Genomic DNA, 116645 nt, shown 5'->3' with positions numbered 1-116645 from the left:
AACTACACTAGTGCAATGGCATATTTGGTTTGAAAAAACTTATTTGTCTACAGAGTAGGACTACAGTACAAGTAAGATGGGCCTGAGCCCACAGGCTAATGACTTTGTACCAAATGATAGATCCTATGCAACTAGCAAAATCCGAACTAATTTTGCATAAAAAAAAATAATGGTATGTGCTCTCTGGTCTCAACAAGTACTTTGTACTTAAGTGCAGCAGAACGTTGGAGTGGTTGTCTGTTTGTTTTTGTTATCTTTATCCTGCATTGCGGGAAAGCAGACTTGAGCGCTATGCATAGCTGTATGTCTTCCGACGTCCACCTGACCCACGCTGCAGCCGACGGCAATGTCTGTTTCCAGTTGTCTAGCCTACTCTACTTATGACTTAAATTTGGTACTACCCATTACTCGAAATCGATCACTGGGTAGAGGCAATTATCGTAAAGTTTCTTGCCCATAGAAACAACAGCAAGTGCAGGTGGCTGGAGTCGAACATGCAGGCTCTCGACTGCGAGTCAACGCGGGGCAACACTAAAAGGCGGAAATGCGGAAGGCGGAAATAAGCCGGGCGTGAAATGGCGTATTGTCCGCAGAAGTAGCGATTTAATGCCGATGTAGAAAACGCGGAAGTACGATTTTGGCGTCCATATTGTTTAACATAGCGATAACTTCATCATGAAGGAATGAAATGTTGCAACATGGAAAAAGGCGGAAATGCGATTTTTAACAACAACTCACCACCGAACCTACTTTTATGTTGAAATATCATTGAAAGATATTGTTTAGAAGCAATTGTGAGGTCATTAAATACTTTGACTGTTTTAATTCCACAGTTATTGGAGTAAATTTCGAAATTTAATGGAATTTATTGAAATAGGAAAAAGGCGGAAATGCGATTTTTAGCCACAACTCAATACCGAACATTTTCTTATGTTGAAATATCATTGAAAGATATTATTTAGAAGCAATTGTGAGATCACTAAATACTATGACTGTTTTAATTCTAAAGTTATTTCGACTTATTTCCGCGCTTCCGCATTTCCGCCTTTTAGTATTGCCCGTCAACGCGCTAACCACTCGGCCACTGCTGCCGTGTTTTGTTGCCAGAGTCAGTGGCGTAGCCAGGAATTTTGAAAGAAGGAGGTTGTAAGATTATGTAGCTTGTAAGATTATGGTCCCCTGATCACTTGAGCGTAAGGTTACATTTTTATTTTACTAAGTTCTACATAAACCTTCATCCACCTCAACAAAACAAAATGTTGTTGCTGAAAACAAGTGGAAAAAAGTCACCAAAAAACAGAGAAGGCCTAAAGTAGGTAAGCTGGAAACATGCTCCATCAAAACAGTTACCAATTATAATAAACCGGCAGAAGTATTTATTTCTCGACTTCATCCTGACACTTTGTCAGAGGAAATTGAATCATTTGTGAAATGTCAATTTCCAAAAGCAAGCAAAATTACTTGTGTCAAACTTGCAACCAAATTCCCAAGTTATGCCTCTTTCAGAGTTTCCTTGTGTGGCATTGCTTTTAAGGATTCATTGAACTTAGACAACTGGCCAAAAAATACCTTGGTGAAAAGATTTGTTTCAAACCCTATTGAAGCTGGAACAAGTGGCTCTAAGCAGATTACAGAAAAAGTTCAATTTGAATGATTTAAAAGTTGTGTCTTATAATTGTAGGGGTTTATCTTCATCCCTGCATGATGTTAAAATGTTATGCAAAGATTATCACATCATATTTCTACAGGAAACCTGGCTTGCGAAGCAAAATCTGATGTCTTTATCCACTATCAGCAATTCCCACAATGGATTTGGTATCTCTAACATTGACTACGAGTCTGGTATTCTAGTTGGAAGACCACATGGTGGTACTGCCATCTTGTGGGATAAATCCTTGCAGGCCTCTGTCATCCAAAATGAAAATGCCACTATTATTGGTCTAGATGTTGACCATTCTACTTGTAAAATTTCTTTCATTAATGTGTATTTACCTTATAATATTGTAGTACTTCCAATACAGATGCTTATTTACAATATCTAAGTAGTCTGCAATTTATGTGTGATAACCTTGCCAACTCTAATCTCTGTATATTAGGTGATTTCAATGCTGGAGAATCAAATGCATTTGGAAATTTTTTGAAAACCTTTAGTATGAAACACAGCTATTGTATATCTGATGAAGAGCTGCTCCCTAGAGACTCTTTCACATATGTAAGTGATTGCCATGGCTCAACTTCTTGGATTGATCACTGCCTAACCTCTTTTTCTGTTCATCAATCAATTTCCAAAATGACTATACTGCATGACTATATGTATGACATATATGTATGACATATATGCATGACATATACTGTTTTGACCTGGACCACCTACCGAAACCATATTAAAACTCTTGAAAGATTCCAACAACGCTGCCTGCGCAAAATTCTGAATATCAGCTGGGAAGAGAAAAGAACAAATTTGAGCGTGCTAGAAGAGGCTGAAACAACAAGCATTGAGTCCCGCATTATTCGAAATCAACTTAGATGGTGCGGGCATGTAGTGCGAATGCCAGATCAGCGTCTCCCTAAACAAATGTTCTACTCGGAATTGGCTAAGGGTAAGCGTTCGGTAGGTGGACAAAAGAAGCGGTATAAAGACTCACTGAAGAGTAATCTTAAAGTGTGTAACATCAATTATACAAACTGGGAGGAAACCGCAGAGGACAGGCTGCTCTGGAGATCTGCCACTCAGAAAGGTGTCGCCACGTTTGAGAAGAGCAGATCTAAAAGGTTAAAAGAAAAAAGAATGCAAAGAAAAGAACGACAATCACACCCACAACCAACTCTCCCAAACGATCTTAAATGTACCAAATGTAACCGAACTTTTAAAGCCAAGATTGGACTAATTAGCCATTTAAGAACTCACCGTTAGCTTTTATTTTATTGCGAAGGCCATCATCCTCGAAGACGAGGGATAGCCATCACTGCATGACTACATCTCTTCGGATCATAGACCACTTTCTGTGTACTTTTCTTGTACAAATCTACCTGTTCTTGAAGAAGTTTCAAATGTCTCTCCTCATAATACGATCAATTGGAACTGTATCTCCTCTGAGCAAAAATATGTCTTTGGTCTGGAATCTAAAAAATATCTATCCAAAATTTTTTCACCAACTGAAAGTATTGAATGCAATAATTCTCATTGTTCAGATGCTTCTCATATTGCCTCAATAGACTCTTTTTATAATAGTATAACTGCTGCTCTCAAAGCAGCTTCTGATCAAATCTTTGTTGATAAGAAAAAATGCAATAGATTTTGTGTCCCTGGTTGGAATAATGAAGTTAAGCAGGCTCATGCTATTGCCAGAGAAACTTACATCATGTGGGTGAAACATGGGAAACAACGAAATGGTTATCTGTATGAGTTGATGCAGAATAAACGAAAGGAGTTTAAAAAAGCCTTTCGCCGTTGCAAAAATGCCTCTGAACAACATAGAGCTAATGCACTTGCCTCAGCACTCAACTTGGACAGCTCACAAAAGTCATTTTGGCAGAAGGTAAAAAAATCTACTTGCAAAAATAGTTCTCTTCCTGTAAATGTTGGTGGAGCAAAAGGTCCTGATGCAATTGCTGAGATGTGGAAGCATCATTACAGCTCCTTGCTAAATTCCAGCAAAATCAACACTGAAAAAGAATTTGTTAACTCGTGTATTTCTTCTAGGGATAAATATCATAATCTTTCAATATTTCGTTGCAACATGGACACAGTTGGTCCCTTGCTTGTCAAACTGCCATTAAATCGCGCTGCTGGTGCTGATAAAATTTCAGCTGAACACCTTGTTTATGCTGATTATTCTATTCGTTTTTATATTAGTGTACTTTTTAATATGTGTCTTAGTCATGGTATTGTACCAAATTCTTGCTTGGACACTGTCTTAGTCCCAATTGTAAAGAATTTGAATGGCGACATTCAAGATTCAGGTAACTATAGACCTATTGCTGTAGCTACAGTAATCTCAAAACTGTTTGAACGTTTTATTTTGAATCATCTATTGCCTTTTTTGAATACTAGTGACAATCAATTTGGGTTTAAGTCTGCCCATAGTACTGACATGAGTGTTTTCTTATTAAAACAAGCAGTGTCCTCTTATATCAGTCATGACACTCCTGTATATTCTGTTTTTTTGGATGCTTCAAAAGCCTTCGACAAAGTCAATCATAATTTATTGTTTAAAACACTTATCACACGCAACGTGCCTATGTATTTTGTTCGCTTATTGGAATACTGGTATAGTAAACAAACCATGCAAGTGAGGTGGGGAGGTCATCTGTCCCAATCATTTAATGTGTCCAATGGAGTCAGACAAGGTGGGGTGTTAAGCCCCTATCTTTTTGCAGTATATATTGATCAGCTTTCTTATGAGCTCAATAAAACAAAAGTTGGTTGCTATGTTGGCAACTCTTGTCTAAACCATATTATGTTTGCTGATGACATTTGCTGCATCTCGCCTAGTTTGTGTGGCTTACAAAATTTGTTAGATGTTTGCCACAAGTATGCTGTTGAACATGAAATTACTTTCAATTCTAAAAAGTCATTTGGTATGTTATTTTCCCCAAAAAACTTTTATCTTTCACGTGCTCCTCTGCTACATCTAGGTAAATCTGAAATTGTGTTCACAGACTCTGTAAAATACCTGGGTGTATTTATTGAGAGTTCTCTCTCAGATGAAAATGATATTTCAAGGCAGGTACGCTCTCAGTACTGTGCTGCAAACAATGCAAAATCTCATTTCGCTAAATGCTCACCCTCTGTAAAAAACATTGTATTTCGCTCTTATTGTATGTCCTTTTACGCATCCCAGTTGTGGAACAAGTTTAGATCTTCTAGTATAAAACGATTACGTGTTGCTTACAATGATTCTTTTAGAATATTGCACAACTTGCCTCGTTATGTCAGTGCCCGTGAATATCAAGTAATGTATAATATAACAACGTTTGATGCTTTATTGAGAAAAAACATGTTTTCGTTTATCAACCGTTGCATTCACTCCTCCAATCGCTTTATATCAGACCTGATGTCATCTGATTGTTTTTATCGCTCTGAATACTTTCAATTCTTCCAACGCTCATTGTATATAAATTTGTAACAATAGATAGCCCATTTAGTGAGCTTTTAAACCGACGGCATCCATCCATCTCTCTGTGATCTTTGTGCATTTTCAGTTTGTGTATTATTTCGTTATTTTTGTTTTGGATATGGACAACTTTGTTTGACGCAAATAAATAATAATAATAATAACAAAAAAGTCTGCCTGTAATTGCCTCAAAATTGTTGATTTCTGTGTCAACTTGCATAGCTTGTGCATAATCTATGCATATAAGATTCCATAGGATCTCAGTTCAACACACAGCTGGAAAAGTCTTATTTGCAAAATTGATACGAATTTGAAATGGCTTTCCTTTTATTGGTGCCAAGTGTGTAGTGCATGGGCAACTTTACATTTTGCAAAATAATACCATGGAGCACATGACATATTGCTCAACTGCTTGGCACAAATATACTACTTCATTCACTGAGCACATCTTGCCATAACTGCAGACAGTGCACACTGTTTTGGTCTTTCGGCCTCCTCAGTATAGTAGTTACGCTGGGTATACCTCCTAGAAAATTGACATGGTTTTTTGGGACTACTCGGTTTTGTGGAACTGCTACTGCATGTGGGTCTTTAGAATTTTTTGTCAATATTTTTGAACTAATAAATCGATGGAAAATAATAAAAGTATTACATTTTCTAAAAATGCATTATTGAGATAAACTTCTAGGAATTTCTCAATTTTCATTTGAGCTTTAGGGCCCAAGCATTTATTCTTTTCCCACTTCATGGTTGACAATATTTAACCAGTGTACAACGAAAGATCATCGTCCAAGACATGCATACCTTCTGCATTGTTTGGTGGTAGAAAGATGATACAATCGTTGTTGATGTGTTTTGCTGTTTGTTTCTCTGTTCTACACTTATTGGAACAGCCCTCAAAATTAGCTTCCATCTACGACGGCAAAAACATTGCCGTCACCAAATCAACAAACCTTGGGTTGCGGCGGCAATTGCCGTATGCTTTAATTAGGGGGGTGTGTTAATTGTCGATTCATACCGTACGCTGCTAAAAATTTGTGGAGCAGTATCAAAATCTAGAATATTCATGAAAATTCGACATACGATCTCCCTAACCCCCATGTACATGCCCCCTGAATAAAAGGTACCCCTATTTTCAGAAAAGTATGAGATTGTTGGCCTTTTCACCCACTATACTTGCGTTTTGGTGGTATTTATCTTACTCCTATGTGGCTTTTCGGGGTCTGTGTGTTCAAATATGACATTAGAAAATTCCTAAGAATTATCAATATGGCGGTATTTCAATATGGCGGCCAAAATGAGGCTTGGAATGGGTACTTTTGTAAATTTTGACCAAACATAGTTGTGTGATATGTCGAATTATAAGTTTTCGAGGGCGTAGAATACGAATTTGATCCCAAAAGTAGGCTTATTCTTTCCTGGCATGCGCAATGAAATTAACTGAGTATTTATATATGTTCATACTGATGAATTATGCTTGTTATTTTGCATTGTGTTTTGCAATATACTCTTATTAGGCTGGGCCAAAAAAGGGATTATTTTTAAGAATTTATACTACGAAGTTGTAAGTCACTTAAAAGTTGTGAATGGGTATCAGGAGCAAACCCATGATAAAATTTTTATTTTTCAATGACATCTTACGGTCAGACAGTCCGTTACCATAGCAACCGTTTCCGGCAAGACAACAACTTGACTAAAGTGGTGATCTGTGAATGACTGTCAGGGCTCATTTTGGTACCAAAATATGCAAAAAAGACAGCCAAAGAGCATGGAACATATTATACACGATGTCTATGAAAAAATTAATTCCACTTTTAAATAAAAAAACATATTTTCTTCACAGTTATGGTCAATTATTGAACAAAATGAAAATAAGTTATCCCGAAATGTACCATCATCATCATCATCAACCAATTTTGATTATACAGGCCATGAATTAATCCTCATGTCGAGGGTGTGGCCTGTCCATCTGTCTGTCGAGAACGAAGTCTTCCCCTCCACACCTCGCGATTTATTGGGTTGGCAAAGTCCATGTTAAGGGCTACAAGGTCACGTTTTACAAGTTCTTCCCAAGAAAGTTTTGGTCTACCTTGACCCCGCTGTGCTGCGGTGTTGACACATCTGACCTGTGAGATCCAGCTTGAGCTGCGCTCAACGTGACCAAGCCATCTCAGTCTGCCTAATTGGAGGACTTCACTGATATCTTTTAATTTGAGCTTTGATAGCAGAGTCTCCAGCTGGATGTTGTCTTCAGGTTTGACCAGGCAGGTCCATCTTACCATGGCTCTGTCATTACGTTGTAGGCGCTTCACGGTGCTTGCTAAAGCTACATGCCCCTGTTGACCAATGGAAGTCAATTACTTCCAAGTAACTTCAGTACACAATACAAACTCATACAATAAACATTCATATTAGTCCCAACTGTACAAAATGGAGGCCAGTGACTTTTTTGTCACAACCTCAGATGACGTTGCCAGTCCATGCAGCTTCTCTCGGACACCCTTCACAACTCTGTATAGTGCCTGGAGCCGAGCTGCTCTTCACATTTGGACGCTTTACTTTTGTTCAAATCTGTGGTGAGTCCCAATGCCCGCTTTGCTGCGTCATGGACAACATGGAGGTTGGCCACAACTTTCTTGCCATGACGGTAGTTATCTGAGGTGGTCCATTGTGCAACGGGCAGCTTGACAAAGCTGGAGTCAATATTCAAGAGCTCAAACATGCTCCAAGAGTCATGTCCAATGAAGTCTTTGAGGGCTTTTGTGTCCAATTGATGAGGCTGGCATCTCCTGTTTTGTTGTCTGTGTACTGTCTGTCGCGTTATGGTACCTCAGCAATCAGCATAGCATTTCTCATCGTCTGTTTGTCAGATGATGTTCGTTCTGAGAAGAGTGCCAAAGAGACCAATCTCTCTGAGAGATACCATATATGGTTTTGTAGATTCTGTCTGGCCAGAACAACAAAGGAGAGAAATTTGGCAGGCCACATCATTGGGTCCTTGCTGATACTGGCCTCTGCCTTGAGGGGGTTCTTCATTAGTACCAGGTCATTCGACGGTGCATCAGCAGCACTCCTGCACGTTAACTACGCTTTCGTGTAAAAGATTGCCAAGAATACAGCAAGACTGGTGAGTGGTGATTTCTTCCAATTCTTCGGGTGCATACACATTCCAAGCTGGCATCGGAAGAGTGCCACCTTAAACGTGTACAAAGTTTTGCTAATCCAACGGGCATGGTGGAATGTCCCAGGAGCTTTGATGGTGATGGATCTCCGACTAGCAGGGACGATCCCTCCAAGAAACAGCAGTGTTAGTTCTGTCACCTCTAGGTAGTCGTGTTGAAGAGTCTCCTTGGTGCTGTTCTCGATCCATGCCTGAAGGAAGGTGATGGTGTTATGTATATAGCCTGTCAACTCTCTTTATGGAGCAGTCACCTCGATCAATGTATATAGTTGTGGTTCAATTCGCTCCAATTGTTCACCAGTTGCTTGAACAGCTGTTCATTGGATCATGTGGTTGGGCTATACACAATTGAGCAAGATGCCCCCCAATCAACTCATGGATGTGGTGTCTACAAGCCAGTAGCAGAAAACGTCTACCAAGCTCTGTTTCCAGTCCAAAATGTCTACCTTGTGTTTGCCAAAAACTCCCCTTTTTTGGCTTTGTATCTGTTGACCTATTCCTCTTACTCTTCCTTACTTTGTATTCTTCAATAACTGTAAGGATCATCTGTTCTATCGCTTGCCACGATTTAAGGGTAATACCAGTATTTGCTCACCAGTCCTGCAAGTCCTTTGTTACAAGTCTGGCGGTATCCAATGCACTAGACTGAAGATGGCTGGCTTGCTCCAGTTAATTGTTTATGATACTCATGGTACTGAAAAAACAAGGCGGTCCTTTTACAAAGGACTCTGATGTGGATGAGATTCTAAATAGTAATATAACAGAGATTGAGAAACAGAAGCGGTTATACCTCAAGATCAGATACGCCCGTGACACTGTACTCTCAGTTCCAAAACAAAGTGACATTTTTCGTTTATTGAAAGACCATAAAAAGTTGCCATTTTCTGCTTATGGAGCCATTCTGAAAGCTTACCTGAGTAATTTGAGTTGCAAAGCGGATGTTACGATGACTGATTTAAATTCTGTTCTTGACGGCATGAATCTAACAAAAAGCTGAATACTGTGTTTTATACTAAATTACATATACATCATAAGTTTGAAAATATGTTGTTATCAGCTTATTTTTCGTTTGAAATAATCATGAATTCGTATTCTACGCCCCCGAAAACCTATAATTCGACATATTACATGACTATGTTTGGTTAAACTTTACGAAAGTACCCATTCTAAGCGCCATTTTGGCCGCCATATTGGATTACCATTATATTGGATTTTTAGAGGTAATTTCTAATGCCATATTTGAACTCACAGACCCCGAAAACCCCTATAGGAGCACCATAAATACCGCCAAAATACACGTCGTTTGGTGAAAAGGCTTAAAAACTCATATTTTGGTGAATTTATGGATACCCCCTTTTCAGGGGGCATGTACATGGGGGTTAGGGTGGTCCAATATGATAATTGTTTTTTTATTCCGGATTTTGATACTACTCCACATATTTTAAGCACCGTACCACGTTGCCATCGTGAAATTCGTCAAATAACACACCCCCCTACTTTAATCAAAAGAAATTTTATGCGCTTCTTCTTCATCGTGTGTCACATGGCGGCAGCCCAGAGCATCACCCACGCTAGTTTATACGCTGACAATGCTCTTGTGAACTGTAAAAAGTTTGCAACCTTATAAATACTGGCTTAATTGTTACGCAAAAGTTATTCTTTCATCGAATGCTTATTTTTGACCGGTGTCGTTGCGAATATAAAAAGTGGTACAAAATTAGATAAATGGTTGTTCGGCAGTAAAGAAAAGTAATGCTTCCGATCATATGGCATCGCGCGTTCATGAACGGGCAGTTTTGCGTCTTCAAGTATTCCAGTGACGACGCGACAACCTCATCCTCCGATGATTCTGACTAGTTCTTTATCCAACAGACTTTGTGTTGCTCACAGTATCCTAATTGTGCCGAAATTATGTTAGTGTACTGTATATGTAAATCGAGGCAATCTTCTCGCAGGGAGCTATTGATTTGTTATCGGTACCTGATTGAGCAATTAACGTTATTTCATGATAATTTAACGTCGCTAGATGTCGAATTAATGTAAAACAAACGTGAATATCTTATTGGGCATTGTTGTTACGCGATATAACTCGCTGGGAAAATTAAATCGATTTGAATCAACCCAAAATTAACTTATTTTTTCCCCCCAATGAGTTATAACGTGAATCACCGTAACAGCGTGCGCATCGCATTGATCGCTTTATCGCTACTTTTGGTATTATTACATCACAACAAATCAAACAGTGCGGTCGTGATAGACAATTCGATTATTTTTTTCTCTTCTCGTTTTGCATGTTTTGGTACAATTTTTTTGTAATAAACGTTCACAGCAATTGCCGAGGCGATTTCAACTTTTGCCGTTTGGCCTCGTCAACGTTTTTGCGAAGTAAAAATATGCTAATTTTGAAGACAGTGTGAGTGTTCACAGCAAGTAAAATAGTCCGAGGTGAGGTCTTGGTGCGATGTTTCTGCTGATTAAACTCACGCTGTGAGTAAATCAAACAGGAAGAAATTTTGAACAATTTTTGTCCAAATTAAATGCTTATTTTGCGACGGCATTTTTATCGCTGTAGCAGAATGACCATTATGACGTTTGCGGCAGCATTTACCACGGCAATTGCCGTGTGCCGCCACTAATTTTGAGGACTGTTGGAAGAAGATGCTAGAATTGCTAGATGCATGATCGAGAGGAAAAAGAATCATACCCATTTTAAGACTGCTGAAATGAAGACACGGCTCTCTTGGTAAAGATAAGTCAATGTGGCAAGTGTTGACATCAAGAATGAAACAATAGAATCTAGTGTCGATCTCCATTTTGCTTTACAGTTATAATCTGTCTAATTAGGCACAGAAATGGTTTGCCGTGAAGTCTTCACTTTAGTTAACATTGGTGCTTGCTTCAAAGAGCTTAGACTCTAAAGTCCTCCACTTGTTAGGCAAGACACAGAATGACTTCTTTGTTTCCAGTAGGGTTGAGTACAGACATCGGGATTTTGATGTTCAATGAATGTCACACATACACAGCACAGTATAGGCTATGTTATATATGTATATATCTACAAAAATTAACACATTCTAACCACTAAGTTGCTGAAACTGTGGATAGGCATTAGGCAAGCAATTAATCTGCGCATGTAAAAATTGTTCAAATATCTTGACTCTTGATCAATAAAATGTGCTGGAGCATCAAAGCTGAAATATGGGTATGGGGCATTCCAACATATATGCACTTCATTAATGTTACAATAAAGTTTTTACAAAAAATATTTTAGTTGCATTTATCTAGAATTTTGTTTAAATTATAGGTTCATCCTTAAAGTATATTTGTGACATATTGTTTTAATGACTTCAGTAAGATAGTATGATATTGTGTTTAGTGCAGGTTTCTGCGTAGTGAATTAATTCATTTATCTTTAAAATCGTTGCATTATGGGAGATGAAATCAAATCAGCTGACTTTGCTGTCAAAGCACAGAAAAAGATTCTTGGAAAAATGGCTTCAAAAAATCTGACTAAACTTTTAATCGATGAAAAAACTGGAGAGATCTTAGATCATTTTTGTAAAATTCGCAAACTTCAAACAGGAAATAAAAAAGAAGCCGAAAAGCTACTGAAAAATATTGTTAAAGTTGTGATAAAACTGGCAGTTTTACAGATGAATGATCAATTCACTTGTGAGGAGATGAAGATTGCCAGTAAGTTTCAACAGAAGACAAAAACGACTGCAATGACCATAGTCAGTTTCTGTGAAGTCGACTTTACCTTTGACAAATATGTTCTTTCAAGGCAAATAAACGAAGGGAGAACCATTTTGCAACAGCTCGTCGCTTCCCATCTCAGTGACAAGTCAAAAGGAAGAATCAATCTGGTATTTGATATTTTAGGAGAGGCTGATTTTCTAGAAGAAATATTTTCTCCAGACAGCAAATATCGACCATCATTGATAAAGATTACTGAGAGATTAAATGAACTACTAGACGATGGTGTTCTGTAACTCTTATGCCTTCTAATATTTCGCTTTTATTTTTTCTGGTGATTCATTAATTTCATTTGGTTCAATGTGCCTTCTCCCCTAAATGTCAATTATCTGTCTTTGCAAAAATATTTTCATGCTTAGCAAGATGTGGTTACTGATTATGTAGTGTTTCGTTTTATTTCTATTTATTGAAATTATGATTCGGTTGTATTGTATGAATTTGTGCAATCTAACGTTTTATCTTGTTTATAGATAGAACTTGGACCGTTAGTAGTATCAGTGTAGCCAGTGTAGTATAGCGAACCAGTGAAAGACATTGCCTCTGCTCTGTACCATTTAATATTCTGTGTCTTCCTGTACCCCTAAACTTAGCCGCGATTCTTCCACTACAATTTTGTAATGCTGGTAACCAATTCTCCTTTTGGCGCGACTTTGCCACAAAGTACAGCAATGCTGATTTGATGTAATGATGTCATTCCTGACAGGTAAATGTCGCAGAAGTCGTAGTCACTACGATGACTGCTACACAATTTCCTGTAAGGCCTGGTCCGCCCTTTACTAGGAATTTATAGGAGTTACATTTTTGTGTTCATATCTTTGCTTAATCACTTCCTGCATCTTCAAACTAGCATACATTGACATTAAGACTTCACGGTGTGCTTTAGCATTTGCTTAAATATCAGAAATCATAATTGTACTATCAACAACCTGTAAACATTTTGTGGGTCAATTTTTTTTTACTTCCGGGGATTGAAAATTGGACACGTCATCGTTAATTTTAAGAGCTTGTAATGAAAACTAATGTCTATATTAAGTATATTAATGAAGTAGAGTTTGATTGCCTTTATGCTACCAACAACTGTATGGTATGCAATTGATTTACCACTCACTGACTTCAACACCATTCATCATAGCACATGACTAGGGAACTGTGTTCCGAAAGCTTGCGCAACTTACTATTGCCACAGCAAACTCGCAGCATCAGGCTAAGACAGATCGTTTAAATCTACCTTGTGAAGTAAACTGTATGGTAATTGTCACAGAAAACTCATAACATGGAACTCTTACAACTGATTGAAGTTATACAGTATGTATAGTTACCGAAATGATCTTTGTGACTGGTATTTCTTTATAAAGTAGTTACTTGTTAGTGGCATTCTTTATTTTTTATTTTTATATGTTTGTATTGTTTACATTATTGTTTATATGAGCTTGTCATTTAACCACATGCTGCTTTTCTAGTTTAGAACGGGGTTGTTTTCAACGAGGCATTATTTCATCCATTAGAAAGCAAGAGAAATTCCTGTCCACTTTGTCCATAAGGTATCGAGAAATATTGTTCATTAGGATGGGATTGTTTTTCTTAGATCGCGCATGATTCATGCGATTTTGTATGAGTTTCGTGGGATGAGCAATGTCACTGAATGCCATCTTTGTGAAACATGTAACTCTGCAGATCCGGTGTCACGGATACTATACACGCGTTTACACTTTGTCTGACACCAATTAATATAACTTCAACATCATTTTCGATCTGACTGGTTACTTTAGCAAACGCTTGGAAACTAGTATTTTACAGAACTCTAACTTAATAGCATTTCAATAGCACTGAAAATGAAAACGGTTTAGTATTCAAAACATTTGCTGAACATGAGCTTAATATTTACATTTTGGGCTCTTCATTTTTGATTTATATACAAAGATATGTTGCAAAAATTGTGCGCGGAAGTGCTTCACCACAGGTTAATGTCATTGCAAGTTGCGATCGTCTGATACAAACTTATTCAAATCAATATATGTGCGGTCATAAAACATTGAGCATTCGACTTAAGTGGACATATGTGTCTTTTTAATATAACCTGCTCCCAAACTACAAAAAGTTGCATGATAAGAACATGTAGTGTGTGAACCATAAAATACGTGCGTTTACTGCAAAGCGCAAGCACATTAACTGTAGAACGTGGTTGAGTCTGGCACGCGGAAAGCAAACTGTAAAGTTTCTTCTTTTTGTGTCATTTTCTAAACATATGAGATACTTTGAGCATGCATATTCTGTGTTAGCGTCCTCTGTCATACAAGACATAGACTATAAAAACCATTTCCATTAAACGTGGCATCAATGGTATTTCAGCTTTACAACCCAAGCACATTCCTTGCAACCGATTTATTTTTCTAACCATATCAACATGTATTTGTCTTATCAGCATTTTTCCTTGAAAAGGCGTTGCTTTTTCCGCCATGATTTGTTTATGATTGTATTATCTCACCATATAAAGATGTTGATTTTGCATTAAAACAACAAACAAATCTACGGAAATGCGACTGTTGCCAATTTGGAAGGTCAATTTTATCATAGTCATTGTCTTTGTTTTTTGGTTTCCTTAATCGATTTTCTTGCATGTACATATTACCGCTTGCCTCGCTTTTAATTTAGCTGTGTACTTAGCAATTGGACCGGTATTTGATCCACAACTGCTTTTGCTTGATCTAACAATCAAATCAAGCAAAACACCGTCACTAGATTTTCTGCAAAACAAAACCTTTTAGTTTTGTGCCTTATCATCGGCTTGTAAATATCTTAAATTACGTCCATGTCTTTTTTTTTCAATTTTACTGTGAGTTGAGAGGTGTTTGTCCAAGCGATTACTATCCCAGACAGCAAATCAGCCGTTCTTTACATTGAATCATTGTCTGCAAACGTTGAATCAATGTAAAAACGACTCGTTTGCTGTCTGGGTAGCAGCTTGGTTATTAAACCTTGCTCTCCTACTACTACTCCATGTGTATTCTCGTTTTAAAGAGATTTAAATTGCCTGCTCCTTGATATTGCTTCCATCATGACGTACTAAATGCACGCGTGCAATTTGTTCAAACCAGGTGTGGTGGTTTTTGTTTGAGCCGACGCAATACCGATTCGAAACTGCCTTTGTTTTTGCTTGCACTGTTAGGTCTTAAGTTGTTTTTTCAGCTTATGTCTGATGTATTGTTTATGTGTCTTAAACGTAAAATAACTTTACTAACCGTCCATGCAAATCCCTTGCTTTTACACTGATTCAACTTTTATAGACGTTTAATCAATGGAAAAAGGACCGATTTTGCTGCTTAGAAATTTCCCTTTTTTTGATTTATTTTTACAAACTGAAACATCAGTCAATGCATTTATGTATTTATGGCTGAAGTTAAAAAGTAGTGATATCGCTTTTTTGAATATACAGCAAAGTGTGTTTATGTAATCGGAAAGCGATTTGTTTTGGCTGAAATCTGTATGTACTTGCCGATGTCAATCATCCTGACAATTGCTATTTTCGTGTTATCGGACTCACAAACAATTTCCAATCATTTTATTCATGGGCGTATTCGAAAATAGTTTTAACATGAGTTGCCAGTGGTGGAACGGACTAAAGCACAATTCAATGATACAAAACAACAGTTTTTTACCAAAAAACTAAGTTTAGTATACCATCGACGACTAGCTATATCTAGCTAGAGATAGCTCGACGACTAGAGATAGTTAGTCGTCGATGGTATAAAGATTGACTTCGAGCAAAAACTTTAGAGTTTTATGTCATTTAATGATTCGTTGAAGTTGTAGATTTGTGATCGCCCATAGAGGAAGTGCCTCAGTGCCTGATCCTCTCTATGACTTTAGCATCTTTTCAATAATTCTTTACCATATTCATGTCGCTTTGAACTTTTGAAGTGATAAGCCTACCTCCCACCAAACGTAAATCATATAAAATGTAAAATGCAATTATACCCAGATTGCAGTTGTTGTCATCAAAAACGTTCTGCATCGTTGCGGGTTACGTTAGGCATCGTTGAAACGATGCAAAACTAGCAACTTTTGAAAGCTGGGTAGCACTAAGTAATTTCAGTGTGAAGACTGTCTGTCGCTTCTGTGATAATGTTTGTTGGGCCATTAGTCAATGGCGACTCATTTCCGTTGTTTAATGAACGTGGGTTGTATGTCGCTGGGAAAAATTTCCTGTTCATCAGACATTTTGCGACTTACATTAAATTTACGTAATTTACTTTTGCATAAAACCATTCAAGCTTCTTTTCCTGTAAAGAACTGCCACTTTTCCCCGAGTCCGAAACAACGATATTTACCACATTTTGCATCGATTCAACGTGTCAGTAGGTGGACTTAATGCAAAAAAGGCGCATTTTTATTCTAACTTACGCTGTTTATTGCAATTTTAGGCTCGTTTGTAACCTTGTACCCTGTTCTTCAGTTGTTTGTGTTATGTCGTTTTGTGAACCTAACAGGATTTTTTTTTCGAAATTTTAACAATAACAATATATGTTTGTTCATTTCGTTGGCCTTACGACTGGGGCGCCGGAAGCGGGGGGCTGGGGGGGGGCGGATGCCCCCCATGCCATCAATTTTTCTGTGGATGGAGGGCAGGGGGGAAATGGTGTCCTTTTAGGGTCATGTAAGCTACTGCACATTTTGCAATACGATATAACAATTTCAGCTATTACTTAGCTTTTAGCCTAATTATAATCTTTCATTTCTGCCTCAAAATAATATTCACGACACAAAATTCTGTATCACAGTAGGTAATTAGCCTACATCATCATAACGTAGCACATGATGCCCTCCCGTGCCATTGTTCTTTGTATACCGGACACTTGTATCATTACTCGATGATGAGCTGATGGATGAGCATTGTCGCTATATCTTATCTTAAAACTTTTAAAAAATTGGCCTTTCAGCAACAAAAGTGCCCTTTTTTCATAATCCTACCCCCCCCCCCCCCCCCCCCAGTTAAAAACCGTTCCGGCGCCCCTGCCTAACGACCCCTGACAGTTTCTGCTGCTTTTTTCGTGCTTTCATTTCTACTTTTGCCGGTTGTATATCACTGAAATAAATTTTTTCATTGTTCCGTTACATCGTTGTCGTTCCGCCATGTCAACTTAGCGTTCAAACAAAAATGTGAAAGTGGTGTATTGACAAAGCCAACAACTTTTTAAATTTAGATAATAGCTTTTTAATTGCAGATAAGTTAATGTTTAGATAGACTTCTAAATTTAGCTAGCCTGTTGACAGCAGTTGTTTCTAGTTTTTACCAGCAAACACTGTTAGCAACTAATCGTGGCAGCTCTATTGCTGCGGCAACATATTGACAATTGGTGGCTTTCCAAGAAATAGCATGAAGCTGCACACCATTGTCATTTTTGGGAATTATCGCAGGAAAGTTTCTAAAGCTAAGTTGCTTGCAGGCGGATGTGAGATGTTAGCTTTCTGGTCGTTCACTTCCAGATATTTGTTCAAAACAACGGGACCTTCGTATCGGAATAAAAACAAAAATCAGCTGAAATAAACTCATCGTCTATGGTTTTAATACAAATGTCATATTTTGACGCAAGAATGACTCGGTTTCCAATCTTGGCTGTTAGATTGCACGGGTCCGTATGCTTAAGGGCCGGGTGGGAAAAATAAACCATTCAATAAAGCAACGTAAGCACAAACAAGTTGTTTTGTCGTGACTTTTAAAACATTTCGTGTGATGATGATAGAAAAAGTTTCGCTTTGAGTTAAATATTTTTTCACTGGTAAAAATCAATTTTATTCCAGTTACTACCTTTCCAAAAGTCTTTAGAAAAATTCAAGTTGAAGGTGTCATGTTGTTGTAATGGTGACCTTTTAAAAATAAATGGCAATCATTCCACTTTTATGGCCAAGCTCAATAAATCTTGATTTCAGTGTAAGTTCAAATGCCTTCAGGCCAGCAAAGTATGCTATCTAAACAACGGTTGCAATGTTTTATGTGCATGGATAAACCAATTATGCATCGTTTGCTCCACTACCAATGATGTGGGCTGCAGATTGGCGTCTGATTTCATGAACAAAGCTCAGGCACGCATTAGGCCTGGTGTGGTTTTAAAGAGTTTCCATGCCAACATACCAGCTTTACGTGACTGAGCCAAAAAAACAACTACAAAATGTTATTTTTTCATATGCTATTTTTGATTGGTTTATTTACCCTAGTCTCTGAAGGGTTATTCTTGGCAATTTTGTATCCTTGCGGACTGCGGAGACTTGGAACTACTGACGCACGAAGACCCGGTTATCGAAATTGACAGAATTAAATTTTCTTATTGGCGAAGTGTTGTCGTTTGTGAAATATTTCGTCTACTAGGTGCGGCTATTTGATCTCGCCGTTTCTTCGGGACCCTTGACTAAATGACCGAGCTATCGTGGCGAACTGTCTTTCTTCACTCCCACCTGATGTCAATGTGCATGAGTCTTGGTAAGGTAATCTGCTTGACTTTTCGTCGAAGTAGCTTAAGAAGCGCATGCAAGTATTCAACGTTTGCATTTTGACGTGTATTATTTTTTGCTGTGGTAATCAGATACAAAAACAACCGAACCGAACGCAATTCTGCATTAGCAGTCTGTCATCCAGACTAGGATGCAGTCCCATGGTTCATTGTAGTAAACTATCACACGCGCACTTTCCGTTAGCAAAATGAATTTTATGTGTGAAACGCGTTTCCACAAAACAATTAGAACAGCATTATTAACATCGTAAATGTTCGTCTCATGCTTTTTTGTAATCACATAAATTGCTCTCCAAACGTGCTATAGGACTTTTCATGTAAATTAGCAGACTTTCCACATCGTTGGGCTATGTTAATACTAGATCTACAATGACAAATTTGGCCAAGTCGTTGCTTTAAGACTGATTGTACGCACAACCAAATATAAAGGCTGTTTGGAGACCTGTGTACATACTAGATATAACGTACATCCCTCCCTACGTTGTTCATTATGTTTCTAATGTGCAACGTACATCCCTCCTTCGCTTAAATGCTGGACTTCAGTTGAACGGTGGAGCCTTCCATGCTCAGAGCCGCTGGTTGCCAGTCTGGGACGTGGGACCTTGTTGTCGCTACATCTCCAGGATAACAGGACTGGGAGATTCGTGTAATAAACTCTTGAACTTTAAATCATGGAAAGCACGCTAATAATAACCATTAACCAGTGTAACATTATGTTGAGAATGGCAGCAGACCACGATCGCTTTCAACAAATCAATTCAACTGAAATTGTAATGTTGAACTACTCATGGTGACCAGGACACCAAACTAGAGGCATAACCCATTGTCGGGACCCTAAAGTGGTCCCGAGTTTAAAAGCACCCGCCTGTCAACGGTACTGTGTAAAACACTCTTTCATAAAATGCTTGTAATTTATTAATTTCAAATGTCGACGTTGTTAAGCAAGCTGAGAAAAACGCACTGCACTTCTACAAAATTCAAAAAGGCTGCTTCACAACAAAGCGCGAGTCGCTTAAAACTCTGTCTCATAATGATGACCAACGTTATGAAGAGACTCGATTATATTTTCGACACAAAAGATGTAGTTCCAAATATGACTAAACTCAAGAATGGAATTTCATCCCGTGCAGAAGCAGATGTCGTTTGAAGGTTATCGGCAACGGTTTGGAAAACGACACAAAATGACATTGGTTCTTCTTCGGAACCTCAGAACTAAAGCAAAACAACATTCAGCATGCTGAAAGAACACAACCGCTTATTCGTCAGCATCTTTATCCCAATCGCCACTTTGCTTGGGAGGCTTAGGACCGCCGGCCGCCTTAGCCATAATTATTTGATCGACTCGAAGCACAGTGACAGCGGCGTTGGTGGCTAATCTGAGAGCCCAGTGCTTCACCAAGTAGGAATCGATGATACCTTCTTTGACGGAATCAAGAACATCGCCGGTTTCAATGTCGACTCCCTTACTGCTGCCATTTTCTTCCTGCAACGTGACACAAACGGAATTGAATTCATGTTTGGGCAGGGGCTGTTTAAAAATGATACGATCCTCTTGGAGGGTTAAATACATCGCATTATGTAATAAAAGTTCACCAAAACCATCATACTTGGCGTCACGCAGGAGGAGAATGAATGAAGGAGGAGAAAGTGTGAAAAATGAATTCAATGGCCTTCCAGGGGCGCATCCAGCAAGTAGCCTAAGGGGAGGATTTCAACAAAACACAATAATGTGTAGGTCCACATTAATCGGACCTTGAAAATACACTGTAAATAATTTTCTGTATGTGTTTAGGGGGGAGCGAAGTCTCCCTGGATCAACCACTGTAGGGTTCTCCCTAAAAAACGTGCGTACGCCACTGTCTACATATAACACAATATTCCAACGTGGCACCATACCTGATGGCTGGCATAAAGCTTTGAAACGACTTCTGTAGGGTTGAGACCGGCATTTAGGGCCAGCGAGCGTGGAACGACCTCAAGTGACTGGGCGTACTTCTTGATGGCATATTGCTCCAAGCCTGGACATGACTCCCCAAACTTGCCGATTCTCTTGGCAAGTTCAATCTCACACGCACCCGCACCTGGAACTTGTCGGTTGTCCTGGAAAAAAAAGTAAAATTGGATGAGTCTTTTCATTTTCGCCTCATAGATATGAAATTATACCGCCGAATGTACAAAAATAAGTGGGCAACTCAGCATGTTTTCTGTAACATTTTAAGAATTTTTTATCCACAGCAGAAAGACTGTTTTGACCTTAACCTACAAATGTTGTTGAGGACATATATTTTAAAAAATATAGCACTTAACAACCACAAAATCATTTCAATCTAATGCTAGCCATTTTTACAAAAACAATTATTCTAAAACTGCCACTTATTAAATCGTTCCTCAAACCTTAAAACAAGATAATTCAAAAACCAATGGAAAGTCTGGGTTGCCAGGATAACAATAAGCTACAAAACACAGCTCGTGAGACAAATCAAGTTAAGCCTTTCAAAATCTGCCCTGAATCAGGCAATTAAATACGATGTAACAACGCTAAAGCTAAACTCTATCTCCAAACAGACAGGCTCAACTGTACCAACGGGGAAAACTCTTACCCTAGTGTAAACTTTAAAGTTGTTGACACCGTCATCCACAGCTCTTTCTAGATCGTCCATGATGTTCTCTGTGGCCGCGCGGAGAGCCAAAGTGCATATCTTGCTTCCTTCGTCAGTGGCATGCTCGAATACGATGACGTTCTTGTCGCCTACCTCATCTTGTCGCACAACGGAGCAGTGACCTATCTCTTCAGCGGTAGGTGCAATCTGAAACGTGAAGGCAAAAAAACGTCATTTTTGAGCAGATTTAATAAAAATCAAAGAGCAACACTGGAAAAGACCATTTCTGTTGGTTCTATAGCTGAAAGATAAAAACTCCAGCCTACAGTGATACAACTAATGTTAAATTTTGAAGCAATCTTAACGTGACTACTAAGACAGCAAACCAACCGTTTTTGCATTTATTCTACGTCTGCTGATGTTGAAAACGGTTGGTTTTCATTACAGTCTGGGTACTCTAAAAAATTGCTGTCTATCTTGTCAGGCCTTACCAGTCTTGGCAACGCGGTGGCGTTGACCGTCTTGCTAAGGCGACGCACATCCCACTTGGAATTGAGCCGCACAACTAGGACTTTGTATTTGTTGGCGAAATGGAGGGCAAGGTCGGATACTTTTCCGCCGGATACGATCACATTGACGCCGGCATCCACAATGCTTTTCACTTGCTACAAATTAAAAGGTCGTCAGAGCGCAAACAAGAACACTGGATATAGTTTGCGATATCGCACAAGGTAAGAAAACTGTGGAAATGTCTTGATGCCGAATCAGAATCTGGATACGTTTCCAAACATTTAACTGCAACGCTCGTTGTGTGTTTCAGGATAATGATGTTTCAGCTACACAAAGCCTTGATTTCTACTAAAAGTGTTTGCCAGTCCCACTTGCATCTTTTCCCACAGCTCCAGATTATAACTTATAAGACGAAACAAAAATATAAAAGAACATTTCATCGTTTTATCGGCCACTTTTGACAGGCTTGTTCAAAGTTATGCAACTGCACTTACAGCTTCCAACATGTTTTCTTCACCGGAACTGAATGCAAGCAATTCCTTTGCATTCTTGATCAATACGGTTCCTTTCGTTTCAGTGTTGAGCATGTCAAACGGGCAAGTGTATATTGCAATGTTGGCATCTTTTACGGACTTTAAATCACCTTTAAAAAAATTAAAACAGTTTTGTATCAGTTGAAATCACGAAAAATACAAATATCAGTTGAAATCACGAAAAATACAAATTTAACCAAAAAAACAATACAAATCCATTTTATCGAAACTCTTTTTTTTATTTTTTTCACTTACTTTCGCACTCCCTGATGAACAACATTCCGTTGACAAGGGATGATGACGTCACGCCGGCTCCGATCAGCTTGGAAACTCGGACGTTGTCCACGCTGAAGGCGATGCGATTCGCTGGGAGGATGGTAACTGAAACAAACAGGATGCTGATCAGAAAAGCGTGTCACATCAACAAAGACATCACATTTAGTAGCGTGTGAAAAAAAGTTTATGGGAGACTCATCCCAGACAGCAAATCAACCATTTTATACATTTGTTTAAGGTTGAATTAATGTAAAAAGCAGTTGATTTGCTGTCTAGAAGGGGGTGTGTAATTCAAATGAATACCACTCAATTGAGGTAATCATCGACAAGAGTACACAATTCAGCAACAGTTTTATATTTTACACTGGGATAGTATAATATGAAGTATCGAAGGCTCCTTACAGGCTTACACCTCAAAGATAAACAGTACATTAGGACAAAAATTATTTTCTAACAACAAAGAAAGAAATGCAGTCTTTTGCCATAGTGTCACATCTATCACGGTCAAAAAAACAAACCTTTGGCTTTGCAGTTAATACTAGAGTTATAAAAATGTTAGTCTTACCACAAGCCTTGGCGATTAATTTAGAAAGAAAATCTTCATATCCGTATTGTTTGCTTGCCAGAGATGTACGGAGCGCTTTGGTAACAGCATCCACATCTCTCAGGTTATCCACAGTGGAACAGACAAGATCTGTTGGAACAAAAACTTAAGAACCAAATTGCACATGTCGCTGTTGGGGGTGATAGACTTGGTGGAACTTTACTTTAGCGAAACAAACGGTGCTATTACAACAACTTAAGATGCGTAATTAATAATTAAGCATCAAAGATATTAAAGCAAAAGCTTATGAAAGAACATTTTAAATACGGAGTGAGTCTGCCTAGTGACTTGTGGGGTGGCAGAATATACTTGGTTCTACTTAATCCTAGACAGACATTAATTCAACATAATTAATAGTTATGTTGAATTAATGTCTGTCTAGGATTAAGTAGAACCAAGTATATTCTGCCACCCCACAAGTCACTAGGCAGACTCACTCCGTATTTAAAATGTTCTTTCATAAGCTTTTGCTTTAATATCTTTACAGTAATTTCACTTTTGTGATTTGACATCAGTGCACTAGAATAGCTTGACTCAAGAGAATTAGCAAGAACAATATCATTGACAAAACCACCTGATTTCTTGACAATTTTAAAAATATATATAACTAAAAAATAAATAAACTGAAGCTGAGATCTAGAGAAGTGGTTCCCAAGTGGTAAAATCTTCAACTATTGACCAGTCAGCAGCGATGATAAGGTCAGGAACCACTGTTCTAGAAGACTTATAAATGTTTATTAAGTGCATTCAGATCCGAAGTTTCATGATGTTTTGCTCAACTGCAGTTTGGAACTAAATTGCCCTGACTTCACAAACCTGGTAAAATCTCAATAGCCTTCTCGCAAGCTTGTTCATAGCCTTCAATGACTTCGGTGACAGACAATCCCATTCGAAGCAATTCTTCAGCTAAGTGTAACATTGTTCCTGCCAAACAAAATGGTATGTAATATATACTAGATTTAGAATTTTTTATTTGTTAATGACCTGCTCCTTAGCAAAGTATGCTTTATGTTAAACAGTTCTGACAAGAATTTATGGTTGCCTGTCCTGGTTTAGAGTGCACAACTAAGGACAAAAAATGTGAACAGCATTTCACAAACCAAGGATTTATTTGAAAAGGACCGAAATGCAAGGCAGATTAAAACATATGAGAACAATGTGTGGGGCAAAAACGGAGAAAAGGCAAAAACTGATAAATATTCTAAAAATGAAGGAGACCATAAAGAAAATTTTCTCAGAAAAGCATCGACTTTGAAGGTGGATGAGAAAAAAACGGAAACATAAAATAAGAACATGAAAAGCACAGATAAAGGATGAAATGAAAAAAGGGTGAAAACAATCTCTGCCTGAAACGAATAGGCCAACCCGACTAGTAGGGACAAAACCGAAGTTCAATGATGAACATCGCAAAATACAAGAATATGCCGATCATCATGAGTGGACTCATCAGGGATAAAAAATGTAAAGCAGTTTGAACCTCTATACTGAAAAAAAAAATATATATAAACTCTCAGTACGGTACTCAAAAAAACTTAGACATAGCACATGATAAACCAGAGTGTAGAGCTCTGTGCTGTATCTGGAAGTCACAATTTGAGGATACATTCAAAATACCATTTTAAACTAGTGTATAGGCTAGGTATAATACTATATAATTATAGAAAAACATTGTATTAGATTAGCATTATAATTATAATATATTAGCTCTGCTAGCTGCATTGAGCACTTTGTTCACAATTGGTATATCCAATTTTTCCTGAGAATCTAGGGATAGGCTATACAATTATACATGTATTATAGGATATATAATACCATGTTACCTGCTAATATGAGAACTAAGTTAGTTCCATCACCAACTTCTTGCTCACACATTTGTGAAGCGATAACAATCATCTTTGCAGCTGGATGTTGAACCTGGGTGACAATATGCTTCAAAATACATAGGCTACCAAAGGTTTGCCAATGCAAATATTTTGAAAAGAATCAATCAAACAAGTCGGTAACAAAAATATGCACTTTCCTCTACTATGCATTGTATGCAGTCTGTCAATCATTTGTTTATTTTTGTATAGATGCAACACAAGACGTACAGAAAGAAAACAAAAACATACAGTGTGCAATGTGCATCCAATGGGAGAGTGCGAAAGACCGTAGCCCTGGTGGGCTTGAGAGGTCGTCGACTCTGCACTCTCTCATTCAAACAGATATAGGTCTACGAAAAGTACAAACTTAAAGCTTAAGTCGAGTTGCAGTAAATGTAGTTTCAACTGTCATACAAATTTCTTTTAATATACAAATATTTTCCAACTCATTTCAAAGGCTAAATATTTTCACTTTTCCAATGAAAGCCTCTGGTTCTGAGTCTGATGAATCTTGCAAGATGTTGTTATTAATTGGACAAAGTCTCACTCAATGAATTCTCAGATCATAGTAGAATTTTTAGGCATGCATCAAAGCAAATTCTGCACGATATTAAAGCCCCACAAAATCTTTGCCCTTCTTATGTTTAGCAAATTAGAAATGTAAAGTATGATATACAATATTATATACATTATACAATACATAAAAGAATTAATCATACCTCCAATTCTTTTAAAATTGTAGCAGCATCATTGGTTACAAATAGTTTTTCAATGTGATTGATGACCATTTTGTTCATGCCTACAATAAATAGAACAGATGCATGAGTCAAGAAATCGAGTTGCCACCATGTCAGGGTTCGATCTTAGCACTGGTCCTCTGGCCACTGTCTAGTGCGAGTTCCCCGCGGACCAGTACGAATCGTTTCACACTGGTCCGACTGACCAGTGCGAAAATATCATCGTATTGTGTCGTTTGATCGTTTAGAGTGAGTGGTTCTCGTTTGCGCTTCTCTTCAAACAACAAAACACGTGATCCGTGCGTGTTAAACCGTAAGAAAAAGGCAATCGCAACATCACGTGTTAAATCGTAAGAAAAAAGCAATCGCAACATCACGTGACAGTGTTAAATCGTAAGAAAAATGATGCTGAGGTCAAGGCTCCGGGCTGACCATGTAACAGATCTTCTGACCATCCAGCTACAGTCAGCAGAAACAAAAGATTTCGACCCCAAACCTGCCATGGCAAACGATTCCTCTGAGAGGTCAAGAAGGCCCGACACTGGCTTATGTGTTTACAAGGCCAGACAAACACACATCAGATTCCGATTATGACCCATCATCGGATTCAGAAATTGAAGAAGAGCCTCAAGTAGATTGAATGTCTTGCCTAGATAAACTGTTGTTACTGTTATTGCCATTGTATATTTCCATGTTATTGCCACCATTCATTATTGTCGTGTTAAGGTGGTTTTCCCTGGGTTGGCGTCGTGCTTCCCACAACAATCTTGTTTTTATCAGTAAACGGGACGGACCAGCGCGATCTCGTGCGGACCAGTGCAAATGGTGAGCCACTGGTCCGGTTGGCTAGTGCGAAAAAGTTAAGGTCGAACCCTGCATGTGATCATCATATCAGGTTCGTGAAACTTTGTACCAATGGTAGCTACAAAGGATTGTAACATATATAGCTAGTCATCGAGGCTTTCGAGGGCAGCAGTTTTAATACAAAGATTATGAATAATAATTCATAATACAAAGATTAGAAATAATTCAATTTTGGTAGAAAGGTGATTTTCTTGAACCATAGACAAATAAAACTTAACAACCACATGGCATTTAACATAATAATGCCTAATAACATAAGAATAAACTAAAAGTTACAAACGTTTTGGCCATACTTATGTGAACAAGTCATGTACGTGTCATGTACAAGTTCACTTGGTCGCATGACCTGAACTGTACAGTGTATATACATACATTGGTACATGGTACGTCCAGTCGTCCACGCGATAGTTAGCCATGAGATTGAGGGAGCATTTGGATTTAACTGCCTTCAACAGAAAATGTGCCAACAAAGATCATACACCATATATATACTCAACTGCCAAACTTGTTCAAACAATAAACCATCCCTGGAGTCTTTTAGAATTGTGCTTAAATGCTTCACAAATTTGATAGGCTACTAACAAATTTGTTGAGAGCAAAGTAGATCCCTGTGGAATATGTGGCAAGAGAGTGATGAGAAATTCAATGCAATGCAAGGATTGTGGAAAGTGGGTACATGCAAGATGTGCTAATGTCAAGAGAGCCGCAACAAGATTGTCGAAGTGTTTTGTTTGTGGGAAATGCAGTAAAGGAAGGAATGAAGTGGAAAGCCATGATGATGAGTTCTGCCATGGCATCGAAACAGTGACAGACTTCTGTTATCTGGGTGATCGGATAAATGGAAGTGGTGGATGTGAAGCAGCGGTGACAACAAGGGCAAGATTGGGCTGGGCAAAGTTCAGGGAATGTGGGGAAATGTTGTATGGCAGAAAATTTTCACTAAGGATGAAGGGGAAAGTATATCGGAGCTGTGTGCGGCCTGCAATGCTATATGGTAGCGAGACATGGATATTGAGAGAGAGTGAACTGGCAATCCTGAGAAGAACGGAAAGGTCAATGGTGAGAGCAATGTGTGGGGTGAAAACAAGATGGGAAAAAAGGACTGAAGAATTGTTGGATATGCTAGAGATGAGAGAGACCATAGACCAACTGGCAAGGGCAAATGGAGTAAGATGGTATGGACATGTGATAAGGAAGGGGAAAGGAAGTTTTCTTAGAAAGGCACTAGATCTAAAGGTGGATGGGAAGAGGAAACGCGGTCGTCCTAGAAGAACGTGGAAACAACAAGTGAAGGATGAATTTAAAAAAGTCGGACTGAAGGAGGAAGATGCAAGGGACAGAGTGAAATGGAGAAAAGGGATTAAAACAATTGCTGCGAGGAAACAATCGGCCACCCCCACTAGTGGGGAACAAACCGACGATGGATTATGATGATGATGACTAAAATCTATGAAGCTTTACTCAGAAAATCCTCCAATCCTCATCTCAATAGGCAGCTGTTTGCCGCAGGGGGTCTGCTCCTATACGGTGAGTCCGATTCGGTGAGTTCCTAAGCTCTAACCCCTAAACCTAACCCTAAAACGGCAATGATAATTAGGCTACGGTACCCAATAATTTAAAAAAAAAATTGAAAAAATCTCGCGTTAAGGGATTGGACTCACCGAATCGGACTCACCGAAACGGGCCATTCCGTGCCGCAGGCACCTTCTATCTGCCAAATGTCTTCACATAATTTTGCATCACTGATTGATGTGTGTTTTTTCCTTGCGCAGTTAAGCGTCATGAGATTTGCCTCTCTTCTGCCTTTTCATTTCATTCTTATGCATTTTTTTCCGATTTTGCAATTTTAATTTATGTGGAACATCAGTTTGTTTGTCGTATCCAGGCTTACACCTGGTGGTTGAAGATTTTGATTAAGTGGATGGGAAGGCAAGGAAGTCAATCTTCATGTCCACCTTCAGGCATGTCTGTAAGTGTCTTGCCAAAGTCACAACTGCATGCTCATGAGCGGTGTCATACCGGCGCCCTTTCGGTTGCCGTTCCAGCGCTCTCACCACTCGGCTATGCAGCTGACATCATGGAACATCAGTTTTTTTGTTGTATGAGTATAGCCAAAAATGTTTGTAATTTTTAGTTTATTTTCAGGGGATTATATTATGTTAAATGACGTGTTAGGTTTTATTTGTCTATTTGTTATATAGAAATCCTTTAATCAGTAAACTACGGTATGGTTCACTGGCACATTTTCATTATTTGGCCACTTTATGTAGTGAAAAGGGGATAAGTGTATCAGGCAACCAGCCAAGAACACACCACAGGGTGAAAGCCCTGGTGGTTACGCAGCAGCTAATATAGACATCGCTGAGAAACATACATTAGCATGGTTTTAAAAAATTACAATTAATTCGAATTAGATTCTCATTCATACTTTTTTAAGATTATAAAATAAACATACCGTGTGGACCAAAAGCAGATTGTGTTGTTTTTGTTAGCTCATTACAAGCTTTGATATTTCGATAAACTGCTTCTTCAAGTCCTTTGAAGTGCTGAAACATAAATGAACAGGTATGAAGTAACTGAAATTCCAGAAATACCATAAAGATACTAAAGAATCACATGTACCAACCTTAGCACCATCTTTTAACATTTGACTAAATCCAGGGGCTGTTGGAACGTGAAATGCCATCCTGAATCAATAAAAGTTGTGTAGAAAAGACAATGTGCAATTAATCAAAAATTTAAATTCTAAAAATAAGTACAGTACATTTAAAATTGTTTACAAAATGATACTGGAGGGGTGCAACCTAATCCGTTCCCTGAACACTTCATCCCCCAATTTTATCCCCTGAAATAATCAAGAAAAAATATACAACAGAGCCAAAGTTGCTGATGATCGGAGTTGCTGCAAACATTTTAAACTTTTTCCTTTGATAAGATTGAGAGAGAAAAAAACATAAGCGCCAAAGTCGCTGTACGGGGTTGCTGAAACAGTTGACCACGCTAAGTATCTTGCAATAATAGTTACGGTAATAAATCGAACCTCGTTTTCGGGTTAGGGTTATCGTCTTAAGATTAGAGTTAGTCACACTTATATTGTGATGACCCATGAAAATTAAATGATTAATTCAAGGGGAAAATGTTTGCAGAAAGTCCAATCAGCGGCATCGCCTTGGTTTTATTTTTTCTTGATCTTTTCAAGGGGTGGAATAGGTTGCAACCCTGGCAAGTATATGATTTGAATGAAAAAACCTTACCGTACCATAGTCATAATACCGTACCTCAAAATAGGATAGTTAAAAAACCTTTGAAACTCAACATGTCTGCAGGTTTACTTTTGGAACAATGAAAAACGATCACCTACTTTCTACTTTTATCGTATAAACTAGGCTATTTATCTTTCTATTTTATAAACTTTTATCTTTTTATTGTATGAACAAAATTAATTTTTAGACTAACTTTAGTGTTTCAAGGTTGATTATATGGCCCTCAACAGCAATAGGTTTTAGATCACCCGAGTTCTGAAACCTGTTCTGTCATATTAGTATTTAAATAATTTTCAACAAATTTCCTTAACTCATGAGCCATGCCCACATATCCTCGGAATGGCCCGTTTCGGTGAGTCCGATCCCTTAACGGGGGATTTTTAATTTTTTTTAAATTATTGGGTACCGTAGCCTAATTATCGTTGCCGTTTTAGGGTTAGGGGTTAGGAGTTAGGGTTAGGGGTTAGAGGTTAGGAACTCACCGAATCAGACTCACCGAATCGGACTCACCGAATAGTAGCAGACCCACATATCCTAGACTAGGCCTATCCAAGTTGCCTACATAGCTTGGAGTTTCCTGAAGAAAAGCTGCATATATATATACACAGAAAACATAAGAATTCAGTTGACTCATTTGACTGGCAAATGCAGCGGTTGAAAACTTTGTGGCATGAATTAGTGGTGGGACACTGATGAGCTCAGCCTCATGAGCACAACGCTGTGTTTATCGCTGTCAGCTTTTGCTACAATCGACTGCCAACAAACATTTCCTGTATGCTAATTTATCATATAAAATATTTGTTCTAGGTTATCTGAGAAGCAGTTTTACATTTTGTAATATATCATGGTATTATTCATTTAACTGATAAAATACAAGTGATTGATGGATTCTTTATCCTTGAACTGGGAAAGCTTCTTTGAAAGCTTAATCCTGGCAGTTTGACATACTTGTTGAGGCTTTGAATCACTGACGCAGCCCAATCACTGAGATTGGGTGCAACCTAATTTGTACCGTCAGTTCGTACCTTGAAAAGATCGAGAGAAAAAATTAAAAAAAGCCGTAGTCGCTGATCGCAGTTTCCGCAAACATTTTAAAAGGGTTAGGGTATTTGAGTATCGGTATCCGCAAACAAACAAACCGAAAAGATCGAGAGAAAAAAATAGAACATCGCTGATCGCAGTTTCCGTTTTTTCGCAAATATTTTAAAATTTCCGGTAATGCAAACATTTTAAAATTTCCAGTAATGATCCTAAGAGTTTGCCGAAGTCGCTGATCGCAGTTTTCCCCCAAACATTTTAAAAGGGTTAGGGTTGATTGGAGTTTCCGAAAACATTTAAAAGGGTTAAGGTTTAAGGTGTTTCCACAAACAAACAAACTGAAAAGATCGACAGAAAAAAATAGAACAAAGCCGAAGTCGCTGATCGCAGTTTCCGCAAACATTTTAAAATTTCCGGTAATGATCTTAAGAGTTTGCCGAAATCGCTGATCGCAGTTTCCGCAAACATTTTAAAAGGGTTAGGGTTGATCGGAGTTTCTGCAAACATTTTAAAATTTTTGGTAATGATTCCGCAAACAAACAAAAAGAGTTTTTGTTTGTTTGCGGAAAATTTCAAAATGTTTGCAGAAACTGCGATCAGCGACTTCGGCTTTTTTATTTTTTCTCTCGATCTTTTCAAGGTACGAACTGACGGTACGAATTGTTTATGGTACGAATTAGGTTGCATCCGGATAATAAGACTTGCAGAGAAGATGCAGCAACAAGTTTCGCATTAACATGTACGGTAGTTTCGCATTAACATGTAGACCTATACAATTAAATGTATGACCCACTTTTGCTTTTTCAAGGATTAAAGTTCTTTTGTGACCTATGCACTAAAAGCCGAAGTCGCTGATCGCAGTTTCCGCAAACATTTTAAAATTTCCGGTAATGATCTTAAGAGTTTGTCAAAGTCGCTGATCACAGTTTCTGCAAACATTTTGAAAGAGTTAGGGTTGATCGGAGTTTCCGCAAACATTTTAAAAGGGTTAGGAGTTAGGTTTGATTGGAGTTTCCGCAAACATTTTAAAATTTCTTTAAATGATCCTAAGAGTTTTTGTTTGTTTGCGGAAAATTTTAAAATGTTTGCGGAAACTGCGATTAGCGATTTCAGCTTTTTCAATTTTTTCTCTCGATCTTTTCAAGGTACGAACTGACGGTACGAATTGTTCATGGTACGAATTAGGTTGCATCCACCGAGATTGACAGAGTAAAGTTTCCGATGGTAGAAGTGTTGTTGCTGGGAAATTATTCTATTTATTCTGTGCAGCTGAATGCAAAACAGTTCTTAGCATGCATTGCTCAAGCTCACACACGAGAGTCAAACTAGTGACGCTTGATTTTAAAGCTTTTGTGTTCCAGAAGTCACGTGCTAACCAACTGAGCTATTGGGGTGGACAAGTTTTCTCACTTTCCCTTCAATTAAATTGCTACCGTACGTTACCCAGGCTAACAACTAAAAAGAAAATTACTTCCATTTTAACCAAAAATAAACTAAGGCCAGACTCTCATCTAATTGTTAAATGTGGAATTTGCAATACAAAACGAAAATGCAACCTATAACTACAAGCTACCACAATTCCACGAATTTTGAAATGAAACCAACACCCAATCCAAAGAACTTTCTAGCATTTTTACGTTTCAAAGCAACGACAAAAAAGCATGCAAAATACAGAGTTGCCACTATCTTTTTTATTTCCTGATATTAAAGGCTTCAAGAAAAATAATACTTCGTTAAATCATAATTATATTGCATTTAAAAAAAAGTAAAATAAATTATTACATTATGAAAACAAACCTAAGTGACTTTTTTTTTGGCTTGAGTTAAACAACAAGTGGTTTAAATTGGTAGCTACTTGAGAAGGGTCACTGAAGCAATTCCAGAGTAGCTATGAAAGAACAGTGTTTCGTTTTTGTCAATTTGTAGTGCAGTCCAATTATGAGCGTATTGGTTGAAGCAAAATTTGCTCGAGAAGAATACCAGAGAATACTGAGAACAAAGCCCGATAGCTCAGTGGTTACGCGCCCGGCTCACAATCACGCGGCGCTGGTTCGACTTTCGGTCAAGAGCCTCTACAAGTATGCGAAACAACCAGGAATAACCAATCAAGGCTTTGTCTTCAGTCCAAGGATAAAGATTCAAAACCAACCAAACCTAGAACATTCGGGCTCAAACCACTAATAACTAACATGCTAAAACCACTAACTAATACTGTAGCCTATGCCTACCCACTAGCGTACGCAGGAGGGGGGGCATTGGGCCATGTCCCCCCCCTAAAAAATTTTTATTAGTTAACGACGTAGATTAAGGCATTTAATATGTTTTAGATCGCACTGTCAATGCAATTAACAATGTTGCTTTATAGATGATGTTGTTGACAATGTTGTTTTATAGATGATGTTACGCCGTAGCCTACCCTCCGTACTCCCCTCTCATAGGCCTTAGCTTGAGGGTGGTTTAGGGTAGGCCTTCTTTTTCATTCTATAGTTCAGAGTGCGGTTTTAATTTTTGATTAAAGTTAAAATTGCATTCGATATTTAAACTTTCACAGAGTAGTTTGATTTATGCTTTAATTAAGGTAGGCTAATGACGTTGCCTATCATGATTCATGATCGAACTATTACCATAGGCCTATAGGCTATTTTTTATTTTTCCGTTTAGGCCTACTGTAATGCTTTTCATATTCAGAATCGGTATCTGTATACAGTGACATACACAAAGACCGTGAGAGTCTATATTTCACCCGATACTCACTATGTCCCCGATTTCACCAACAGATAAGCTACCGTACCTTAAACATTGGTCAGACTATAGAGTAGCATAAGGCAACTCTTGATAAAAAAAAAAGTCAAATTATATCGAATGCCCCCCCCCCCCCCTCCCCTACAGAACAAAATCCTGCCTACGCCACTGAACGTAGGCTACCCTCAATACGCGTAGTTCATTGGGTTTAGTAAGCCAACTACGTCGTCTACGTTGTGCGCAGACATTTTGCCGAATGGACAAATTGCCGAAAGGATTAAGGTTGTGAACGATAGACTGAAACACATTGTGGAGAACATCGATACGCTACATATAGCTTTAGGCCTAACACAAAAATGATTTTTGGAAAAATGTCCATTCAGCAAAATGTCCGGGTACCATCTACGTAAGGCATTAAATGCGACGTTAAGAATGTTATGTCTTAGACTATCGTTTGTTTTCAATACAACTTCTATCCAAATGAGTAGGCTAAACTATAGCCTATAGCCATTGCAAATTAAAACATTATCGTCAATGCAAGCTGACTACTTATGCCAGTAATAACCTATCGGTTATTATTAGCAAATGGGCGTTTTTTAATTTTTTTCGTTTAGATTCAAAAGCATTTTCAAAGCATTCTCTTCCATAACACATCACGCTTTTTGCACACGCCTTGTGCAATCTTCCTTTCAATTCAAACTGCAACAAAGTTCTTTCACAAAGTGTTCCTGATAATTCATTAAACTTTTTCCAACCCACACATAGGCTATCCTTACCGGCACTGCTATGCTGGTGCAATTATCTATTCCTAACACATCTCCAAGATAGCGGAACTCCGTAACAACTATCTCATCGCATCCCACTTTCACATGCGTCTCGTAGCCTCCGTTTGATTAGTCACAATACCCTCACATCTTCTACATTCCAGACGCATCCCGCTCATTAATCTTTCGCAGAGATGTACGTATGCGCCGCAAATTCTACGCCGCATACTTGCGGCGTATACTTTTTGTTTGCGCTAACGCTTGCGGCCACATTTTTTTGGATAGTTTGCGCTTGAGGATGCGCCGTAAAGTTTTCGCGGTTTTTTAGCGCAGCGTCAACGCATACTTTTTAATGTCTTAGTTGTTGTTTGCAATTTTTTTTGCCAAACTGCGAAATGTTGACGTCTTGCAATTGCCCATTGTTCTAGTGCAGTGTCATCTATTGTTTAGTCAGCTGGAGTTTGTTTGTATATCGCACTATACTGCCTTTGACGCTAAAGTCCCACGTGGAGACTGAAGTCTTGCAGAAAAAAAGAAAGAATTAGTTAAAACAACTTAGGCCTACTGAGAAATTACGGGTCAGAACAGGAATGTAATGTAAGCAGTGGCAGCAGTGGCAGCAGTGGCAGCAGTGGCCGAGTGGTTAGCGCGTAGGGCTCGTAGTCGAGAGCCTGCGTGTTCGACTCCAGCCACCCGCACTTGCTGTTGTTTCTCTGGGCAAGAAACTTTACGATAATTGCCTCTACCCAGTGATCGATTTCGAGTAATGGGTAGTACCAAATTTAAGTCATAAATAGAGTAGACAACCGGAAACAGACATTGCAGTCGGCTGCAGCGTGGGTCAGGTGTACGTCGGAAGGCGTACACCGATGCATAGCGCTCAAGTCCGCTTTCCCGCAATGCAGGATAAAGATAATAAAACAAAACAAACAAACAAAAGCAAGCAAGTAGGTAGGTTGGTAATGTCGCTCCATGTAAAAAATGTAAACAATGACTTGGCTTCGTAGTGTGAATTTTTTTTAGTCAAGCAGTGTTGAAGGCGTTTGTAAGCAATTGTGAGCACTTTAATTTATATTAGTTAAGTCTTGCATTTTGGGGCAAATCAGAAACTTCTCAGGCAATGAGCACTCATTGAGCAGTGCAGCCTATGTATCTAAACAAACTCAAATATTTGGTCTCCGACCGTGATTGCTTGCATGATGTTGTACTCTGTATGTTATATGTAGTACATTACTTTGCCTTTGCCGGTTATTCTTGTTGTAGGCTATGTAGCGACGTAGCGTAGTAATGTGTAGGCCTACATACAGTAGACTATCAAGCTAAGGTAATTTTTACTTGACAATTTATACAGTCTGTTGTGTAAGTATGTAATTATATATGTTTTGTAACTTGATGAGCAGTTTAGCAAAACATGCAGCCAGGGGCCAATTGTGAGTGGCTTTTGAGTAGCCTACTGCTAATAACACTAGTAGGCCTAATGCTAACTATCCCTGAATGCTATAAACAAAGAGTTGTGCAGTTCAGAATCTAAACTTGCTTGTGTCTGGCAGTTTTGTCTTCCATTAACCCACTCTTTAAAAATCTTATCAGAAAAAAGCATAGAGCTTACTTAGAGAATTATGGCATTAAAAGCAACATTAGTCTCATTCAAACGGAATCATTTTAAAAATAGTGTTTTTTATAATGGATTTTTAGGGAGCGACAGTTAGTATATTGTAGTTATACCTATTTTACGCGTGAGAATGTTAAGCGATGGTTTAAAATGTTAATTTATTATGTAACTGGCTGTCTAATGAAACTCTGTTTGTCTCAAGGATATTCACACTCATTTGTCTAATTTATATATCTGACTCCATTATCTAATTTCCACACAATTGTTATTCAAATTATAATTTTAAGTTATCAGAAGGTATTCGTATAATGTTGTAGGTCTATAACACAATTTGAATTTAAACAGTACAGAATAATGAAATTACAGGATAGTGAAACATTATCACGAGTTATTACATTTTAATTAAACAATCAATTTAATGTTTTTCTGAGAGCTGAACTGGTCTAACTGGGCTGGTTTGATGTGAGCTAGTCCGATTTGATAGAGCTCTCGTCAAAGGACGAACAAACCACTTTATTGTGTGCGCCCCTTTTTCTATTTTCTTCGGGAGCAGTTGCATGGAAAATTACAGAAACTTTAGTAAAAGGCAGGAAAACTTATATGTTGAAATAATGGATCGCTACAATATTACTAGGAGCGACAGTTAGTATAATACTAGAATTTTCTTGATGGGCATATGCTACAGTTTCTTACACTACACTATTGTATTCAGGGAATAACTTACGGTAATACTAATCTCCAAGTGAAATGGAGCATGATAATACAAATCCATGGCCCTACATGGAAAAGTATTTTAAGCTCTCTTCTTCGAAAGGCAAAAACTTATATTTTCAATGCCAGATGTGCCTTCAGGCCAAAAAGATAATTTCTTGTAACGAGAAATCGCGAAGTGGCTTGAAAAGTGTGTTGTTTCGAGTGGTTTATACCATGTGAATATTTGGCACCTAGCAAACAAAATGAGTTTGCGCTAGAGTATGCGCTAACGCTGACGCCGCCAACTTTTTTTACATGTTACGTTGACGCATGTGGCGTATAGTTTTTCGAACGTTTGCGTTTGCGCTGACGGCGTCAATATTTTTTGTATGCGCGTACATCACTGATCTTTCGTGAACGTCATTACATTTTTTGTAGCCTATTAGGCCTAGCCTACTCTGTTGCCACACTTTGCGCATGAATCCATAACACTACCTGCCAATAACTCATTAGTAACCTACGGTAGGCTACATTTTATTTTTGTTCTCATTGCTTCGTTTTAATCACATTCACTTTTAAACCTTTGTTTTCCAATGCATATTTCCATCTGACATACTTTTATTTCACCTCTTTCCCACTGTCTCCCATAAGGGAACGTTCAAACATTACGTAACGCTTTTTTTCCGAATTTTTGACCCCCCCTCCTCCATGTAACGCCAACGTAACGCTTTTTTTCAATCCCCCCTCCCCCATGTAGCGCTTTTTCACTACGAATTCAGCACAAAAAACTACCATTCCGTACTCGAAAGCGTTACGTAACGTTTTGCTTGAACCCCCTCCCCCCCGATGTGACGCTAACGTAACGCTTTGCATAAACCCCCCCCTCGAAGGCGTTACGTAATATTTGAACGTTCCCTAAGCACAAAATCGTCAGCGTAGGCCTACAAATATTCTTTCATTGTTTTATGTAGTAGTTCATCTGTCAAAACATCCATATCTATGACAAAAAGCAACGGACTGAGTAGGCTACTGAACCTTGATGAATGTTCAAACATTTTCAGGCTAAGATAGCTAGAAGAGTAGGCTACATTCTTTTGTGCCACCTAGCCTATAGTGGTATAAGCACACTTTTTTCCCATGTTGTTCATCATGTCATTACCAATCTTCCCTAACAGGATATGCTCAATATTGTAGGCTACGAACGAAATGCTTTAATTGGTACGCCACTTGGCCCAGCTGCTTTTCCTGGTTTCATTCTGGACAAAGCTCTCTTTACATCTTTTACTGTAGCCTAATTTCTTTCACGAGTGCAATATTTTGCTGCAATTCAAGAGTGTTATTATAATTAATAAGTTATTAATTAGTGTTATTAGTATTCTCTTTAATCAATAACTCTTCACAGTATTCCTTCTACAATTTCAACAAGTCTGCCAGTTAGTACAGAGGTTGCGCGCCGGACTCAAGATCACGCGGCGCAACTTCGACTCTCGGGGTGTGCGCTTGAGCAACGCGTTTCAGGTGCTCTCCATTCAGCGGCACCTAGTGAATGGAATAATTCCATGGCAACAACACTTCAACAATCGGAAAACTTCACTTTTCCAATCTCGGAAACCGGCCCTGTGTCAAGAGCTTTATGCGAAATTACCAGGGTTCAGGAATAACCATTAACCAATCAAGGCTTTGTCAGTCCGAGGATGAAGATTCAAAACCAACCAGCTTGTCTCCCAACTCCATCTTTATTTCTCGTGCAAGAGCTGTAAACAAAACCTCTTTTACCTGTCTTTTCACCATGCAATAGAGATACTTCGTTCTTTCTTTCACTTTAATCTTCTCATTTTTTTGCGCCTCTTCCTTTACCTCTTCAATCTTCAATCATTGCATTTGACATTACTGGGAAGCTATTAGTGATAATTATTAAATTATATCAGCACACGAGCTAGACTTTATTGTTTCCGTCGGGGCACAAGCTACCAAGAACGACCGACATTTGCACAAAGATACAACAAATGTCTAAAAGACTAAAACTGGATTGAAGAGTCCAACTCTCAATACAATACAGGCCTTTTCATGATTAAATCATGGTGACTAATTGTACTGCAGATTTTCCATCTGACATTTTCGTGTAGGCTACTCAAAGATTTGTTCTTTTTGAGAAAATAAATAAGAAATACCAGCACTGTCCAGTTTGATGTAACTTTCGAACGTTGACACTGCGATAAAACTGTATATAACTTACTATTTAGTTGTTCTATACAACCATTACATTCAATGTTTCATCTAAACCACAAAAACACTGCTACGCTTATCATAGGCAAACTGTAAGAATGCCATGACTGATCTATAGAAAGGCTAATGAATTTAATCACGAGAAATAAATGTTTTCAAAACACTTTAATCTTATCAAATGGATAGGGGGGCAGGTAACGACAGATACAAAACGTCAAAATAGTAGCCTGTAATTCTGTCTACCAACAGTTGCCTTTTTTATTGTTTCTACGTTGCCAGATGCTGAAACAATGTAAACCAGCAACTTTTCTTAGCTGGAAAATTGGTCCTTACGTGAAAATTTTCCTAAAACAACAAATCAAAACCATTTTGGAATCAAATCTCACATCAAACATAAGCTGCTTGGTAACTCACACAGCAAGAGGAAACGGTAGCCACTTTAACATCGGGCAGTTTTCCTTGCAAATCAGCTGACTGCAGTCATGTGACTCAGCACGTGATATTGTGGGCGTTCTTGTAAAGAGATTTTTGATACTTTAACTAAGTGAACGTATCGCCGTCAGCAACGTTGCCTAGCGGGATAGGGCAAGGGATGTATTCATTTCGATCGCGTGGGTTCGATTCCCATCCCCTGCCATTACTCTTTTTTCTTCTGTAACTGAACTGAGTGCAAGCAGGATCTTTATGACTGCAATCAGATGGGTTCATAAGGATAATTGTCCTACTTTTCTTAACCGGTGCACCGCGGCGCAATAGGGGCAGCTGGTTCGCGCAGAAAACTGTCCTACGTTAAAGTGTCCACAAGTGGAAACCATCACACATTGGTCACATACGAAAATCAATTGGCTAGTGAAGTAGCGGGCCCAGAACTTCGGTAGTTAGATGTAATAAAATATCCAGATGTTTAAAAAAGTTGGATTGAATCGAGAGATATGCAAAGATAGAATAATTCTGTTACCCGGTAACTAAAATAAAATAGACACAGGGTTAGGGTGATGTAATGATACTAGGTTAGATGGAAGATTGGAAGTCCAAAGTAGGCTGAATTATATTTTGCAACACAAGTAAAGCGACACTTGCAGAATAAATATGGCACAAGCTAAAACAACAATGTAAGTTTAAAAAAAATCACCACTCAGAAAATACATTAAAATAAACTAAACGCGTTAACTGGTCCAAAACGTTGCTTTTATTGCAGTTTTTAATCCTATTCTTACTAATGCATTGCCAATTAAACGAACAAGAAAAATACCCACACTTGTCCAAAACATCTAGTTAAAACACTCGTGCTCTTGGTGAACTTCAAGCCTATGTTTTTCGTGCACTACATTGCGCACTCACAACACTCAGCCTGCGCCGATCATGGTCAGCAAAACGGATGTGACGTAAAAGGTTAGGAAAAATTTAAATTTAACAGTTTTAAAGAGAAATTGTTCGGCGTCATGACATAGCATCTCCATCACAAAATACAAATTTATATTGAAGTCAAGGATTTCATTGTAAACAGACGTAAAAGAAAGCTAGGAAATCAATAAAAATTATTGAGAATTAATAAACAAGAAGAAATTATCGCGACCTTTATATAAATCGTTATAGATTGCTATGGACAAAATGTATCGTCTTGAAAATCAATAAAATTATTCAACACATAAATAATTTTCCTATTTTTACAAAACGATGGAATATCGAATGTTGAAATGGCAACCCGGTATCTCACGTCACGTTGTGTCTATGATGACGCCATTCACGCACGTCAAAGGTTCTTCTATGTCTTTTTTACTTTGTACAAGCCTAAGCTCAAGTTCCGAGAAACCAGGTTTGTTTCCTTCGCCAACTTCAGCTGAAAACATACATTTGTGAGTACAAGCCGATGAAAAAGGTTAACCAACGAACAAGAATTGACTTTCGAGTTTCCTTGAAAAAAATTCTTAAAGTTTGTTAGCTGAGTCAGGCCAAATAACAAAAAAACACTTTTTCATTGAAACAACGTGAAGTTGCCGACCATGTCGTTCATGGAATCCGTGACACGGCAGCACTGGATGAAGCTACACTCATCTGGCTTACCATCAAATGCCCTGAAATCTGAACAATCCTGTTTCATACGAAAGAAGAAAAAGTTATTGCGATGAAAATTGAAAGAACATTCGTATGAAGACATTTCAAACCTTCCGCGGCTTTTTGAGTCCGCTTCAAAATATGTTGCATTGTTGAAATCACTTTTTCCAGCGCGAGTTTTAGATTGTCAGGATGGCGATGAGTCCAAGCGAGCAACAAAGCAGCGAAAAGGTCACCCGATCCCACAAACGCGCAGCCAATCAGAGGCATCTCCAGTCGGATCTGTTGCCGCTTGTGCCCGTTACTCTCTGAATATAAAATTTCCGCTGATTTGTATTCGTCGCTTCTGTCATAATGTAAATTTAACAGATGTGCGTTGGTCGTTTTTGACGTAGCATCACAAGTCTTTTTCACGTAAGATCTCTACACGTTGGTTATTGAGAATCGATTGCGGCACTATCGCAATAGCATCTATAACTCGCAATTGTAAAAATATTACACCATTCGACACCAACACGAAAAGCTCGTTAACATTGAACAGCTTCACGACTTTAATGTGTTAGTGTAAAACTATAAACTCATATTGCATGTAACATGAAACAAAGCTTACATACAGTCTGCAACTATTTTCCACACAGTCAGCAAGGGGAATTCCATTTTAGAGCACAACCAAAGACTGCAAGAAACAGCTTTCAATTTAAGTTTTATGTACTCATCGTATTGGAATGAGATTCGGTGCATATTTAATGATGATTTTTATGATAAAATGATATTTAAGCAGTCTGTGGTTAACTGTATAGATCAAAAATATTTGCATACTTACCGCTTAGTCGGCTTCCATAACCAATTAACGAAGCACCTTTCCCTAAAGTCGAACTACTAATAACTACAGTTGATGGACCAATGCCGTGAAGGGTATCGATGCAGGCAAGCGCTTCTGCTTCGTTTTCCATCTTCTTTCCTGAACGTTTCATATTCAACTTTAGCACAAATAATGATAAATAATGGACCAGCCCAGAACACCAGGGTACGATTTCCAATCCATGCAATCTTAACTTACATGTCCTACACATAGGCGTCAATTTTTTCTTAGAATAGAGGAATTCTGGGTGGGCGAGAGTTTTCAAACAGATTTCATTGAATGTGTATGTTCGCAAATTCGCAATGGTTAGTCTTTCTTACAAAGACTGTGCAGCAATTAAGCTTTAATAGGTTTGATGTTTGCTTTCTTGCGATCTTATGAGCGCTGCTAAACTAAACAAACTTCTTTTATGTTTTCCTTTGCGACCTAAAAAGCGCGTGACGCATGACCTGTTATCTTTAAAGTGGCACCTTCGGATTTGCCGCAAAATGTTCGGACAGGTGACTGCTCCGTTGGACTGCGGCAGATAACCGATTGTTTTCCGAGGTCCACAAACAGCAGCTACAGTAACAAGTACCATCAGGGTTAAGACGCATTCACTGGAATTCGGAAAAAAGCTTCCTTTGCAACACACGACCTTCCCAAGCCGGAAGCTGATCCGGCATCATGCTAACATCAAATGGAGAAGGTAGAGATCCATGGCTCATGCTGTCTTCTACAACTACCTGTGCATTGCCTGAGACATTGACTTCACAACTGTCCATCCTTGAAGCACTGCTTTCTTCATCAATGTCATCTCCACGTTCATTCGTGCTGGACGTGGCTTCTTCAGCGTTATCATCTCGACGCCTTTTGGAAGCTGGTTTTAGTGTTGGGGCGATATATCGAATTTTCGATACGATACGATATCTTTTCAATATCGATATTTATTTCAATTTTGTTCAATATAATATTTTAACTATTACAGCCCTAACTCGTAACTGTAAACCCCTATAAAAACGTTGTCAAGGCCAAACAGCAAAAGTTGAAATTGCCTTGGCAATTGCTGTGAACGTTTATTACGAAAAAAATTGTACCAAAACATGTAAAACGAGAAGCGAAAAATATACTAGAGTAGTCTATCACGACCGCACTGTTTGATTTATTGTGATGTAATAATACCATCATCATCATCATCATTAAGTTCCTTCCTCTTGTCGAGGGTTGGAGGCAGTGAGACGCCAAGTTTCTCTGTTGTGAGATTATTTTACTGCAGTTTTGTAAGTCCTGACCAGTCTTCATTATCATTAGTCCAAATTCTTGGTGGTTTGCCCCTATTTCGTTTACCGTTCATTTTTACTTCTAGTAGTTGTCTTTGAATAGAATTATTGCGCATCATGTGGCCAAAATATTTCAATTTTCTTGATTTAATTGTTTGTACAATTTCTATGTTGGTTTGTATTCTAGATAGTACATCTTTTCTGGATAGTACATCTTTTCTAATAATACTAAAAGTAGCGATAAAGCGAGCAACGCGATACGCACGCTGTTACGGTAATTCACGTTGAATAACTCACGGGGGGGGGGAGAAAAGTTAATTTTGGGTTGATTCAACGTTCGAGTCAGCACAAATCGATTTAATTTTCCCGGTGGGTTATATTGCGTAACAACAATGCTCAATATGAAATTTACGTTTGTTTTACATTAATTCGACATCTAGCGACGTTGAATTATCATAAAATAACGTTAATTGCTCAACCAGGTACCGGTAACAAATTAGTGGCTCCCTGCGAGTAGATTGCGTCGATTTACGTATCCACTAACATCCACTTATCCACTAACTAATTTCGGCACAATTGGGATACTGCGAGCAACACAAAGTCTGTTTGATAAAGAACTAGTCAGAATCGGAATCATCAGATGCTGTATGGGAGGATGAGGTTGTCGCGTCATCACTGAAATCGGACACATCAAGAGGCTCATCGCTTGGCTGTAAATCTACACTGTCTTCGCCGTTCGCAATGAAGCGTCCACGTTTTGCTGCTTTCGTGCTTTGATACCCATCCACACGCCTCTTTCGCAGAGCTCCATCAGGGTGTTGACTAAGGATCAAATCTATGGCTGTGGCATAACGACTGGGAGGAATGTCTAACGCTAACCTTACAAGCGCTCGTGTGGCCTCGGCATTTTTATAGTCGACGCTAATGCGCCATTCATGCGTCGGCAATTGCCGACACTAATTTCGAAGACCGAGAAACTCTTTTCTTAATTAGAACAAAAATATCGAAAAGTATCGAAATATCGAATATTTTTTTAAATATCGTATCGTTCTGTTTTTTTTAATATCGCCGAACACTAGCTGGTTTTAAGAATCCGCGAATAGATGTTTGATTTTGCTTCATGTTTAACTTTTCAATAATGAAATGACAACATCGCGCGGTGCCCCAATTTATACTCAGCAACAAGTTTGTGAGGAAAGATTTGTAAAAAGCGATTGTTTCAGTACGTCTTTAGTTTGTATCGGTTATTTTATTGTCATGTTCATTATAATGTCATATTCATATTCCCTTACGCTGACCCGGCACTGAAGTTTGATTGCGACGTAACGAAAGTGAGACCATTCGGAGAAAAGATCAAACGTGGCTTTCTCTCACCAGGAATTGCCAGCGTGTGGCAGTTGCTGTAGCAACAACAATGCAGTGAGTACCGCCTTTTTTTCAACGCAGGGTTGTTGCGGAATTGCTTTGTTCTGTCGGATACCTAGCGTGAGACACAGCGTAAAACAAGAAGTTGCGCGGCAGTTGGTTGGATAATTCAGCGATTAACAAAAACGGAAATAATTATAACGAACACTTCATAAGTGTCATGAAAACAGGGTGGGCGAAACATATTTTGCCCACCCTCGTTTCACGGCCGGGTGGGCGCCGCCCACCCGGCCCACCCTATTTCGACGCCTATGGTCCTACATGATTTTAAACTAAATCAACTGTGAAAAATCTAATGTCTCAACATAAACAACCATGCGCTAAAAACAAAGCAAAAAGATCACATAAGCCTATGCATTTACCTGTTAATAATTCTGCCTCAAATTGATTAGGAGTTAAAATATTAGCTATTGGAATGACTTCATCTCTATAGACAGGCAGTAGATCTTCTGGCACGTACATCTTTCCCTTTCCTTCCCAAGTGTCTCCCATGACTGGATCACACACTGCAAAATAATTTATAAACCACATGATAACTGCTTGTTGAAAAAACGAAAACAACCAGCCTTACAATAAAAAAAACGAGAGTGTATCTTCGGGCTAAACTGTCATCAGAGGACCGTTGCACTGCACTGTAATGAAAGAACAAACTTTACATCTGATTAGCAAAATACATTCTCACATGAACAGTGAACACATGAAATGGTTAGAAATGAACATGTAGTAATGTTTTACTATGTTTTTTCAGCTAGTTTTAACATTTCATAAACCACTTTTAGTGAATAGCTTAAAAGTTCAGAAATCTCGGCTCCAAGAAAGGATTTGTTGGAGCACTGGCATATGGTAGTAGCTGAGCAAATATTTTTTTGGTACTGGTACCAACATAGCTATATACTTGCCATATATAAGTTTGGGATTTATTTCTTTAAGTTCTTTGATAATTTCGACCATTTTCCGGAGCATATCTTTATCCCGACAATAACCTGAAAAAAAACACAACAAAATTACATACATATTAAGTGCAAAATTTCTGTGCTTCCTAAGACTTCATATTCGACCGCAATCATCAGGCACAAAATTGAAAAATGAAAAGAAGCAGGAAAAATACAATTGCTACTAAGTGATGTCAAAAATATATATATGTCAAAAAATATAATGAAGTCTTCATTGTGAACAAGAATATCACTACTGCAATTACACAAAATGTTATCAACAAGTTTGCTAATCAATGACATTATTAAATTTTTTTTTTGCACCAACGCAATAAGCAATGTAGAGTTTAACAATCAAACATGTGAACCAACCTGTAAGAACATAGTCATAATGTGTGACACCATTCAGCTTTAGAGTATCATAAATTTCCTTTATTTCTGGACAACCTATCACCTGTCCTTTCCAGTGAGGATACCCAGTATGGTTTGAGAATTGCACAGAATTTATAAAATCAACTTCAAAACCTAAAAGCTAAACAAATAAAATTAAAAGCAACTCAACAACATGTAAGCTGTCAAACTCTAGCAATAAAATGCAAATTCAATATGATCCAATCAAGACAGTTTAATTTTAAATGTGTTGGTAGAAACAACAACAAAATTTGACATCCAAGACAGCCATTAATTTTGGATTTTATTAAATTGTTTTATTGGTTTTTGCATGGGTATTTGTTTTAAAGCATCCATTGATTTTGTCATTGCACACTCAATTTCTTGAATGTCGAATCTGCAGTGAAGAAACTTATTAGTTAGGCCTATCTTTTACTTCAATTGATGAAAGTTATAGACTCTTTTGTTTTTTATTCTATTTAAATTTACATGTCACGTTTCTTCATTAGTAATTATAATGTATATAGTAGTCGATTATATGTATAATTTCTTTGATTGTTTCCACGGTGGCGCAACATGCAATTGTTAAGCCGCAGTGCCTAAACTTGAAGCCTTTGAAGAAGTTTATTAGCATTTTTCTCTTGACATGATCATACTGAGGATGCCGTGATAGCAAAATCGATTTATGATTAAAAAATGGATGCAACCTAATTTGTACCATGAACAATTCGTACCGTCAGTTCGTACCTTGAAAAGATCAAGAGAAAAAATTAAAAAAAGCTGAAGTTGCTGATTGCAGTTTCCGCAAACATTTTAAAGTTTTTCGCAAACAAACAAAAACTCTTAGAATCATTACCAGAAATTTTAAAATGTTTGCGGAAACTCCGATCAACCCTAACGCTTTTAAAATGTTTGCGGAAACTCCGATCAACCTTAACCCTAACCCTTTTAAAATGTTTGCGGAAACTGCAATTAGCGACTTCGACAAACTCTTAGGATCATTACCGGAAATTTTAAAATGTTTGCGAAAACAGCTGAAAAACAAAAACTGCGATCAGCGACTTTGGCTTTGTTCTATTTTTTTCTCTCGATCTTTTCAGTTTGTTTGCGGAAACACCCTAACCCTTTTTTAAATGTTTGTGAAAACTCCGATTAACCTTAACCCTTTTAAAATGTTTTCAGAAACTGCAATCAGCAACTTCGGCAAACTCTTAGGATCATTACCAGAAATTTTAAAATGCTTGCGGAAACTACGGAAACTGCCATCAGCGATGTTCTATTTTTTTTCTCTCGAACTTTTCAGTTTGTTTGTTTGCGGATACCGATACCTAACCGGATCTCCGATACCACAACTACCGATACCCTAACCTTGCGGAAACTGCAATCAGCGACTTCAGCGTTTTTTTAATTTTTTTCTCGATCTTTTCGATGTACAAACTGACGGTACGAATCGTTCATGGCTGGGTTTATTTTTTCGCTGAGACTTTTCAGTCATTTGTCCGAAATGGCTTGTAAAAATTCGGTCATTCTTTATTTATTTCGGTCATTTTTAGTCATTTTTGGTCATATATAGTCAATTGACTATATATGTCAATTGTCAATTGACTATATATTTTTTCAGACATTTTGATATATATAGTCAATTGTCAATTGACTATATATTTTATATATTTTACATATATAGTCAATTGACTATATATTTTTTCAGACATTTTGACCGAATTAACTATAATTTTTTCTGTCATTTTGCTAAAAAATTGGTCAATGACCGAAAAAAAAAACCCAGGTTTATGGTACGAATTAGGTTGCACCCTTAAAAAATGAGGCAGGTAAACTGTTTGTTGCATTGAGTAACAAGCATGGTAACAAGGCTTATAGCCTAGCAATGATACGAGACAGTCAACCGGTTTAAGTGGACAGTTTGCTGGGTTGGTTCACAAAAACAGAAAAGTTTTATCAGTCAATAGTAAAAAAAATTAGATTTGCTTAATGGCAAATAGTAAAATATTGCTTACAGTATTTTGCAGTCACAATACTGGTGCCACTAACCTGTTTTTCAGAAAGTCAAAAAGGAAACGTATAACGGGTCCACGTCTTTTAGGCGCAGACAGTTAGGCACTGTTCAAATAGGCGCACGCTTTGTGGCGTCTGGATATTTAGGTACGGAGCACTGTGGCGCCCGTTCATTTAGGTGCTATTCCTATTGAAGTGTGCAGATTGTATCAGCTTGGCAGGTAGGGCAATGTTTTTCTCACAAAATGTTATATTGAACTGAAACATATGTTGATTTGTTAATGCGTGTGTGGAGATGAGGTGCGAGACAACGTTCTACTACTCTTGATACTAGCACATCTTTGTAGGACATTTGCTATGCATACTGAACACAGGTTGCAGCCAGATGGAACTTTACTTAATCTGTTATCTTTCGCAATTACTTCTAGTCGGGATGGATTGGTCGTGTGGCAAGTACGTATGAGACAACGCTCTACTACATGAATACATTTCTATAGGGCATAGTAGAACCCTGGCTACAAGTTGCAAGCATAATGGTGCGACTTTGCTCGTTATTGAACCTAGTCGGGGTTTTGACAGAAAACTAAGTTACTCTTCACTCAAGATTAATTCCCGCTTCCTTGAATATAGGCTATGGTATATTTTTTACTGATGGTTTGTGTAGTCATTATTTGACTCACTAAAAGTAAACTTAATCATGTTCGGAAACTTGAATAATTTATTGATAAAGCTTTCGCCGACGCAAACCTGGACTAGCAACAAATAAATGCCGAACACGCGCATTAAAACACAATATATTTTTCTGTTCAATATAACATTTTGTGTGAAAAGCATTGCCGGTTTAAGCAGCTTCACTCACAGAAGCCATGACATATTTTTTTGTTCAATATAATATAACAATTTGTGTGAAAAGCATTGCCCTACCTGCCAAGCTGATACAATCTGCAGACCTTACTAGGAATAGCACCTAAATAAATGGGCGCCACACGGCCACAGTGCTCCGTACCTAAATATCCAAACGCCACAGTGTGCGCGCCTATTTGACTGGCGCCTAACTGTCCGCGCCTAAAAGACTTGCTCCCTGTATAACTTACCTGCAACGGAAACACAGCAGAACGGTTTCCAACATATCCTCTAACAACATGACTTTGTATTGAAAGAACCCGACATAAAGACATATTGTTCCTATACAATTTTATCACGACTTAAGCTATCCTATTGGATATTTTGAGATACAAAATAACTTTGTACAGTTTTGTATTAATTCAGCAGGCCTTAGCATTATAATAACAATACAAATGGACGAAATCGGGGGACAAAGTGTTCAGGGGACGAAATAGAATGCATCCTGTGATACGTTAAGCAACTTGTCTAGTTAATGCAATTAGATGGAAATATACCGTATGTAAGAAAGTAGTAGGCTAGAAGTAGAACAGCACTAATTTTGGTTTTCTTCAAAGTGTTAATTTTGGTGGATACAACAAACGTCTTTTTTAGCTTTTTTGTTATCTGGGACATGTTTGATTTGACATTACTAACCTATTTGTGATATTTTATATGTACGGTAGGGATAATGGGGTAATTCCGGACATGAGGTAATTCCGGACAGCCTGGGGTAATTCCTGTTCTAATCGTATTATCAGTTTATTTTATTTCAAAACAGAAGTATAAAGAATAAATACACACGTAAATACAAAATAACAAAGTATGTAAACAACACAACGCAAACAAAATACATTAATGCGTTCATAAAGTGACTTCCCCAGTCCGAGGATAAAAAAACATTCATTTAGCTATAATTTAGCTTTCGAGCGCCAAATGTGGTGAAATACTGAAAAAATAAGGTTTCTGTGCTGTCCGGAATTACCTGTAACGGTTAGGCTACGGGAAATTCCGTTTTTTGCATTAAAAGTGTGCATGTCCGGAATTACCCCCACAGACGGGGTAATTCCGGACAGTTAGGCACTGGAAATGTAGGCCTCATCTTGTGGCCATCTTAAAATAATTTTAGAAAATTGCTGTAGCATACTATTAACATATGCGTGAATGTCTTAAATTTGCATTGGGGTCGATTTAAAAGCAACACGTGAGCAATGGTAATCCGAAAACGGAAATTCTGTCCGGAATTACCCCGTTATGCCCCTATGCATTTAAAAATGGCAAAAGCTTCAGCTACCACATGTAGTGACAATATCCTCTGAAGATATGATCACCTAGAAAAGTGCAAGCCAGACACATGTCGTAGCCTCCAGATATTGTAATTAGCCTCCAGAGACGTTAAATTTTGCATAGTGGCTATGATGTGTGAATGATAGCTTCTGTCTGGTGTCCAGATTAGTAGGCTCTTGGGAGAATAGAGACTTGCTGCTTGGGATCACTTTCTTCTCATGATTTTAATCATTGTTGTGGTGGTAAGGTGCCTTCACAACTTGGTTTTTATTCAGTTTAAGCTTCCTTAGGTGGAGGTGCCCCAACAAAGTAGGCTACCATGCATTGCCAGGCTAAGCACCACTTTAACAAGCTACGGTAATATTGCTGAGTAACAATTGATGTGGGAGGATTAGTTCAGAAAGATTTACAAAATTGAGAACATTTTAGCAAGCTACGCCATATTCAATTACTTTAGCATGTCCATAAAGGCAACAAAATTCCCTAAATTGCTCATCACCCTAAATAGAGACAAAATTTCCAATTGTGTGACAAATTCCATGAAAATTGAAAATTAGATCACTGCCCTCACTCATTGGATTTTCTTGTCAATCCTTTTTAGAGTTGCCAGATTTTTCCAACGCATTGTCTTCAATGTCTTGTTATAGTCTTGTTAGTGCTTAGCTTAGATGTTGGTTTAATTTTTATTCTCGTTTTGACAAAACCTCTCATAAATTATTTCCAACAGTTTTGTATACATGTAGACTGTAGAGGTTTGAACCACTGAAATAAGCCAGGTAACTGGTTACTTAGATTGGCAGAATGAAGTCTGCAATTAATCAGCGCTGGTTCGACTGTCGGGGTGTGCGCTTGATCGACGCATTCCTAAGGATTGCTCTCCATTTAGCAGCACCTAACGAACGAAATAATTCCCTGGTAACAACACTTCAACAATCGGAAAAACTTCACTATGCCAATCTTGGTAACTGGCCCTGCGTCAAAAGCTTCTACAAAAGTGCCAAACTACCAGGAATAACCTTTCAAGGCTTTATCTAGTCCCAGGATAAAGATCCAAAAGCAACCAACTCAGACTCTTCTTTTTATAACTCATGTTTCACCTTTCTGTTCTTCTTTTTGCTTATGAGCAATTGCTGTCTCGATTTGTTGTCATTTGCTTCATTGCAAGAATCAATTACCAGGGCTCACCACTAGGAGATTGACAACTTGAGCCCCACCTTTCTGTTGACTTCTTATAACTTATGTTGACCAGATGTATTATTTTACGATGATTTGCTAAATTTAAGTTTTAATTTATTAAAACATCTTCCTTTTTTTTAAATGCAGTTTTTGCAACTTCTATTCACGATTAGAATTTTATGCTAACGAATGTATTTCTACACGAGTCAGTTCAATTATAAACAGCTAAAAATCGACTTCGATTAGCTGGTAGCTAGATCATTTTCAGTTAAACTAAAAGAAAACAGCACAAATAATCAAATGATAAAGGTGCAAAAGAATGAAAAAAAAATTATGCTAACATCTCAATAAAAATTATTTAAAAAAAATAAGAATCAAAATTAGAGACATCGTGTGGTCGTTGTCAAGGACTTGCAGCGTCTAAAATAGTTTTCGCGGGTTTTTGGTTTCTGATTTTGTCCTGATGGATCAAGATAATGTTAATACGGTATGTCGTTTAAGACTTTTGCATCTATTTGAGATAATTTAATTGATACGGTGTCATAACTAACCTGTAATCTTCAAACATGTCTGTCAGACTACATCTTTTAAATGATTTTGAAACCATTTGTTTTTCAAATTAAGTAATAAATAGTATAGGCTACTTATTCAAATAGAACTGTATTCGAATAAGTAGTTTCTGATAATCCCAAATAAAGGTGAAATAATCTGTAAAGGGTATTAGAGACTAGTAACTGCATTTAATCTATTTTTATGTTATGTGAGTAAATTTGCCAAATACGATTTGCTTGCTATCGTCTTGCCAAAGGTGGTCAGTAGCGCCCATTTTTTCCAATGCAGCGATGGCAGACAGACGTTATATTTCTTTCAGTCGCACTCTCGCTACTTTTCATTTTGATGTGTTACAATAAGTAACAATAATCAAGAATAAGTAACAACAAGTTTACAATAAAGATGCGTTAGCATAAGTTTAACCTAGAACGCATTTATTACTATAAAGATGTAGAAATTGCAGTAAAATGAATAGTACCGTATCATTTGTTTTCAAGGTCATTTTAACTTCACAAAGTGCATTCTATATCAGTTTAAGACATAAGTAGCAGGAGAAGTAGCCATAGCTCACGCTACTTTATCCTAAGTAGCGGTGACAGATAATGTGCTACTTTCATCTATTAGTAACGTGTGCTACTTTGGCTCGATTACCACAAGCGGGTGGCATGTTACTTTTAAAGTAGCAGATGCCCACATCTGCGTTTATCATTGTGTTTCTTGCAAATGTTTTTTTTACTTGTTGCATAGGCTAGGCTACTGTTATGTACTGCTATAGGCTATTTGTTTTTTTTCCTTTGATCAAGTGGTGAGCACGACATGTCAAAGGAATAGTGGTTCAACATCACTTGAGGGCATGGGTGGGCTGTGTTTTGACCAAACATGTAAGACATGCCGAAGTTGAGAGCAGTTGATTCAATAGTTTTATGGTTAACCTATTTGCTTTTTCCAAATCTGTATTGTCTTTCTTTTAAATCTGTGTTTCAAATCTGTTATAATCAACTAGAATTCTATTTGAATAAGGACGTTCTGATGATCCCCCTTTTAGGCCTAGGGTGAAACAGGCTGTAAAGGTTTTTAGTGAATAGCAACGAAAATTTTCACTAAGGATGAAAGGAAAAGTATATCGGAGCTGTGTGCGGCCTGCAATGCTATATGGTAGCGAGACATGGGTATTGAGAGAGAGTGAACTGGCAATCCTGAGAAGAACGGAAAGGTCAATAGTGAGAGCAATGTGTGGGGTGAAAACGAGAAGGGAAAAAAGGACTGAAGAATTGTTGGATATGCTAGAGATGAGAGAGACCATAGACCAAATGGCAAGGGCAAATGGAGTAAGATGGTATGGACATGTGATAAGGAGGGAGGAAGGAAGTTTTCTTAGAAAGGCACTAGATCTAAAGGTGGATGGGAAGAGGAAACGCGGTCGTCCAAGAAGAACGTGGAAACAACAAGTGAAGGATGAATTTAAAAAAGTCGGACTGAAGGAGGAAGATGCAAGGAATAGGGTGAAATGGAGAAAAGGGATAAAAACAATTGCTGCGCGGAAACAATCGGCCGCCCCCACTAGTGGGGAACAAACCGACGATGGATTATGATGATGATTTGATGTATTTGAATTTTTTAATATTTTATTTGAATGAAGACCTTCTGATGATCCCCCTTTTAGGATGAAACAGGCTGTTAAGGTTTTGGAAAGTAATAACTACATTTGATAAAGTTAAGCATTTAAATATTATTGGTGATTTTACTGCAAATTTTGTTCTTGACACACTCTTTTATGCAGCTATGCACACTCAATGACTTGCATATCTATTTATGATAGGCTGTAAAATCCTAGAGTAAAGTGGATGTAATAACTGCACATTCACTGAATTAATCCGATAGAAACTTTTTGCTTATGACGTGGCCAAGTTTTTCATTGCGCCATTTAGTTTCATTTAGGATTTCAATGTGTCAAAGTCAAAAATTGAAAAGTAAATTCTCAGGTACAAGGGTTTCCATTATCATATCATTCCTTTGAAATGCCTGGTGAATAGCTTCATTCGATTTTTAGTCACTTCATGTTGAGAATTAATGAAAAAGGATCATAATTGCCAAAACTGACATAAGCAACTTGTGCAGAGTTGCTTTTGTGGCCCATAAATTGCCCACAATAACTGATGTGTAAAAACAAGTAGAGCTTTTTATAAGCCCTTTTGTAATATTGTTTCATTTTAATCACTATGAGTTGCAAAGTCTTTTGGATATCAATCTTATATTTTTACAGTTACATGCTTTATGTGTGCTATGCAATAGATATATATAATTTGATATTAAGTAATTAATATGACACCACAATTAAAATCATGACTTTGTGACCGAAAATCTACTTTTCTGTAAATGATCTCAAAATGAATCAAGATAACACAGAAACTGGTGAAGAATTTGTTGATGAGAGTCAAACAGCATCTCTCAATAATCTAGATGCTTATTTGAATGATGAAGCAACTGCAGACGTTTCTCCTGATCTGGCTTTTAGCATTTTAGAAGAAGTATGTAAATGTGCTTTATGGTATAGCCCAGTGGTTCCCAACCTTTTTGTTGTCACAAACCCCTTTAGACAAATTATTAATTCTGCGGACCCTTACCTAAGTTTTGCCTGAAACTCAATCAACATACTATTGACTATTGTAATAATTATGCTACTCAACTACTGTATATACTGTGTCATATTGCATTGCTGCTATGACTTCTGCAGAAAATATCAGGTTAAACGGTTGCTCAAAGAAAATGAATGAATTAATCAAGAAATGTCAGCAGTATTTGAATATTAAGGTGAACCAAAGTCTCCAACTGTAAGCAGTGGTGTCGTTCCCGCCACTATAAGGTAAACTTTGGTTGCACCGCATGCTTTATATTACGTAATAGACGAGCCAATCCTGATTTGACTGTAATCGACATGCGTTGTGGTAGATGTAGTTTAAGGTCAATGTACACACTGTAGGCAGCAGCATAGATTTATTTTAATGCATACCGGTACAGTTTATTCTCGCGGGCTTGAGCTTGACACATTTGCACTTAAAGAGAGAAATGAAAGTAAAAAGATCGCTTTTCGTTTTTTTCAAAATTCATCAAGGTAATCACGGACCCCCAAATGCTTGCTCACGGACCCCCAAGGGTTCCGCGGACCCCAGGTTGGGAACCACTGGTATAGCCTAAGTAATAACTTTTAGATTACAGGCCTCGAAATTCGTTTTTGTTGACGGCGGACAAACGTGTCCGGTCTGAGCAGGTATCTCGGCGGACAAATTAAGTCTCTCGGCGGACACGAGTTTTAACGTCGATCGTCATGCTTAAAGGGATACTAAAGGAAAAACCTAACTTTGCGATTTTCCACGTTCTTTGTGTTTAACATGCTACCATAAAACGATTTTCAATAAAATTTTGCCCCATTGCGGTCTGACCACCATTGCGCGCGTGCTTTTGTCAGAGCTTTCAAAACGAAATTGGCCTGAGCAGCGAAGCGTGCGACTGTACAGTTACGTCACTAAAGACTATAGCAATCAGCTAATCTCGCAATAATTGTTACTGCGGGCGATTTGACTGTAGGCTATGTATGTATGTACATCAAAACAACACATTTCAACATCAAAACATCAGATAGTTTGCTCAAAACATCAGATGTGGTAACGTGGCTTTTGTTATTGCTGTCTTTAGTGACGTATTCTCGAGCAGTGTTTGCACTTCTTGGTCATTTTGAAAAAAATGAAAATAAATGAAACATTGGACTTTGGGCCTTGCCAGCGCCATTAAAAACAAATTTTTTTCGGTAATTTTTTTTTAAATGTATTCTTGAATGTTCAGTTTACTCATTTTAATGCTTAATTTCCGTTTGAAATTTTCATTTAGTATGCCTTTAATCACTTTATCTTGATAAATCTTCGCCATTTGAGAACTATAGCTACAGCAGTCCTCGAAATTAGCGGCGGCACGCCGTGGTAAATGCTGCCCCAAACGTCATAATGGCCATTTTGCTATGGCACTAAAAATACCGTCGCACAATGAGCACTTAATTAAGACAAACATAGTTCAAAATTTCTTCCTGTGTTATGTACACGTAGCAGGAGTTTTAATCAGCAGAAACATCGCACCAAGACCTCACCTCGGACTATTGTACTTGCTGTGAACATTCACGCAGTCTTCGAAATTAGCATATTTTTACTTTGTCAAAAACGTTGCCGAGGCCAAACGACAAAAGTTGAAATTGCCTCGGCAATTGATGTAAACGTTTATTATGAAAAAATTGTACCGTACCAACACATGCAAAACGAGAAGCGGAAAATATATAATAGAGTAGTCTATCACGACCGCACTGTTTGATTCGTTGTGATGTAGTAATACCAAAAGTAGCGATAAAGCCAACAACGCGATACGCACGCTGTCACGGTAATTGACGTTAAATAACTCATGGGGGAAAAGTAAGTTAATTTTGGGTTGATTCAACGTTCGAGTGATCACAAATCGATTTAATTTTCCCGGCAGGTTATAATGCGTAACAACAATGTCCAATAAGAAATTTACGTTTGTTTTACATTAATTCGACATGTAGCATTGTAGCGACGTTGAATTATCATAAAATATTGTTAATTGCTCAACCAGGTACTGTCGTATGATCGGAAGCATTATTTTTCTTTACTGCCGAAGAACCGTTTATCCAATTTCGTACTACTTTTTTAACTTGACCCCGTAGCTTTTCTAATTCCGATTTGTTTCCGTCATAAAATTCTTTACAAATTTTGCAAAATACCACCCTAACTTTTCCTTCTGTTCCTTCTGTTTGATAACCTATAGCAGGTAAATTCCACTTTTTAACTGTACCTTTCTTCACCATGATTTATATTCGCAACGACAGCGGTAAACAATAAGCATTCGATGAAAGAATAACTTTTGCGTAACAATTCAGCCAGTATTTACAAGGTTGCAAACTTTTTACAGTTCACAAGAGCATTGTCAGGGCATAAAATAGCTTGCGTAATGCTCCGGGCTACCGCCGTATGACACGATGAAGAAGCGCATAAAATTTCGTTTGATTAAAACACACAGCAATTGCCGCCGCAATCCGAGGTTTGTTGATTTGGCGACGGCAATGTATTTGCCGTCGTAGATTGAAGCTAATTTCGAGGGCTGCTACGGTGTAGAAGACTTTTTAAAATTTCAGCGAAGTCACTCTGAAAAGCTTTCATCAGACCAACGACATGCGCTTGAAGAGTCAAAGCGCCGTGTAGCTGCTTAATACGCCGCATAACTGATTAACTTCCACCTAACGAGGTCGTGTGGCTTCTTGCGTCACAATGCTCTGGGCACGAGTCGGAAAACTTCTACACTAACGCTATTATTTTCTGCTGTGCAAAGTTTCACTAGGCTTTTTCTAGGTTTATTTTTGCGTATCAATCATGTGAGCGAACGTGAATTTTCCCTGGGCCTTTTCTTACTGTAATACCAAAACTTAACAAATTTTGCTGCATCTTGCTGTAATAGCCTACTCGTATAATCTAATTTTGTAACCAACCTTACTTTATCAATATTACTCGGAGATCAAAGCCAGACATTGTGACGTAAGACTTGAACTAAATTGCGCGTGATTAGTGTAGAAGTACCGGTACTCTCATCGATTCTTAGCGAAGAATTCATCTTTGTTACGCTGATTCAATGTCATCAATCGTTGAAGCAATGTAAAATCGAAAGTTTTCCTGCTTAAATCGAAGCTAAGGGATATAATACAGTATTCACATTTTGTAGATGCGCGCTGGAATGCGCGGGAAATAATATTTTTGCAACAATTGTTCATGCTATGCAACGACGATTTGTATCGCTAGTTCCTGTGTTATTTCTCGGCGGACAAATATGACCGATCTAGATGGTACTTCCCGCGGACATCACATGCTGTGACGGCGGACATGACCGCCGTGTCCGCCGTGAATTTCGAGGCCTGGATTACTTACTTGGGAACAGCACATCCTGTCACGGTTTACCTTCCGTTAGACATCTGGTCATGGCTGACCTGCCACAAGGACATCTCACCACAGGGTACATCTTACCACTAAACAACTTGACGCAAATGCCTTACTAATCCGATTATCGCTTAATGATCATAGTATGCTCATGGCTTGTTTAACTCGAACCTTGGACAGCTGTTGATCCTTTTTAGTACACAGCAACAGGGTAATTTTAAAACTTGTAATTCCAATTATCAGTTGATTTTTGATGCTTTTAGTATTGTATACATACTATTGATGTAAAATATTGAATATCGATTAAAACTAAACAGTTGCCTCCGAACCTAAACTGCACAAATGACAAGGAATAAAAGGTTTTAAGGCACAGTTTACAGCTGCGACAGGATGTCGTGCACTCTGCTTGCTTATCTAGTAATAAAAATAAATAACTTTAAAGTTTGCTTAAGGTAATCACAAACGTTTCAAGCTTATGGTCATGCACTGCTAAATTGTTAATTTTAAAAAGTAAATATCCTCGTCAAAATATTACTTGAAGGCTCAGCACAGTGTCGATACTATTACCACAAGCTTTTATCTCAAGCAATTCATTTGTTGCAGCTTTTCGAGGCTGGAAAAATATCAGGCTTTCGTATGGCTGATCTCAAAGAAAAATACTTAACTCTTCACAATCAGCTTATTATGTAAGTACGGTAGTGGTTGTTTTTCTTTTGTAATTTGTGGAAAGCTGTCAATGATCTGGAACTTTACAAGTTACATTTTGTGGAAAAGGAGCATGCTTGTGGAAGAGAAACTCTACGTCTGAACTATCTTAAATAAAACTAGAAAATAATTTAATTTCATCAGCAAAAAAACTTTCAAAACAAGGAGCCTAGATTTGATGAGCAGAAGCAGATTGATTTAACTTGGAGACAAAGGTCACATATAATTATGAAGGTGCTGTTGAAAGCTATAGTCTACCAATCATCAGTTTAATTTACTCAGATATTAGCCTACTATTACAATCTTAACTCTTCTCTGGTTTAGAAGATTATTTTTTTGTAAATCAAGAAGTAATATATGGCTGATAAGCGACTTAACCTGCTTGATTTTCTGGCTGTGCTTGTTTTGATGACTAGTGAGTGACTTGAGTTAGACAGCTTTCTTCAGTATAAGAAAGATATTGTTTACAGAACAAGGAAGTCAGAGAGCTCGCTTCTTCAAAAAGCAAAATGTTTCACAGATGAGCTTGAGAAGCAAAATCTTGAGTTAGACAAGGTAGAGCGAGAAAGTAGAAAACTAGAACAGTTTTTAAAATTGTTAGCATTTGAAAAAGTTTTAAAAACTCTATTCACACAGTGATTGCTATTTTAATCAGTTTAGCTATTGGTACCAATGTACCGGATTCAATCTATATGTAAATTGTGAGCTTAATCCTTTTGGTTTAAGTAGCAGGCCCGCATTTTCCAATCTTTTTGTCATCGCAAAACCCCTGATTTACTTTGTCACGAAACCCCCCCCAAACAAAAATGTGGAAATTATGAATTGTTTGAAAGAAAATCAAATATTTCATTATCACACTTCAAATAGTAATTAGAACTTCAACAGATTAACAGTTATTACAAAAGTTACAAAGTGAGAAATAACCTCTTGGCCTACTTGAAGTGTGAATGCAGCAAAAATTTAGAATGACTCATCTATACACTGAAGCAAGAAATCAAATATCTTAAAAATGAGGAACTGTCGCGGAACCCTTTACACTCACAGAACCTCATTACATGTTCCACGGAACCCCTCTTGAAGAGCACTGATGTAGGCTAGGCTATAGCCTTTTGCTTTTACATGTCAACACAACACAAAAACGTCACAACATGTTACAAAAACATAAATCATGTTTTTGAGTGAATATCTTCAACCATTCATGAAGCAAATGTTCAGACTCTTTCACTCTTCAGTGACATTTAGAAAAAAGTTGTTTTAGTCAAGTTATGTCATGAAGTGGTGGTTGACCACACAGTGTATCATAGGGATTGTAGATCATAGGGATGCGAAACTTCATCCGCTTTTGGCTTATCCGCAACACTAGAAGGGTTACGTTTTTTTCTAATTTACAAAATATTTTACTTTTTATGGGTTATATAAGAAGAGTTAAGTTGGTTTTAAAGTAATTTAAAGTTTTTAGTTGAAAGCAAGCCTGCAGTAAAGCGTAAAAAAAATGTCAAATTGGCAATTGACCCTTCTAATGTTGAAGGAACAACGGAGTTGCGCGTCCCGTAATGTACCGTCCCTAAGTGTATCATAGGCCTAATAATTAGTCTGCTGCGAGTTAATATGCAATCAATACAAATAAGTAGCCTATCATCTATGTAAAGAAATCTACAGGCAAGCCAATGAAAATCTTGTTTGCGGCATTTTCATGGGAAATGGAGTGGACAAGCATGAGGTTTGACTTCTGATTCTTGTACATTAACCATTATAAATGGAATGATGTCAAATCTGAATGCGAATACATAGTAGGCTATATGTTTTGTTGTAGGCTATATGTTTTGTTTGTAGGCTATATGTTTTGTTTCAAACACTATACCGGTACTTTGATATTTCAAGAAGTAAACATTCTACTTACTAACATGAAAATTGAAAAAAAATGTTTCGAGTACCTGTGTGGAGTATCAAAACAGTTTTTTACTCATATAACCTTTGTTGGTATAAAGCAGGTGGTATGGCTCCAAGCTATTTTCTTGTAAAGTCAGACAATAGGTGAAAATTAGTTTCTTAAAGGTGGTATTTTCCACCGCGCTGAACCGTGACAAGGTTCTCATGCCCCTGTTTGTCATTCAAGCTCCAAGAGAGATTCTTGTCGTTTTCCAATGCTCGGTGGCTCTGCAGCAAAAGCACCACCACTCCACCTGGAAAAATCACAGAAAAAAATTGACTTCGGTAGGCTAATGCTTGTATTAATAGCGGCAAAAATCTGGACAGGATAAGTTACAGTGGTTTTACTTTATCTGGACAACTGCTATTATTTAAAATTCATTTCAAACGACCACTTCAATGACCAAATCATTATAATAGCTCAACATTCCACAAGAGTGCAAACCTGTATCTTGGACTGCATACGACCAATTGAAGGGCCTAGAGCAAAAACGAGATATGTCAAAAATAGCACTTTTGAGAAAATGAAGGTTAAAGTATATCGTTGTACCCTGCTTTCTTCTTGGCATTATACAAAATTTCATGGTTATGTGTCACTCCCTAATGGTTGTTGAATTGTGCCAGTACAGTTTATTGTTGTTTGAAAACAAGTTGCGTGTCTTTATTTTGCGCAAGAAATGACATACCACCTTTTTGCACAACAATTTATTCACATCAAAGGAGATATGTCGCACTCAAGAACAGGATTTCAAGAACAAAGCAAAGAGACAATCTATTTCTTGCTTAGGCTGTTTTAAAGAAGTTCGTTTAAGTTGTTTGGATCTTTTACGGTCATCCTACTCTTCAAATTTTTCTGTATCACATTGTACGAGACGCTGGTAAAACCAGTGATGTTGGTGAGGAACAAAAGGCATTTGCTTCTGAATATCAGCAAACTTTTTACTGGAAGTTCCACGTGAGTAGTTTTGGTGCAACCTAAGGGAATCAATGCTGAAATCAGCAATTTTTCTTTTATGCTTAATATCCAAAGATTTCCATTTTTCATCTTCAAAATCGTTTTTATAGCAAGTTGTGCTGAATTCCTTGATAAACATCACACTAACTTTCTGAATGGAGAATTCTTCCTTACAGGTATTCTTGCTCCTTTTAAGTATAGTCCAAGTTGTTCAGGCAGCAGTTTAAAGTCATAAAAACAGTTTGCCATGTCATAGACACGGAATTTGTTTGGATGTTTTGTGTCCCGCATGGTAGTTCTATAATGCTCTGGCAAGTACATGTGCTGATATTTTCTTAGCTGCTTCTCAATGAGACCAAAGTCTCTGCCGCAGTCCATGTAGCTATGCCCAACAATCGGAAATTTATTACAAACTTTTTTGAATCTCTCCGTTTGAACAAGAAAGTACCAGAAAGCTTTCATAACAGTTTTTGTTTTGACCTTCACAGGAATCCGACCAAGCTATTAGCGTGTCATCGTGTACCTCAGCTTCTAACATAAAAGCATAGAGTGATGAGATGATTTCATTCGACCCTCTGTCTCCTTCATTCTCTACCCAAGAGTGCATGAATCGTTTTTCTTCCACATTACTTGAATCATCATTTTTTCGGATCAAATGATCTCCGAAGTTCCCACATCCAAAGTTGTCTCAAATGAAATGCAACAGATGTAGATATTTTTGGGAGAGGCATTGCTTGTTGTAGGTCAAAACTTATAAAAACGATTCCGGGATTGGTTCTTGCTTCCTCTCTATCTTTTTTCATTTCTTCTTCTGCATTTTTCTCACACACTTTGTGTTGTTCCAGATCTTTTCTATCAAAATTATCACAGGTGCTGCAGGTATCTGATTTTGGAGATCCGAAGCCCAGTTTAAATTCTGTATTGAAGATGTGCCTGTAATATCCTTCTTTAACAAACATGCCATCGTTTTCTTTCTTCGGTAACTTATCAAGGTATTCCTGGTACATCCTGGTTATGCTCAAATGAGGTGGTAAATATTTTCGAAATGGGTTTTGCTTTCGACTGTAGTGTGATTCGTCAGTTGGAAATGATGCTATATGATTTTTAACATTATCCACTATTGCTTCTGGGATCCTGTTTGATCTGTGTGCATGCTTTCCTCTTCCATCAGGTTTCGGACTTACAGTTCCCTTTTTTATTTGAGCATTGATAAAATTTATTCTCTTATCGCTAACCACATAAATTTTAGTCAAGGCCTTTTGCACACGTATGCTTCTTTCATATGGTTATTTTCATTCAAAGCTACTTTAACTTTGTATCGGAATGACATCGCATGATGCTTTACTGCTCTTTTTTATGTCGAGGAAAGACGTTTTCAATGCATCCAAATAGAATGTGCTGCTGTGCATCATGACTTTTTCAATAAAAGTCTGTGAAAAGTTGATGCCTTGCCTAAGAATCAATCTTTGTGGACTTGTGGAGCACTTCAACCTACATTTCTCAGGACAAAGCTGATCTTCACATACTTGCTTCAACTCCCCAGCATTGCGCCTCCTCTTTTTGATGTTTTTAATCCATGACACCGGGTTTCAGGTGCGGATCTATGGGGGGAGCCCAAGGGCCCCGGCCTCCCGAAATTTTGTGAGAAATTGTTGAATGGTTTGATATGCTTCTAAACAGCTGATATTAGTCCTACAGCGGACTTACAACCCCTCCTTTGGCACGCGTGTGACGTCACGATATTGAGAATGATGCTTTCAGTCTCTATGTCTCTAAGACAAAGTTTGCCTAATTTTAAGCGAAAATGCATTAAAAGAGCAAGTTTTGCCAATACCAAACGTTCAAACATCTCAGCCAGGAATTAGCAACAAGAAAACATAGAGATGTAGCTTTATTACCGAAAAAATGCCGAAGAAAACATGATCTTATCCTTTTGATATGCCACCGGACAGCACCATTTTACAGGAATATTTATACCCATATTTTTGTTGAAAATGCTCTCAGAATGCACCAAATTCAAAGTAATTTTTCAAAATTTTCTGGGGAAGCCCCCCAGACCCCCCGCCGCTGGGTGTCGCTTTTGGCGAACACGCCTTCGGGCTTCGCCCGCCGGCCGTCAAAACCCACAAAATTCCTGGCTACGTCACTGATTGTTCATATCTGTTTTATCTTTTTCTTACTTTTTAATTCATTTTGAAATTTTCTGGCCCCCCCCCAAAAAAAACTCCTAGATCCGCGCCTGCCAGGTTTCTTCACTTCTATCAAGAGCCTATAGCCTCACGTGCTGGAAAATGAGCTGCTTGCAACACTTCATTGAACACGAGATAGTGTTTCCAATAAAAAAACAAATCATTTCGAGAATGCTTTGATGCTTTGCTTGGATAAGCTAGGGTTTGCAGGTTATATGTTCAATTCTTGCAATCTGTTACTTGCAGTAAGGATATATGTCAGACATATATCCTTTTTGCGCTAAAATGATAAAAAAATTATGTGACGTATCTCCTTTTTCCTTTTCCTATCTCTTTCATTTCTCAAGATACACATACCAGGGTTGCCAGATTGGCCTTTTTAAGGCTAAATTTCTCGAATTTGGACTTTTTTAAAGTCTGTTGGCCTTGGAAATTATACGTTTGGCCTTTTTCTAGATTTGGCCTTAAATTTGGCCTTTTTTTAAATTTACTCTTCAAAATGCATAATAATCAATGTTTCTCATATATCGTAAGCTTATCAGATGAAACCATATTCACTATTGTTCAATACATGTTCTATGCTTGTTTAATAGTCGTAATGTGATGCCGGCGCCGAGTCAGACCGTCAGACTGCGTTCACCCGCTAAGGCAGCCAGTGGTGCCAGATGTCACCACTGTAGCGGATTAAAACTCATCCGATACAGTCCTTTTATACTTGCTACCTTTTGGGCTACTTTCAGAAGTATTTTTGCTACAATTCATTAAAATCCGGTACAAGTCATAAAATATCGATAAATATGAATATTATAGATATTATTTTGGAATTATAACGTCAACGTTCAAAAGTAGGTAGCCGATACAGAAACGTAACGTGTTCACGTTTCGATCGATCGGTAGTCTAACACAACCGCCGGCTTGCCAGCCGAGTAGCTTACTATGTGCAAGGTGAAGATATTGCCAAAGCTAAGCAACATTTCTACACATGAAAAACCAAGAAACACCTAAATAAAATACCAAACTCCTCTTAAAGTTCTCTCCCTAAATTTGTCCATGAAGTCAGTGATTCAGAAAAAGCAGCAGAAACTGATCTTAGTTTAACCATAGAGGTTTAACCATAGCGTGCCATGCATCTATTCGCTCAATTGATCGCATTGGTGATGTGGGAAAGTATCATGGTAATATTTTCACTAGTTACTGCTGTAAAAACAAAGCCTAGAAACAAAACACAAATTCAACTATTGGAAGTTGTCATAAGAATTCGTTCTCACCTGTTGGACCAAAAAATGTGTTGCAAAGATTTCAAGTGCACCCCAAATATGATGGAATTGCACAACAGTGAGAATTTGTATAGTTCACCAGAAAATGAATAAACCAACTATTTAGAAGAAATTCTTCATTAATCCAATAAAATATAAGTAAATTTGTTAAATATATGTAATTATGTATATATATTTCATTATTTTTAATATAAACAGGTAAATATCCATTTGGCCTTTTTTATCTAATTTTTTCCTTGTTTTGGCCTTTTTTTTGTATTATTTTGCATTAAGACCTTTTCATAGTCTGGCAACCGTGATTACAATGCTTATTGTATCTTGTTTGAGTTTGGCTTGATTTTTGACCTTTCTTCTACCTATTTGGCCTTAAGTTGGCCTTTTTTCTTGGTGAGTTTGGCCTTTTTTGCAAATTTCAGTCTGGCAACCCTGACACATACGGCCATTTTACACAAGACGCGCAGCAGGCTCATGAACTTCCTGACGTGCTTAACTCAAATTTGGTAAAAATTGACATACCTCCCTTTTGCAGTTGGCCCTTCAATTGTGTTTCTAATTACTTTTACTAATCAACCTGGGCTTGGTTGGTTTTGGACTTGGTACTTGTGTTATGCTCATTATAAGCGTTTGGGCTAATTGTACCATCAGCCTAACTCACAACGAGTTAGCTTTTTGAAACATTACTTTTATTAAATTTACCAAAACGCGCCATAGGCGGAGGACTTCCCAGACAATATCGACACCGAAGTTGGCACTCTTCGTCACGATTTGTTGATTTGTTATAACGATATAGAGCAGTTGGAAGGGAAAGACTATGACGACCAATACAAAATAAAATCGTAAGTCTGTATTGGTGTGGTGTTTACAATAGCTTTTTAGGCGTAAACGTTTTTCATTGGTCCGATCACCGATTTAGCCTACGTATGATAGTCTGAATGTCAACAATGTGTTTTCAATACCGGTATTACAAAAACATTATTGTGCGTTTTTCCTATATCTTTTGCGGTTTTAAGACTAACGTTTATGTATGCACATCATAAAAGTGCGATTATGAATGTTTAAACTTGGATTTTTATAGTCTACGTCTTAATAATTATATTGAAAAAGTATATTTTATTTTCATTTTACTATCAAGAAAAAACTTAGCTACTTCAGTTAAGCTTATTCTTTGTATTTGCATATGTACTTTTTTCTGTTTGTAGTTGTATGCGATATAGACCTTTTATAAACAATTTTCTTATCTAGGTTTGACTTACTTATTTTTTGGTCTGTGTTATATGTCAGGGCAGGCGTTCTGTTGTCACCGGATTAGTTTGTGTTGAAAAGTTGTTTAATATGTCTTATTTTATCTTTCTAAAGCACATAGTGGATTAAAACGCCCATTCATGAAAAATGAAAAGACAAAGCTTTCAAACAAACATCAACTTCTTTCATAATTAAGATTAAAATCGTTGCAGGCTCCAAGAAGAACTTTGTGACCTCAATGACAGATATGACCGGATTCCTACAAAAGAACAGATTGAGCTAAAGAAACGTAATATTGATCTTCAATGCGAACAAATAAAAAAGGAAATAACTCAGAGGACTACGGAACTCAAAACACTGAAAGTAAACTCTTATAAAACGTAGGGTCGTTTGCGGAAAGCACTTTGGACTATGCAGTATGCACTGCCAAGTAGGCTGCTGAAGTAGCCTACGAAATCAATGTTGCTTTGCGTTTTTCAGATTAAAATTTCAATTTCATGCAAAAACTACTCCCAACTAGCTGAATATTTGCAAAACCGTATAGGCTACAGCACAGTGATGCCATTTCGAATTATACTTTTTTTTAAAGAAGTGATTAATTTATTAAGCAAGTTATTTGGCACTTTACCAACCGGAAAATTGAGCAAATTGGTAAATATGGACCTAAAATGAAGTAGCCTATCATGAATCAGCCGCCACCAGAGCAGCCTACACCAAAGTGATGTTGTTTTCTGTACGGATTCATGCCAAGTGACCCTAGACTAATTTTAGCTATTTTATCATGTTCCTATCAGGAAGATTTTGATGCGAAGTGTCGTCAATCGACGCTAGAAGACAAAGAGTTGGATGCTCTTCTGGATGAGAAGGATTCTCTCGAACATGAACTGAGCCATCTTCACGCAATACCTATCCACATCGCAAAGGAAATAGAAAAAATAAACAAACATATGGCGTAAACTTTCAACTTATAGGCTAGACCAGCGGTTCTTAACCTTTTGCCGTGTTGTTACCACCTTGAAACTACCAACCAGTTCTCGCACCCCCTCCTAGGATTGGCTGAAAAGTAATAGTCGCCTACAGTTCGAAATTTTTGTTGAAACCTGGTAAAACAACTTTGCTTTTTACGTCATATTATAACAAACTTTGATAATTCAGCATCCCCGCCCCACCTAGGCACAGGCCTCGCACCCCTTAGTGGTGCGTGCACCCCTGGTTAAGTACTCCTGGGCTAGACTAATAAAACTTGCTGATCTTGTGTTTTTATGTATGATGGCAGCGGTAAGCGATAGACAACTGATTCAGCATGTGGCCATCATCGGACCACCACGCTGACCGTGTATGCTTTTTTCCTCTTTCCAATTTGTTTGCGAATTTTAGCAAGCTACCCCAGTAACACGTGTGTGCATCTGTATCAAGATGAGCTTTTCTAATCCGAAATTTTACCATGTAACTTCCTCGGCATGTTTTAGCCACATTTGTGTGTTATTCTACGGTTTTTTTGTTTTTTTTTCAACTTTGAGATTTCTTCTCAATGCTTGGTAAAAACAACGAAAACTGTGTATTTTTTACCTAGCTCAAACAATTGTTTATGCTTGTTTTGTCACCTTTTCTTTAACGTGTTGATAAGAGTCACGTGATATTGTGCTTTTAGTTGGTATTGTACGTTTGGACGCATTGTGGTAAAAGATGAAATGATTCCACGGGAGGTGAAAAATGTTTTAATTTCTCATTTTTGGACACATTTTAGTGACACCGAAAAGTTGTCTAAAGAAAAGGACGACTCTTTGAGAGAAATTGAAGAAGAAATCAAAGCAGTTGAAAAACAGAGATGCAAAATAGAAGACGAAAGAAGAGAGGTGATATGCAGTATATGTGCCTCAAAACAAGTTCCTGTTTCATATTAAGATTTTGAACAATGTCAAGGTTTTAAATACAAATGTACCAGATAGTATCCCTTAAACATACTCATGGACCGAAAGCAGATAAGTGAAAGGCTGAGTTTTAAAGTCGTTTTTAATTTATTCCATTTTTTTCTCTTTTTCCAAACCGCTTTTTTTGTTTTTGAAAAATTAATTCACTTAAAGACATACGAACAGATCAAATACCTTGTGTTAACAGGCTAATGATACGGTGCTACAACAAAAACTTCTTCTACAAGGCAAGGAGAGAGATTATGAGGTGTTATTGAGGGAATATGAGTTTGAAAAGGAAAGAGAAGCTTCCTTGCTCGGAGATCGGTTCGTTGAAATTTGTCAGTGTTTTTCAAAAAAAAAAATCTAAACCAGACTTGGATAAATTCCTACATAATTTCAGTTCAATTACATTATAATTAAATCTACACCATCAAAATATTCTCTTACATTAACACTATGCTGAAATTTTTAAATTGATGTTACTTTCAAACACGTAATTAATCACAAAGTTTAATTACAAAATCAGATGTTTCAATATTTATGCTGATCAGTTATTTGTTAGTTGTTTACATTATCAAAGCAAAAGCGGTTGAGTTGCACTGCATAAACATGACGTTGTGAAAAATGTCTGTATCCTACTTAGTACTTACTGTATCCCAAAACAACAGTCTACTCAATCGGATTGCAAGACAAGAGGTAGGGTTCGCTTCGAATTCCTTTCCATTGAGCGTCGTATCTGAATGTTTTTATTGTTTTATTGCTTGTAATGGCTTTTTTTTGCATGGCTTACGTGTAGCCTATTTTTCGATCAGCTTAATGGTTTTCTACATAGTTTTGTGATACCATGTAGCAGTTATAGCCAAGAAAGTGGTGGTGTCGTAACAGTGTATTAATTTGGTGCTAGTATCGAAATTAAACTATTGCATTTTAGCCTGTTGCTTTTGTTGTTCATGTGCTTAGTTAGGCTGTTTAAAGCACTCAAGCATGCACCCATGTTCGTTTAAAGCGCAGACGTTGAATCAATGTAAAAATGGCAGATTTTGTTATCTGAGTTTGGAAACTTTTTTCGTCATCGATTTTGTTTTACATACTTTTCTCAGCGCCTCCTTGAGCTTGCACATGCGGCACTCGCACCTGGAGAAGAAGAGTGTTCACGAAATAATGACGAGAAAACAACGTGAAAAAGACCGAATTTTGCGTCAGTTAAAGAAAGTAAATCTCCAGTTCTCTATCACCAGCGATGCGTTGACTCACCAGAGAAATCTATTTGAGAAATGCAAAGAACAGGTTAGAAAAAGTGTCTTTCAGTTTTAGTCAAAGCCTGACTCAAAAGTTAGCTAGTTGTTCAATAATTAGTTTCGTTTTTCGGGCGATAACCCAAAAGATTATAAATCTTGCTGTAGATGAGAAAGTAATTTTACAAAACTCAACGTAGGTGAACCTAAGCCATTTTTGCAAGGTTTGTAGCCTATTGGATTTTCAATATCTTGTAGTCAAGAAAAATACATATAGTTATACAAAATCACGAAAACAACAAAAACGATATCTTGAACATATGGTGTATACAGGGGCGTAGCTAGCGTAAAATGTCTCGAGAGAGGGACAATAGGTATTTGAACATGCCAGTGAGAAGGCAACACACCCAGAGGGGGTCTGGGGGGACTCCCCGAAAATATCTTGAAAAAAGTCTTATAAATGTGTTCTGAAAGTACTTTCGGCCTAAATAATTAGTCTGTTGACTATACAAAAATATTTTGAGGGAGACAACTGCCCTCTTTACCCCCCTCCTGACTACGCCCCTTGTTGAATGCTGGTTCTGAATAAAATTGTCGACAATGTTTACAAATTTATTATGTTAACTGCTTAACATGACAGTTATTATTTGACTTTTCAGCAGGCAAATGAAATTCCTCAAGATGACCTCTTGCACGAGAAGCGCCGTCAGCTGCAGTTGGAGGTTGATGATTTGAAGCGAAAGCTCGGTCAGCAGGTGGCACCCTAGAGCCAGTGATCTGCAACTTTTTCATCCGACGGCTACGACAACCCAGACAGCAAATCAGTTGTTTTTACATTGATTCAACGTCTGCAAATTGACGTTGAATCAATGTAAAAAACGACTAATTTTGCCATCCGGGAAGCAACGATTAACAAAAAAAAGATAAAGTTGTTTATAAAATAATTTACTATTTCTATCCGGCCCTGTAGTTTACGATTCAAGGCCTAGATTCAGAAGGTTAAAAATAAAGGGGAAGCTTTTTCTCAACCCCGATTTACATCAATAGAAATTTATATAGTTCGTTTTAAAAATTTCTTTAAAACTTTGGCCAGGGCCGTGTTAACCGCGACCGGGGAGCTCTAGTACAGAAGTTCGATACAATCAACAGTTAATTAAATCATACAAAGCCGTATTTACTGCTTTCCAAACCCTCGAATGGGGCCTACCTCTAACTACGGGCCCAGGGGCCCACTCATATTTAGTTCTTGTAGCGTTTTTCGTTTTGTAATGTTACGATTTTTTTATTTTTGTAAGGGGCCTACCTCTAACTACGGGCCCAGGGCCCCACTCATATTTAGTTCTTGTAGCGTTTTTCGTCTTGTAATGTTACAATTTTTTTTATTTTTGTCAAAAAGACTTGCTTGCTTCGCTCGCTCAACCACATTTCGTTCTTCTCGGCGATATTGAGCAAGCATAGTTGTGGATTAAGGGAGTGAAAAGTTTTTTGTGTCTAAAAAAACTAACAAAATGATGCAATATTTCGAAGTAAACACTGCTCAGTCAAATAGCCTAATTAATTAATAATAATTAAATTGATAAATTTCAATTGAAATAAGTTCTGAAGTGAAAATGTTATTTGTAAAGGTGGGACAACCTCAGGTAAAATTATCAAAGTTCTAGTTTGCTGAAATGCGACAACACCCTAGGGCCTAGGCTATACAAACTTTCAAGAAATAATTTATTGAAATCTTTCTGTGGTTGTAAATCGAATTTTAATTTGTTGAATTTGGTTACATACTAAGTGAGCATCTTGACAAAAAAAATATTGCTCCTAAAAATGCCTAAAAGAGACCAAAACAAGATTCTATTTGCCAAAATTTTCTGAGGGGCAAGCCCCCATGAAAACCCCCATGAAACCCCCCCATCTCCTTTCCGTTTCATTTATTTGGACATTTACTTTTGCATTGCATTGTTTAATTATGTTATAAATTTTACTTTGTTAAAACTCTGATCCTTTCTCAACTTTTTTCTAGATCCACTTCTGCATTGTGGGCATAGCCTATTAACTACCTTTTTCTATAAAATCTCAAAAGTTGTTTACTCTTTACTGAAATGATAAATATACATTATTTTCCCTCATTGAAAGACTTTGCCGCCTCAAACGCTTTCTGGTCCTATTTTTATGAGCAATTACTAAACATTGGGGCAGGAACCCGAGATAGCGCTCACACGGCCCTGTCTTTTGCTACGGTAGCCTACAATTGAGTTCTTGTGAAAGCAGATGATTGTTTTTTAAGAATGCTAACACAACAAACGAACGCATCAAAGTGGAAGACTCGATCTTGCTGGAAGAAAAACTGATAAAAGAACAAGAACATTATAAAATAATAGTTGGTGAGCTTACCCGACATGCATTGTTTAAAGTCGACGAAAGGGAACAAAGAGCAAGGGACTACATGAAGGCAGAGGTATTCTGGTACAAAAATCTAGTTTTTGGTTTAAGAAGTTTTAGTGATGATCAGTAGCATATGCTCAATTACATTTGAATTTGCTTACAAGTTTTGGGTGTTGTGATTTTTGTGTTTCTGTTAGACTATCTAGGCTTGTGAGGTGGCAGCTTTCATGTTTTTTTAACGTGCGGCATTGTCACATGTTTCATCGATAGTGGACATAGCGCTCAGTTTTGATTGTTACTGTTCTTCAGATTGGTTTAATGCAGCAGTAGCGAAGTTTTGTAGTTGCTTTCGATCCGTTGGAGTCTCAAATGGTTTAAATATTGTAAAAGCTGTTTTAACCTTTTCTCGGTCTATGTAGTAGTAGTCCAGTTTTAATCCGGTGATGTCCCCGCTACCGGGGGTGGCCGGATTCACCTCCAAGTGCCGCAATCGCCTCCACATCGATCTGTCTAACGCGTCTCCGTCTACAAAAAAGTAAAACTTTTCTGTTTCGTATGTTTTTAGAAAAACGATTTTAGAGTGACTGGCGCCACTTTTGCATTGAGATAAGTTTGGGCGAAGTTCCATTTCTGTTTGCCAGAAGTTCACTCATCGTCTTTTTATGTTCATCGCAACTTCATGATTTATGTCACAGAATCTTCGTTTTTTATCTTTCATTTCATATCATTAATTCCAAGTGTAGTAAAAGTTTTCCACTTAAAACTTTCGATAAAATCACCCATAATATATATCTCTCAGGAAGACTTACTGCTCATAGTGCTCATGATACAACTGCCTCAGTGAATACTTTCCAGCACAACAACAGCATAGTTTTTATGCTAAAATGTTTGTCGTTCGGTGTATCTAGATGTGGGATAGGCTACTTAGCCATTTTTGTTGTATCCTGTGGACTTGAGTTTGCAATCAACATCTTGTAGAACAGTTCAAGTTCACAATGCTTTGTCATCGGACCAAAAAGACATTATTTTTTTCAATAAATATCCAATATATTGAATGAGTTACGATAAAATGGAGATTTTGTTAACCCACTGTACGTAGTAAGGCCTAGCGTACTTTTTGCATTATAAGGCATGGACTGGTTTACGAGTGATTGATAGCTTGATGACTGGTAGCTGGTCTTGCATCCGGCATTTAGTTCGCAGACGAATGTATTTAGTCTGTTTATTATTTATCTCGTTCTACACATTGTTCAATATATATAACTCTTAGGTTCAGTACTACCGAACTTTGCAAGAACTGAAAAACTCTGAATTAACGATCTGCGACCACAAGAAGAAAGTCTCTGAAGTGTTGGTGCATTTGCAAGAATTTGCCAAACTTTATGACGTCATTAAGGTAAATACTCTGTTGAAGTTTAAAAAAATAAAACAATGATTTCTGTTTTATGTCGCTTTAACTCCTGGTGATTTGAGAGACAATTTCAGTTAACCGAAAGATGACATGGGTGAAGCTATGGCTACAAAGGTTGTGTCGCTGACTGCGACAACAACTTGTTTGTTAATTATAAAGAGCTGTATCAATACGATAATAAAAGAAGTACTACCATACCTACGATAATATATTGCATGAATAATGAAATAAAAAGCTTATATTTTGTTATTAGTATGCCTGGTTGGCAAAATTCACCTATCGTGATTAAGTCACAATTATGCTCCGTTTGTAGACATGTGGGGCTAACTTGGTGTGTTTTTTGTTTTCTGGTTATGCGTTGTTTTTTGATTTATTTGCGCAGAATGAACGTAACAAATGCGTGAACCAGATACAAGCCAGCAAGCAAAAGTCGGCGGAGATGAAGGAAAAGATCAAAATTCTTGCCAACGAGATTGAGATACTCAGAACAACAGTCTCAAATATTGAAAAGTTTGTCATTTTACCCAGCTACTGTATTTTTCTAAAAGTCAGTCTCTTTATTTTTATGCCACGTTCTTCTTTTTCGACTTGACATATTTTGTTTCAGGCAGTTTTACAACCGGATGTCTTTGCTTGACCAACTTGGTACACTTTTGGCAGACCAAGATCTCCACTGTTCCTAGCTACCTAGGACAGTTGTGAAAAATCCCACTTGTATGATACACCGTTGTCCCAGAAACATACTAGTAACTCGCCGCATATGCTACTGTCATCCAGATCATATCAGGCCATCTAGAGACACCAGTCGCCACGTAACCCTGTGGCTGGGGATTGGGTGTTCTATCCATTGCTACATAATGAAATATTTTTCTCATTTCTTGCAATGTGTGCTTCTAAAAATATTTCGGGTGTAACTTACTCATTTTGAGGATGTCAGTTGACATCGTGTGTGAAACGTTAGTAAAGCAACATCATTACAAATTACTTGGAATGTCATCAGTTACCCTTTTTAGTAAATTGAATAGTCCTGATCAATAACTCTTACGTTGCAGTGTTGCCACTGAAAAAAGCAAAATGTATTGCATGATAGGATTTAGACCCATAACAAGCAAAACAAAACCAGCACAACCGGTTCAAGAAAACTACCGAGTGATGTTAAAAAACTACGTTGCTTTAGGAATCTTCAGAAAGATCGTCTGAAGGGAATGAACATCTTTGTCTTGAGAGATTCGTTACGTAATGAACGAGTGAAGACGTTGGCAATCTCGTCTGAGTTGAACGAGGAGAAGGATCAGATGAAAATGCAGATGGAAAAGTTGATTGGCTTGAACAACAACGCAGAACACAACATGATTGTACTGAGAAAACGCTACGAGAACGCTGTTGTGCTCAGGAATGAGAGGTACGTAGGACATCTTAAATAGCCACTTTAACAGGCGAAGATCTTTCTTTATAAGGTTTGGCCAGACCCGTGCCAAATCTGTTTCTGAGCAATCGAGTGTAGCAAGAGTTGATCATGGCTGTGGAGTCGGGCGAAAAATATACGATTCCAACTTCTCGATTTATAACTGACCGACTCCGGCTTCAGTGTTGCCAGGTTTTTAAGATTAACAGATTTTGTTTTAATTTTGTTCTTTTCATATTTGTAGTTATAATTGCACTTAATTTGCGATCGACATTGTAACAACGACTTTCACAAAAACTGACAAGAACAAACACTTCCATTTTCCTATAAAGTTACAAAGTGCAAAACAGTGAACAAGAAACAATATTTTGAAATTATATTGCAAAGATTTTATTATTCGTCGTTTTGTATCAAGCCGGAGTCGACCTTTTTAACGATTCCGACTCCGGGCACACCAAAATCCCTCCGACTCCACAGCTCTCGAATTAACAACGATAGACACGTATTTTCGCCCATGATCCATGCCACAGAGCTTTCGACCGCTATTGTTTTTCAGTCATTTGCGCACTTACCTTTGTGCATTGAAAAAAAATTTAGCTGTCGCCAAGGATGTACATTGCGTAGAAGGAGCTTCTACACGGTGTCACATCTGGTAATGATCTTCACCGGATTAAATAGCTGTCTGAGGACATAACTTGATAAGATGAGGACTTTGTCGATTGTGATATACTCTTAAGAAATCAAAACCGCCAGAGAAATAAGAGTTTTTCACATCAATTTGCAGGGGTATACAACTGGTGGAGCGAGAAGAAGAGGTCTGCATCTTTTGTGAAAAATTTAACATGCAAGAGTCAATGATACGGAGTGGAGATGTTGCCATTCAAGAGGCACAAGAAGAAATAAGGTAAAGATTTCAAAAAAGGCATGATGCTGTACAAGCTTACGGTTACTTTTATTCCATGACAAACGTATTATATCTAACACCATACGTCATTTTTATATCCTTTTTACAGTGATGTTATTTCTGCGTTGGCCTGACGGTTGGTTACAGGCTGCACATGTCTGTGGCTTTTTCTTCCATCTATTCTATATGCACTTCGCCGCATTTGAGGCGACTTCATTCTGACGATAAGTGCCTGATGAGAGTCAGAGAAAAGTATTTCGTGCCTGGAACTCCTTTCTCGCCCCCCATAGGTTTTCACAACGCGTAGAAATTTGTCTAGCAAAATTAAATGCATATTTTTTTTTTAATTAAAAAAAAATGATAGGAACTTTCTTTGTTTATTTAACTTTATCTGAAGGTTTTTGACCGTGCAACGAGCTGAAGAAGAGCGGCAACTAAAACTGGGACGGAACTATGAACCGAATGTCAAACAACTCAACGACCAAGTCGTCACGTTGCAAATTGAAGTAAAATTAGAATATAAATGTAACACGTCTGTGGGCTGGTGCTGCGACAGTTTATCAAACGACATTTTATCGAAAGAACACGAATATCAACTGAAGCAGTATTCAACAACTCTGCAAAGAAAACTAAAGTAGTTAAAACTATTGCCTTACCATATTGGCAGGGTTTTTTTAGATAACACGTTGTTTTGGCTAATTTTACTACAATCCCTTTTTAGTGATTTTTCGTTCGATGAACTGTCCGGTCAAAGCACAGGCCAATGAACATATTTACAGCAGACCTTTTGTGAGATAGGCTGCGAGAGTTTATCTTCAGCTTTAGAAATCAGAGCTTCTAGCCTCGCCCGGTCTTCATTCATGGATTCGGAGGATGTTTACATTGATATATGTCCTAATTTTGTGTTTTTGTTCCAATTTAATAGGTTAGTTAAAACATCAGTTAAAAACCTAATTGCAAAAGTTTCATGTATGTCTGCTTGTTTAGGTTGTGAACACTGACAGTGACTCGATCACCAAAGCTTCTATATAAATTTTCTGCTTTTACTTTCGTGTGCTACGCTTGAACTATTTCAATATCAAGTGCCGCTGACTGAAATGCTTATATTTTACTTTTTTATCCAGACAGCAAAATCCATGTAAACAACAGTTGATTTGCTGTCTGGGTAAAGTCGGTCCACAACAATTTTACTCTTTCGGCTTCCGTTACTCCAGAACCGCTTTAGCCCGCAGCGGTAGAGTCTGTCTGAACCTCAGCTATTGAATATTGATCAAACTGTGTTAGTGTGTTTGTCACTGTTTCACTGACCTGAACGTACGGTGATCGGCAAAGGAAAAAAATTACCTTCAACTTCAACGAATAGTTGAACGTACGAATAGCAGTCATTAGTTGAAAGATGTGTTTGTTTTAAATCATAGCGTGGCACATAAAACGTTGTAGTCAATCTATGATGTCTTTATGGGTTCACTTAATCGTCGTTGACTGCGTTGTTGTCTGGGACAACAAAGTGAGCTTGTAGCCCTGTGTGGATCTTCAACAAAATCCCATGAATCATTAACCTGGTAAAGAACTGTTTTCTTTGCTACTTGATTAGAATCAATTGCAGTAGAGGAAGTGTTTCTGTGGTTTATTTCTTAAGATGCATCGTCCATTTTTGACAATCAATAGTAAGTTACTTCAAAAACATCAATATTTTATCCTTTAAGTTTTTTTGTTTGATTTACAGCTGTCTAGATATCAAGATAGAATGAGGGAGCTAGAAACCCAGTTGGAAACCCCCGACAGTTGCGACAGAATCGTTCTGTTACCAGGAAACGACCCCTCTCCCAAAGAACTCCAGGACCTGACAGAGAAAGTATTTTTGCATTATTTTCTCAGTTGTTACAGCCATCATAGGCCTACCTTAGGCACAGGAGGTACAAACATTTTAACATGGCCACTAGACCGATCATCAATTTTGTTTCGGCCTGATTGTGGTATAGACATTTAGAATGTTGGTAAACGCCTGTCCTGTAGAACATAAATTTCACGTTGAACCAGTGGATACCCTTTGCTTTACTTCCATCCTTTGGGAAATGATTTCCACTGCTCAATGAATAGGTCAGGTGATTTTGGTGACTGTGTTGGTAACTATAATACTGACACTGATGCTCGTTGGCGCCAGAGTGTAATGAAATAGAAGATGTGTTTTCCATCATTCTTCCATTCCATCGTAGAAATCTTACATTCAATCCCACCATTTTTTTCCCATCTTCCACCGATACTTTACTTTGTGATGTTTCTTGTAGCCTTCAAATGTTGACCAGGACCCATACAAGACCTGCACACGTTTAACATACACTACAGTGTACACTGCACAGTGCATTTGAATAAATAAACTGCAGAGAAAATACAGTGATCATTAAGGTGCGGATATAAAATGGTGTCGACATTTAAATGAAAAATTTAATCAAATTATTTTGCAATTTTTCAATGACATCAGTTGCGTATTTAAAAAAATCGATAGCACCAAGCTTTGTCGCAACAAAATTGAAAAGAAAATGAACAATTCGTTTGAGATATGAGAATTTCAAAAATAAAGGCGACGGACTGGGTCTTGTCCGATGGCAAACTTTTCTTTATTTGTTCGTGTTTGGAGTACGTACCTTATTTGTGGTTTCAAAAATGTTTCTTGTTTAAGACGCTCGCTTCAATTGTTGGCTATTTAACTATAATCAACAAATTGAAGCTAGATTTTCATAGAAGTTAGGTTTAAAAGGTTTGGTTTGAATTTAAGTTGAAAACCTACTGTTAATGACAACTGAAATAAGCTTTTTTTTGACGACGTTTTAACTTTCAAAACCTTTAATTGAGAGAAAGTGGACATATTTTCAACACAGAACATCTGCAGCCAACTTTTTTCCGTTTGTTGACTTTATGCTTCTGATAGGGACGGTACATTACGGGACGCGCAATTCCGTTGTTCCTTCAACATTAGAAGAGTCAATTGCCAATTTTACATTTTTTTTACGCTTTACTGCTGGCTTGCTTTCAACTAAAAACCTTAAATTACTTTAAAACCAACTTCACTCTTCTTATATAACCCATAAAAAGTAAAATATTTTGTAAAATACAAAAAAACGTAACCCTTCTAGTGTTGCGGATAAGCCAAAAGCGGATGAAGTTTCGCATCCCTATGATCTACAATCCCTAGCTTCTGAGTGCGAAAATTGTTGAAGCACGAAACGTCAAATAAACCAAAATTAAAGCACAAAAGTATTTAAAACCAAAGTACGAAAGTTTGAAAGCCGTACTTTGGTTTTTGAAGGCGCGTTACCAAGCACTGCCATGATATAGTGATAGAAAGTTATAATGGGATACTTGCAGTGCTGTGTCAAGGGGGGGGGCCAAGGGGGGCCCGGCCCCCGGGCCCACCATCTCAGGGGGCCCACAAGTAATAGACTTTTGCGCATCCGTGTCATGTTTTTTAGCTGCTAAAGTTTACTGCGTGTACTTCCATTGAGAAGATAATTTAGGTCCGATACCAATGAGATGCCGGGCCTGGGCCCTTGTACCAAAATATCTCAAAAATTACCATATTATCTTGAATCAAAGTTAAAATAGGCTGCGACAACATTAGTAAAATCATTTGTATTTGAAACAAAACAGGTTGGTTGCAATTGAATACTTGAAATCAAGAAGGGCCCAATTCCTACAAAGGTGTGTTTAAAATAAATGTGTTGTAGTTATTTTGTGATGGAATTTTAGGGGGCCCACAGGTAATAGACTTTTGCGTTTCAGTAACAATGTGTTTTTTAGTTGTTAAAGTTTACTGCGTGTAGCCTACTTGTCCATTAAGAAGATAATTTAGGCCCGGTACCAATGAGATGCTGGGCCCTTATACCAAAACATCTCTAAAAACACCACATTATCTTAAAGAAAAGTTAAAATATGACAACATTAGTAAAATTACCTGTATTTGAAATAAAACAGGTTGGTTGCAATTGAATACTTGAAGTCAAGACGGGCCCAATTCCCACAAAGGTGTGTTTAAGATAAATGTATTTTAATTATTTTGGTTGTTTATTTTTTCGTATTTTGTGGTAGAACTTTGGAATTGGCAACTGTTGAACTGAAACCACTTTATACACTGGTAGGATCACCATACTTTGTAAGCTACTGTTAAACCCGAAGTAGACAGCTCATTTTAAATTGATTGTCATAAATGGGAAAATTATATATGTAAGACATTTGCATAACTTTATTGCAATGCCTTGTCTAAATTTTGCAAAAGCATAGATTGAAACCCTTTTTTAGCATACCGGGTAAGGTGAAAGCGTTCATGTTTTGTAGGTTAGCTTCTCTTTAGCATAAACTTTAAGAGTGAGATACGATTGATTTTGAAGTCTGCCAATAACTAAACAAGACACATAAAATACTTTTTGTAATACTGGACTAGCTGAAAGTTTGGTTGGTCTATTGATATCCCTTTTAACAATATGTAAAGTATTTTTCTACATCTACTGTATAACTTGCAAGGTAAAAGTCTTTTTTGAAGTGTCATAAGCTGCATTAAGGCTGTTGCACTTTTGGCTTAACGTTTTGGTTTTACAGGGTGTTTTGTTTTCTTAAGCTTAACTTCAAAGTGAATGTTACTGGTTTACATGGTAGTCTAGTTCTAGAATGGTGTAACCTTGCTAAGTACCAAGATTTCATTCAGCATTTCATAAAGAAGATGTCTTGTTTGAACTACCGACATTCTTGCTTTGAACATTTCAGGTTTATAAACAAAACTCTCAAAGAGGAATTCTTTGAAATGGCTGACCATGGAGGTTTGTCAGAACCAAGCAAACTTTGCTTTGCCATTATTGCCATTGAAGTACATTCGTTTACTATGATTACCAATGGTGCAGACGTGCTGCAAAAGTTTTGCAGATGTTCCAAACAAGGGAATGTTTTTCTCAAAGCTCTTTGCATAATTTTTTTTCTCAAAAGTTATGTTGAGCCAAATGTTAAACCTTGAATGTACCAGAAACCATGAAGCATTTAATGCGATCTTTACCCATGTCTTTAATTGCTGTGGTAAGAACCAGATAAAGTGACCAGCAGGCCACAAGCTGAAGAACAACCACCAAACGTAAGGCAAGCAATTCAAAAACTGACCTCAACAAAGGTCAGCAAGTAATAAGCGGACAGCGGACATTGAGTAGTGTAATAATCAATTCACCTGCCTTTAGATGTAGGCCATAAAAATGTTTGTCTTATTTGTAGCCTATTCCATTTCTGCAGTCATATTTTGTTTACTGCTAAAAAATTGTAAACAGTAAACAAAATAGCATTTCTCATAGATTAATTAGCATTTCATTTTTAGCATTTACAATCCTGTAATTATAAATATCCCTGACTTTACAGAGGTAGCTATCGGCAAGTGTAACCAGCATACATTTAGATACCAGTATAATAAGTATTTTATGACAGTTACCAGGATTTTGTTTGTGATTTCAAATCGTTGCTGCTGTATATTTCATTTCTTTCATTCCAAGCAAAGATGAAGGTATAACTTGATAGACCTGTGTTTACTATAAATTATATTTCTGCTGTGTTCTGTACACTGCTGGGTTGATGGTTGTTTATGAAGTTATAAAAGTTTAACTAGGTAGTAGTTATTGTGCAGTAAGCATTACAACATTTCATTAAGCACCAGTAACCTATGAAGGCTTTCTGAGTACTGCAAAGTTGTCAGTGAGTAATGAAGCTGTTAGACCTTACCTAGAAACCTCTTAACTAGTGTTGCACTGTAAATATTGCTCCGTTTTGTTAAAGTTCATAGTAATTTTCTTATGTATGCTGTGATTCCTGTGAAGTAGTTGCAACATGTGATAAAGTTATTAAACTTCATCTACATAAGTCAGCATTCATGCCCATGCACCATTCCAATAACAGCTGTTTTTAGCATGACCAATGGTGTTTGCATATGAAAAAAATAATTACATGTAGTAAAGTTAATTCAACAGTTAGATTACAGCAACTGCTGCTCATAATAATTGTGCTTCTTAAATTCAACAACCACAATGTTCCAAAAATAAAGCAATTAATAAAAAAAAATGTTTTAGTGAAATATAGCATGATTATTGATTAACAACAGGTTTCTAATAATAGTGTATCTTGTGTGAGTAGGCCTAGTTAATAAACCATGTACGCCATTCTGTGCTGTTATAAATTACCACTATTCTGTTGTGAATTGAAAGTATATCACTAGATTGGTAACTACTGTTTTTATCATACTAAAGTTCCTGATTATGCGCATTTGAGTTTTGAGTACACTTGAGTTTTCATGTTAGTATTTTGAATGGGTACTTGGGTAGCTTTTTGAAAGTATTGTAATGGTGAGTGGTTTAATCAATCAATCACTGGTTTATGTTTTTTCACAAAATATTACACCAAATGCACTGGTACATTACATAAAAGTGAGAGAGGAAGGAAGCGAAAGACCTTATGAGGTCACCAAGTCAGCCTCCACCCCAGTGATCCTATAAGGCAAAACATAATTACCACTTGGTGAAAGTGTTAAAATGTTGTTTGTTAAAGCATTTGTGAATTCACTTTATTTTTTGCACTTCTAAACTGTTTTGCTATGTTATGGCTATACATTTAAAAATAATAGGTTAGTGAAATTTCAGATGCCAATTGTAATTTTTGGAAAAAATTGCTTTCAAATGTAACTAACCAATTTAAAATTCTCATAATTTTGTCAATTCTTGTCCGATATAAAAAATTGTATGAACTCAATGCGATAAACATGTCAAATTTTTATGCTAACTTCTACTGTGTGATATATACTGATATAAGATCTGGGTTGAATGACCCTTACGCTTCATGACCGTTGCCAGTATGTTTAGAAATCGTTAACACTTTTGGCTTTCATTGCAAGCAAAGGTGTAGCTATGACTTGATGGACCTGTGTTTGCTCTTATTTACATTTGTATTGTTTTCTCAACTGGTGAGAAAGTCTAGTGAAGTGAACCACCTTTCCATATCAGTGCAGTTAACATACACACTATATTATCATAAGTCTGCTTGCCGATAAGGGGCCCAAAATTATTTTGGCCCCGGGGCCCACCAAGGGCTTAACACAGCACTGGATACTTGTCTTTAATCTCATCATCAAAATCTTTCGTCTTTGGCATTTTCCATCTTCCATCCCATACCCTGGTTGGTACAGTGAACAGTCAACAAATTGCTGATAGCCAGATAAAACCTTTTATCGGCTTTCGTGCATTGCAACTGACATATCACCTCATAAAAATAACATAAAATAGCATTCAAACAAGTCCAAGCATTGTAATTTTTTAGTGTTATTTTTTTTCCTTGAGTAAGACAGCGTGTTTTTACAAGCTACACAACCTACCTCGACGTATCGCCTTTTTCTCACAAAGCTTCTTTCCAGCTCGAAATTCGATTGGCGAAAAAGGAAGAGGAAATCACGGAGCGTGAGTTGATTTTTCAGCAAACGACACGGTTGACTGATAAGCTGCGAAAGAAAATTGATTCCGGAAAGAATACCGCACTCACCCGAGCTAAGAAGGTTATAAAAAGTTCACGCAAGATCTCGTTTTTTTATCGTAGCCCGGTAGTTGACAATTTAGATTAAGTGGACGGGAAGGCAAGAAAGTCAATCTTCGTGACCACCTTCAGGCATGCCTTGAAGTGTCTTTCCAAAAGTACAGCCGCGTGCTCATGAGCGGTGTCAAACCGGCGAAATTTCGAACGCCGTGGTAATACTCTTACCACTCGACTATGCAATGACGAGAGGATTGTGTTCCGGAAATTAATGATAAACCACTACTGCCACAGCGACCCCGCAGCATCAGCCTAAAACAGGTCGTTTGTATCTACACTTGTGAAATAAACAGCAATCATGCTGCTGAAAGACCTAATCTAGTATATAAATTTATGTTACCACTTGTCACAGTGTAACATTACGCAAGCTCGTTTGAAAGAGTCAAGCAGGAAGATGATGAGTTTGATATCGGAGCTCGCAATGAAACAAGCGAACGCTTTGGAGCTTCAACAGCAAGCGAGAGCCATGAGAATGCAAGTGCAACAGTGCTACTCACAGATGGAACAGGTAGGCTGCGATCGTTTGAAGAACGAAACGGAAATAATGCACCGAAGTCACGGTTAGAAGTTTCGTCAAGACGTAAATTATTCAAACAACATCTCAATCAGAAAGTTAAATTTTTTTGTCGAAAAAATGATTGTCATGACCGTGCCTAATTATATTCATCGATACATAATATTTTTATATTTTTGCTTAGGTGTCTTAAACCATAACAGTTTTGGTATCTTTTGTTGATTTGTTGCTGAATTTTATTTCCGCAATATCGTTTTTTTTTTTTTTTTGGAACTCTGACAACGAAAAATCAATTGAATTGATATACAGACTTAGATTTTTGTATTTTTTCACGAAAACTATCCCTTGAAGGTTTTGTGTGGTAAAAGATATAGGCTAAAATAATGGAGCGGGATGGGTTTTTAAATACCGGTACTAAAAGTTAGGGTTTGTATTTTCATTAGAGCTTTTGTCTCCCTTAGATATTAAAACCCCAGCATAGCTACATGTCCATTTGAATAAATCCACCCATCTTAAAACAGCTGCAATCTACCTCCCCAAAAACAGTGAGCGGTGTTTCATGATCCATTCAACTTTCGGTTATTTTAACCGAATTAGTCTGTTCTTACCCATACAGGAAAGTTCGTCATTTTTACATTGATTTAATGTCTTTAGACCTAAGCGCTAACACTTTTTGTTTTTTCAGGGTGAGCCGCCGAGTGACGGCTTTGCTAGAGAATGGGAAAAATTGATGAAGGCAAACGAGAAGAAAAAACTTGCTGAACTTAAGCAGTTTCTGGTAGGGGCTTTAGACTTTTGTTTCTCGGTTGGTTTTGAATCTTTATCTTCGGGCTGACAAACACTCTAATAGTTTGATTCCTGGTAGTTTCTCAGGCTTGAACCACTGACGCAGGGCCGGTTACCGAGATTGTCAGAGTGAAGCTTCCGATTGTTATTGCAGTGTTTTTGCCGGGAAATTAGGGATAAATCAACTACTTATAGTTATAGATATCCCTGCGGGAAATTATTCCATCCACTAGTTGCCGCTGAATCGAGAGCAGTCCTGAAATACGTTGCTCAAGCGCACACAGCTCGAGAGCCGAACCAGCGCCGCTTGATCTTAAATCACACGCTTAACCACTGAGCTAATGGGGCGGACAACTGCCTTGTCGTTCAAGGATCCATTTTTCGCTAACCGTTTTGTTCAGGCCACTTCACTGTTGTTAGTTGTAAGAAGGCGTGGAATGGCAACATGATTTAGCCTAGAAAAATATAAAATAAAGCCGAGATTAAAGAAAAAAATAAATGGAAGAAAAAGCGCCCCACACTGTCATCAAACCAGTTTTGTGAAGAATACAAAAATATTCGTTACTTTTTGGCAGTAAAAGTTCATAATTCAGTTGAAAATCCTGGTATATGTCTAAAAACATATGTTTGACTCTTATATTGAATTGTTGATCGGCTCAAAGTCAGATGGGTCACCGGGAAAGCTTCCGAATTCTCGGCGGGCCATTTAATTAGATAAACCGGCAATCGTAAGTCAAGATTAGAAGGTCGGAAAACAGTCAACTTGATATCTGTTTTGAAACGTATCTTTCTAAGATGCAAATGCTTTTAATACTAAATGTCGTACTCGTATACCATTTCCACAACAAATGACATAAAGCGCTTCTTTCAAGTACAGTAATTCAAAGCGGAAACTTAGCGTTAAAAATAAAATTTTGGGTTATCATGTCCCACGATCACAACCACCTCGAGAACAATGTTTCTGTTATTCCAGCTGATGCAAAAATTGTAAAAGCAAATTCAATTTAGTGATAAGCGAAACACGTGCGTTCAATTTACTTGTCGGTCACTCGCCTCTACTAAACATTTGAATAGGGAAGTCGTTTTTGGCGAACGTCAGAGGGACGTGTGATAAAAACAAGCTAACTTGCTAGGTTATTTTTTTTTTACTTTCAGAGGTATTTTTCAAGATATATTTTTCAGATATAGGACACATTTTTATGGTGCTCTTTGCTGGAAAGATTTAAAAAAAAAATCTTTTAAAATTAGCTTCAGCAATTTGTTTCGAGCTATTTTTCTAAATCTTTTATACAACTCTTTTTTGTCCAGAACGAGCAGGAAGAGATGCAATTCCAACTTCCTGGTGGATATACAACGACAGCCGATCCTCGCCCTAACGCTTACATTCCTGATGTTGAAAATGAGCTGCCTATTCCGAAGCCTTACGGCTCTCTGGCACCTTTCAAGCCCACGGAACCAGGTTCCTCGATGAGACACTACAGGAAACCTTCACTGTACTCCATTGATTTTTAAAGATTTATCTCGCAATTTGTTTCTTAAATATTTTTACGCAAAAGCATGTTCTGTTATTGAGTACCGTATATGCTAGTAACCTTTCATAATACCGTACTTTAAGTTTATGGCCTGAACCAGAACTTTGTTTCCATTGCATGCGTAACTTCAAATTGCGAAATGGAGCTTCTGTTGACCCCAAAGTAGGCTGCAAATAGCTTGCACGATTTTGTTTTTCTGTAATGGGCTCACCATCATTGCAATTTCATCTCCATTGTGAATAGCAAGTGCGCAATACGTTTCACCAATCGAGCATGTCATTTTGCATCCAATATTGAATAAACCGCACTTTTCGAAACCTTTTACTGTTTTCTCTACTGCAGCACAAGCAACTAATAGCTGGAGGGCTAATTTATTTGCAAAACACAGTGTAGGCTAACTTATCGGATCAAAAAAAATACATTGAAATGAACGGGGTTCACTAAACTACAACTTTAAATTCATAATCACAGCCATGACCAGAAATCTGTTTTACAATGGGAAGTTGCGGAGTGGATGTGGTTAAGGATATTGTCTGAAGTTCAGTTCTCTGTGCATCTGGCACAAGACCAAAGGCTCCATACACATCATACAAATGCAGTCGTCGCAAATGCTTCCCTGCAAGTAACAAAGAAGGTTATACGTAGAAAGACTCAGCCTCTGATTAACTTTACACAACACAGTCTCAATTTAATTGCATGAAAGTGTGTAGTTAATCACAATTGTAATTGATCCAACTCTGCTGTGAAGCGAATTGATCAGTGGGTCTGTTTCAGCAGATATCAGCATAAGCTTCCACAAACTAGGGAACGACAAAGCAGGCTTAGAAACGGTTACATTGTAGTTCGTAGGAACCAGATCTTCGTGTATTAATAACTAGTTTATTTTATCAGGCAGTTGATACAGAATGCTATAACTTACAACGCAACTATTACTGGAAGGTTTTAACATCAAGCAATTTCTTTATAAAGAATTTTTCCGTGGGGGATAATCTTTTTTGATAAATTTTGTTCAACCTGATACTTATTTAAGGATTTTTACCGATTGTTTATTTACTGCAAATAACAATGCTGCAAGTTATGGGAAATTTTGTTTAAAGAAAAGACGTGGTAGACAACCACTAACCTGAATGTGATGATCCGCCCTTATCTTAGTCCTGAGCGGAACAAGAGTAGGCAGACCACACCATCCTAAGCAACATGTTTCTTCGTATCTTGCTGCGATCCAACAGGCCAAGCAGCAAGGACAACATGCTCCTAAAATACCTTCCAAAAATATGTAGCCTATTGGTAAGATGCAACAGCTTGGTTTAACGTTTTGGCATAACTGTAACTATTATTTTTCTAGATTTAAATTAGCTTTTGCCGTTTACATTCAATACAATTTTATAAGTCAAATTTATTCAGAACCATCCTTACAGCGAATGACACTACACGTCTTAAGACGTTGAATCAATGTAAAAAATTGCAGCAGCCAGTGGCTAAATAAGTAACATCTCATTATTTGATAGTAGGCTATAAAAATAAAATAATGTCGAAATTAAATAGTCGTTACATAGCCCACTGCCAGTGATGTACGTGCATACAAAAAATATTGACGCCGTCAGCGTAAATGCAAACGTTCGAAAAACCATACGCCGTATGCCTCAACGTAACATGTAAAAAAAGTTGGCGGCGTCAGCGCATAGGCCCTACACTAGCGTAAACTCATTTTGTTTGCTAGGTGCCAAACATTCACGCGGTATAAACCACTCGAAACAAACAAGTTTTATTTTGAATTTCCACGAAGAAACACAAGCATCTGAAAGTGTTCATCTGACATTTTGATGCGTTTTGGTTTCAATATGTCTTTGCTCATTGAAAACATTCTTTCAACTGCAGCGCTGGAAGGTGTTGGCGTGTTGTAGCGAAAAAAAGATATTAAAAAGTATGCGTTGACGCTATGCGCTAAAACTTTACGGCGTAGCCTCATCAAGCGACAACTATCCAAAAAAATGTGGCCGTAAGCGTTAGCGTAAACAAAGTCTACGCCGCAAGCAGAGATGGGCGTGATCTTGATCTTGAAGATCAAGATCGTGATCTTAAAGATAACTTTTTTTTTGGTGATCTTGATCTTGATCTAAGATCACTTTTTTTTGTGTGATTTTGATCTTGAAGAACAATAAGATCAAGATCACTTAAAAATGAAGTTTACTTACTAGATGGAGGCATTTTTTTAGAACTCGTACTGTACAAAATAGTTAGTGGCAACTACTAACATTAAGCCACTATTAATAGGCTATAATATGTGTCCAACAAAAGACGATTTAAAGTCTCCATCTAATCTGGTCAGTGTTGCCATTTCAAAATTGAAAAAATTTTCTATGTTGGTCATAATAAAGAAGTCAACTTCCGTGTACTTTATGTTGACGTATACTAAAAAATGACTTAACTTTGTTCACAATTTCCATGTGTGAATTTTAAAGAAATGTTTGCTTTCTTTGACCCAATTTTAGATGTTTCAAAAGTCTCGAATGGCAGTGTTAAAAAATCTGGACTCCAGCTGACTTAAAGTGGATTATTGCAGCAAATCAACCAGACCAAGACTTGTATAGAGTCTGAGTATGGAGCGGCTTGGCTGACCGCAAACCTCTGAACGTTTTTGAAAGCAGACAACAGTATCAAGGTTGCCAGATGGGTAAATGGTGCAATAAACATTGACATAATGCAGTGAAAGTTAAAACTACTTAGTAACAGCAATAAAAACTCCCACATGAACCAGACAAAAATTTGGTAAAATATGATGCAGTTCAAAGCTTATTTTTATTTATTTATTATAAATAAAAAGTATAAAACTAATTGCAAATTTTACGACTTTTTCAGAACTACTGTAATTACCCTCAGCCTTGAGTGTGACGTTGCGATTCTACGCAAACTACGTTAACAATTGATAGGCCTAATAGCAACGCAGTCACTAACTTATTACAATTCTTAACCCAGCGATCGAGTAGTTAAAAGTAAAAGTTAGCAATACCAACTACCTTTTCCAAGGTTGCTTATAGCAATTATTTTTTGCAACATCATTGATCAAAAACTTCATTTTTTTTCAAGTACACAAAAAGTGATTTTGAAAGTGATCTTGATCTTCAAGATCACGATCTTGATCTTTAAGATCACATAGTTTGGTGATCTTGATCTTCAAGATCACCTATTCTTGGTGATCTTGATCTTGATCTTCAAGATCACCAATACTGGTGATCTTGCCCATCTCTGGCCACAAGTCTACAGCGTAGAATTTGCGGCGTATACGTAGGCTACATCTCTGCCCACTGCCAATGTTTTTTAACTAAATAAAATAGTGATAAGTCAATGTTTTTGGACTTTAAAATTTTGGCTTTGTTTTGTACAGTTGTAGCCTACTTTTTGTATGCAATATCTCATGTAGGCCACGCACGCCAGTGTGGTAGCCTAATTACAATACGTTTAAAAAATTTAACTTTTTGGTTCACTTTTGACTTGACATTAATTTTTCTGCTCGTGCAATGTAGGACAACCCATGGCTCACTTTCAACTTGAGATATTCTATCTCACTAGGCCTATATTGTACAAAGATGTTACACTCACACCAATGTTCGATAGGACAATACAGACTCAGAAACTGCAATAGATCAAGTCTCTTTCAGGCCTATATTTTACATGGTCACAAGACTGATTCAACCTTAAAGGATATAATTTACTATGCCAGAAACTTACAGCTTGGAAGATTTTGAAAGCAATCGCACAGCGAAGTAGACCAATTTTTATAAGGTTTGATAAATCGAGTTGGAATTGCAGACCCCTGAGTGTTAGGATACCCTCCAGTATTTCCATTGTTGATAACCATTGTCTGTTGCGTCACTGGCTGTGGTTGAGTAACTATGACGTTTGGTGGAGCTGTGGAAATATAGATATTCATTATTTAGCAACAAAATCATTGATGAATCAGCAAAGACAGTGACGTAGCTAGAAAGAAAATTTTAGAAGGTCAAAGCAAGTGGTAGGGGAACATTTCAATATATGAAGAGTCCAGGTGCATAACGATCAAACTCCGTTATTTGTGATTTTTAGATTTTACCATCTCCCGTTGTGTTGACATCGAAAGTTTTATGTAGCAGCTTTTTTTGCGGCAAAACGATCAATATCTTTCAAAATAGTGCTTTAAAGGTGGTTTTGGTAGTTTGATCGTTTTGCGTCTGGGCTCTTCATTTGCAGTAACGAGTTAGTATAAAAATATAGCTACTGTATGCAGCCAAACATTTATGAAATGTTAACAAGTAATCTTTTTAACAGAATCATTTCCTGTACAAAGTTGTACGAAACTCAGCACGTCAAAGAGTATATGATTGTATTTATTTTTGACATACAAGTTATATTTATAGTAAGTTTAAACCCTTTTGCGACCCACTGTGGATGGTCTCGCGACCCAAATTTGAGTCGCGACTCACTATATTTGCGGATCCCTGGTTTAGAACCTCGCATATCATAGACAAATTAGGCTAAAAGCGAATAGCAGAAATTGTTATATTGCAAAATGTGCAGTAACTTACATGACCTTAATAGGGCATCCGCCCCTTCTGCACCCCGTTTCCGGCGCCCCGTCGGTTTCACTGTAGATGTGCTATTGTTAATGTGAAAATTGTTTGTAGTCTATTTATTTATTTCGCTTTCGTAATGTTGATAGTTTGAAATTTGTTTTGTTTATTGGTCTATATATTATTTAGGCCTACAGCCACTTCTTATGTTTTGATTGCTTGCTTGTGGACACGCCAAGAAGAAAGTGTTTTCAAAAGGTCCATGTTTTTGGATTTGGGAACCCCCCTTGAAAATGCCTGGCTACGGGCATGATATTGATCACCATACATGCAAAAAGACAAAAACAAACAATTCAAGAATGATCACAATAACTCAGTTAACAGATAATGCTGTTGTTATGACTTCTTTAAATTGTGTTGTGGTCTTAAGTTTATTTATTCCTTTTGTACGTTGAGATATTTTACTAAAGATTTGACAGCAAGATACACTAATGACTAATGAGGCCAAATTTTAAAAAACAAATGATGAAACAAATTCGTATTGCTTCTTTCACGGACTTGTATTTGCATATACATCAAGCAGCATACTAAATAGGCTATATTAACTTGTAATTATCTACTTAGCTCAATATTAAGCTATATTGTATACATGGATTGAGTGTTAAAAATAACTAGTAACGATAGAGTATGGTAATGGTAATGTTGTTTGCCTTAATATAAATCCTTTTGTCGAAGCGGTTGTTGCCAAAGTTCGCTTTTTAAAGGAACAGTTTTAATAGATTAACATGCGTTAGCCTACCTCTCACAAAAAAACTACATAGGCTGCACTACTTAGTTTTTGAAGCTGTTACCAACTCACTGTAACCTCAAAACGATTCTCAGCAAAGGAATTGTTCAAAAGTAAGTCAACTAATCTAGCATCAGACCACATTTAAATAGACAAAGACTGCATGCGACAGTCCCTTTAGCAAAAATTGCAGGCTCACCAGACGCAGGCGGAGGGGCAGATTGGTACACCACGGGTGGCGCATGGATCCTGGGCGGGTTCACTTGATATTGTGGGGGCTGTTGTGGCCACATTTCGGTTGGTTTCACTCAACAAAAAATAAACTAAAAACTTAGGATTTTCAAAAACGGAAAAAGTTGTAAGAAATAAACTAAAGCAAATGCGACAAAACCTAGTCAAAGAAGGAATTTGTTAAAGGCTCATCATTCCTAGGAAGTTGTAAACTTGAATGAACGCTTAAAATTAAACTGATAATCTAGTTTCCAAATCGAAATATTGAGCTTTTTTGTAGTAATTGGTTCCCGGCTTTGAATTTGGTAATAAATTTTAGGGTTAGCTTTTTAGAAAAAAGTTGTCAAACCTAAATCCAAGCCCTTAACTTACTCTATTAGATGTTTTCCTTGAAAATCTTCTTACTGAAAGATTTCAAGCTATAGAATGAAACTTATTTAAAACTTCAAGCCATTTACTTAGTCTTTTTAAAACGAGACCATAAATTGATGTTTAAAACTTCAAAAACATAATCAGTTTACTAGACTTTGACAAGTTAAGCTTCTGCAGCTGTTGCATTTTACCAATTGGCTCTCCGCCGATGTCACGACTACGCTTGCAACAACAGGTTGTAAACTGGCCGTCACCCAAAAGTCCAGAACAGCAATTGTAAATCAAATACTTCACAAATCTCTGCCACTCTCAAACGCGATAACCTTTGCAAAATAAAATTGCAGCCGATTGATTGATTGATTGTTATGGTTTGTTTTATGTCGCTTTACAACATCTATGGTCTTTTAGCGACAGTCATTATTATAATAGCTATTTAGCACAGTTAGAACACAACAGGGCATAGTGAAGGGTGCAATACGACACAACACAACATAATACGATACAGTAGTTTAAACACATCATTAGTGGAAAAGAAATTCTTGTAGGAGGTTAGGCCCACGAAAGTCAGGTACTTCTTTGGAATTGCACGCTTGGTGTTACAAACTGAAACAAAATAAGGAAAGCCCAGCCAGCAAATCAATCGCCTTCCACACCGACTCAATGTCCGAAGACGCTGAATCAATGTAAAAAGCGATCGATCTCTGGCTGGGAGCAGACACGACACGGGTGCACTACAGTATAACGTGGATGATTACAGTGATTAAAACAATAATTCAAATGAGCTTATTGCAGGAGTTTATAAAAGCCAGCAGATGTGTAGTAGTCGGACGATTTTCAGCAAAATTTTTCACCGATATGTTTATTCCATGCTTGCTCAGATTTTGTTCAAGACACTTCCTTTGAGTTGCATATTTACTGCAATGAAATAGAAAATGATTCACAGTCTCAGGGGTCATACATGCGTCGCATAGTCCAGAAGTGTGGCATCCGATCTTGAAGAGGTGTTGGTTTAAACGGCAGTGACCGGTGATGAGTCTAAAAACGGTTGGATGGTCAGGCACTTTGTTTGTTCCTGCACTTTTGGTGTCAGGATATATAGATTTGTAGAGTTGGCCTGTGGTACTGTTTATATAATGATTATTCCATTTTTGCAGAGCTAGATCTTTGGTGAGGTTTTTGACTTCGCTTAGGCTGAGTTTTGTGTTTGCGGAGATGGGGGTAATGGCTGATGTTGGTATTGCTGGTATGGCTCCTGAAGCAAGTTTTGCTAAGAAATCAGCAGTTTCGTTTCCAGGAATGCCTACATGACTAGGAACCCATAAAAACTTTACTTTTGTTGTATTTGATATAATGCTGGAGTGAAGCAGAAGTATGTCATTGATTAAGCTGTGTTTTGTCCAAGTTGGATTTGAAATCGTCCGTAGTGCACTTAAGCAGTCGCTAATGATGACCGACTTACTTTGTTTGGTCTCTTTTATCCATATAAGTGCAGCCTTTATTGCAAACAGTTCGGCACTGAACACAGATGCGGATCTATTAATTGTGAAACAGCGTTTTATTCCATGGCGGTTTACAAAAAAGGAAGATCCGGTTTTCGTGTTGGTCTTGGATCCGTCTGTATATATGTTGAGAAATTCTGAGTAATTTTTTGTGAGGTGCTCAGCGACTATTCCAGAGATGGCATTTGGATGGTCAAGCTGGGAGGTTTCAGTTACAAGGGTGTAGTCAGTTGTGGGTATATAGACTTCCCAGGGTGGGATAGATGGTTCTTGGATGAGGTTTACGGTAATATTCGTGTCTATTGTCTCGGTGAGGGAATGGAATGGTTGGTAGTTACTTGTGTTGATCAAATTTCTTGGCAAACTTTCCTCGAGGATGTCATGTGCTGGGTGGCGTAAAAATGTCAGAATGTGGGCTTTGTAGTTTAGACAAAGTTGCTCGTATCTAAGTGACAAGGGTAATTCATTGCAGTAGTGTTGTAGGTTTGAAATTGGGGTACTTTTCATTGCTCTGGAGCATATTCTTAGAGCTTCATTTTGTAATGTCAGAATTGGTTGGAGTGTGGTTTTGTTTGTGGCAAAATATGCTTCCATACCATATTCAATAACCGATCGTATTATGGCTCTGTAGATGCCAAGCATTGCTGATTTTCCTGCTCCCCAGTTTGTGCCCTTCAGTACACGAAGAACATTTAGTCTTGATTTGGATTTTTCTGCAACATGTTTAGCATGGATGCTATACTTTCCATTTGACTGAAAAGTGATTCCAAGGTATTTGTAGTCTTTTTTGATGGGGATTAACGATTTTTTTATTTCGAGTGTACACGGATCATATTTACGTTTGTTTGTAAACAGCACAACCGCTGATTTGTTTGCGGAGATCTTGAAGCCCCATTTATCACACCAGTCTTTGGTTTTTGAAAAGTCAGATTTGATTATATTAGACAGAGTTGAGATGTCTTCACCTGTTTTCCAAAAACAGAAGTCATCTGCAAAAAGTGCTGTAGAAGAGGTAATTAAGTTTGGTAAATCGTTGATCGCTACGTTGAATAGTAATGGACTAATAACGCTGCCTTGAGGAATTCCGTTTTCTAGTTTTCTTGTGGTAGATAAAGCTTTGACAACCTTGACTTGAAAGGTACGATTTGACAGGAAAGATTTGATCCAAGATAGCATGGCTCCTTTAATCCCTAAGTCATATAGTTTTAGGAGGACTGCGTCGTGATAGACCATATCATAAGCTTTCTCAAGGTCTAGAAATACTGTTTGTACTGATTCACCGCAAGATAAGGATTTTTGGATGGTGTCGTGGAGTCTGATAATATGATCTGTCGTTCGACGTCTTTTTCTGAATCCAGACTGTTGAAGATGAAGTAGATTGTTTTGTTCTAGATACCATCTGAGGCGATTAGTTACTATTTTCTCCATAGTTTTGCAAAGGGTGCTGGTTAAAGAAATTGGTCTGTAGGAGGAGGGTATACCCGTTGGTTTGTTTGGCTTATGAATTGGGATGATGATTGAATGTTTCCATTTGAGTGGCAGTGTACCTGTTGACCAGACGTAGTTAAAGAAGTCGAGGAGGATATTCAAACTGCAAGGGGGTAGATGACATAACATTTGATAATAAATGCCGTCCACTCCTGCGGCAGTGTTTTTATTACCTTTTAGGACTGTCTTCAACTCGTTCATTTGCAGGGGTGAATTGTAAGATTTATTGTAGAAATGGGTTGCCAGTTTTGATTGTAGATTGTTCGAAATTGAAAGACTGGAATTTTCACGGAATGTTTTTGAATAGTTGGTTGAGCTGCTAACTGAGAGAAATTGATCTGCAAGGATGTTGGCTTTGTTGGTATCATTTTCTGCTTTAGTGGCAAGAGTGGGAATTCTTTTGGTTTCCTTTATGCCTGAAAATTTTTTAATAATTTTCCACACTTTGTCAAGCTTTGTTTTACTATCGAGGGAACAGCAGAAACTGTTCCAGCTTTCTTTTTTTGCTTGGATGATGGTTTTTCTGGCAATTGCTCGTAGGCGTTTAAAGGCTTGGATGTCTGTTGGGTGTCTGGTACGATGAAGACGTTGTAGTGCTATTTTTTTGTTCCTTACTGCTCGTTTACAATCGTCATTCCACCATGGAACGCCATTTAATTTGAATGGTTTGGTTTTAGGAATTGCTATAGACGCGCAGAGTTGGATAGTTTCGGAGAGGTTTTGGTTAAATGTATTTATATCATTTGAGACAACAGAAGAATTTAGATTTTCATGGCATAATTTGGAATACTTTGCCCAATCAGCTCTTTGAAATGCCCATGATGGTACAAACTCTGCATTATCTGGGGAAGAAACATTGACTGTAGTAGCGACTATGCAGTGGTCACTACCCAAAAATTCATTGGTGACATCGGTGATGCATTTGTGCCCAAGGGAAGTAGAAACAATAGTGAGGTCTAGAGTGTTCCATCGGATTTCCGGCTTATTTAAAGACATGTGGGTGGGAACAGTGGTGTTGAGGATTACTGCATCATGATTTTCAATTTGTTCAAGTAGAGCATACCCTCTATTATTATTGTTGTTGCACCCCCACATGACATGGTGGGCATTGAAATCACCGCAAATTAATAATTTATTATGGTTATTGAAAATACAGTTTATTTGGTCACCTGCAAATGCGTTGGTGGGTGGGTTATATATACTGCATACAGTTAGGTGTTCGATTTTAATTGCAATAATTTCCAGCCGTGGGTCTGCATCCGGGATGGGTAGCTCTGTAAAGGAGATATTTCTTTTAATGCAGATTCCGACACCACCTCCTTTTCCCAAGTAAGCAGGTCTGTCTTTTCTGTAGAGATGATATCCAATAATATTAGGGGAGTATTTAGGAGTTAGGTGTGTTTCTTGTAAGCAAATGATATCCGGTGGGGTTTGTGAGCTTGCTATTAGTTGATTCAATTCCGGGATTTTCCTATAAATTGACCGACAGTTCCACTGCCACACTTTGAGAAACATTAAATTATTAGTGATTTTAACATGTCCGAGTTTGTTAGAAATCCCATTCTAGAACCTGCTGCATCGGCGATAATTTGAAAAATGTCAATTTCTTTATTTTGGCTTTGAGCGTACGTTGTCTTGGTAATCACTTCTGCTAAAAAGGCAAGAAATAAGATTGGGTTATTTATAAAGTGGCCGCCCTCGTCTCCTACATTGGTTGGTTTAGAGGGTCCGGGTTTTTCCATTGTGACTGGAGTTATATTTATACCGTCATTAGTTTGGTTAGAGGATAGATTTTTATTCAATTGGTTTGTTTGAGTTGTGCTTGCTACAAGAGGAGGGAAGTCCAGATCATAACTTGGCATTTCTGTATTTACAGTTCTTTGCTGCTTGCAGGCTTCAGCGTATGTTAGGTTCTTAGTAGTTTTCATTTTCTGAATGGCTTTTTCTTTCAAGTACTTGGGGCAGTTTTTAGAAATAGCGACGTGATTTCCACCACAATTTGAGCATTTTACTGCTATACTTGGGCATTCATCATGCCTGTGTTGTTCACCGCATCGGAGACATTTGGTTTTAGATCTGCACAATTTTGCTATGTGTCCAAATCGATTGCAGTTGTAACATCTTAAGGGTTTTGGAATGTATTGCGAGACTCTAAAACGTTGGTAACCTATTTTTATTGAGTCTGGTAGTGATTTGCTATTGAAGATTAATAATACAGTGGTAGATGCAATTAGTTCAGACGAGTCAGAATTTCTTTTATTAAACCTTTTAACCGACCTTATGTTCGCATCCTTCAGCGCCGCAAGAATATCTCCATCCTCCATGCCGAGAGGAACATTATATATTACTCCACTTGCTCCAGGTGGTCTTTTGGCGTAGGCGGTGATCGGAATGTTGATGGTGTTTCCATCTGTCAGTGTCTTGGTTTTGAGGATAACCTCTATCTGGCTTGGGTTTGCATTTATCTGAAGTCCTCCATCTTGTCTTGCTGAGCAGGATTTGTATTCGCCTATTAGATATTGCAGACATCGGTCGATCAGTATCGGCGAGTACATTTTTAATGTTTTTTTTTGCTCTCCCGGCTGGTTCAATTTCAATATGACTGTAGTAGTATTGTTGCCATTTTCGTCTGGGTTGTATTCCGTTTGGTATTCCTCTTCGGAATGCATTCGTTTTCTTTTTAGAGACGGCGTCTCCTTCTTGTTTTCTGGGTCGTCTGTCTCCAGTTTGGTTGAGTTGATTTAAAATTGAAAGCTCAAATTTGTATTTCAGACTGCACTTTCCTTCTTGTTTTGCACCGCGCAAAACACTTGCTTCTCTGGGCAACTTGCAACCAAAAAATCGGCTAAGCTTACTAGAGGAAATCTCACAACCTTCCTCTAGCTTGAAAACTCTAGACGTTAGTCTCGAATCCTTGCAGCCGATTACTAGATTCTGAAACGTGTCGGCTACAGATTGCCCTTCATTGATTGCTGAAAGGCAACATACAACATACGTTTCTCACTTTTAATTCTTGAAAGACTCTTCTGTTTAAGGCGTCTAGATAGTGGGTTTTTAACGTCAAAGTTGCGTCGAAACAATAAACTGCCTGTCCCATAGCTCAGTTGGTTAGCGCGTGGCTTCGAAAACGAAGAAGCTTCAAGATAAAGCGGCGTTGGTTCAACTCTCGGAGTGTGCGCTTGAGCAACGCAATTCAGGACTGGCTTCCACCCAGCGGCACCTGATGGATTGAATAATTCTCCAGCAACAACACTTCAACAATCGGAAACTTCACTCTGCCAATCTCCGTAACCGTGCCTGCGTCAGAAGCCTCTAGAAGTGTGCAAAAAAGCTTTCCCAGTAAGCTACGAGGTTCGATCAATTCGTTTTTGCAATCTCTTTATTGCATCTTGTGAAACCGATTTTGGATTGTAAACTTAAAATAACAATCACGAAACTTAGCATATATCCAAAAGCAAAAAACAGGCGAAATGTACCTAGTCAAAGCACAAGCGAAACCTTGTTATTCTTTCGGATAAATTCGTTTATGATCCAGTATTTGAGCAAGTAAATACTTGTAACGCTTATTTAGTATAAGTAACTTCGAGTGAGCATGGATGACTGCAATAGTGAAATGCGGTATTTTTCTATGTGCAAGTTTATTTACCAACTGTGTACAGTGACACAGCTATCTATAGCCTATTATAACATTTTTATAAATAAATTGCATCGTTTGGCATTCAACTTGAAAACAAAATGAAATGCAACATTTTCTCGACATAAGTCTGTTCAGCTTTTCTTGAAAAAAAATGGAAGATAAGGAAACGTGTCCTTGTGAATGGAATATTCACTCACACACTGCCCCGGCCCTGCCTTTGATTGGAGTATAAACGCATTCGCATGATATTTCTCCATGACACTCGTTGTTCCAAAAGTACTCCGTAGGTCCACTCTTAGGAGGAGGTCTTTTGCAAGATACCATGCATCCACCATGCCCTTTACATTGAGGTCGACCTCTGTAAACCAAGAAAAATATTTCAATATGCATATACTGTATAGGCTTGTTATGGTATCATCATCTGATTTTGAAAGACATGAAGACTTGCTGTGTGTGTAATGTAAAAAGTGTCTGATTTTTCAGCTGAAAAAGTCGTAGCCCAATGACTTGCAATAGCATATTTTTTCCTTAAATTAAAACGTACCGATACTTCAGGGTCTTCTAGAAGAAGATATAGGCTATACGCTCTTGATTTTCTTGACGTAGGCTACTTTTTAATTGTTTCTAGGCAGTGGAGATAGTTATTGATAAAAAAAACTGTTGATTATTTCAGCCTAAATTGCATTCACAGACTATTTCTTTGAGTAAAATCAACACACAACGTGAAAAATGATCAAGGTAGCCTATTAGATAGATAGCTGCTAATGTAAAGTCAAACCAAGTTTAAATGAAAGTAAACAACTATTTCAAAGATTTTTTTTACTTCTGTTCAAGAAAAGAGTGGCTTTATAAACTAATTTAAGCCTACCCAAAAACGCTGGCGTCTTCATGAGAGCATCCACATTTTATATTTTCGCTGAAACCCATGCAACGACTTCTCTCGTTGTTGTATTCAGAACAGTTCGTCGAAGACATGCAAGTGTCTGCAAGGAATATCACTTTGATTGAATGCAACACATATTTTTAAGCAAATAAGCTTATAAAACAATTCAAATGCGAAGCATAAAATTTTTATGCTAAAGAAAAGTAGCTAGACGATTTTCAAAGCATGTTAAGACGATTAAAATCCCGCATCTAAATAATGTTATGCTAACTAAGTTCATTAGCCTACTTATCAATTATATCAAGAAGAGAACAAAAAGTGTAGCTTTTGTTCATATCTACAGTATAGATGCAAACTTATATTGAATAGAAGACTGCATAGAAATTTAATAAATCAAAATCTTTATACACATTTTTGTTCAACTGAATATGTAGCTTATAATAAGTGGTTTTCATAAGCTGGGCTAGGTTTCTTACCACTTACCAGGGTTAGGTGATGGAACATTTCTTTGATAGGCTGCTCTTGTCTTATGAGGGCGACTGTAGTGAATGTTGCCGGCAGTTGCATAATGAGCAACGGAATAAGTTGATCGATAAATAAAAGAACCTCTTCTGACATTTCGAACTGCCACAGCGCAGCCGATATACTTTGTATCCTTCCACAGCATTTGAGTGAAATGCCCTGCAAGCGGAAAATACACAAATAAGTTTAACTAGCTTTTGCATAGCATAGCTAGCCTACTTTTTTCTCGAAAAGTATTGATTGCTTCCATTGTCTTTGAAATTTTCGAAAAAAAATGTCTGATCTTTTCTACAAAGTAGCCTACAAATTAAATTTAACTTTTAGTAATTGAAGTGTTTGTCGCTGCCAGCAACATGAACAAGAATCAAAGCTAAAACTGCGATAAAAAAATCAATGCAGTCTTATATACTTACCAATTGATTTGTTAGGCATCGTGTAGGTTGGGTCAGTTGTGTTATAGTCAAAGATTTCGGCATACCATCTCAAAACAGACTCTCGTGCTGGACTGCCGGATGGTGAAAAGTCCCAAGCTATGTTTTCTCCCACCCTATTGCCTCTGAAATGGCTGCCTCTCTGCAAACAAGCAAAGATGGATGACAGCTGTAACAATTTGCCCCGCCAGTTTCCTGAACAGGAACGTGACTGTGACAAGAGTGAAAACACAAAAATGAAGCAGCAGCGAGAAGAATGTCAGCTTGTGAGCTTTAAGCAACGCATGTCAGTGACAACTTCTATCCTCATTTAAAGCTATGTTGTGGGTGAAATAGGTTATAGGTAGCAATAGCCTAATGCTTTCACTACCGTACAGCAAGTATGCCCACAACTTTACACGGTTAAGGGCGATGATCGGTTATGCATTAATGGTTTGAAACCCCTCCAAATATGCGATATTCTTACAAAAAAAAATCTAAATCTCTTTTTTAGTTATGGGATGTAGATTTACAAAATCAATCACTATTTGACTTTCCCCTAAGATCCATCAACAAATAGTCTAAAAACGTATAATGCCCTTGTCTTGGTTTTGCACATAGGCTAACAATGCTGAAAAATAATGGAGTGCTGGTAGTAGTTTTCAAAATATAAAAGGACAGATCAGCTGCGGGGTTCGGAAGATAAAAGACTATGGAAAAAAATGATTGAAAACATAACAGACACTGAATTGTTCTAAGACTAAGTCAAACTCAAGGAAAAGGAACTTGTAATGCACGAAATACGACCGGTCATTTATATTCTGTGCTGTTGGCTATGAGGGCTTTTTTGTTCATACTTTCCGATCAAACAAAGCAACAAATGAAGATTGGTTACCTTGATAGTTCAAAGAAAATGAATGCAAAAATATGATCCTGTAGAAGTAATGCAGGCTGAAGGCCTATAAACCATTTGCACAAGAAAAATATCCTAACCAATATAGACTATAATCAGGCTACCGTAGCCTACTTACTTGAGAGTGAGGCCAGTTAGGTGAACGTTTAAATCGAGGCTCAGTTCTAAATGGATGTTGTGGAGCATTTGCTGATAGATAGTTTGCCCATTTTTGTGCTGTTTCAAATAAAGACGAATCCCATTGAAAAGGCGATACACCATGAGCATTTCTGTAAAATAAGGGTATTAAAAATAAACATCAGTTTTCCGAAAAACCTGCACGGTGTACTAGCGTCGACAAAATGGTTCAGGAGGTAGGCTCCTTTTGGATCATAGCCCAGGAAATTTTTAGGAGTTGAAATGTAACAAAAATACCGTGTTCTAGTTTACTGGTAGCAAAGACATACTTTCTTTCTTCTGGAAGCACATTTTTGGAGGCGTCTTGTTTTCTCATTATACCGAACCGACTTGTTTTGTCAACAGTCGTGACCGCATGACTTTGCAACATTATATATTGCATGAATTCCATTTATATTTTTTGTGCCGCCAAAAAATTCATCTATGCCTTAATGCTTTTTCGTTTATTTTAAATTACTCTAGGTACGTTGATTAGCTAATGTTTACTTTCTGTTGTCTTCTTTCTGTTTATCTACAAATACCTCACCACATTTAGGTTTACTTTATTCTGATGACAAGCTTCTGAAGACAATCATATGAAAAGAATTGCAACTTTGAACTATGAAAAACCTTCTTGCAATATACATTTTTTTTAAATGTGTTACGACAAAAACACATTGGATATCTTAACAATTTAATTTTTAGAGTTCAGTTTTGTTCTATGTTTGCTTCTTGCTTTTTTTGCAAACAACATTTAGTTATTATCTTTATATTATGCAAAGTTTACAGTCTTACCTATATAGATTGTGATAATCTAAGCATTCTTTTTGATAAGAGGAAAGATTGATCTTTGACGAGTTTTTTGAGGATTCTGTAGACCCATTTGGTTGTAGAGTATTTTCTGAAGGAAGAGCTGTTGTTCCAGCTCGAGATATATACGTATTTGTAAATGGTTTCCTAACGTGAGAGTGTACAGCTGCAAAGAAAAGGATTTCTTTTCTCAAGTCCTTCATGATAGCAAAAATATAAAATTAAGACTCCTTTTTTTGTATAATTTAGCCTACTTGTTGATGTAGGTTTGTGATAAAAACATAGACGTATTTTGTAAACGTTTACCCTTTTATCATACGCGATGGCATAGCTAGCAGGAATTAAATTAGTTTTATTTCTTGTTACGACAGTTAGTGTTAGTCCTATATTAGTATATTGTAGAGTAGCCTATTTGGCACGCAATATAAGCCTAAGATTTTTTCATCAATTTTTAACTTTGAAGTACCAGGAGCAAAAAAGTTCCACAGTGATTCTTCATAACCACAACAAGTCTGTGCATTCCTGTAGATCCGTGACGTCCACGGAGCCTGGCCTCTGTTTGCAACGTACAGCTTCTGTGTATTTGGAAGAGACACATCTGAGGCGTACAACACCATATCGTCTTTCCAAGCTGAAGAAAAAAAGATAGACTTGTAACTGTTGCAGGTGTCTTATATATTGTCTGACTGAACATACCCTACAAAAGTAGTGGATGACAAACAGGGACCACCCTAAAAGTAAAAGTTTATACAGTATACCTTTTACTTAACAGCGTACCACACATGTATTCTGTACACTACTCTGATCTAGACGTGGATCAACAACAAAATTATCCAAGAGAAATAAAGAATATGTTTCCAAGCCTAGAGTAGACTACAACACATTAAGTTCAAACTGTTTGCCTAAGAAGATTCGCATTTCAAGCAGAAGTGGAAGGAAAATTTTCTTAAGTAATATTGCTTTCTAGAACTGTGACATTGAAAATCACACAATCACTTCTGTTCAAAGTTATCTGATAGGCCTACCATGTCCAGTTCACTTTGTGACCATTTTAATTTTTCAAAAAAAGACAGATTTTCTGTTACTCTAACCTCCGTGGCAAGGTCTTCTGGATACCAGCCATCTCCGCCTAGTTGCAGTTCGACCTCCCTTGCAGAAATATATTGGCATTTGAAAGTTTTCAAATGGTCTAAACAATAAGGAAAGTCGATTAAGATATTTCGTGCATTATAAATCCAAACTAGCTTGTTTTGTAACAGAATTTGACTTCAAATCAGCAAAATCTTTCATAAGTTAAAATAAATTGTTCACTAATGGCAGCATGGTAGCTTGTTGATGCTAGGTTATACAGAATCTCAGTTAGCCAGTAGGCTACAACGTGGGTTATGCAGCACCACAAACATTTCAGTTTAGGTTTGTGATCAGATTTTTTGTTAGACTAATTTTTGAAAAGCATTGTATTTTTTTTAATATCTTTACGACGGAGAAGTAAATATTGTGTGTCAAATTTGTTACATTGTTAAATAGAGTTACGTGGATCTTTTCAAAGGTAATCTCTTATCTTCTCCGCCCAAGAATTAAATGGGTCTTTTCACATGTAATGTTGTCTGTGGTCATTTCTACTTACTGGATTGGTCCCAGATAATGCTTTATATTTGTATGCTTGCATATGACCACTATCAATCTATTTCTATAGTTTTTCTAAAATAATATCCAAACAACAATACAACTTAACGAACTTTGTATAAAGGAGAAAAGAAGTCACTTCTCCTGGATGAATGCTCCTTGCTATACGTCTCCATGGAAATCTTGGACGAATAGCCGAAGTTGTGAATCGATAGTTGTACACCGTCTTTGCGCGATTGATATACACCCGGACTCGACGAAGTTCTGGAGTAAAAGCTGGTCTGGTGGGTTCCACTAGGAATGCATCAATTGGAACAAAGTTATTTGGGAAAGATCCTAAAGTCTTTGATAATTCTATTCATTGAGAGAGAGAGAGAGAGAGAGAGAGAGAGAAAGAGAAAAACAATTTTATTTGTCAATCAGATTCTATAATTGGACACAATAAACTTACATTACAATAACATACAAATTACAAACATAGAGAAACGCCACGCTCAGTGTTGAATAATGAATCTGATTAGCCAAGAGCAGCGAAAGACTATTTTGGACGTCCAGTCAGCTAATGGTATCAAGCAGTAGCCCATAGGCGCCGACTTTTCAAAAAACCTTGGGGGGCGAGAAAGGTGATGACGTCATAACCATAACGCTACTTTACTCAATTAAAATAGTCTTTGATTAAGCTTACCGTCTTGTTTATATTGACACCTAGGTCGCAAACCGAATTTATTACAACCGCTGCTTGAAACGATTAGTTTTACGCATACAGTACGCCTAGTCGTAATAATTTTGATATTATTAGCTCATAATTGGAACAGTTGGAAAACAAGCCGATTCATTTCCTTTTCGTGCGAGTGAATAACAACGATCAAGACAGTGAAGTTATCGAAATAAAACGCAAAAAATCATGATTTCAAGCAGAGTGGAAACCCGCTATCAGTTTTATTAACCTCGTATCGCACGTTTTGCTAATTACTTTCCTTCAAAGCGTTAACAACGGCGAAGTGTTTTCTCTTCTGTTTTTTATCGAAAGTCTTTATAGTCTTTTATCGAATACCGTATATACTCGAATATGGATCGAGATTTTCACAAGTGGTTTTCACCTCAAAAAGACAGGTTCAACTTATACACGGGACAAGCTGTTGTCCCCAGCTTGGCAGTTTTCAAAATGAACGCATTTTTGCTGCGGCAAAATCATTGCCGACGTAGATTACGGAAGGTGAAATGGCGTCGGCCGAAGTAAAAGTTTTGAATACGTTTATTATACGTTTATTATTTGAATACGTTTATAATACGTTTATATCCAATTTCAATACATCAATCAGCCAACCAAGAACACTTTGGGACACTGCACGACAAAGGGAACACTGGAAAAATTTACGAACTGAGCATCTAGTTCATCAAAGGCCGCAATAATCGGCTATGATACTGTTGATGATGATTTGCAAAGATTCAAACTTAACTTTCAAATTTAATGATTTCTTGTCAATTCTAAACTTTATGCACTTGTTGAGCAATATGCAAAGCTCACTAGACAAAACAGCAAAAAGAGCTGTTTTAAGAGATCAATTTTTTTATTTTTGCGTGTACTATATAATCGTTCTTATTACGTAACATTCCATGATCATTAAAGTCGATGTCAAACCTTAGCGGCCGCATAAAACAATGATGTCAGGTTGGCTAGGTGACAATAGCGGTAAGAGACGTCGTTATTGCAGGCAATATCTGCGACCAAGACCATTAAACACGTTTTCATTTATTGGTTTTCAATTTAATTCTCACACATTGCGAACAAAACAATGCGTTCTGTTGAATCATAAATGATCTCACAGCGGGGGCGACCTCGTTGAAAATAGCGCGTCTAATTTAGCTGGTTTACGTAATACTGCAGTGAATAGTTACATGACTATTCCAGCAGCGTAACTTACTTTACACTCTACTTTGAAATTTCCATACGGTATGATTTCCAAGCTGTATTCATGTAATTGTTCGGTGTGCCGTACTTTCAACTCGATAAAGTTTGTTAAAATCGATTTCATGTTTGAAGTCACAAAAAATCTAACGGACGTTTGGATAACTCGTGAAATGAGAATAAGCATTTAACCTCGCATTCGCTTTTTCGCTACCACGCGTTTTGACTTTGAAGTTGCTCCTCACGCGCGGAAGATAAGCAGTGTGTGACTGTGAGCGTGCGTGCGGTGCGCATCTCAGTAGTAATTCACGTTCCAGAGAAAGCCATGTGATCAGCTGCTGTTTTGCGGGCAAGAGTAACGCAGGCTGTTTTTCGCTTTCGGCATTCTCTAAGTCCGTTTAAATGATCTAAATCTCTCGCGAAGTATTTTATCTTTGAAACATCTATTGTAAAAGATTTTTGTTGCCCCTCAACCATAAATTTACGGGGGGCGCCGCCCCCCGGCCCCCCCGGGAGTCGGCGCGTATGCAGTAGCCTATGTTTATAAAGTTAACGCTGTTTTGAATTTGATTTGTTAAATATACATCAAACAGCACTGTTTACATATCACCCACATGATGCATAAGAAGTGGTAGTTGGTTGAATTTGAGCTTGGGTTGTTGGAGTAGGGCCGCTGACGTCGCACCATCCACAAGCGTTCGGACAATTTCGACTCATGAAGCTGTGACAAAACAATGTCGTGACGAATAAACGAATAATTACACAAACTTGACATAAATACGAGATTAGTTTGAAAAGGTATTCACACATCATATTTCAACATGGTGCCGTTTTCTTACCCTGTGTAGCTAGATTCAGGCTCACACGCTCGTTGAACGTCTCTGAGGTTATCACAGATGTCCATGGTGTCAAAACACTCTGAAAAAAAGCCAAAACGTTTTGATGTCCAGTCTTGAATAATTCTACCGATCTATGATCCATGTAAGGATAGAGAATTTTGTAAGGAAAGTACATTCGATCCCAAATTTATCATATTACTGTGACATGCCACTACTACATCCCAGCTGGCGATGCCTGTCGTTTTTGCATTAATTCAACGTTTGCTAACGTTGGATCAGTGTGGAAGTGACGAGTTTAGCTGACTGGGGTTTAAAATTATCGCTTTATCAACGTAACTTTTATCAAAGCACGCTTGATATCTTCAAGACATAACTTTCCCTGGGTATAATTGAATTTCCGAAAGATGATGATGTTGTTTTTGCTAGTTTGTTTTATTTGTTTTCGTCATTGTTTTCATGTCGTCAAGTTATAGCCTATCTATTTTGTGAGTCGTGCAAGGCCTGGTGCGTTGCGGTTGAAATGGCTTTGCCCGTGGTAGGATTTCTTTGTGGGGTTTTCTTTGCCTGCCTTGCTCTTCTTGCTATGAGCTAAACGCATCAAGACGTGTTCCCCTTAAGACCATCAGCACTCTTGATAACGCACCATGGCCGATCTTCATAGCAACTGTCCATACAAATCTTAAATATATCAGCTAAAGCTATGTGGGCTAATAAAGCTATAGCCTAAATTTATTTGTTTTGTATCATTTTCTTTTTTTTATTTTCTTTTTATATCTTAAATTTTTCTGAAGGTGTTGCGACCGTGCCAAATTTTTTTTTTTTCAACTCAATAACTTACTTCGGTCACAAGCACGTTTTAACGTTCGCGTTTTGTCGCTTCTACCTTTTTCTCGACCTTTGCTATGTTGACGTGTATTGTTTTGATATGATGGTCAGAAATAAAAACAACTGAACTGAACTGAACTTTTGGTCGTCACAGCCATCGACACAATAAGAAACGTAGCCTACCGTAACAATGTAGTTGAAACTTATAAGTTAAAGCTTTGTATATTCTGCACTCTGCAGTAATGTTAGAGAAAAGACAAATAGCCTCAAGAAACGATCAAATAATGCTCTTTCAAAGAGACTCTGCTTTGATCAGTTGAATTAACAAGCGTGTGGCAACACTGTTAGAGGCTACAGTTTTGTGGAACTTCTACTGTATCTCTATCAGCTACCTTCACAATAATTCCAGCTACAGTTTCTAACTTGAACTTGCAGATAGCGAGAGTTCACCATTCTTTTTCTCGTTTGAATGCCAATTGACCGTCTGCAAATAACAACGATCGATAGATTTAGTTATCGTTTTTGCTTGAATTTTTGTTTTCGCAAATCGAATGGTCGAGAGGCTTTGTCTTTTACCACCCTAAAATACCTTATTCGAAAAATAAAACAAACAGCTTAGACTTAGCATAATTGTTATTTTTTCATTTGTTACAACTGTTAGAATTTTCGTTTTCCAAATTAAAAAGAACCTGAAAAAATGCAAACTTCTTGATAAACAAGCTTGCTGCGTCTAGAAGCATCATCACGATTAACATTATTCTAGGGTCTTCACGATAACCTATAGGCCTACAGTATTGCTGAAGACTTTTTACCTTAAATTTCAAAACGGCAATCACGGCACGCAGCTAAACATTGATTAGAAAATTGATTTGCTGGTTAAAAAAGAACAACCAGTATTTGCATTGGATACAATTCTATTGATAAAAAAAAAGCATAGCTTTATTGTTCTTACCGGCAACAGCTGAATTCTCCCCACTGGTTTGATGCTGATGGACGGCGGCCAATCTTTTTAAATGATTTCGATATCGTTTTTGACGACGTCGATTTCGAGTAGTCTACCATCGATAAAGCTAATTTCTTTGACTTTGCAGAAAGTTTGGTAGCCTTTGAAATTAAAAACGTGTTTTCAAAATTAATAACTACAACAGGAAAACTTGGTTTTATTGTGTTCATTGAGAATAACTTTTTGCTTTATGAAATATTAAGACACATGGCAGCCTCAAAGCACAAGCAAGCAAATGTTATCGTTAGGCCTATGATGTCGCTGGGTGACTATTATGTATGAACAGTAAAAGGGAAGCAGTTATTAATCCACTGGGTAAGTCTTGGTTGCAAAGCTGTAGAATATTTCTCACGGAGAATATTTAACTTAGAGAAACTCGGCACTTCTCGGACAAACTATACAGTATTACAAGTTTAAATTTATCAGGCTATTTTATAGCTCTATTTTATATTAAGGTATATTCGTTTTGCTGCAAATCCGCTACCTTACTGCTCAAAGCAACATATTCCATGTTTAGGGCTTCTTCAACAATGACGTCATGTTTGACCGGAATCAAGAACTCTTTCATGGCATCGGCCTCCATCTTTATCCGCAGATCCTCTTCTTTCATTCTGTTCAATATAAAGACTTCTTGTCTTCTGATTTGTTCAATCTGTTCTCCGATTTGTTCTTGTTGGATGGATTGCAAGGCGCTCAGTTTCTCCATTTGCTGCTCCAATTGCCTTTGTTGAACTCGAAGTTGCTCTTCGACAGAAGCTAACTAAGATCAATAGGAAATGTGTCAAGTTAGAAAAAGGTAAAACAAAAATTGGCAGCTCAACATGTTTACCATGGCAAAGTCCCAAAGTTAGTATACTAGATCAAGAAGATACATTTTAAACTAACTACGAGACAAAAAGTTATTCCATGTCCTTTCTGTGATGGTAATTGAAGTAATTAATATTAGCACATGTCTAAGTAATAAAAAATAGGTTTTAGCATCAACTTATCCCTCTGCTGTTTTTTTAGAGTTGACTGCAGCAGATTTGTCAGGCTGTTTTGACTGCTTTCGCGAAGCTTAAAAGTGCAGTGTGATTTGTCCTGTTTACGTGGCTGAGGCTATCGTATTTTACATTCAATAAAAAGAAACATGGCGTTTATGTGCTTTTTTTATTTGAAAAATCCTTCAATGTGATTTGCAACAAAGGATTTCAAACAGCTATTTTTCTATTTCACCTTTTATATGAACAAAAAATGGAAATTTTAAATAACAAAAATTGACGTAACCAAGACTGGAGTTACGACACGTCGTTAAATAACAATTAACCAAACATTTGTTTAACATTTTAAAACGTGCACCTATTAAATTGACTAAATTTCGTCTGTGAAACTGTTTTAATTAGATACGATGTTATATTCTTGAAACTTATCAAGTTAGCTTGGGGTAAGCTGGTAATTATCACAAATCGCCATCAACAAATCGATGAAATACGTCATTAATATGGAAGATAAATGTGTGCCTGGCAGGAAAGAAGTAATTTAATGAAAGAGGTAATTTGGAGTTTGGTAAATGTAAAAAAATAAGAGAGGTGTACGAAAGTTTTGAATTTGTTACCTGAATATAGGGGCCTGGTAACTTTCATGAACAAAATGCTAAAAGCAGTGATGAAAATTAAATGGTTTGATGGTGAGAAGTTTTTAAAACATTTTAAACGTGGTAAAAACTACTGTTTTGCATAACACAAAACCAAAAAATTAAATAAGCTTTTCAAAATTTACTTCAGCATTGCTCGATGGATTTAACTATCGCCTTTCTAATTTAAAAAAGAGAATGTTTAAGTAGCCAACTTGTGAAATGTTGTATTAAAGTCATCAGAAATTTTGCTTGTTTTACAATAACCCTTCTTACTTACCATAACTCCAACAGCAGATTGAAGAAAGACCAAAGAAATTACTGCAAAAACCCACTGCATCACTTTTTGTTTCATTTACTTATGAACTAAAACAAACTGAAAAACATGAAGTTTCAAATGGATTCTATGCAGAACAAAAAGGTAATATCTCAAGTTTAATTTCTCGAAACAAAATTATGTTGCAGAACTTAGATGTTTTGAAATATTATTTCTTCAACAGCATTTTTTGTCTTGGTCTTTTTTGAAAGAAAAGCTATTTTGTTTTCTTGTGAAGCCGAAACGCATATCAACGACTTCAGTTCTTCGGGCTTATAAAGGTTAGCCAGCCATTCAGTATAAAAATATTTAAAAAATATTTTGCTTTGAAGAAACAAATTCATATAAAATAACCAAAACAACAATGTTATTTATTTTACTGTAATTGTTACTTTATAGTATGTTATAATTACCGAGGCTATATAACGCAATACTAATAAACAACAATCAAATAAAACTCTTTCAAGGTGTCGTATGACATCTGGTAGGTTTATTCTACTGCTGCGACGAGCAATACTTTCAGCGCTGACTTTTGTTTCAAAATGACAAAGAAAAGAAATTCGTTTGCCTTTTATACTGAGTTCTTTTTTCCTGTTCTTAAAATATCAGTATTGCAGTAAATGTAAGTAATTGTGCCAAGCACGACAGCACGTAATATGTCAGGCGGTTACTACGTTGCGTTTTGGTTGAAAGAATGTTTGTGCTTTTTGTCAAGACGTGTTCTTCGCGTGCAAAAGTAAAAGTGACGAAAAAGCGAAGTAAATTTCTTCACCAGAAAATTTCAATTAATTCAAAACGAAATCAAGAGGAAGAAGAAACTTTGCACAGACACAAAGTTCTCTGTTGTTTTCAATTAGTTTTGTTTCAAATTTCGACAGATCTAAGTTTTAAAAAACAATAAATTGTCAAGCAATAAATCTTTGAAAAACATGACGTGAAAACAGAAATTTCCTACGTAGAGGTTTCTGCATTTTGAGATTTTTGTTCGTTTTTTTTTTAACTCACCGTGAAACAAGTAGCCTACAAGATCGCTTTGAAACGAATGTTTTTACTGAGAAACTGAATTTAAAGAAAGTCGAAGAGAAAAATATGCCAACGAAATAATAACATCCAATTTTAAAAACATTTTTGAACAATATAATTTCATAAAAATTACCGTTTTTTTAATGAGTTTGATAGCTGCCAAGCGATTTTTGTGGACTAACTTTTTGTTCAAGGAGCAAAGTAGAATGTGCAATTGTGCATTGTGCAATGTGCAATCGGAAAAATGTTAGTACTTTTTAGTTGAAAGACAATAAAAAAGGAACTAGACTTAAAAGATTACTTTTCAAACAATTAGTCTTATTGTTTTCTCTCATCAATCACACATTTCACAATTTCTTTGAAACAATTTTTAGAAATAAAAAAGTTATTTTGCGATAACCTATATAATCTAAAAATAACCCTAAAGTTCCCATTTTGAAAACATGTAAGCTTCATGAGCTGTCACGCACCCATGTACAGTATTGCTTATATCGTCCATCAATCAAACGTTTTGTGTTTGCCAAATGCACAAAACAAAATAATTAATGCTTAAAAAGGTATTTTATAGTGTATCGCGTGACATGGCGACCTTATCTGCGGAAAAATACACGAATTGTTAACCGGAAAATTAACAATTTCTAGAAACAAACTTTCACATTTTTTTTTTTTGGCACAGGCTATATTTCTGACTTTTTACTTTTTATATAGGCCTTTAAGCTTTTAAATAATAAGCTACCTTCTTAAAGTTTGCTTTTTTACGTTTACGTTTTCATACAAAACCGTGTGATACAATGCGCTAATTAACATTTAACTGGCATATTTTTACATAGGCTATAGTCTGAGAGAGGCGCGGATCTAGGCGTTTTTTTCGGGGGGGGCCAGAAAATTTGGAAATCAGAAGAAAATAACGGAGTCTGATCGATGGATAATTTCAACCATAATAATAACAAAAAATTATTTCCCCCCGGGATAAGTTAAGTCCCCGTGGGACTAATATTGGCTGTTTAGAAGCATATCAAACCATTTGATGCGGAAACATACAATTTCAACAATTTCTCACAAAATTTCGGGGGGGGCCCGGGCCCCCTGGGCCCCCCCCATAAATCCGCGCCTGTCTGAGACATTTTTTGTTCTTGATTTCATATTTCAAGTAAGCAAACCTTGCATTGTTGGAGGCTTACATCTTCATTTTTTTCAACAAAAAACGACACCCGGTTTATGCTACCGGTACCGTAAATAGCGGTGGGATAGCGCAACGGATAAGGCGTTGGTTTTCTAATTATGCAAACCTGGTTCGACTCCCAGCATCAGCTGGTTGTTGAAAACGCGCTCACCTCTCCTTCACCCAGTGTGTATTAATTGGGTTGGCGTAGGCCGTAGTTGCTGAAGTAAAGGCGGCCGAGAGAAAGGAACTGGCCACCCTACTCTCGTTAGTGCCAAAGGCTTAGCACAATGAGAACCTTATCTTCTCATATCCGACACTTGAATCAAGTATGGGACCACCTTTACCGTTTTACCATAAATAGCCCTCTGTTAAGAACTGATTTTGCCAAGGATATCTAAAAAAGAGGATACGAAGGCTCACAGCGATCAGTGCCGGATTAAGGGTCTGATGGCCTGTAGGCACATTTTATAAGTGGCCCGAAAATCAGGGTTGCCAACTAAAAATTAGAATTATCAGTGATGCCAAATCATTGTCAGAAAGATCGTTGTTGCAACTATAACACAGGGTATGGGATGGAATGAAATGGGAGACGTTTTTTCCATCTCCATCCTGACATTTTCTTCCAATCCATCTCAGAAATCTCTTCCATCTTCACATTTTGTGATCTCCACGTTGAATATGCCACAAATAAACCTAAAAACCATAGGCTAAATTTAAGCTAAAAATTAACAGCAGCATTTTCCTAAGGATTAGCCTACGTACCGTTTGGTGTTAGAACTAGAAGCGTAGATTGATTGTATAAAATAATACAGAAAGAAACAACACGCAGCAAAGTTAAAGAAACTGTAGAAATAGTCTACGTTGGAGAAGATAAAAAAGTAACGAAAATACTTGAGAAGCAACATTACTTTTGTTCAGGTTGCAAATACTTTCAAACGTTTACTTTTGAGACATTTTTGTTTTGTTTCCTTCTGTTTTCTATCAATTTTGCCATTGTAGTTTTTCGTACAAAAATCTATTTCGTTTAACTGCCTTCTCGAAACAAAACCCACGAGAATCTCCAAACATAGAACACAAGTGTCGTATGATGGAATTGGGGTGAAATGATGGAAGATTGTCTTCCATCCCATCATCAAGATCTTCCATTCCTTTCCATCCTTGACATTTTCCATCTTCCATCCCAAAATCTGTCTTCCATTCCATTTCCTGCACTGAGTACCGTGCAAAAACTTGGTCATATGCCTAACTAAATAACAACTTTGCGCGTTTTTGCGATTGAAAACGCAAATTAGTGGTGCGGTACTGATAAGCCCAGCCTCATGGGCGAAACATGGGTGTCTATCGCTGAGTTCTTGCTACACTCGACTGCCGAGAAACAACAAGTTTCCATTCGTCTTTTTTTAACGGTTTTTGCAACCTTTAATTCATCTGGAAAAACAGAGCTATTAAGATAAATACTTATTAGTTTAGAAAATAATTATTTTGAAAACATGGCCAAATTTCTACTGATTTTAAAGTGGCCTGGATTTTTGACTGGCCTGTAGGCACGTGCCTACTTTGCCTAATGGTTAATCCGGCACTGACAGCGATGACCTTACTTTCACGACAATAGAAGGTCGGTGGGCCCGTGTTTAACATGCGGTTCTTTTTAAAATAGCAAAAAGTTTTGTAGTGCATCACAGTTAGCAAATGTTTTGCAGACAGTTAGCAAATGTTATGTAGAGCCAGGGATATCTGGTTAGATATCCCTGTGTAGAACATATTTAAAGAATATTTGTTTGGAAAAATAATTGAAAAGTTACCAGTACGGTGTTTTCTTAATACTGTAAAACCTTTGCAGTAGGCTGGGTGGAGCCTAAAGCAAACACATGGGTAGTCGTACATTTGTTCAAATAGGCATTTTTTGCATATTTTGGTCAGAGGGGACAAGAGTGATATGAGCCTGTAGCCTAATTGCAAAACATTTTTCCTGGAATCACTTTTAAAGATGGATGTAACTTCAGCGACTTTTAGCACATCAGGATATAGACTAGGCCTACTCCTTTATCGATACACAAACGGATATCACTTTAACAACTCAGAGTTGACAGATCTGGTAATAAACGCACGTGAAACAGCTTGAAAGCGAATTGACTGAGTTGCAGCTGACATTGTGTTCGGACGCCGCACACGTAAGAGGTTTCCAATCGCTGTTTCAATTGCTAATTGAATTTGCACTATAGATAGACTTACCTTAATTTCTTGGGCATAATCCGGGACAAACTCAAAACTATGCATGAAATAACTGGACGAAAGGCCGAAGGCCTGAGCTTGGCAAATTTTTATTCCATGTTTATATTTATAAGCTTTAATATTGCATAATAAAGTATTCTACTTAGATTGAATAAAAATTTTTATTACTTTATTTAAAGGAAAATACATGTTAATTTAAGCAACACTAAGTCACAAATCAGACATTTATAAGAAAAAAAAAGAACAAACACTGAGAACAAAGAAATAAAAACTCACAAATCAAACATTTATAGGGGGATGCATTCAGAAACCATTGGCTTTATCGTTTCATTGAAGTCAATAGAATAATGACGCAATAAATGACACTCATTATTCCCTAACTAAAGGATTTTTCAAGCTATGCGCGATATTTTACTCAACCTAATAAGCTAAAAAAATTAAGATATTAAAATAAGCCTCGAGTTAAAGCAAAGTTAAGCCTTTTGGGACGGAAATATTTCATAATTTTGCATCAGGTTGGAGTTAATTTTGAAAATTTCACCAAAGTAAAATTCCGGGACGGGACACCGGGACAGACGTTTAAACCGGGACTGTCCCGGCCAAACCGGGACGTATGGTAGGTCTAACTATAGACCAGTGGTTTTCAACCTTTTTGGTGGAACGGAGCCCATGAAACATTCCAAAAGCTCAAGGAACCCCATCTCGAACACGTTCACGGCGATTTGACCCACCGGTGTACAAACGATTAAACTATCTGAAAGAACTTCTTAAAGCGAAGAAAACATGTCGACGAAATTTGGCGGGAAAGCAGAAAGTTAAAGGTAATCGCACCACAAGAAAACAACGAAAATTCGGGATCGCAACGAACGTGTTAAAGTGTAGCAAATTTATTAATAGTGGCAAACCTAATCAATATTTGATTATATTTAAACAATATGCATATAATAATAAAATAGACTCTCGGATGTGAATGTAAACTTGCGGAACTCCTAGAGCCTAGACTTACTGGCGGAACCTTACGGTTCCGCGGAACCCTGGTTGAAAACCACTGCTCTCGACTGTTTCTTTTTGCTAATATCGACGAGATAGTTGATGTGCGGTTGATCAAACTGTTAGGGTGGAAACAGTGCCGGTCTTAGGGTATTTCGGACCCTGTGTGGAATATGCTTTGCGAGCTCCAATGACAATAATCCAATTCAGTAGCGTAGCTAGGTATTTTGAAAGGGGAAGGAAGGTTTGACGGCCGGCGGGCGAAGCCTGACGGACACCCAGCGGCGGGTGCCCTGTCCCAGCGGCGGCTGCGGTCCTCCTCCAGAAAATTTTGAAAAATTACTTTGAATTTGGTGCATTCTGAAAGCATGTTCAACAAAAATTTGGGTATGAATATTACTGTAAAATTTCACGGACGCGTTTCAGCACTTTCCTCACCCTAAAGCCGCAACTGACTTCAAGGAAACCGATACTTGCTTGTGAATCGATATTTTTCCATCGGAAATAACAAAAATTACTACATTTTCTGAGTAAATTGCGGACCCTGTGCGATCGTACGGTTTGCACACCTCAAAGACCGGCACTGGGTGGATAGTCTCATTGCTTCACAATGGAGTTGTTCTTTTGTAGATTTCCGATCCAAAAGAGAACCCATGTCAAGGACATAAAAATATTACAAAAATAAAATTACAAACGTAGCCCATTTTCAAAGCCGGTGGTTTCTAGATGCTCTTCATGTTTTAATATGTTTATCGACAACCAAACGAACACCGATAAAAAAACGTTCAACTCTATTTCAACATGGGTTCCGCTTATTTCTAAAATTCCGAAGCTTTTGATACTATGTTGTTTATCATAAATGTTAGGCCTATCCCACAGCACTCCCGTGCACTAAAAAGTAGTAGGCTACTCAATACTCATGCGCAGTGGCGTACGCAGGATTTTGTCAAGGGGGGGGCCATTGACAGTTGCGTAGCCAGGGATTTGTAAAGGGAGGGGTTTGACAACGGCGAGCGAAGCCCGACGGTGTTTTTGCCTGAGAGGACACCCAGCGGCGGGGGGTCTGGGGGGCCTCCCCCAGAAAATTTTGAAAATTACTTTGAATTTGGTGCATTCTGAGAGCATTTTCAACAAAAATGTGGGTATAAATATTCCTGTAAAATGGTGCTGTCAG

At 37.5% G+C, this 116645-nt stretch overlaps 4 protein-coding genes and 1 pseudogene across 5 annotated transcripts; 2 read left to right on the top strand and 3 right to left on the bottom strand.

Annotated features, from left to right (window-relative positions):
- Positions 1-11690: 11690 nt before the first annotated feature.
- On the top strand, positions 11691-12926 carry LOC145787837 (tumor necrosis factor alpha-induced protein 8 pseudogene; annotated as a pseudogene).
- Positions 12927-19463: 6537 nt separating this feature from the next.
- LOC145787076 (T-complex protein 1 subunit theta-like) lies at positions 19464-29293 on the bottom strand. The gene is made up of 12 exons (XM_082598794.1): positions 29173-29293; positions 29002-29092; positions 25665-25744; positions 24904-24997; positions 23900-24007; positions 23045-23173; positions 22459-22584; positions 22165-22313; positions 21652-21825; positions 21161-21367; positions 20457-20660; positions 19464-20043 (listed from the first exon to the last, which is right to left on the bottom strand). The coding sequence occupies exons 1-12, from the start codon at positions 29230-29232 to the stop codon at positions 19816-19818; spliced, it is 1650 nt and encodes a 549-aa protein (XP_082454920.1). The 5' UTR covers positions 29233-29293; the 3' UTR covers positions 19464-19815.
- A 9406-nt stretch (positions 29294-38699) lies between these two features.
- Positions 38700-49035, bottom strand: LOC145787364 (pyridoxal kinase-like). Its single transcript, XM_082599094.1, has 7 exons — positions 48915-49035; positions 45790-45949; positions 45385-45468; positions 44848-44991; positions 41763-41900; positions 41050-41247; positions 38700-40724 (listed from the first exon to the last, which is right to left on the bottom strand). Exons 1-7 carry the CDS (start codon positions 48996-48998, stop codon positions 40603-40605), a joined length of 930 nt encoding a protein of 309 aa, XP_082455220.1. The 5' UTR covers positions 48999-49035; the 3' UTR covers positions 38700-40602.
- A 4949-nt stretch (positions 49036-53984) lies between these two features.
- On the top strand, positions 53985-85987 carry LOC145787697 (coiled-coil domain-containing protein 146-like). Of its 2 annotated transcripts, none has more exons than XM_082599498.1 (21): positions 53985-54245; positions 58308-58390; positions 58880-58964; positions 65471-65595; positions 66214-66364; positions 66796-66953; positions 67749-67857; positions 68120-68238; positions 69015-69201; positions 69812-69904; positions 71428-71598; positions 72796-72921; positions 73319-73446; positions 74114-74338; positions 75126-75245; positions 75643-75751; positions 76972-77100; positions 82672-82809; positions 83197-83352; positions 84044-84136; positions 85453-85987. In XM_082599498.1, exons 1-21 carry the CDS (start codon positions 54105-54107, stop codon positions 85654-85656), a joined length of 2850 nt encoding a protein of 949 aa, XP_082455624.1. In that variant the 5' UTR covers positions 53985-54104; the 3' UTR covers positions 85657-85987. The 2 variants fall into 2 exon arrangements, with proteins under 2 accessions (XP_082455624.1, XP_082455623.1); XM_082599497.1 differs by having other exon boundaries at positions 69809-69904.
- Positions 85988-86112: 125 nt separating this feature from the next.
- On the bottom strand, positions 86113-91371 carry LOC145787092 (cornifelin homolog B-like). The gene is made up of 4 exons (XM_082598809.1): positions 91210-91371; positions 89406-89585; positions 86800-86939; positions 86113-86292 (listed from the first exon to the last, which is right to left on the bottom strand). The coding sequence occupies exons 1-4, from the start codon at positions 91301-91303 to the stop codon at positions 86197-86199; spliced, it is 510 nt and encodes a 169-aa protein (XP_082454935.1). The 5' UTR covers positions 91304-91371; the 3' UTR covers positions 86113-86196.
- Positions 91372-116645: the final 25274 nt, after the last annotated feature.

Source organism: Aplidium turbinatum, chromosome 18, assembly GCF_918807975.1.
Source record: "Aplidium turbinatum chromosome 18, kaAplTurb1.1, whole genome shotgun sequence".
In the NCBI taxonomy this organism is placed as follows: Eukaryota; Metazoa; Chordata; class Ascidiacea; order Aplousobranchia; family Polyclinidae; genus Aplidium; species Aplidium turbinatum.
Note: the sequence above shows the minus strand (reverse complement) of the source record. Positions and strands in the feature narration are given on the sequence as shown.

What these genes read in the sequence shown, in the direction of transcription:
- LOC145787076 (XM_082598794.1), bottom strand. Translation starts at nt 29,232, where the DNA reads ATGGCATTTCACGTTCCAACAGCCCCTGGATTTAGTCAAATGTTAAAA. An exon ending in CAATTTTAAAAGAATTGGAG is followed by an intron (nt 24,998 to 25,664) that starts GTATGATTAATT and finishes ATTGTCACCCAG; the next exon opens with GTTCAACATCCAGCTGCAAA. An exon ending in ATTAATCGCCAAGGCTTGTG is followed by an intron (nt 22,585 to 23,044) that starts GTAAGACTAACA and finishes TGTTTGTTTCAG; the next exon opens with TTACCATCCTCCCAGCGAAT.
- LOC145787364 (XM_082599094.1), bottom strand. Translation starts at nt 48,998, where the DNA reads ATGTCTTTATGTCGGGTTCTTTCAATACAAAGTCATGTTGTTAGAGGA. An exon ending in CTGCTGTGTTTCCGTTGCAG is followed by an intron (nt 45,950 to 48,914) that starts GTAAGTTATACA and finishes TTATTTGTTTAG; the next exon opens with CTTTTAGGTTTTGAAGTTGA. An exon ending in AAATCCCAAACTTATATATG is followed by an intron (nt 44,992 to 45,384) that starts GCAAGTATATAG and finishes ATTATTTTGCAG; the next exon opens with TGTGTGATCCAGTCATGGGA.
- LOC145787697 (XM_082599497.1), top strand. Translation starts at nt 54,105, where the DNA reads ATGAATCAAGATAACACAGAAACTGGTGAAGAATTTGTTGATGAGAGT. An exon ending in GGGACTACATGAAGGCAGAG is followed by an intron (nt 71,599 to 72,795) that starts GTATTCTGGTAC and finishes TATAACTCTTAG; the next exon opens with GTTCAGTACTACCGAACTTT. An exon ending in GAGGCACAAGAAGAAATAAG is followed by an intron (nt 75,246 to 75,642) that starts GTAAAGATTTCA and finishes CTTTATCTGAAG; the next exon opens with GTTTTTGACCGTGCAACGAG.
- LOC145787092 (XM_082598809.1), bottom strand. Translation starts at nt 91,303, where the DNA reads ATGTGGCCACAACAGCCCCCACAATATCAAGTGAACCCGCCCAGGATC. An exon ending in TGCCCCTCCGCCTGCGTCTG is followed by an intron (nt 89,586 to 91,209) that starts GTGAGCCTGCAA and finishes ATATTTCCACAG; the next exon opens with CTCCACCAAACGTCATAGTT. An exon ending in CTTTCAAAATCTTCCAAGCT is followed by an intron (nt 86,940 to 89,405) that starts GTAAGTTTCTGG and finishes TATTTTTGGAAG; the next exon opens with GTATTTTAGGAGCATGTTGT.